Source organism: Podarcis vaucheri, assembly GCF_965113315.1.
Source record: "Podarcis vaucheri genome assembly, chromosome: 2".
NCBI lineage: Eukaryota > Metazoa > Chordata > Lepidosauria > Squamata > Lacertidae > Podarcis > Podarcis vaucheri.
In genome coordinates, this window is record NC_138760.1 from 16,253,326 (window position 1) to 16,397,504 (window position 144,179).

Consider the following 144,179-nt stretch of genomic DNA (forward strand, 5'->3'; position numbering starts at 1 on the left):
TTACAAAAGGGTTAAAGGTGATGGACTTGACTCCATTGAAGTTCAAAGACATCATATATTCACATTTTTTGTTGTTGTTCTTGTGGTCTTCGTCTCTCCCCCCCCCCAAAAAAAAAAAACCACAATGCAACCAACATAACGCTAGCGTATAAAGTACAGTTGGCTATTAGGCTATATTGCCGCTAGATGCCTCGACTTTGGGAAGGGAAGGAAGGCAGAAGGCTAAAAAAATTACACCCCTGCTCCTAAATGGTACCCCCTCACTCCCCTAGCTAAATAGTCCCCTTCCAAAAGAAAAAGGAAAAACCCCGAAGAACATTAACGGGTTATCCCTACCTCGCACTGCTGCTTAATACCCTTGTAAAGTCCCACATGGTCTATAAACTTGGATTTTACAACTGGCATTCCATTTTAGCTCGAGAAAACTTTGAACTAGGCCTCCAGTTTCATTGTGTCGCAGCCCCAGCCAAAGACGTGGAAAAGGAGGTGGGATGGGGGGGCGGAGAGGAGAGGAGAGGAGAGGAGAGGGGGAAAGTTAGGAGTCAGAGCGTGTGTGTGTGTGTGTGTGTGTGTGTGTGTGTGTGTGTGTGCAAGGGGTGGGGGGGACTGGAAGAAAGCTAAGCAAAGACACCCTTATTTGTTTACTATTTACTGCGGAAGTCTTTTTCTATGGCCAGACGGTGGTAATTAAGGAAAAATTAAGCTGTTTAGTGCTGCAGTCTTTATTACAATGTCTAGACTAGTCGCCCCCTTTGTCCAGACAACGGCCGCAGTCACGGGGTATTGACTGGACTTTCTGACCTGGCGATGTGCACCTTATTGCACCTATGTTTTAAGTTTCTCCCTAACCTTGGAAAAGTTTAGAAGTCGCCCATTAAAGAGAGGCGGGCGCCTTTCTCCCCCATCAGAAAGACGCGCCATTTTGTTTCCTCTGTATTCCCCGCGTGTGAGTGGGGTGGTTTTGGCTCCACTTTTCTCCTAAGGGCTGTTTCGGACCTTCTTTGGTCCACCTTGGGTTCCAATGCACTTCCCACACCCTTCTGTGCTCTGGGCACCACAAACCAAAGAATCACCCGTGACAAGGACATATTTACAGTAGACCTTGATTGTCTAATCCAAGGAAGAGGGAGGTTATAGGCCCTACATCCGTATTCGCCAGACTCTTCAGGGAACAACCGCACCACCACACACACGCACCAGGAGGAAGAAGGGAGAAAAACAGATAAATGCAAAAATAAAGCAGCTTCCATCCCGTGTATGTATATGTCTGCATGTCTGTTTATATACAAACACGCACATACCCCTATTATTATACATAATCTTTCCCCCTTATCTCTTCTAATGAGAAACATTCCTGTTAACATAACCCTTTCAGATAGCATCATGGCGAACTGGAAGATGGATCTATCAAGGAAGCTAAAGTTTCTTTTCTCTCTGCCTCTTTTCTTGCAAACGAAGCACATTTTTGTGGGTTTTCCCGTCGCTGACAAATCAAACCGAAAAGGCAACATCAAAGTATTTGCATTGCAAATGGTTGCATTTAGAAGCAACCCGTGAGGAACTCACATTGCCTGTGAAGGAGAATATAATTTTGTTACTGCTTGCCCTTTAAGCTAGAGACACCTTCAGACACCAAATGTGAGTAACACTAGGATTCGTCAAGAATGAATTGGTAGATTTAGAGTAGGAGACAGACTGACCATTCAGAATTGTTATATTCTCCACCACCACACAAAATTTAAAAAATACATTCAACTAGTGAAAGCGTCTTCCTGCGCATTTTCTTATCGCTGTGAAGAAAATTACATTTATTTAACGGAGGGAGGAGTTGTAAACGCAAAATTGCGCTTCTGTCCCTATGTCTGTGAGTTGAACTTGTTTTTGTTTAAGAGAAGGAATTAAGTACTTGACTTTGCATTTGTGCATTGCAAGAGGCAAAAGGGGAGGGGGAGGTACTTTATCCTTGACATTACGAAAATTTCCGCTTCTTTTGTGTTTGCAATCAGAGATGCGCTCATTAGCAGACATCACATTAGTTGTGCTTTTTAAAAAGAAAAAAGGGGGAAAAGCACGTTGCAATATTGCTCATTAAGCACCAATTTCAGCATATTGCAATATATTTCTCTTCCAGGGTGGGGTGGGGGAAAAGGGAAAAGAAATAAAAAGATTAACTACATTGGGAAAACAGACAAAGACATCTGGAGCCAAGCACAGGGCTGTATTATTGGGCCAAGAAATTCCTATAAATTTGAATGCAATGATGAAAACAATGAACTCCACAACAAATGTCTAGTTAAACGCAGAAGGTTCATATTAATTTGGCTATATCATATCGCATACGCATGTGTGCGTATATATATATATGTATGCATGCGTAGGTACACACACACACACAATTTAACCATTTGGCCATAGGAAAGTCCATGCCACGTTGACCGCAATGAGTCTTTTAAGAGGGAAATACTAATAAAATGGTCAAATAAAATCATAATGTAGAACAGCTTGAAATGTCTTTATTTGCCACAGAATTTCACAGAGTTTCCCGGGATTCACTTCTTTACATACACAAAGATTTATTTATAATTGTGGTTGTTACTGTTGTTCTTGTTCTTGCTGCTGCAGTTTGGTCTCCCACGTCCAGGAAAGAAAGGAAAAAAAGCATTTACATACCATTTAAGAGACAGTTATTGCGAATTTATTGTAGTCCATTCCCCATTCCTCCCCCCCCGCCCATCCCCCACCCCTACCCTCTCTCCAGATGCAAAGAGGGGAAGAAAGAAAAAAAAATCAAACCTGGGACTGCATAGAATATGAATATATAAAAGATACATGAGGGAATCAATGGAAATCACATCCTTATAGTGATACCAATTCTTGGACAGGTTATTTAAATTAGATTTCAATGAACAACAGTCCTTGGCATGTACAGCAGTGGAACCCTGATGGAGTGGAGTGCGTGTGCACGGATGAACACGTGTGGGTAGACACACACACACACACACATATCTGCACGCACACTCAGACAAAGCCCTCCTCCCAACCGAAGACTTTGGGAGGCGCTTTTGCGTAGATGCATCATCAACTTGCATATCAAAATAAGGAGAAGTAGGTGCATACTGTCGTGAACACAGCACTGTAGTTTCCTCCATCGAACATAGATGATGATGATGATGATGATGATGATGATGATGATGAAGATGAACCGAACAAAACACCGATGATAAAAATAATTCCATTTCTTCAAGACTAAACGTTAAATTAAAAGTTCATACAGTATTCAAGTCCTTTCAACGTTTAGGTAATCGGGAAAAGTGTATAAACCCTGAACCAGGTCCCAAACATACAAATATAAGGAAGGGCGGAGAAGGTTGAAAACTCTGAGGGTTGCTTGAAGACTCCACAGTCAAACCGTGCTTGCAACTTCCCTTCTTCATACACAGAATACTTCAACGAGCAGAGGATGTATTTTTTATTTTTTTATTTATATATATATATATAGATATGTATATATAATATACAAAAGAGGTTCACAATAAGGGATTTCCAGAGAAATACTGCAGGCGGTCTCTGCTTAGTTTTTTTTCTTTCATCCTTCTGTTCTGAAACCAAATTTTAACTTGTCGATCAGTGAGATTCAACATTCTGGACAGCTGCAGCCTTTTTTCTTTGTTTATGTAGACATTGAAGAAAAATTCTCTCTCTAGCTCTCTGATTTGGAATTTCGAATAGGGACATCGCTTCTTTCTTGTGCGGGGGGCACCTTTAGGGGGGAGGGAGGGAGAAAAATATAACCAGGAGGGAGTGAAAATAACTAAGCAAATGACACAACAGAGCCCCAATAACTCCCCCCCCATCACCAAGAGCTCAAATGCATAGCTTCTCTCTCACACGCACACCCATCTGGAAGCACATCCTACGGCCATGTGTAACATCCTAACAGACATGTGTACCACAACACAGCCATGAAGACAGCCTTTGCTGTTTCGAGCCCATGATCATTTCACCCTGTTTTGGGGGGCTTTTCCAAAGGGATTCCTGACTGCAATAATCAACAATAACTGCTGGGGGGACGGAAGCCGGCGAAGCAGCTGGGAAGCACACACGTTCAAACTGCAAATCTGCCGCCTTTCTAACAGAGTCAGCAAGAGCAACGTTAGAGGGCTAAGAATTCTGCTCTGCATAAGTTTTTGATTATCGGGAACGCCACCCTCCAAATACATTCAGCACACACATACACACAGAGAGAGAATCAAAGCAACATATCTGAGCAGTCAAAAAAAGGGAAGCAATGTGTTTCCCAAGGCAGCAAACAGAATTGCAAATACAACGTGCGCGCGCGCCTGTGTGTGTGTGTGTGTAAGTTCATGCAGGACTTAGCGTTCCATTCACCTATGAATGAAAAAATAAATAAAGATCCATGATTCATTTACTTGATCAGTTGCTTCGATTTAAGGTTGTTGTTGCTGCTTTAAAAATGAAAACAAACCCACTTATATATGAATATCTAAAGGCATCTGAGTATATTAAAATATACTTAAAGTGTGTGTGTGTGATAAACACATTTAATAGCAAAATAAGCATTGTCTATTTGAAAAGAAATCACCCAAAGAACTACGCCTAAGCAATGCAATTTGCAGGAAGAAAAGCAACAACAAGAGCAAGAACAACAACACAGGATGCACTGAGGACGTGAAAAGGTTGCATTCCCTTTCCCCACATTCATAGCAATATAGATATATATTTGAATTTCTGCATGCATTTTCAATAAGGGGAAAAAATAACACCACCCGCCCCCCCCCTCGCTCGCTCGCGTGCATCTCTCAGTGCCTCCTCGCGAGGACAGGAAGCAAGAGCAGTGTTCTGCCCAATTGCCTTTTACCCTCAGAAGCCCGGGACCAAATCCTTTTAAAATGCTCATGTAAGTTCATGATCAAAGTTAATATTTGTCACCATGGTGTGCTTTTAAAATTTCACAGACTCTGAGATACTGTGTCTGCGCCTAACATCTCCATTTTTCTCAAAGAGCCTTTCCCATCGTAAAAATTCTTCTCGTTGCAAGAAAGAGCTTTGTAGGTTATAATAAAATCCTTTGAATGCTTATAAAACTCCACATAAAATTTGACCGACAAAACAGCGGGCTAGTCCCTTAACCTTTCCATTTACTGCTTTCTCTACCTACTCGAGTTGCTGGTTTTGCTCCCTTCCTTGTTGACAGAGGAGGATGAAGCTGAAGAGCCCGGGTTGGTGTTTTCTTCCTCGTCTTCCGGGTCTACGCCTTGGTCGCCGCGGGATGACAGCGCGGTGGGCTGGGAGTCGGTCTCCAGCTTGCTCTCGGTCTTCTGCAAACAGGTCTCGGGCGGGTTCTCGGTGGAGCAGTAGGCGTTTTCGAAGAACCGGTCGAAGCCTTGCGGGAGGACACTGTTTTTGTTCATGCTGGAGTAGAAGCCCGTGGACGCCGGGTGGTTGGAGCTGGGGTGGTGGTGGTGGCTGTACACGCTTTCGTTTTTCATTAGCATTTCGGTCATGGTGGAAGGCGGGAGGCAATCCCTGTGCATCAGATCTTCCGCGGAATAACACGAGGCGTAATTGCTTCTATGGTGCCATTTATTCGAGGGGTCTAGCCCGTAGGAGACCTCTCGCACTGGCTGCACTTGAGAGAGGTTAGTGGAATAAGGGTAGGAGATTTGGCGAGAGGGGGCCTGTGGCAAGAAAGATGACACAGTTGAAAATTCTGGGACGTAATAGGTGCAGCTGGGGAGGTAGAGATTGGAAGCGCAACCTGCTCTCTCTCCAAAGTCAGCACTCCGCTCTTTGCGCGACTGGGAGCAGAAGTTTCCTAGGTTCACTGAGTTAAACATCTTTCTCCTTTTCTTGCTCCTATAGATAGATGTTTTGGATCCGATGTGCAGAGGGGGAAAAATTTGGGAAGGCGAGATGACGCGCTATCCGTCTTAGTCGCTCTCTCCAGGACACGTGATCCAAAGTAGATATTGTCATATATCAGTTTGGAGCACTTAGAAGCGTAGGAGTGGTTCACTTAGGTAAGATCTCAGAGGTTCAAACGATTGGTTTTCAAACACCGCAGAAACATTATGAAAATCAATCGCAGATTTGTATTCATTTTCTTCCAGGCACACCCCTTGTAAGCATTCAAAGCAGATAGCGAGGGGATGGCTGGTGAAGTTCTCTCTCTCTCTCTCTCTCTCTCTCTCTCTCTCTCTCTCTCTCTCTCCTATTTGGATTTTGCTTTCAGTTGTTCAGGAGGATTCAGATATGGGGTTGGGTGGGGGTAGCTCAGGGGTGGAGGAGGCGAGGGAGGGTCTAAAGGATGTGTTAACTGTAATTTTTCCTCTCTTACTCTTTTTTTAGGGGGTTCTTTCCATGCAAGTCACATTTTAGGCATGATCAGACATATTCTTTTATTTCCCCTTTTCTTTTCTTTTCTTCTCTTCTTTGTCTTTTTTCTTTTCTTTTCTTAAAAATGTGGATTCAACTGTTAGAAGCCCAGGGGACTGGATAAAGATTCTTCAGTAAGTTTTCAAACATTTCTCAAGATCTTGCTCCAGGAGTCCGGGGTACACCTCCATATAGTGGGTGTGGGTGGGATCTTTGGAACAGATAGGTATATAGGGGAGCAACTGACCAGTTTCTCACGTTTATTAATTACTTAGATGCCTATGTAGGGATCTCATGTATGCATAAGGACACCTAATCTGCCAAAGAGAATGCACACCTCCTGCAGCATATCCCAAATATGCGAGGAGCCGAATAAACTTTGAAACTTTTCTAGGGATTTAAGCCCGAACCTGAACCCTCTGAGGCATGGGCTTAATGACTTCAGAGTATTGGAATTAGGGAGGATACATCAGGACATAGGACTAATAAATATTCGAAAGCCCCCTTTAACGTTTGGTTAAATATTTATTATGTAAGAGTGGTATATTGAATATTTAATGCAGCTGTTTATTGTCAATCAATGTATGTTCACGGTGCCTTGCGACCTTTATTCTGCCAGCGAAAGAAAAGGCAAGGGGGTGCACTGAAAAAAATAAATAGGATTCTTATTAAAGTCATTTGTCCTTGTATTTGGTGCTCTTGGAGTCTTTCACCGCCCACCCTGTGATTCCCTCACATTTTTAAAGCTGGAAGAAGGAATATTTGTAAAAGGTGTCTTGTAGAACATTCCTCATGACTTTCAGACAATTGTTAACCTAAAGTGTCTTCTTTCAGTCATGATCCAGAAAGCCATGCTGTAAAGGCGTTTAGAGAATACTGACAGTTGATAGAGGCTGCTGGCATATCCAGGAAAGTCCCCCTAAACAAAGGATGCGTGCTTAAAACTCTCCTGTCTTTTAGATGATCTGGAGCACACATCACACAGGCTCATCAAACAGATTTTGCGCCTGAATTGACAACTTTTTCATTTTTTTTTATTTTAAAAAAGGTCCTGTAATTGATCTGCAAAGAAATAAATAAAAATGTTTAGTTTCCACCTGATGCAAAATATCTCCAATATTTTGTTGTCTTTTTGCTCTCATCTCTGCCTTTATTTCTGTTTTTAATTCACTTTACTCTCTTCAAAGAAGTGTGTGTGCGTGCGGGCGTGTGTGTAGGACCCAACAACTTTGCTTTGTTTACATAGAATCCTCCCGCCTTAATCTCCATCGCTGGCTCCAGTTTTGGACAGTTTAAAAGCCTCATAACAAAATTCACACAGCATCAGGAGGGCAAAATGACTTTACTAGTGATATCCTGTCAATTCGTGTTGCAGTAAATTAAACTCTCAGGAACAAATAACAAAGTCCAGGAACATGGCGGGCTGGTATATAAGAATATGTGGGAACTGAGGGGTTGTTATTTTTTAACGTGATGGTTTTTGTGGTTGTGAAGCTTTTCCTTTGGGTAAAGCTTTGAACAAATCCTTAAGAAGAAGAAAAATCTAGCAACTTGGGATACAAAAGGAGACGCTCTGTGATGACCTCATTTGCCCCATAATTCATTTTAATTTGGGAGGCTCTTTTTACTTATAAAACCACCAGGTAGAGTTTAGTCAGCAGGTAGAACAGATACCTAAGCAGTCTGCAGCGACGAAGACGCCCCAGGAAAGGAAGGGACATCTGCTGAAACCAAAAAGGGAGGATGAGATTAATGAACAGAATGACTGAAACGAAAAATGATTTTTGGTCACGGGGAGGAAACTGACTATATCGGACAGGAGATCAAAATCTTTAAAGGTCGTGTGTGTCTCGGGACTGAAGCATAGCCTTAAAAACCACAGTGGGACTTTTATAGGGTGGGTTTCTTTCGAATCCAGAGTCTTTATAAAGTGATCTTACAGACAAAACCTAAAGAAAACATGGCGGCTCTCTCTCTCTCTTTCTCGTCAAGCCCTCTGATCAACCTGTCCTTTTAATTTCATACGCCTACGGGCGGCGTTCTTCACTTTCGACTGTTCTGTGTCTTTGGACGTAGGATGCCTCCCCCGCAGAGGGTTCAGATAAAGGCGCCTCCAGGTTCCAAACCATTCTGAGCCTTCTCACCAAATGCACACCTCTGCGCATGGGGAAGAAGAGATGGGTGTGTGTTGTGTGGGGGAGAGGGGGGACAGGAGTAGTGCAAGGCTTCTGCAGGGATGGTCTGTTTTGGTTCTCTCCTTCGCTCTGCTGTTTATGAGTTAGATGCTGCTTTAGACACAAACTTTTAATTAAAGTGTCAGGGAGCCTTTAACTACCCCTTTTTACGCAGCAATATTCATGCTAACTACAAACTAATAAAAATATTGTTTACGGGGATCATTATTTTCCTCCACTCCTACTTACCAAACACTATTTATTGAACCTGCCCGAGGTGGGGTGGGGAAACTGAAGAAATTTGCAGTGCTGGGTGCTGTTTCGGAATGGTTCTGCAACATCTCTTGCAAAGTGAGTTGCCCCCGCCCATTCCCCCCACCTTTTCTTCTTTATTCCTTCTTTCCACTTTTCCTGGTGGGGCAGAAATTTCTCCTGTGTCTCATCCGGCTGCATTGGTGGCGAGCAGAAGGGGTCTAAAGCGGGTGGCTGTTGAAAGCATGTGGGGTATAACACACAGGATATCTCCTCTAGGTGTGCGAATAATTTATTGCTCTTAATAGGTAGATATAAGCTCAAGCGAGCCCCAGTGCCCTTGTGTTTTTTAAAGCCCGGTTTAAAGTATAGGATTTGTCGGCTTCCTGCGAAAAAGCACAGAAAAGACAGCTGTGGAGCCACAGCACTTGAATTTGAACCACCAAAGTCAATTCCCTGACTACCATAAAACAGAAGAATGAAGGCTGGAAGTCTCACATTCCTTTTGGTGTCCACTAAAATATATATATATATATAAAACAACACAAAAAACCCAACAGCCCATTGAGCATAAACCGTAGAGTTCTTTGAGTGCTTTACTCGTTGATAGATTTCATATTCACAGCCAAGAAATACTTTTTAAAAACTTTTTTTTAAAAAAAATAGTTGTCCAAAAACCCTCTTTAATATATACGGGAGAGAGAGAGAAGAAGTAAGAAAAGGAAAAATCTTTCAAAGTAGGTGTGTTATGACAGTGTCTCCACAAGTTGTGTGATGGTGTGACTCACTATGAAGATGCATAAGAAAGAGCAGGGCAGGCAGAGAGAACAGGATTGTGTCAATTGCCAGGCAGAGCTTCCTAGGTGTAATTAGACATATGTATATGTTCACCCGGCTGGTTGTTTGTGGCTCGCCAAGTGTACTTCAACATGGCATTGCTGTGTTAATCAGGCAATACGTTCCCTTCTTCTGTTGCCGGGTCATTTGCCCGACAGAACCAAGATCACACTATAAACGCATTCCAGTATTTTGTTATTGTTATTATTATTTAGGCAGAAAATTGTATCCACGTGGACAAGACTTTCTAGGAAACGCACTTTTCTGTGGGTAAAATGAACTTTGAAAGAACCCAGCTCCGATTATAGTTGTGGCGGGTTTGGCCAAAGAAATGTTCCCATCGTGGTCAGGACTCCGGTCTCTGGGTTTGTTTGTGTACATTAAGCGAATCAAGACTGAACGGTACATGATGGCCAAAGCGGGTTTGGGAATAACTAACAAACCTTTGCCAACTAGTATATGGACGGCAAAGGTTTGTAGGTGTGGTCGAAACCCGCCTTGGATCTCATATGAACTAGTTTAATCGTCCTCTTATCAGTTTGGGAGATAAATTAACATATGTAAATCAGTGCAAATTTCGATTAACTTCATGGTCCACACCGATTAATGCTATCATTCAGAGATCGTCATACGGGTCACTCTTTTAGAAATGTGCAGACTACCTTCTAGAATATGCATAAATGTAGATATTCTAATCTAAATCTCTATTTTCCCATCTCCCAGCATCTCAGTCATAGGCACATGTACTACCCAACCCTAAAGATTTTCCTAGGGAGAAATGGGGACACGAAAATGTTGTTTACCTCTTGCCTTTTGGCCTTTTCTTGCCGGATTTCCCCCGAATTTCAGAATGAAGCGGACGCCCCTTAGATATTTCTACGGCCTACAATAAGATAGGTTCTCTATACAGGGGATGAAGGATTACTTTTGTGAGGTTCGGGGGTGGGAAGCCACCCAAACATTTCAAGCAGCCGTTTTCGCATGCCTTCTTTGGGCCAAAGAATCCCAAACTTTTGACACTTTAGGATTGTGACCTGTGAGTCTTCAGCGATGCAGCTCCCTGGAAGCAATTGAGTCCCATTGAATCCTATGCAATCGACTTACAAGTCAATGTGTTTGGGATCACAGCCTAGGAATGATTTTTTCCCCCGTGCAACAGCAATGCAATTACTTCCCAAGGAAAAATAAAATACCCCGATGTATTTAAATCAAGCCAAAGGGTACTACAAACCTTCGCCAGCAAGCAGATTATCCTCGACTGCTTGTGTGTTCAGGAAATCCGGGGCCAGAGACAATAGCTACAAGTAGGAAGCTCTTGGAAAATATTATTGTCCCCCAATGGCAAAGATAAATTTAATTGGATATAAGCCAGCCTACTAAAGACGACTTCATAAGCTGCTAACGATTCAAAGCGGGGAAGCGGGGAGGGGGAGAATGTTTCAGATCTTCCACAGGCCAGGGTTGCAAGTTCAAAATCATGTGGACCCAATAAAGATAAAAGCTGATAAGCGGTATGCTTCCCAGCCACACGCAAAGTCAACAGTGAGCAGTATAGCTGCGCTGAGGGATGCCCTGACTAGATGCCCCACGCAGAATTCTCCTCTGCGCATTATTGGGGTAATATAAACCATCATAATTGGGAGGATTGCAAATGATACTTGGCATATTGCAATGAATAATAAAGTGCAGCCACTGCTCAGTAGGGTCCGATCCTATGCACACGAGCAAGTTCGATTGAAGCCCATTGTCTACAGAGGGTTGCTTGGCTTTACTCCCAAGAAAAACGTGCACTGGGTTGCAGCCATATCAATATACATGTAAGGATCGTTAGGTCAGTTCCACTAGTTAGCAAGCTAGAAGCGAATAAAAGGAACTCTTACGCCAACATATTTGGCCGATCCTTCCAGTCCAGACACACTTGAATATATATGCTACAAAGCCAAGTTCATTGGAGTTTGCCAATGGCTTATTCCGCTTTCCAAATGAAAGGGGACCTAGTAATTCACCCAAGAAGCCAATTTTCGGTGTGTTTCAGGTTCCTTTCAAAAAGAATAGCTGCACTGGATTGTGTTCAAAAGAAAGTGGGCCATTGACCAACATAATACACAAACGTTTTAAAAGCACCCAACGTTTTAAATAATAAAATTCTACAACACGCAGAGAGTGAATAGACATGCATAGATTTTTTAAAAAATGCTTTATTATCTGGATGAGGTTCTCGGGATGTGGGTCATCAAGTCCCATCTAAGGAATTTTTGTTTCACGTGAGAGTTCAGTTTTATTAGCAAATATGTATCTCCGTATGCACGACATAAGCTTTATTGTAACGGGATAGCTTCTTATTAGATTGTGTGAAGGAAGACATAGCAGCCACTGTGAGTGAGATTTTGCCAAAAGGGGTTTAACTTATATGAAACGTTCTGCTTTTGGTTGTGTGTCTGAGCTGGATGTCTTTTAGCTTTTTAGTCTACCTTGATACCTACATTTCTTTCATTTCAGCCAGCAGGCTGCCTTGTTCCCATCAGACACACCGTGATCAAAGTGAAATCTCAACGTTTTTACAGGGGAGGGGCGGAAAGAAACTTCAATAGCTTACCCTCCCGCTCCCCGATGTAAGTCAGTAGTGCTGGAATCAACCCCAGTATCCACATTTATCAGAATAAAATGAAACAGAATGCCTGGGATAGTTGTGTGGTGACATTCTGCAAACATATAAACCAGCTATAAGGAATGCTCATTACTTTAGAGCGCCTTTTGGCAATGCTATGAAATATCAGCCTCTTTGTTTGCATGAGGACGTGTGCGCGTGCGCAAGGCAGTCTCTCTCTCTCTCTCTCTCTCTCTCTCTCTCTCTCTCTCTCTCTCTCGTGAAATCTTTGTGTTCCTCAATATATGCATATGAGAACAGTTGAAAGTAACTTGATAGCCCACAAGTGCATCTACAGACATCAATTGTTGGAAATTCGCATGAAATGCAACTACAAACGCATGACTCTATATGTGCTTTTTGTTTTGTTGTTTTGAAATCTCGTGAATTATTATGTCTCGTGGTTTCTAGAAATTAGCCGGTAGAAGAGTTATTTTCAGTGGGGTACAAGATCTAAATGATCCAGTCAAGATCCAGATCCTGTCCTTTAACAATAAGGTTGCGGAGGGGGGAGTGTGCAAAAATGCATGTAACTTTCAGTCGTGTGCATTCCCTTGGAAAGCCTTCTTGAAATCTCAAATTATATTTCTAAAATGAGGTACTTAGTTAAAAAAAATTACTCGGAACAAAACCCAAATGCTGTATTTCTCTGTATGCCATTCCACTTATGAAGTCGGATAGTTATTGTGGTCACGATCCGGCCACAGTTAAATCCCACCAATGTCACTGAGGGACATACTTTATTCACACCCTGAAATTAATTTAAAAGTGACCGTCTTTGGCTGGATCGTGCCTTTGACCATTTACTTGTATTACGGCTGTCCCCCTCCCCATTTATATACCCTCTTTTTATTAAATACCAGACTCTTTCTCTCTCTCTCTCTCTCTCTCTCTCTCTCTCTCTCTCTCTCTCTCTCTCTCTCGTCTCTCCCCCGCCCTCTCTTTATACATATATACATACAGAGTGACTTACGAAACAGAAATTTAAAATATCTGTTTTCTTAGTAACTTTATATCGCTTTAGTTATTGCCTTCATCCTACTAGGATTCAGAACCAGCTTGTCTGAAGTGCGGTTTGATGCTTCTATTCTCTCCCTCACGCGCACATTCCATCATTCTGCTTTCTTTATCAGACATACTCCCTTTGGGACTTCTTCAAATCTGCTATTCTGTGCCTGCATATAAAAGGATATTTTTTTACAGTAAGGAGTTTAGGAACTCACATGGTCGCATTGTCCATTTCAGTAAGCGAGAGGGGTGGCTGTAGGAAGACCAAATCCAAAATTGTGCGTCCACTGCACGCTGGAAAAGGATGCAAATTTGTTTGGCTTTGTTCTTAAAATACCTTTAAATGCTAGCAGCGCGATACTAGATATTTTAAACTTGGAGTTCCCGTTGACTTCAAGGATGTGCACATAAGGATGTCTCCTCATAGTGACTCGCATCGTAGGTAACGTTGCAAGTAGTCTGCTGTTTAAAACAAAAATAAAGCAACGCTAATTGATAATGTGGGACAAGTATATTCCGTGTTGATTTTATTTTTTTTAATACAAACAGAGGTCGTCTTTTTTTAGTTGGAGTCCTGCTTACCAGTTTCCTCTGCCATGCAGGGCAAACGAATGAAAAGAAAGCTCTCCCGTGCCTTCTGCGCCACGCAGAAATCCCAAAACAAACAAATAAACAGGACTGGAAGTTCGAAACGGGGAAGAACTGCAGATAGCGCTGCAAACGCACATCTGGCATTAGTCTGGGAAGAGCCACACAAGCGCGCGCGCACGCTGTATAGATTAAGCGGCTTTGGAAACTGTCACTGGGAAATCTGTTCATTTTCTCTAATGGACTAGGAGAAGGATTGTTGTTATATTCCTCGCCCATCCCACAACAATATCCTTGCTAAACAGCACGCACGAACGCCGGGTGTCAAGACAATATAAATGATTGGGTTTGGGGTTTTTTTTTTATTCAGAGGCGTTGCGGCACTGCCGCCTCAGCTAAGTAACAACTGTATCCGCTACCACTATGGAGGAGGGCCATAGACCCAGGCGAAATTTATAGCAGCCCCGGCGTTGCGGTTATGATTTTGCTATGATATTACTTTGGAACAAAGTCCCATTGAGTCCCTTGGAAATCTACTGTCTTGCAAGGGCGTGGGGTGGGTTTTTTTTTTTTGGTTTGGTTTGCTGCTTTCCCTCCCTTACCCCCACCGTCCCCACCGCACTCCCGCGTCGCTGCCAATACGAGAAGAAAATGGGAAGCGCGGGGGGGGGGTGTGTGTGAAGCTATTTGGATAGCCTAAAATTATGGGTTGACCTCGATCGAGATTTAATTCTCATGCTCCCCTCCACCATCTTGCGGTGGCAAGGAAGCGAACCTGCTCTTCTCCTCCGTCTCAGCCAAAACAAGGACTCCAGCCATTTTTCACATGTTTCCTTCGAGAGCAAGACTTATCTTTCACCATAATGAGAACAGCTTTGCCATTGAGAGGGAGGGGGCGCTTTCTTTTGGGGGGTGGGTGGGTAATAAATAAATAAATAAATAAATAAAGCCTCTTTATTCACCCACTAGCCACCCACTTTCGCCTCTCTCTCTTTAAATTTCCTCCCTTTCCTTTCCCTTTCCCTCTCCTCCATCACCCTCCAGCCCTTTTTCCTTGTCGCGATATCACCTTATCGGTTCAATCTATGTAAAGACCACCCACCCACTCCCCTCTTTAACCTCCGAATCCCTGGCAGATCTCCTGTGCGCAATTAGGCCCGTTCTGGGACCTCCGACGGACAACCTGTGATATGAGAATGTCTATAATCCAGCCCTCCACAGTAGACAGGCTGCTCAAGACTTTGCAGGATCTCCCCTCATTTCCGCTCTTATTAATTTCAGGCGCTCTGATCTATCCACCCCATCCCTCCCACCTCCTCTTTTATTTAAAGATTATACGATTAAGACAAGAAAATCTAAACCCTCCTTTCCCTTATCCCCTCCCCCCACCCATTCTCCCCCTCTCCTTACCGAGCGAACTTCATTGTTTTCTGGAGGAAACCGTAATGTTGAGACATTAAACCCTAATTGGGCTTTTCTTTATGACGTTTAATTTCCTCCATCGCAGACGTGTTTGCATCTTGCTGAAAGAGGAGTTGTTTGAAGTCTGCAATCCCGGAGGGGGGTGGAGAGAGAGGGAGGGGGGAAAAACTTTCCGAGCAGCAGTCGTCATGCGGACTTCTGGTCTTATTCCCACATAGTCTCGCCCTTCACGCACCCCCACAGCCTTCCTCTTGATCGTTGCATTCAGATAGCCTCCCCTCCCTCAAAATAAGAATGGTGATGTAAAAGAGATGGGGAAATGGGCCGGGGGGGTGTTTAAAAAGAGAGACAGAGACCCATATGTTGACTTGGGTAAGAAATGCGATGGCCATTTAGCTCTGTTGTGACAAATCCATGAAAATGGAGGACCGCCGTATACCATATAAGGTAGGATGCTAACTTGACCTTCACTTTGTAATGGCGGCCCCCGCCCACCCAGACAGACTGTTGTAAACAGAAGTCATCCGACCAAAAAAAAAAAAAAAAAAAAAAGATTAGCACCGGGCAGACAAGGTCTCGCAGAATTGCTAACACATTTGCTGGTTTTTAAGCTGCGGCCAACGAGGTACAATATTCTCTGAACTACAGTAGGGGACGGAGTGGGGGTGGGGGATGGAGGAGGAGGAGGAGGAAGAAGAAGGGGGGCCGGGCCTCATCATTGGAGATCAACAAAGGTCTCCCCAGATCTTTAGTTTGCTGTATTAAAGGGTTGTTAAGAGGGGGTCTTCCAACGCCGGGCTTCGTATAGATTACAGCGTCCGGAGCTGTTGTTGTTGAATGTGGCCTTGAGGTAGTGCGAGGGTGGCTGGGTGACTGGGTGGGGGGTGGCCGGCGCTTCTCTTAATGAATTTATCCGTCCAGATTCTTAAAAAAACACAGCAATTCTTCATTATGATATCGACGAGGACGGACGATTTACGAATTCACTCTAATTTTAATGCAGGAGGTCATTTCAGAAAATCGCCTCTTCTTTTATTTAAATCTATAGAATGTTTTGTTTACGTCAATCTGAAATGGAAAGTGTAAAAAGAAAGCGCATGTAGCCTTCCTTCTTTCCTTTTTAAGGAAGGCAACGAGGGTCTCCTGACTCGCCATTTCCGCAGCAGCCAAATCACAACAGTGGCAAAAAGTTTACCAGAGTGCAGAAAACAGGTTTAGTTTTGCTTTTCGAAATGTGTTTGGGCCCAGGAAAACGCTCGGTCCGTGATTGCCAGTGCGGGGAGTTCAGCTTTGTATGGTGGTGGCGGCTGTTTGCGGGGGTGGGTAGGAGGGAGGCGGAATCGAGACTGTACCTGATCATATAATATAATTTATTTAGCATATCTTTTTCCTTGTCAGTTACCTAGACATAATGGAGCGCTATCGAGAGACGGGTCATGGATCCCGATCCACTGCACGTATTAAGCGATCGTCTCCATTTAAGTCATTTTATTCCCCTTTAAACCAACCGAGTAATAATGGCTACCAAGTTCTTGCATCTTTCACAAACTCAGAACTTTTAAAATCAGCGCCGCATACTTCACTGATGCAACGCCGCCAGTCGTTTATATAGATGAGTAACTAGGAAAGGCACGACCAAAGACCAATTAATTTCAATGAGGAAGAATTAAGCACGTGCTTAATCGACAACAAGGGGACTTACAAGCGCTTCACTTTGACTGGATCCTGGCCTTTCAGGAATACAGAGGAGGCAGTAAACCATAGGTATTGTTAGGCTGATATTGTATCTCTACATTCTGACGCAGATAACTGGCATAGCAAGCAGAGCATGTTTGTTTGCTTGTTTGTATGTTTATTTGTGTGTGCGCGCGCGCGTGGAGAAACACAACATTCTAATCAGACTCATCATAAGCATGAAAAAGAGTGAACGTGTTCAAGTCTCTGTCGGCAAACACAACCACCTTTTGCCCGGTCTTGGCGGGCTAATCGTCGCCTTCATTTCAAAGCTGCCAGCTCCCTTTGATTTTAGCAGCAGCTACTGGGAGGTGTGTTTTGTGGGTGTTTAAAGCCCTTCGTTTGGTGGCCCTACGTGTATCTCTGAGACGGAGTACATGCGTTCTCCTTTGTCATTTACATCCAGAGCTCTGGATTTGTTCCTTTGAATATTATTTATTCCTTTATTCCTATGGCTGCTTTGTATGGCCCCTCACTGCCCCCAAAAGTTGCACTACCACGCAAATGCATGCAGAATGTGCAGATATTTTGCCCCCACTCAGTCGGGAATTCTCGAGGGACACAAGGGGTGCCGGCAGCAGGACTTTGCTGATTGTGCAACCTTTAAAGGACAATTCGGTGGAACTCACTCCTCAACTGCAGTAAATGGCAGAGCTCTCGCAGATTTTGATGGTGAGTCTGGAAGGCGCTCGCTGTTATTAGGACTGCCTCCTACTCCACCCTATTTCTTCTAATAATAATAATGATGATGATGATCCTTTCTTTCTCAAAACCTCACACAGCCTCATAATAGATTAATAGTTCTTCATCACAATAAGATGAATTTTCACATGCCCTTTAATTATCATCTCATCTCCAGCGAACACTGGTTCTGGAGAAGGTAAAGGGGGGTTATTGGATACAACTACAAAGATGGTTCCCCCCCCCCTTGGGAAGATTAATGTTGGCTGTGATTCTTAAAAGATCTTCAGATATAGCCCAGGCTGCTTGCATAACAACAATCAACTACCACAAGGCCTTCATCACATCACTTTATTAAAGGGGGAAAGTATTTTTAGCCTGTCTGTTTCAGACCCAGCCAACCATAAACAAAGATTCTTAAATGCAAATGCGGTCTTATTTGGGTTCCAGAAAGGCAAATGAGATTTCTAACTTTTGGGCATGCCATAAAAGGAGAGTTTTTAAAGCCACCTTCACTCTTAATTATGGGAAAGCCCTAGCGTTTCCAAATATAGGAAAACGACTCAGTCCAAGTTAAGCGTCAACTTGCTTCTGAGTAAAACTGGATAGGATCCGGCTGCAAAATTTATCGCTTTCAAAGTGGGAGATATTTAAACACCTGCTTTGAAGTTGCAGAGTTATAGGCAGACAGATTTACTTGGGAATAAGTAAATATGGGTAGGATGAGGGAGCACATCTCTCTGAAATCTATAGAACTCCATAGCCCTTAACTCGAGCTAGACTGTGTGCACATTTCCTTTCAAATTAAGGTTATTGGGAATAATAATAAATACACGTAGACCTAACCTCATGTTGTTGTTTGTTTGTTGGTAAGTGAGTGGTTTTCTTTAATTGATTCATCAACTCTTCTGGTTAACATAATCACAGAAACAAAGGCTGGCTGTAAGAAATTCTAAGCAAACTCTTATGGCTCCTGCAAGGAATACAAATGTATCCATCTTTGTATCTTTCCTATCCTTTTCATCTTTATTATCACTCTTGTTAACAACACCAGAGAGGCTTGATACATATATCTCGTTTAAATGCAGTCAACCATGAAGCCACTGCAGTTGGTTGCTACAGACATATTAATTAATTTATTCTCTCAACAGTAAAATATTGCTGTGTCTCCTTGCTACCAACCAAGTCATATAAAAATCAGGGTTTATTTTTTTTACCCCCTCTGCAGTTCATTAGGCTTTACCTATAAGTTTCCATTTGAAATGATTTGCTTTAAAACTAATTACTCGTATTCTATTTCATTTCCCAATCCCGGAGTGTAAAATGGATTCAAAGGTGGCGTGGGTGGCATATGTTGGTAAACATTGCTAATTATTCCCACTCTGTCTTGATTGTGTATTTATGAACCCACCCATATAAAAGGGGGAGAAAATACTCAGTAAAAGGTGTGCTGGCATATTGATGATAATGGCACATGTTACTTAAAAGAGTGCGATGTCGCTAGGGACAGTGTAAGATGATAATGTAGCAGCCGAGATTTTGTTTAGCAGGTTTCCACTTTGAGAATAAAATATTGGACTCACTCACAGCGCATTCCAATACACACCTACTCAGAAGTGAGCCTCACTGAGGTTAGGCAACGTTGTGCCCTCCAGGTGTGGTGGACTGCCAAAGCCTATCAGCCCAAGGCAGCATGCCCAATGGTCAGGGATGGTGGGAGTTGGAGTCCAACATCTGCAGGACGCCACAGTAGACTATTCATGGTGTCTGTAGGACTGCAGTCTCAGGGTGAGGAAGAAGAGAATGAGGACCAGAATTGCACACTGGGATGACAACAGAAGGCCCAAGCATAGGCTAGCCCTGCACAATGTCTACAGTGCTCCAGGTGTATTCGGAAAAGACTGTTTTTGGGCCATGGCTTCTAGGGAATTTCAGGGACCTCTGTTTGCCTAATCCAGGGGTAGGCAACCGAAGGCCCAGGGGCCAGATGCGGCCCAATTGCCTTCTCAATCTGGCTCATGGACGGTCCAGGAGTCAGTGTGTTTTTACATGAGTAGAATGTGTCCTTTTATTTAAAATGCATCTCTGGGTTATTTGCGGGGCATAGGAATTCATTCATTTCTCCCCCCCAAAATATAGTCCGGCCCCCCACATGGTCTGAGGGATGGTGGACCGGCCCAGGCTGAAAAAGGTTGCTGACCCCTGGCCCTAATCCCTGAGTAAATTGCAATCTCACTTCCAAACAAGTGGGCAGGGCAGACCACTTGCCAGGGGAGCTAGTTGATGGTTACACCTCCTGGGCTGATACACTTCCTTAATCCCAATGGCAAGGATTTGATCCTCTGTGTTTGCATTTGCTGAAGAGAGGTAAACCCACATCAGTGCTGTTAAGGTATTTATTTACCCCTCCAGGGATATCTCTTCTGGTGTGGCTGAGGATTAATACCGAAATTAAATCAGAAATGAGGGGAAAGTAGATGTTGCTTTCATTAAGCAACATCTAAGAGTCCTCTCTGATGTGGTTTTAAGCTCTTCTCATGTGTTAGCCCTCTCAAATGGAAAACAATGGGACTTAAAGTGTGTTTAACTCTGACTGGATAGGATCTATCATTATCATGTTAAAGAACCCAAGAAAAGGTAACCACTTTAAAGTCCTGTTGATTACAGTAGGGTAATCAGAGTTAAACACCTGATTAACTCAAAGAGCTTTTAATTTTGAGTAGATCGTGCCCGTTTGTATAACTAACTCTAATACTCCCACATTGCACCTATATGATAGCGTACCTAGGGTGCCATTAATATAGGGTGCTATATTAAAATTTACATAATGTTATGTGAATATTCATTTTTAAGCTTCCCGTTTAAAAAGGTTGGAAAGATTAATAATGAGGGCTTTAATATTTCCTCCGGAACACGCCTGGCCCCAATCTTCTGATCGCCCTTTGCTGTTCGGTGTCCCGAAAGAAGATGCATTCGTAACAAAGCCTATCCGTTTTCGAAAATAGACACAGTTTGTACGTGGCAAATGGCGCCTAGTGTCATGCACGAGCGAATGACCCTATATAATGGAATTTCATTTTTTTAATGCCCTTCACGACGATATTTGTTATGTTATCTTTTTTGCTTTCTCTTCAGTCTGCGGGGTCTATCCAAAATACCAGAAGAGCATGGGAATGTTTGCAAAACATTTTTGGCTGCAGCCGTTGACGGGATGAAAGCCAAGGCAAGGGAAGAGACAGACAGATAGCTTTGCCACAGATCCTCCGTGAAGTCCAAGAGCAAGGCTTGCAGACCCCCAAGCGAGGGACCATTTGTCAAGGGGGAAGACATCCCGTGCGACGGGGGAAACAGCGAGAAACAGTATTTCAATTGTCTTATATATGCTTCAAAATAGCACCGATTATGAATTCTCAGTAAGTAGATATGTGGCAGTCACTGCAGAGGCTAAGCTTACCGAAATATAAGATAGATACAGGGATTAAAGAGAGAGACAGACAGATGGATAAGATGGACAGACAGAAAGCGGAGGCAGGCCAACCAGTATTCCACATTTGCACATTAGCACGAGACAATGGCGTTTTAATAATTTAAAATAAAATATTTTTTAAATCACTGGATTGCACTTTTTTAAAAAAAAAATTAAAATCCATGCTAACATTTCCCTACTTGGTAACTTGAAGGAAATGTGTCAAATACTTGTTAGCATTGTTATACGGATCATAAAAGCTGCCTTCTTACTTGGGAACAAGTTCCATTGGAATAACTATGCATAATGCGACATGCTGCTGTTGTTGGTGGTTTAGTAAGAAGGAAAAGGACATCCTGTTAAACCGATCCTGAATTTTGGGTGGTAGTTATGGTGGTGATGCGTGTGGAGCTTATCTGATACTGGCGAGCAAGCAAAACACATCGCTGGGGTTTTCTTGGGACTAGCACGCATCGCTTCAGATCTATAATATATAATTACTCTTTGCACCATCTTTCTGCACTGAACAATGACTATTATGTGCATATGTTCAGCCCCAGAGGGTAAATTCTCTATTTCCCCCCGATAACACATAAAACATTTGCTCACAACCCTTTCGGTACAGAGAACACCTATAGTAAAATAATAATAGTAAGGATAAGGATAAAGTATTACTTGATTTTGGATCAAGCCTATGCGCTTTTGCATATTTCCCATAATTTTGGAATAATTTGCACTGTTGAAATACAACTTAACTGGGTGTGTGCCTGTCGTTGGTGGTTTTTCCCCCTTATTCTCTTGAAGGCAGAATTATTCTTTGCAATTCAGGAGATGGGGATATACTTTCCGCTTCTTAATGAATTCATTTTAAAGCCATAGCTATGAAATACACCCCTATATAAAAAAAGCAGCAGCAGAAGCAGCAAGCAAGCTGAGGAACAATACGCACTTTTACTGCGAGCAACAATTTGTCCTAGCCACTCACTGGTAATAAATAAGTTTTATCTATTTGGGTGAGTGTTTAAGCGTCTTTGGAACCAAGCATTCCCTCTTCAAGGTGAACCGATCCACAATTTTCTACACAATTTATGCCTCTATATACAATCCAGGCTTGTTGGAGATGATCCAGAACCCTATTCACTTCTGTGGAGCCCTTAACAGTCCTCATATGACAACCAGCGTTCCGTGCACACCTCCAGTAAAAGAGGCAGAAGTGATATTTGTGTGGGTACTTCTTTCGAAGAAATGAGAGTGAAAAAAGAAAAGAGAAACCTTGTGAGTGAAATCTATATCCTTTTGAAGCCAAGGGCAAGTCTCCAATTGATTTTAATGGTGGTGAATGACAGCTCTTGAAAGCACGGTGGGGAGTGATTCAGTGAGATGGGCACCCCTAAACAGATGCACTTGAAAGAAAGTCCTACAGAGCTATACACCAAGGTCCTCTGCGTCCTTACACCAGTGGCGTAGCGTGGGTTGTCAGCACCCGGGGCAAGGCAAGTAATTTGCGCCCCCTAACCCGTGGATTTGCGCCCCCTAACCCTAACCCCCAGATGTTGCGCCCGGTGAGGCCGGGCCCCCCTGCACCCCCACGCTACGCCACTGCCTTACACAGAAGTAAGCCCCACTTAGTTGAATGCAGGTTACTCCCTAGTAAAGGGTGCACAGAGACGGTATTACTGCTGCTGCTAGCTCTTTTGAGTGTTCTGAGCACTCCAATCCCTACAACAACCTTGTACAGTAGTCAGTGTTATTAAAGGTGAGCAGGGTGAGGTTGCCAAGTTCGTAGCTTGCCTAGCGCCTGCTAGGCTGTAACGCTACACAAATTTACCTGCGAGTTAATTCCACTGAACTTAATGGGGCTTACTTCTGAGTAGGCATGTAGAGAATTGTACTCTTAAGGGCCGCAGCGAGGTTTTTACCAGTGACTAGCCCTCAGCGAAACTTGCTTCCAGATAAGCACCTTAGGCTCGAATTATTGCAAGGAAAAGAGTTTTCTGTGCTAGGGGAATCAAGAGTTACCTATCTATACCTCGAGACATCCATAGCCGCCATTATTAGCATTTAAATGAATTTGTGCGGGATTCTTAAGGGGAACAGTGTGAATATTAGAGGAGCCGGTGAATGTTTAAAGGATCAGGGCCCCGTTGTCTTGCAACTTCCCATAGATCTCAATTACTCTTGATGTATCCTAGAAATAGTTTCCCTTGAAATGGATATTACATCCTAAAAGCTTCTGGGCTCATATCCAGTCCAGGTACTGAACTGTATCGAGTTCCCAATGTAGAATGTTCACCTACAAAGGCACAATAGCCCTATGAACAAAGAAGCAACGTTTTATATCATTCGTGTCATTAAATTTTAACTCATAGCCCGCTGCTATAATTTCTTCCTGGACTTTATGAAGGATTTCCTATTAATTTCGCGCGCAAACACACACATACTCTGCTCCACCCAGTATTTTAAATGTGTGCGATGGGGTCAGAGCTGAATTCGATCGGATGCTGTTGCCGACGAATAAGACGAGGCTGACCAAACCTGGTATGTTCACCTTTTAAATAATATTATGCACACACAGTATACAAATCAATGCATCCCCCATGATCCGTCTCTGCTACCGATACGTGTGCGAGTGTCGTTTGGTCACAATTGCATCTCCTGCACACCACAAGCCAAAGCAGCCTCTCTGGCGCGTCAATATTATGTATGTTCAGAAGGGGGCGTCGCGGGTTGGGGGGAGGAGAGAGGAGTTAGCAAACTACATCACCGATCTCTAACAATTGCCTTCGCGCAATCTCTTTCTTTCCTTAATGCACCTATACCATAAGAACACGGGACCTCTTTGCAAGGAAGTGCCTTCTTCTGATAACAGGAGTAAAGAAAGCGGAGAGAATAGACTGGCATAAGCTCACACCTATCCTGTTCCCAGTTACTAAGAGTCGAAGGCGCAAAGGATTCTAAACGGGGATGAGCAGTTTTTGATCCGCTTTTTGGAGATGGTCTCTCCCTCCTCCCCTTCACAATCCACTTATTGATCTTTTAAAAGGTTTTTGGCGTGCGCGCGCCTGCCGGTGTGTGTATTAATGCATTGCTCCAGCCGCCACTAAACTTTATGGTTGAACCGAAGACCTGAAAGGTGGATAAAGCCATTACATGTAAATCTTCCTTTCCAGAGGAAGATTCCATCTCTCTCTCTCTCTTTCTCTCTACATACATACATACATACATACATACACCCCCATCCCCTACCACTCATACAACCTACACAATTCATGAAATCTAAATTGACTCTGTGGAATCGCTGCTATAAAGGCACCTGGCTGGATATTCAGAAGAGAGAATAAAACGCGAAGCCAACGGGAGGAATTAAATATGGGCTTATTGAAGAAGGTCGAACCCAAGGCTCGTGAGGGTTTTTGTGTTTTGTTTTGGAGGTGGGGTATTTGTTTTGTTTTTGTTTATATTACAAGAGTTGCTGATTTAAATTAAAGCGTCACTTAATTTAAAAAGAAATCCATGTCATTTTAAATAAATAAATATCTTCCCCCTTTAATCTAGGGGAACTTTGTCTTGGCCTCAGTTGCTCCTGAAAGGGGACAAAAAGAAATATACTGGTGACACTTCTCTTTCCCAGAGAACAAAATATCAGTAATGATTCCGTTTATAAGCAAGGCCATCAGGAGACACTCCCCCCCCAAAAAAAACCCCTTATATTCGCATTAAACGTTAACATCCCAGATTCATTTACTCTCTTATCTTCTTGGATATATTTTTTTAATTATAGGTATCATTGTGCTCCGAGGCATCCCTTACTTTACAACCTATTTTATATATCCACTTAATTATTTTTTTTAAGGGAAACATGATCTATATACCTCCAAATGTTTCATTGGCTTATTTCTGTGTGCGCGTTACTCTTTTACTAAGCTCTCTCGGTCCTCCAACAGTCGATAGTAAATCACCAACCAGAGGTTTGAAACATTTTATTTATTATCAGAAATCACATAATAATACATTCAAATTTTTTTTATTATTATTATCATTATTATTATTATCATCATCATTATTATTGTGAAACAACTTTTTACATGACTATATAAAGCCGGGGGAACGTGCTATGGACAGACATTTGCATAGGCCCTACATATAATAGCTTGAGGTAAGAAACATTACATATGGACTATATTGCCAACGATGCATATTTAACAACAGCAGGAAACTAGACTAGAGAATAACAAGCGAAGGACCGAGCCACAGACACCGGGAACTAACACAAGACGAACAGAATCCACACGGAATAATAATACTTCAATGCAATCTGAACGAGAATATTGCATATATTTCAACTTCTTCATTTTCAAATTTTAAATTATTACACCCCCTCCCTTTAAAAAATCGTTGAAGTGGCAGCTGAGAATCGCCTGTTATGTGCAGTTACACACCAAGGAGACCATTCTCAGGACTCAAGATTCTTGCTGGTGGGTTGTGTATTGTATTTCTAAGCGTAAAACTCCTTCGCTGTAGATAGAAATCGCTCTCGGCGCGTAAAATATTAACATCAAGACATCTTTCTCTCTGTCTGTCGCCTGCCACAATTTAAACCGAACGCTGCGTTATAACATTGCCCCTTAAACGCTCAAAACCCTGGTAAGCCAGCCGCCAACCCCTCCCAAAACGCAACCTTTTGCCAGCGAGTAACATGTCATCTCTTCAAGAGGAAGCGATGGTAGCAAACCAAGTACAATTCTGATATGTCTGATTCCTCGAACATGTTCCTCCTTTACCGCACAGACCCAAGACTTCCCTTCTAGATTTATGCAACACACTCCATGACATTTCAGTTGGCTGAAAGTCGTTATGTTGACCGAAAATGCTGTTTCTTTCTTATTAATATTATTGAGAAAACTGGGACAAAATGGATGATGACAGCGCTACCGGCTTAAGCGGTTTCATCGGACTGCTCTGTCCAAAGGAGGCAAAGCACAGGCTGGAGACAACGGGAATGGCGTTAGACTGAAGCCTACAGTTTTCAGTTCTTTAAGGTACCTTTTTGGAGAAATAGGTAGGCGTCCTCCACATTTAGCCGCCTAACAACACAGACACCCATATGTGCTCTGTTCATTGCACATAACTGGGGGGGGGATATATAGATGTCTCTCACACACACGCGCCCCCCCCCCCAATCTATTGCACATAATTGTGACTGGGTACCTATTAGATTCAAAGCCACTCACAGGCAGAGGATGCCTCTTCTTTTACAAAGGTTAGAGTTTGTAAAGGGGAGGGGTGATATGCCAAAAGGGTGATAATGGGATGGGGGACGTCTCAAAACTCTGGATATGGGGGGGGCAGGAGGAAAGCGGAATAAAGACAAGGAACGATGACACAGCCATGGGAAGCAGACCTAAATATAAGGCTTGCAAGGGCGGAGAATGAGCGGGGCGGGGGGACACACAGAGGCATTTTAAGGACTAGACGGCATCCTTTGCAGCTCGTAAAGGCGAAGCATTCCTGCCACCGGCCATGACCATGAACGCCGGGACGGGGAGCCACGTGGTGACAATTGAGTCTGGCCCAGGAAAACGTTGCCTTTGTCATAAAATTAATCCCCTCCGATATAAAAACGAATGAAGCAAAGCCTGTCGTAGCAAAACTCGCCGCTTAGACCGTCTTGACCCCCCTCACCCTACTTTGCTGTTGTGGCTCATTTGTCTCTTCGTCCAGTTCCCGGCCGCTTCCCACCCCCGCGCCCCGAGACATTTTTTTTTTTTAAAGTATGCAATTAGGAAACCAGCAGAACAGAACGAGAATAGGTGCCTGGACCCCAATGGAATAAGTACCAGGAATATCAAGGGATCTTATTCCCAAGTCAATCATTTAACGGGCTGAGAGGGAGAAAGATTCCTGTCGGGTTACTTCCACGGTTGCAGCAACCCTTGTCTCCCGTCTCCCGGCGCGCCTTCCTCCCCGCATTGAGTGGGAATTTAAGGAATGGGAGTTTATGCAATGCCCAAGCCTGGCAGAGCTATTAGGAAATCTAATGGTTGTCTGAGGCAGGAGCTGACCGGCAAGGCAATCCGCTCTGCGCTTCCCCTTGCCTGCTCTGGGACTGTTCTACACCGGGGGAAGTACAAAGGGGAACCGGCGGTGGGGGTGGGAGTTAGACGGATGAATGGATGCGTTGGGCAGAAATTACCGTATATCCCCCAAAGAAGAATGCGTGTGTTTGTGTGGCTGTAGTGGGGGGGGGGAATAAGGCGACACACCTCATAAATGTTCAGAGTCATCAGCTGCTGCCTATGAAAAATCAGGAATGAAAATAAGTGTGTGTGTATGTGTGTGTGAGAGAGAGAGAGAGAGAGCGCGCGCGCGCACACACACACACACACACACACGGGAGAGAGAGAGAATTATTGATTCTTAAGGGAGAACTGCCGTGATTAAAAATAAAAATCTAACTAAATATGAGGAAGATTAAAAGAGGGGAGGGGTGGTGGAGGTAGAGGAGAAACATCTCATTCATTTCGAAAATAGCCACCATTAAAGAAAACGTTTTTAATGCCAGAAGAGAACTCTCTATCTTAGAAGGAGGGAAGCTATTAATAGCTTAATTAGCTCCAAGGGGCTGCCACTATAGTTAATGTATAAAAGGGGGCATCCCCCCACCGCCCCTCGCCACCATCTTGATCATCAATAAACACAGTAGCATAATAAGCGGGACGAGGTCTCCTTCAGTGGAGCTATTATCACAACACAATTTGAAATTATTGTTAGCGTTCTGTTCCGCTTATGGTGTGGTGGACAGAGGAGACCCATGCAGGCGGCGCGGCTGGACTAGGAACGCGAGAGGTACCGCGCAATTCTACACAGGTCTACTCTGAAGTAAGCCCCCCGCTAAACCCCAGCATGCCAAGGAGTATAGGGTTGCAGCTGTAGCCTCTGAAAAGGTTGTATTTTTATAATACCCTAACAAGACAAATCATTCCTCGCTTTATGGGGTACTGGATTAACTCGAGGTGGGTTTCTCCCCCCCTTTTTTTGGTGTTTTGCAGCCCAATCATAGGCGTTGTTTACTTGAAAGTATTCCCACTAGGTACACTGGGTCTAGGTACAGTGGGCATCCTCAGAAGCGCGCGTGTGGGCACCGCCTGCCATTGGAAAAGCCTTGGGAGTAGATGTCTACAAAATCCCATCCTCAGCTCGACTTTCCCCCAGAAGAGCATCCGAGTAAAGCACCCATATATTTCCCAACCCCCAAGCACGGGGGACAGCCAGCTGAACCTCGAAGTTCCACATATTGGACACCCCTATTATTATCGAGATAGATACGCTGCAAACCTCTATCTAGGTACTGAGCTTTTTTCCGCCCAGTGTGCCCTGAAAATAAACCCTGGCAAACATAAAACACTGGCTCGCCATTCTCCATCAGAATGGTTACGGTTGATTTAAGGTGAATGCCACATCCACTTAAGCTTTTACTCCAGAGAATGAAAAATCCCAACACACTAAACCGAGATATATATAGGACAGTGACTTTGCTTCCTGGAATGCTCTCTTGCTGAGGACCGGGTTACCGACCAAACAAAGCCAAGGCCAAGGCAATGGAGACCCTCCCTCACTCTGCCCCACACAAAACAGGGAACCCTGTTGCTTAGAGGGGAAACCCTACCTGTGAATGCTCGCACACGCGTAATAAGAGCGAGAGTGTCGGGCTCAAGACTCACATTCACTCAACGACACTGACTGACAAATCTTGGTGAACCATACATTAGAAAAGCCACGCTGATTGATGAAGGGGGGGGCGGCGGGTTCCTTTCTGCGTATTCACATTTGGTGCTTCCCTAACAGGTCCAGAAGTGGAAGAGAAGCATCCCACCCCCTCATACTCTCTCAATCACACACTTATAACGTAGACACGCCTGCTGTTGGCTGGCTTTCTTTATCTTTTTTAAGGATACTGACTTTCGTTGGTTTGTTTTGTCTTAAAGGAAAAAATAATAATAATAATCTAAACTGGCTATTCAAACCAGATCAGGTAAGAGTCCCGGTACCACCAGTTGTGATGAAGAAGGCCGGAGAGTCTCTGTGGGGTTGTTTTTTTTTACCCGATAGCGGACTTGTCTGAACTTTAAAAGAAGGAAAGGGCTTGCTCTCTCAGGAGGAGTCTTTTCTTTTTCATACGCCGGTTCTGGAACCAGATCTTCACCTGCTGGTCACTCAGGTTTAACCGATCTGAAAGCTCCCTCCTTCTTTGGCGAGTAATGAATTCATTGACCATAAACTCCCCTTCCAGCTCCGCTAGCTGTAGTTTAGAATAGGGTTTTCGCTTTTTCCGGGACCTTGTGTGCATCGGGTACCAGGGAGCACCTAAGAACAGCGTGATGGAAAGGAGATTTAAACACATGGAGGGGAAGAGAGATAGAGAAAGAAAGAAACGAAAAGAAAGAGGGGAGCGGGAAACGCTTTAAAAAAGGGAATGCTTTCCCCCCTCCCTTTTTGACCCCCACACGGCTCGTTATTTAATAATATGAGATACACGTTTCTAATGCGCAATCCAGTAAAGATGCTTTAACTTCGAGAGAAAGGAGGATGGGTGGGAAGAAGACCTTTACATCTGCGTTTTAAATTCCAAGCTCCTGGGCTCCTGTGTCAGCACGCACACCACATAAGTCATACATTGCAGGTTTTCGGAACTATTAAGATTTAAGGAGAGACCTTTAAAAAACTAGTTAGGGTTCTCTCTCTCTCTCTCTCTCTCTCTCTCTCTCTCTCTCTCTCTCTCTCTCACACACACACACACACACACACACACACCGCTGGACTTTTATAACCGGTGGCAACTTTTGCTTATTTATCTTACAGAAAAATAAGCAATCTAAGCTAGCTCTTACAGATCCCGAACAGCCAAAAAGTACCAGCACCACCAGCTAGAATGAATGCTAGAGTGTCTCTGTGGTTACCGTGTAAGACCTCAAGGCACCAGATGGGCTGGCATGCCTTAGGTATCCGGTTTGGGAGATGTCAGATCTGAAGTTTAAGGACGAGGAAGTCTCTGTCTTCAGAGTCCCAAAGCCAGATTCTGCAGAGGGAATGAAACATCTCCAGCAGCCAGGGACGCTTCACAGGAGACGAGAACCAACTGGTCCTTGTTCCTGGAAGTGTTTGCTCACCAGAGGATCAGGCACATAACGGGAAGCTTTATGAGAGAGAGTTTGTTTGGGTTGGGTTTGTTTCTCTCTCTTTTTTTGGTATTTTGGCAAATGGTGTCTCAGCATTGCGTGGAGATCTATACTTTTCTTTATAGAAGCTTCCCGGTTTTGTATGGGGATGGGCTGGGATGGCGGGAAGGCGAGAATTGGGTTTTGAAAACCAGGGCGTTTCTTTCTCTTTTTTTTAATGCAGAGATTGGCACCATCCTTAGAATGGGTTTTTACCCAGGGTGGCTGATCTCACCGGGGACAGAAAACCCGTGGAAGTTTAGCCCTCCCAGCCCTGCAGCCAGACTTCTACCAAATCTTCCAAATACAATCACACACATTTCATTTCTGTTGCAAAAGCTTCACGCACCCAGTGGCAAATTGTCCTGCCTGTAGCGTGCCTGTTCGGATTCGGGAGGAGGGTGGAGAGAGAGAGAGAGAGAGAAAGAGAGGCATGAAAATCTGTCTATCTGGGCCATCGCGATCTCTTTTATGGGATATTTACATGTTTATAGGCTTTTCTTTTAAAAGAAGCAGCACCTAATAAAGCACGAGGCATTTGAGTGCTACCCCTAGTGGCCTCGGCACAAATAGACATGCTTCAGTCCCAGCTGCTAATTTCATGGAATTTATAACAGCAAGAGTCGCGAGCAGACTTTTTCAAGCGAGAGAGAGCGCGCGCGCGCGTAAGAGAGAGAAACAGAGAGAAAGAGAGAGAGAACACAAAATAAGAATATAAAAAGAAGAGGCATTGCATAAATTCGCTTTTCTTATTCGTATATATATATATATATATTTCCTGGTCGCACGTTCTTACCCCCAGCGGAAAGATTGCTTCCTTGGTTGATAGGGGAAACCATTGTGGACGGCTCGCTGGTGGCGCCCTTATTGCCTTCATTGAGTAAGGAGGAGCTGGAGTCTGACTCCAAAGACTGACAAGAGGGGGGATCGTGGGGCACCGCCTCGGGAGCCGGATAGTCAAATTTGCCGAAACTGCCGCTCATTCCATTGGGGATCCCCGATTCGAGAGGCATCAAGGCATTGTCCCTAACCCTCTCTTCCCTTTTGAGGGGAGCGTTCTCGGAGCACGCCTCCCTATAGTAGCACTTGCTCTCTTCCACTCTAGCTAGGTCGCAGGCTCGGCTGAAGGAAGGGTTAATAGACACGGGGCTGCTGAGATAGGGCTGGGGGTATCCGTTGCAGGGTTCTGAGGATGCCCAGGGCAGAGAACAGACATTGTCCCTTCTTGGGTAGGAGAGAGACGGCAAGCCGGGCAGCTGTCCTCCGGAGGCTCGGAAATTGGGGAAATAGAAGGTGTCTCCCGTATGGATGTTCACCAACGGTCCCACAAACCCAGGATTAAGGAGATTATGTTCGCCCATTTCCGCGGGCCTGACCAAGAGCTTCTAGTTTATTGCTATCTGACATTAAACATAGTTAAACCTAAAGGTCCACCCTATTGGTCCGCAGGGGTCACGTGGGCGCCAACTTGCGTTGGAGAAAGGGTGCCACCCACCTTTAGCAATTTGAGACAAAACAAAACACTAAGTTCTGCCTTTCGGTTTTTTATATGCTTTTTAAAAAAATCATAAAACATTTTATAAAATAAAACAACGGGCTTTAAGCACTGGCCTGAGAAACCCAAAGCACTGTAAAAAATAAAAAAAATAGCCCCCCCCTCACCTTAAAGAAATGACACCCTTCTTCCCCAGCTGCTTTTAGGGTCCCTTCAACAGCTGGCAAAATTAAGCAATTTTCTCATTAATTAGCTCCTTTATTAACTAAAACAGTTGAAATTTACAATATCTCTCAATAAATTACTATTAGATATTGTGTCATATAAAGTTTACAGGCTCTTTAAGGAGACGAATGAGTCTAACCGCAACAGGCTCATATTTACAGATGATAGGGCGAAAGAGTTTTTAAATCTCTTCAACATTTCCACCTTTAACAGGGCGGAGTGCGGGGGGCTTATGCCTCTGCGCCGCCCCCCCAATTCTTTTTATTTATTTATTTTTAAAAAGCAATCCAACAGCCTAGTTAGGGTGAATTTGTCTGTGTTTTTTTCTGGGGGGTGGGTGGGTGTGCAAACATCGCCACGGCCAATTTCTGAGAGCTTTAAAAAAGGAATGATCACCCTTATGAAAATTAGATACATTAAAACAAAGGGAACTGGCGGGGGGGGGGCGTCGTTTTATCCGCTCCGCTCACCTGAAATAACAGTGAGGAGGACGCGTTAGCGGACCTTCAATTAGTACCCACTCAAAGTGGGACGAATCGGTCCTTTCTTAAGCTCTGAGCTAGAGGAAGGAGAGAGGGAGGGGACCCCGAAAATAAGAGCTGGTTCTGTCTAGGAGAGAGACTGCTGGGGGCGTCCTCTCCAGAAATCCGATATACTGTGTCAGAGAGATCTCGCTTTGAGAAAGGAACCTTAAAAGGCAATCCCGATTTAGGAATGATCAGAACTAAGCTTCGTGGAGAACAAAGGGGAGAGAGGTTATCTTATGGGAAAGGGGGGATATATATATATTTATGGGGACTGCATCCCACGCCGACGCCACCCCCCAAAAAAAGAAGATCGGAGGAATTTTCTCTGCTACCAACTTCCAAGACTACAGAATTCGTCGACAAATTACCGTAAATACTCATGTATACGTAAAAACTGATTTGTCGTAAGTCTTGTCGAAGGCACCGAACCCTCGACACCGTACCCCGTATAAGCAAACCAACATGAGGAATGGATGGCTACATACCTTTATTTTTATTTTTATTTAAACAATAGCAACCTACCCCCTATATTGATGCGCAAAACCCCGGTGTTATTGAAATCCCTCGGAATACATTACCCGGGACTTCCTTTACATTAATGGCTACTCCCCCTTCTCCCGACACGCTCCGTACTTTAGCTCTGCCAGCTATGTAGGAAGGGGGGAAATCACGTGTTAATCAAATAAACACTTTTCTTTCCTAGTTCTATTAAAGGGCCAGCTCCCTAATACCCCAAATTTCCCTTCCAACATGCTCCTCATACACCTATGTGTAAGTGGGCATGCTTTTCGGGCAGATACGTACCTTAATGTGAGAGCTTTGCATCCGGCTAAACACTGTTAACCCGTCCTTACTTAAGGTTAGTACATTATTATTATTATTTTTAAAAAAATTCAGGTGCAGTTCCTTGCACTACTTTGGTTTTAAATGGAGATAGTGCATATCTCTTGACGGAGGAAACCGTTCTACAGCCAGCAAGCGCATGATCGCCGCAGATCGAGTATAAATTTGGACCTCTTTTAGGGAAAAATAATAATCGTTCTTTGTTTTAATCATTCTACCTTACATTCTCCAGCAGTCTTCGTGGCTTTGTTCTCTTATCGACACCGGAACATTAACTTTAGCCTCGCGGAGACATATTAATCCTTCTTTCACTCGCTCTAACAGCGAGGGGAAGAGATAACAGTAGTTGCAGAGGCACCGAGGTTTTCCATCCAAGAAGACCGTATCGTTTCTATATTATGAGATAACGCCCCACCCTCTTAAGAATAAAGAGAGCGAGCGAGAAACCCAGATTATTCTCGTTGGCAGCAGGTCTCGAACCATCTTAAAACCCAAGAATAAAAACCTGGTGGTATCTCTCGGTTTAGCTGCAACCGTGTCCACCGCGAGACCTTTTCAACTCTTGTTGAATTCAGTGGGCTAGAAGCCGGTTGACTCTGTCAAGACCGCAGTCCATAACGTCAGGAAAGCAGGTTCACAGGTACACAGCGTGACACGTTGATATATTTCTGGCCGGTTTAACAATGATAAAGCTTTATTAGTATTATTTTATTTGGAAACACCGCCCCTCCTCATTGCACCCTTTGCAGCGGTTCACACTGGAATAAATGATGTCGGAGGTCCAAAAGAGGGGTGGGGGGGTGAGTCTCGGTGACGGTGTTTAAAGTCTCCAGGTTTCTGTGATAATCTATTTATTGCCAGTAAGGATGCCCATTTCGGTGGGAAAATAATGATGATGATGATAATCTGACGGTTATTATTGTCTTTTCTTTTCCTTTTTTAATCCACCCGGTTTACTTGCAGCAAGAGAATGTAATTACTTTACTGCGGTCCTTAAAATAAAACATTCTAAAGACTCGACTAAGGCTTCTTCATGAATAATTTATATTACTAATCTAGAAGAGGAAGGGGGGATATGTTCTTTTGGAGGGAATATACATATCAGACTCTTTCTTGAGGGATTCAGGGATTCGTTTTTTCCCAGAGGGACCCAGCTCCATGCATTTCTACATTCACATCGGATTCCTTTTTTTAAAAAATTACTATCATATCAAATACCCTAGACCTCGCTCCCCCCCCGACATTCAGCAACAGCAGTAGCTATCGAGGAAAAAAATTAATACTAACAGGCCTGAAATCTACCATGAAGGCATAACGTTAGGTAGGAGAGAAATGTTTCGAAATTTCCCCCCATTGCCTGTCTTTAATCTAAAGGCATTTTGGATATTTCTGCAGAACCAGCGGAACGCTCCTTCAATGATCCTTTGAAAATAGGGTGCTCACAGAAAGTCGAATCCGAGCTGAGATGGCGCTTGAGCCAGTTCAAGGTCACTGTCTAGTGTATTAAATGGGCTCTACATCTTATGCAAATGACTGTCTTGAAAGAACACCAGCTCTTGCCAGAGAGAAAGAAAGGGAGACAGAGAGAAAAAAGACCCTCACTGGGATGGGGGGACCGTTGCTCTTCCCCGTCGACTCTTTCCAAAGCTTTGTTCCAATGTTATCTTCAGCATTCTAAGATCTTCAATAAAGTATCTCTCTCTCTCTCTCTCTCTCTCTCTCTCTCTCTCTCTCTCTCTCTCTCTCTTTCACACACACACACACACACACACACACACACACACACACACTGATTATACTCCCTATGCCCTCAACTTTTCACTTTATTTTTAGATTTCTGCTTCTAGCAGCTCTTTACCACTGCCTAAATTAAAACCTCCGCAAGCTCATATACTGCCATCCTATACCTGATTCCCCAAAATGTTGTTTAAAATTACATTAAAAATGGACTCAGGAAGACCTGGCAGTTGCTGCAAAAAATACAATTGAACTTAACCTTCTAGTGGAAAATACTTTTCCCCAACATAAAAAGTATACCGCCTTCTATTTCCCCGCTTCCTTTTTAACACCCAATTGACATAGTCTCAACTTCTCTTTTGTGAGTATGTTACCAGGCAAAACCCAAACTCCGCCTGCAGCCCTAATTTAATTGAATGGCTTGATCACTAAAATTAAAATTAAAAAATAAACAACACCTCAGACCATCTTCTGACATCTCAAGCATTTCATTCCATCCTTGAAAATGTCCTTTTTGAGACTAACAGAATATATTTATTAAGAGTGGACCTTACAAGTGGTCTCTAAAGATTGATAAGGACCACCAATGTTTATGGAAATTATTCTGTTTTAGCTATTTGAGTGTGAAAGCTTGAATATATCAAATTTGGATAGTTCTTATGAAATGCAGACGGGGAGAAAAGATGGAAGGGAGTAACAGAATGAAATAGATACAGCAAAAGAAATGCAGAGAGAGTAAATCCTTTGAAAAGCATATATAAAATTAGATTTAAAAGCGTTTTGCATGGACTTAAAATCAAATTAGAAGTTCCGTCTATAGTCTCTCTCTGTGCATTGAAGAGTTAAATGCTTATGATGCAGCTACATTTTCCCCAACACTGCCAGCAGAGGCTATCATTCTCCTGCTGGATTTATGTAAACAACTGCCTGCATCTTCAGTGAAGCAAAAGTATATCCCATAGAAGGCGAAGACAAAACAATTATAAGGGTTTCCTTTGTTTGGAGGAATGTTTATCTACATCTGTATATCGTCCTGCCTTGCTGTGCAATGTGCTTTTATGGAGCAGAGAAATCAATTTAATTCTAAATACATTGAAACAAATCTCCTTGCTCTCAATTGGGCTCACTTCCAAGCAGAAAACTTTGGATCTCAATATCCAAAAGTTTTCTCAAACTTTTGTTAAAGGGTGACAAAATAAAGCAATCTAAGGCATCTCTCTCTTATTCTCTCTCTCTCTCTCTCTCTCTCTCTCTCTCTCTCTCTCATAGGTCTATGAATTTATGGAACATACTTCACTGGTATGGTGTGCATATCTGACCCTCTTTTATTAATAAAACAATTCTAAATGTAATTTCCTGGACTGAGGGTACGAAGGAAGGAAGATGATGAAGAGTACAGCGATTTAGCAACTTACCTCAGCTTATAGCTTGGTGTGAGAGCAAGCTCCCCCTCCCTCCGTACAAAATAGCAACTTTAAAAACTTTAAAAAAACAACAACTTCAAGTGCAAGTGATACATGACTAGGAAATGGGGAAATGGAGGAAAGAGGGGGCGCCTTTTACTATAAAAGGCCATAGTTAAGAAGCTACTCAAAGCACTTAATACAAAGGAAAGAAAAGGCTAAACCTGGGAAGCTTCCTTTTCATGCCTTTATTGTTGGCCATTAGGCCGTCTGTCTAGACTTGAAATGACACCTTGTTTATCTGTAAACAGAAGCAAGGGACACTTTGGAGAAGATCAGCCCCTGAGTTGCTGCTAGAAGATCAAGTCCTGAGTTGTTGCTGGAAGATCAAGGCTCTAGCCTTGTTGAGTATTATGAGCGAAGCTCGTGATGTCAAGGTCAAATAGGCCGCATAGTCACGGTCAAGGCTAGCCCAGCAGTGACGTTATAGCGTTCCCAACCAACACAAACGACCAACAAACTTACTCAGCACAAGGTGGACGGTCCCTGTGCATTCAGGGAGAAATGGGAAGGAGAGGGGACACAAGACCATCTTCCATGACTGTGAAATCCACTGACAACCCCGCCTCCTAACTCCCCACCCCCAAAAGGTTGAGAATTCCGGGTGCAAATACATTAATTAGATTACAAACAGGTTCCAGGCCCACAGCACTGGTCAATTTTACTGGTAGGTTTGTCGGAGACTAGGATTCAGTTTTTTTACAATATCTTTTCTCCTTCCTCTTCTTCCTCACCAATTCTGACTCCCCAAAGATGGTGAAGGTTGTAGAGACACGAGTGCTTCTTTACGATCACAGGTGCCTGTTAAAGTTTAGAGAAGGAAGGAGAACAAGAGGAAGTAAACTTTATACAGCCGTGAGAAAAGTAATGGCGGAAACGGACCTAAGAGGGTACCATAACATGATGCAGAAATCTTTTGATTTCCTCGAACCCTGGTCTTTAAGGTATCTCTTTTATTAGGGGAAGGATAGAAGGGTGGATAGATGGAAGGAGACAAACAGAGACAGACAAACATATATACCCATAGGAGTGTGCGTGTGTGTGCCTGAGCAGACGCTTTATTCCATGCACTTTTAGTATTTTTATAAAGTTTCTTCATTTGTGTACATTGACTCTTTAGACGTCCTTGAAGTCCGCAGCCAATGTGCCTGGTGTTGGTGATTCTGGGACGCACTTCAACGCCCTCAGAATGAGTTGTTTCTGGCTTCATCCATTGATCACTTTCATACAACTCTTCTCCGGATTGCGACACTTAGGATGCAGTAGGAAGTGAGGTGAGTTCTGGTACAATTCTGCAGCAACACAATTCTGCAGCACCTTAAAAGACACTGTTGCTCAAGCCCTTCGTAGACTCCACTTCTGGAGATACTCTCAAGGGGTCACCTAAGTTGTTATATAGGTAATAAACATGGGTATATAGAGGTGCCGAGCGAGTTTTACGAAGTGGGTCTCCCAAAGCTAAGAAAACTCGAGGCTAGTCCAAGACACAACACATTTCTATGCCGATCACAGATGTACATTTAAAATTATTGGGTGTGTGTGTGTGTGTGTTTAAGTTCAGTAAATATGGGGAGAGAGCGATACAGTAGTACACGAAGATCCGATTCCCATATAGGGGATACTATTGAATGGTATGGAAGATGCCAAGAGTCCTCTTCTGGCTGTAACATCTCGAGTTATTATGAACTCCGAAAGATCAATGAAGCCCCTTTCCAATTAGCCTGGAACGAACTGATAGCGATTCGGGTTTGAGTGAAATAGGACGGAGAGAGTTGCCACCCCTCCAATTGCAGGGGGCTGGACCCAGGGATGCTGCCCTGTGTCCTTCTCAACTTAACCCAAAGCAAAGTGCTCAACAAGTTCTGAAGAGGAGCGACTGGATCTGCCAACCTGCTAGTGTGTGAAGTTGGTAGGAGTCGCACCCCGATCTTCAACATACTTAGGTGGAAGTAAGAGTGCTTTTAAATATATTCTCGAAGTTAACATTAAAGGAAGATACGTTAATCGAAACCCACAGCATGCAAAGCCTAAGGCTGCAATCCTTTGCAAGGTTCTGAGTGAGCCACATGGAAATTCACTGGGGATTTGCTTCCGAGTAAGCACACATAGAATTGGGTTGCTTATTCCTTCAGTCAATGGGTCTGAACTCCCAGTTCATCATTCAAAAGATCATTTATTTTGGAAGGTTTTAGGGGACTAATTTCCCTTTAAATAATTTGCAGAATGAAGTGGGCACCAGTTTTAAGAAGAAAACCCGAGTCTGCAGTGGTAGACACGCTTACCTAGGAGTGAGTCCCAGTGAACTCAGTGAGTCTTACTTCTGAGTAGACATGGATAAATCAGCTTCAAGAACTCGGGCAGAATTTGATGGGCAACATTTAGTGCTGTTGCCCCACGTCCTCCTGTTAACTTGGAGGGGACGGCGGATAGAAGGGCCATCTAATACGTTTGTAAACCACTTTGATGTATTTTCTTACAATCTAGCGGTATATAATCTGTATGTAATAAAGCAAACAAAAATAAATTTCTCCAGGAGCTCAGGGAAACTACAAGAGTTTCGTATTTTGCGGGGGGCGGGGAGGAGATGTTTAAATATGGTACATTTTGCTCTCTTTCCCAATTTAAATTCTTTATTTGGCTGTTGATATTGTTTTTAGACATAAAGCGCTTTCTTTCAGACATAAGAAGAGGGAACAAGACGAAAACAATAACCAACTCACAACATGAAGCAATCAAGTCTGTAACTTGAAAGTAACGAGCAGTCCTTATATGCACAACTTAAACTGGAATCGTTGGATTTAAGCAGATACACAGTCCGATGTACAGTCCAGCTAAGCTAAAAAAAAGGGACCTCAGTCGATATTAGTGGAAACTGAAGACAAAATGGCGTCGCTATCTCAATATCTAGGCTTAAAGGGGTTGCGAAATCAACTGCTGTACCGCCTGAACGCATTGTACTGACTTCATCGCAACTTCATCCCATATAAGTATATTTAGGCTTATTGGCTTGCTCTTAATTCATCAAGTTTAGGTTGGGTCTGCAATCAATTGCTTTTGGGTTTTATCAATAGTAGATTCAGTTGCTTAGGTTAAGGGGGTCCAAAAGCATATTATTTGAAAATCAATGGGTCTTGCCTGTAAAAAAGGGGGGGCCGGGGTACGATCTACTCTAGCTAAACACAGCATAGTTAAATCCCGTGAACTGGCATATTCCTAAAGAGAATCATTTTCAATTGGAATAAAACGGAACTTTTTGATCAATGCATTTAAGATGGAGTCGTGGGCTTGTGGGAAGAGGGAGAGGTAATGGAACTTCAGTAAGCAGCAATTCAGATACCCTTCCTATTACCCCATAGCGAGACCCTGCTATAAGAACTCTTTGTCCATGTCCAGGGGTCATAACTGACTAAACTGGACCAGACGAGACTGAATTCCATATGAGGAGAGTCATGGTTTTCTATCTTAATCGGACTTGACTTGAACAGAGCGATATCTTTAGATCTCCCAAACTCAGGAGGGGTTCCTGCCCATATATATTTCCAGATTTTTTATTATCATTGTCAAACCCCAAATCCCAGCTGAGGTTAGGAAACTTGAACCGACCTATTTTTCACCTTCTACCTGGGTTTAAAAAACAACCGCCAAAGGACCCAACCCGGGTGAATATTTATAGTTTCTATATTTAAGACGGGAAGGGCGTGTCCAGTGCATTTCTCTTCGAAACCAGAAAGAGAAGGGGTTGTCTTAAGAGTACTTCTACACCACGTACCAAGAACACGAAGAAGGCGGAAGCGGGGTGAGGGCTGGGGAAGATCTCAGAAATTTAAGAGTTCACAACAGATTGGATGAGCTGATTGCAGGGCCTATTTGATTTCGGTGGAGGGGAAATGAGAATCCACCCAGTCTTCTCTTGGCCATCTTTACTGGTTGTGAGTGTGGTGGACCTCCATAAAATATGGTAGACAATCCATACGCTGTTGAATATATGCGATAATTTTATAAGGTTCTGATCATTAGAGGGCATCGAAGAGTCTGCTGTGCGTAGGCGGAAGGGGTCATATGTTCTTGGGCCTAATTTACAGAAAGTTAAGCGCCTAATGCCATCATTCTGTGAATACTTCCTTGGAAATGCATTACATTGATATTGGTCAGGCTTTCCTGCTTGTAGTAAACAGAATTAGGACTTGGATGCAACAAGTCCCGTAAGATTCACATACCCCATTTAACTTACTCTGAACGGTCTTCACATAACAAAGGTTTGGGATATTAGGTACCTAATTAACCTGTCGTGCGCCCCCCCTTCTTTTTATTAACCCCTCCTTTGCACTGCAGACAATGGATCACAACCCGGCAGCGTTGGGGGAGCTTGATCCACATAGAGTTTTAAGGGAATTGAAAAGTGAGCACAGCAGTACAGCACACAGGATCGTGGGCAGGAAGGGATTCTGTAGGACACGCAACATATTCAAAAAGCATCTTAGGATATCTTTAAAAGGTACTCGAATAGGTACTCCTACCTATCTGCCCGCACTTGCTGTCAGCGACGGAACACTCTCAGGAGCGGTTGTACGGGACATCGGTGACTCCATAGGCACTCAATGTACGTAAAACCAACATTGGCTTAGGCTACATCGCTTTCAAAGCGTTTGCCGCTGACAATTTTACGATGTAATTAATTGGAACAAATATTAAGGAGGGTAGGTCTTGCCTAAGGAAACAAAACTAGTAACTACTGAGAGTGGATTTAAGAGATATTTGGATTTCCAAGGAGCATTTTTGATCTTGTACTTCCCTCCTCACTTATTTAATATGCAAGGTTTAGCGCTGAGAGCAGATGCACTTTTGGAAATCAGGACCTTTCCAGTTCGACCCTACAGATATTTACTCAGGAATAAATCTCATCGGGTACCACGGGATTTATTCGCAAGTAAGAATATAAGAAGATTGGAGCCCTGCTCTGCTGAGCACTCTGCTTGCGATCCTCTACACCCTAAACAGGGAGCAAATCTCACTGAGCTCAGTGGGAATTACTGCCGAGTAGACCGCCTGCCTCTTATTCAAAAACCAGTCCCAGCGTCCTAAACAGGACGTGCTCCTGAATGAGGACGCACAGGGCTACAACAGCTCTCAGGAGACGGTAGTTGAACTCGTTGAGGCAAAGGAGACCTTTTCAAAATACTGTAGAGCTTTCTGTGGCAGGGCAAGGTCGGGTGGTTTACTGGTCCTTCAGCAAAGTAATTTCCCATAAAGATATGAAGTCAAATGCCAGATTCGCTTGCTACAGCACCTCTCAATGAGGTGCGCTGCTCCATCTTCTGCGTGTGGCTCCCTTTCCTATCTCATGTCCCAGCGATTCAGTCCGCTATTTGAAACAACCATGGAAAGTCTTCTAAGCGCATCTCACAACGTATTCAATACCTCCTGTGAAAAAATGTTAAAATATCCACGTTAGTTTCTCCCCCCCCCCATTTCCCTACAAATGTTCTCATCGCATCACCTTTATCTCAATAGATTTCAGTCGGCTGTACATGGGAGAAGCAGGTTGGGATCCGTATGTGATCTACTTATAAGTCACTCATCTAAACGTGTGGGGTTTTTTTAAACTAAAAAAGCAAGCCAAAAAAAACAACAAACCTGGGTTGAAAAACCAACCCAGTTTTCACTGCAAGCCTTCTCGACGCATGCTTCCCTCCTGGAGTAGTCCTATTGACAACAATGGAATTACTCTTGAGGAAGCAATGTGAGAATCTGGGTTCTCTCTTTTTTTTTTCTTTCTGGAAAAAGCCGGATTGGATTGTGGATCAGTCTGCGTAAATCTGAACCTTTCTTAAAAAATTGAGGGGTGGCGGTGATATCAACTCCCCACTTCTCCTAGTATCAAAAAAAATAAGGTCAGCTAGCCATATGAGTTTTCCGAGGCAGAAAAAAAGGGGAGGGGGGAAGAAAGAGAGAGATTTATTTTTAAGAAATGTATTCTGCATTCAGTACATATCATTCGGACACCACATTATATACATATACAAGACATTTTTTTTCTTTAAAAAAAATGGATCGCTTTAACATGGAGAAAGAACACTGACTGCTCTTTAGTGACTGATAATAGGGTGAGGGGGGACAACAACAGAGCAACGTCGCGCACTTTCCATACTGTCGATGGAGAATAAACATTCCAGGCTTTTTGGCGGAAACAAACAAACAAACAACAACAACAACTCAACCTCAGTGAGAACATATTCCAGAAAATTAAAGGTAATAATAATAATAATTAGAGACACGATCCTCCAGAATTAAGACTTGGAAATCCCATTTATACCCAAACTTGATTCCCTGCCCCCGCTATGAAAATCAAGCCGATCTGGAAGTGGCTATATTCGGTTGGATCGTGCCCTAGGAATTACACAGCCACGGTGCCACTTCAAATTCAGAAGTGACTTCAAATTGTTGGCGTGCAATACGGTCTAATATCAGGAAGACAGCAACAACAAAACATTCAGGGTAGTAGCCTTATTATTATTTTTCATTCATTTTTTTAAGGTCCACGTTTAAAAACAAACAAACAAAAGAAATCTAGGATTTCTTCGCTGGATCCGCTGTCAATACCTTCTTCACAGATATATATATATCTATTTCTATATATATATATATTTATCTATTTAATTTTAATTATTATTATTTTTACATCATCAGAGACAGAAACAGCCAAAGAAATGGAAAATCTTTGCAAGGGGAGATGCTTGGACTATGATACAGAGCTACAAAATAACATTCAGGATTCCAACGTAGCAAATCTACATATTTGTATGTGTGGGTTCTCCCCTCCTCTCTTTCTCCACCCCCCTCTTTGCTAAATGTGCACATCGAAAACCGTATCAAAATGAATGTTTAAAAAGGGCGACCGGATTCACAGTTCGAGACGGCAATGCAGGGACAAAATAAACCGAAGATGGCGGTTTAATGCCCGCCCCCTCCGCCTTGGTGTTTTTAAATAATCAGATTATTCAAAGAGTTCGAATGCGTGTTCTTATTTATACAAATTTACCAGATAAATATTTGTATTTGTTTGTTTGTTTCTCTCCCCCTTTCTTTTTAAATTTTATCTTTTTCCCCCTCCGGAGAGATTTCTTTGTCAGGTAGCGTGAAGGTGAGGTGTCTTAGATTTGCTAACGACTTTTTTCTCTTTCACCCTGCGATTCTGAAACCAGATAGTGACCTGGCGCTCGGAAAGATTAGTGGTCGCCGAAATCCTTCTTCGCTTCTCTTTGGTAATGAACTTGCTGGCGGCGTATTCCTTTTCTAATTCTTTCAGCTGGATTTTCGTGTAGGGGACTCTTTTCTTTCGACCCCTACGGTAGCTGCTCACTTCGGGCTGGAGAGGTACCACATCTGTAAAGATGAGGAGAACAGGAAAGGGGAAAAAGCAGGAGAGAGAGAACGTGGAAGGAGAGAGAGAGAGAGAAAGAAAGAGAGAGAGAGAGAGAGAGAGAGAGAGAGAGGGTGTATGTTACATTAAACAGCATCTGGTAAACTAACTGGACAATGTCTGTGCCAGACATTATGGAGAGAACAGAGAGAAAAATAAGGAAAAGGAGTTTGTATGCGTGTGGGGAAAAGGATATAAATTAGAGGAAGAGGGGGAAATGTGAAGAGGAAAGACCGAGGGAAAGAAAGAGCGGGGGGTGCTGGGACTCGGATGGGCTGGCTGGCTGGCTGGCTGAGCAAAGTATTAATATATTAGCATAGGGCGGGGGGGGACTGCTACTATTCCAGGCGATATTTGTCCAGGACAGATATAAAGAAGGAGACCAAGTCACGGACCAGGCATTTCGCAAGCACAGCACCGTTAACGTTAGCTCCAAAATTAGTAAAAATTGGAGACAGAATCTAACCTTCAGCTCTTCACTCCCCTTCTAAGCATCCGGTCAATTTTAACCTGTCGTTTTAAAAGACAGATCCTCTGATAGCCTAGGCGACCTCATTAATTATGCTAGCTTGTAGGATCCGGGTAGGGGACTTGGTGAGGGGAAGCAGCCGTGTGTGTGTGAGTGCGCGCGTCTGTGTTGTTCCAGAGACGCTCTGCACTGATTGATCTATGCAACACAAGGACCATCTGCAAGCTTGAGGGACCTTGAACTAGCCTTTCCACATCCTTTGTCGCTTATGGTAGAGGCATTAAATAAAATAAAAGGGCCCAGCGGCTTTTTTGACGGTACCCAAGCTGTGGAGAAATGTTACCTACCTACTCCTGGTCCAGAACCGGCTGGGGAATCAATGAATTCTCATCACCCCTAATGCAGTCAGTCGTCTCCTTAATAGCCCCTTATGCTAAGGCTGTCTATGCCAATTCTTCATGATTAACTCTAATCACTTGCGCACCAAGTCTTTCCCTTTCCATGGCTTCTTGATCTGAAGATGCAGGCTTAAGACTCGATACGAAGTAAGAGTGGTTTGCGGGATAATAATATAAACACTGAAAAAAGAGGGGATCTCTATCGAAGCAAAGCGAAAATCTCTCCAGTTACCCCAGCCGGTCTGTTCCATAACAGATATAAAATAAAGAAACAGCCTGAACTGCTTTTGAAGACACACTTCTCCGTGCGATTGCTCTTCCTTTGTTGCTAAGAAGTGTCTATATAAGCAACATTTACTGGGAATCCTATTAAGGCCCAAGGATAGGAAAGCAAGACACAATTGTGGTTCACACTACTACGAGCGCGCTGTCTCTCACACACCTCTCTATGTTTAGGAATTGGTGTAGGGGGCTTAATAATATTATCAGGGCTATACAAAAATGGGATCAGAATAAATAAGGAAATGGGGCGGGTTGAGGGGGGGGGGAGAGAAGAGAAGTTCATTTACAACGTCTTCCACCTTCCTCCCGAGCAATAGTAACTCACGGAGCAGGTCCTTTCAACCTCAACTACATTTTCGCCAGGCGGGTGAAAGCAAACGAAATGGGGATAGTCATCTCATGCTAGGAATCCCATGGACCTCTCTCCCCCACTTGCCGAATCCTCCCTTCAGCTTCCGCAAAGAAGTCTCAATGCCTTCTTTTTTAAAAAAAGAAAGAAAGAAAAAGCGCGGGGTGGGGACTTTCCCTCTGCCATCGACCCTTCCAATTTCTGACACCAAAATGTGGCTGCAACATAGTTAAGATCTAGATAGGCCTTCTCTCCCACACTCGCTACACTCTGATTCTCTTCCCATGGAAAGGGAAAACCCATCATGCAACGCTCTGCGCAGGCATTGTTGGCAAGCCCTGTCTTATCCGATGGGGTATCCCCTCTCCAGTATTCCTAAGATAAATGTGTGTGTGTGTTCTCCTCCTAACCCCACCCCCTTATTTATTTATTTCCCCGGTTACTTTATCTTAATCTCTTCGCTCCAATCCATCCATTCGAATCATTAAGAGGGGCCTGCTTATTGATTACAAGGTGGGGACCCCAAGAGCAAAGGAGACGTCCGTTGGTCTTTCATCTTTCTCCCTCTCCCTCTCCCTCTCCCTCTCCCTCTCGCTCCCTCCCTCCCTGTTCTAAGTGGTAAGGCAATAAGATAAGCCCGGAGCACTCCCAGCTTTCAGGGTTACTCGCAGGCTGTCACTCATTCCCGATTTCTAACCAGAGGCAAAAGCAGCGCCTTATTTCTCGTTCTCTCCCCACTCGTCTTACAAGGTTCATTTGTAAGATTCATGTCACTTGACAGCTACTTCTGTAATTGCAATATGATTTACTGTACCTTTCCGAAAAGCCCAGCCTTTCTTAGTAAAGAGAAAGAGAGGGGGAAAGAGGGAGAGAGATGCTACCTCTTCCTATGTTCTGAAATTTAATTTAAAATATTCAAAGCGCGCGCGGGGGGGGGGAATCAAAGAAAAAGATAGAGATCCAGGTAAGGGAGCCAACGCAGCGAGGGAAGGAGGGGCACGCACGCACATACACAGACAGACACAGGAGTGCAGCTGCCAAACTGGCTGCGAAAGCACCCTGGAGCTCCAAGGTATGTATGTATCTGGATATGAGAACCGGCTGCTTTGTTTCACCTTCTTCCCCATACGTGCCCATGCAAGCGTCCCAAAGCCTATTTTACCTGGGCGGTTAAAGATTATAGCATATGCACGCGATCATGCCGGAGCAAAAAAGCGCAGAAGTCGATCTCAAGAGCACCCTACCTGGGAAAGGTGATTTCCAGAGATGGGTAGACTGTGATTGCTCCTTCGAGCAATAGACCTGCCCGTCCCAACCATTAGAAAGAGCCCAGTGTTGGTATCCTTCCATGGGAAGCAGCGCGTCGTGTCTTGGTTCTGGGTGGCCACTGATACCTGGAACCACTGATACGTCCAAATAACCAGGAACCGCCTGGTAGGAGCTGGCAAAGCTCGGGTAAAAAGCAAACTCTTTGGCCCTTGAGGATAGTTCTTCGCTGGGGAGGGAGCCGCTGGGCTCGGGGTATTTTTCAGCTGGGTGGTACGAACAAGGCTTCTGTTGTAAGTTCACGTTGTGGGAATGGGACAATCGGCATCCGTAGTAGCTGCCTCCAAAAGGATAGCCATAGCCCAAGGTGGCGTTGGAGGAGGCTGGTGGCGCGGGGCACTGCCTGGCGGCATCTGGAGCAGGTATATCCGTGTAGACAGAACCCTGGTGAGTCCCAATGGTGCTGGAATGACGACCCAATACCGGGTGACTGATTAAATCCCTGCAGTGGGTAGCTGGGCAGTTCCCACTTAGCCCTTCCATTGCTGGGATTTTATTCTGGTTATTTTCATTCGGGTTCTCCTCATACACGTACATGAAGGTATCCGCCCAGCGTGGATGCAAGATCAGTGAAGTCGTCATATCATGGTCTGCCCGAGCTTTTTAAAACTCGACTTCCCAAAGAGAGACACCTAATTTCCCCAACATATTGTTTACGCAGGAGCATGCGCAGAGGCAGCGGGATGGGTTCGGTTCATTAAGAAATCCGCCGGGCCACGTGACCTGTAAATAGCTCTCGCTGCAGTTAGGTCGGCCATGTGACCCTCCGGCAGCCCTATCACATTGTTCCTCTTGGCTTGGGGAAGAGAGCGGCGAGCTCCCATTGGCTATCTCTCCGCGACAGAAACAGAAATCCTTAAAGGCAAAGGGAGACACCCATTGATTGTAAAGAGCGTGGGGAAATAAATAAGGGGAATGTGGGTGTTTAAAATTTGGCCGACACAAAGAGATTGGGATATGCCATGCTAGAATCTTTGTGCCTTCAGATATCCTCAGGATTAAATATCAAACTAATGATGGAATAATATACCTCAGAAAATCAATTATTTATATATTTTTTAAATGCCCTATCGCTATATAGCATTGACCAGGAGTCTGGTCAATGAACCACAGAGGGGAAGGGTAGCTGGGAGGCTGAAAGGTGAAGAAAACCTAGAAATTGTAATACCAAGGGATATGATATAAAGCGAGGTGGCAGGTAGCAGCCAGTTCATCTGATAAAGAAAAAATAGTGACAATCTGAAGAGGCGCACCAAAAATGAGAGAAGCTCAAATTCTAGAAGACCAAATGACGGACTAGAGCAAGTGAGCTGGAGCTGTGGGGGCTGGGGGCATTTCTTCTTTTTTAATTCTTAAAATCCGCTTGCTGTCTGTCTGGCTTTCTTCTCCGTCCTCCCCCCTCCCTGCATCTTCTCTTTCTGGGAATCAAGTATTGGATCTTACGGGAAGTAAGGAATCTGGACATTTATCGCCCAGGAAATTGATTTTCTCTCAGTCTGTTTCAGTCTCAAGAGTGAATGGGGAGATTAATATCTGTTTGCTAAATAAATAAATAAATAAATCAGCGGATACATTTGCTCAAAAGAATTGTGTGTATGTTTTTCTTCCAAAGTACAGTATCTTATTTTTCACAGAAGAAGGTATGTGAAATTTTAACCCCTTGTTTGCTTAACAAAAGATCAACACATACCTGCTCTTTATAATCGCTTTAGCTTTTATTCTAATTATTAAAAATACAATTTCCCACAGAAGGGACATATATGACATCTTTAACTCCTCCTTTGTTTCTTGGGGGGGTATTTCTCTATTTCTTTTTTGTTGATGATCAGTATTCTGCTGCTTTTGGGGCATAAAAGAGGAAGAAAGAAAACCGTCCGCCACCTCGCAAGAATATAATAGATGCCTCCAAAACGTTTCGACGTTTTATGGGGTCTGTTCCTTGTATGAGTCCAACCCAATAATGCTTAATCTTTCGTGCTCAACCAACTGGGGATGTTTTAAAGGGACTAGTTGTGATTATGATATTATGTTATTAATTTTTAATACTTGAGTAGTAAATATCGCAGCAACAATGCCTACTATTGAAAGTGTGTGTGAGATATATATATAATGTTCTCAATGTTGATTTGTGTGCGTGTGTGTGAAAGAAAATAAATGCAACTCACATCATACAACGCAAACAGGATCGGAGATGGATGGGTTATAATTAAACAGATGAAATAGAAGAATAGCGGACTACTCTGCCATAAATTGATGGCTGCGATACACACACACACACACAACTTTCTCGGGGACTCATATCCCCAACCTTCAGAATCCTCTTACTGGCCGTTCCTGATTAGATTCTGATATATGCGTTTGAAATAATGTGAAATTTAACTGGAGAACATCAGGAGCAGAGGCTCCTTCCACCTCCCTCCCTACCCCCACATTACAAAATATAAGTTTGACAAATCAGTGCATCCAGACATGAGGATGATAATGTACTAATGAAGCAAAAGCAAAGAATTAATAGTTCAGACTTCCGTCCTGCACACAGCTTACAGGCCAGTGCTGTGCGTGCTTTCGCGGAAAAAGAAAAGTCTTACCGAGTTCAATACTTTCAAGCAATATGTACTTTCAAAGAAGGGTCGGTAAGCTTCAGTTCAAGTGAAGTCAATGAAATCCCATTGCAGCCCAAGCCTCAGTAGTGGTCAAGATAAGCCAAAAATCTTATGGAACTCTCACCCAACTCCACCTACCCTAATTTGTTCTTTTCAGTTGAGAATGTCAATACAAACAACTCTATATGTGATTATAAAGGCAGGTGAAAGTCCGCTTGCTCTAAGTTTCGTTGGAAAGACATAAGAGTACCAAATGCATGTAGTATAATGTATGTGTTAAATAAATATTAATTCATTATTTAGAATAATCATCATCATTTGCCCATTGTTTGGGAACATGCCTATCACGTTTGGAGTATGAATTTCCCCCAAATAAATACATTAAATATTTTTTTTAATCCTCAAATGGCAATGTCTCTCTTTGCAGCAGCATTTGCTGCCTCCAAGCTCCTTAGATCTCCCCGTCATCAAACTGCCATGGTCCAAGTGGAAACTAAGACAATTCCGCCAAAACCCCCAACAAAGAACCCTGTCTAGAAAATGGCTTTCAGAAATGAAGTCTTTAGCAAACGTTTGGTTTTCTCCTGGAAACGTTCTGCCTTCTCAAATGGACTCCATGCTTTTGAAGCAACCGTTGCCCGAAGTCCTTCGGCCACAGCAACCAAATCAGTCCGAAGTCCAAGGTCAAGGCAAAAGAGACAAACTGGCTTGCAATTAGTGTCTAGACAGAAAAGAATGAACTTCACATATAGTGCCTATGTGGCTGGGAAGTCCTCGAATCCAAAGGAACGGCCATTGCTAGAAACGGGGAGCTGGGAGAGAAGGGGGTCATTTTAAATAGTTGGAGGCAAAATAAGGTTAGGGAACCCTGGATGAAATCACATTTTAAAGCAGAGACAAGCAAGACGCTTCAAGTTTCTGGAGTTGGTTGCAAGAGTTGGTGTCCAGAGTGGTTCACATCCCAGTGACCGGTTCTTAGAAGATATACCTCATTAAAATATAGTGATATATATATATATGTGGGGTATATGGGCAATTGACAGTATCAGCGCAGAAAGGGTGGGGATACATGCATGGAAAGCTGGATTTCTAATGTGGGTCATGGCGGTGGGGTGAGAGAGTGGCTCCGGTAACAAAGGACCCAGTTCCGTGCTTGCAGCAGAGAGGAAGACTCTTCCTACCGGAGGAGAGTGAGCGTTCTGAGGTTGCCTTACGGCAGAGGAGACACAATCTGGAAATGGACAGATTGATGGTAACCATAATAAGGGACACCAGTGGGTTGTGCTTGGTTTTGAATTCGTGCAGAACAAGTACCTCATTTCTAGGATGCTTGCTTGCTTGCTTATTTATTTCTTTATTTATTTAGGTGTGCTTCCTGAGTAAGGAGGAGGAAAGTAGTAAATAAGCAAAAGACGTCCGGTATTTATTTATTTATTTATTTATTTACTTATTGAATGAATGCAAGGCCATTTACAATTCCTATTTCAATGACATATAGGTTTAATTAAAATTGGGGTTTTTACAATTCCATTTATTGTGGCACATTTGCGACAGGGAAAAGGGGAGAAACCGCAAAGACGAAAACTCGAGGAAATTTGCACATTTCATGCTCCGGGAAATTAACACTGGCTTTAAAACTTCGGTGGAAATTGCAAAATAAATAAGGCCAGAGGAATGAATCCATCCAGCCTTTTGTAAGAAATGCAATGTGTGTGTTTTAAAGGAAGTGGGGGTGGGGGGTGGGTTTGCATTTCTTAAACAGCAGGTTTATCCCATGGCCTGGCGTCCCCTTCATTTATCTGCCTTGTCTTGAGCTGCTTTTCATTTCATAAATTGCTTAGCGGTATCTCATTTAAACGGGCTGATCTTGCTAAGATACGGAGCTGTGGATTGATAGCAGGAGTCAATTCTAGTGGGTTAATTAACTTAAAAATGCATAAGGAGGCTTCTATCTCCGGGGGAAGAACACCGAGCAGATCTGTTTACTACATTTGCCGTGATGCAGTATATTAAAAGGGCCCCAATGCAAAGAAAGAAAGAGAGAGAGAGAGAGAGAGAGAGAGAGAGAGAGAGAGAGAAAGAAAGAAAGAAAGAAAGAAAGAAAGAAAGAAAGAAAGAAAGAAAGAAAGAAAGAAAGAAATTTTCCTGGACTATATTAGAATCAGGTATCTGTTGTTATTGCCGATAAGGGGTACATCTCCCAACCGCCTCCCCCGTGCATGTTGTGGACATATTGACATCCTGTTTCATAATCAGAACAGTCTATGAGAACAATGCGATAAAAATATAAGTGAGAACACTGAAGAATTTTCGGTATGGAAGTCGACATATACTGTGAAGTAAGTCTCACTCGGATCAATAAAGCTTACTCCCAGGTAACGATGTATAAAATTGCAGTCCCACATGCTAAATAAGACCCATAGAATTAAGTGGGACTTGTTTGCTGGTCTATATGACTGGGATCCGACTATGTGTGAAAAAAGCCTGTTTAGCCGAAAACAAGTTTCATAAGAACAATAACATGAATTTCAGATTGGAAACCAGGAGGAAGAAGCAAATGCCAAATTCTTTATTACTTTGATTGCAAAGTATATGATCTGATTTAGAAATGAGGGGTGTATTTTTAAAATAATTAAATCAAAGCCCATCAATTGTTTGGGAACAATTGTCAATATTATACTGATTGTTCCTTTGGAACTTAGGTATTATCTAGTGTAGGAGACAGAAAGTCTATGAGAGCGGTAAGTTTATTTCCCCCAGTACATTATTGTTAGAGAACTTTTGTCACCTGGACGGATTTTTTCCATGCTGTATGATATTTCTGTCAAAAGTCCAGAAACCAGCCTGACCCGATTAAGACATGAATCCAATACCTTCCATTTGTAAAGTGCTAGAACCCGGTGATGCAAATTCATATATCTTCTCACCCCTACAAAAATTAGAAATAAACATGTTTCCACTAAAATATATACTGTTTATAAACAGAGTTATAGCACAGTTCTATACACTCTGATCAGAAGTAAGTCCTACTGAAGTCGGCAAGGTTTGCTCCTTTTGCAAGTATAGGATTGCAGCATTTACAGTGCAATTCTAAGCATGACTACTCAGAAGTAAGCCCCACTAAGTTCAGTGGTACCTACTCCCAGGTAAATGGGCATAAGATTGCATCCCTAATGTATGAACTGTGTGTATAAACTTTTTTAAAAAAGTGTAGATCTTAATTCACTACTGTGGGGACATGTAAGTATATTTTCATGAGAATTGGGGCATACAAACAGTACGGGGGTGGGATAGCACCCCGGAATATCTACACAGGGATAGTTAAAGGGGTTCACACAGCCAACAAAGTCAATAGGAAGCTGTGGAAGTTAACATTTCATAAGCACACTAGAAGACCGGCAATCCAAAAGTAGCTCTTTGGGTGCCCAGATATATTTATAACTTCCTCAACATACCCATCTGGTGTAATGATTTATTTGTAGTATGTGTTGTTATTTTAAAGGAAACATTTTAAAATACACACAGACCATAGGTATCCTTTCCATCTTCCTGCCACTGGTGGCTTTTGTGGCATCTCTTTATTCTTCCTCGCATTTCAGCCCATTGGTGGTTCCACCACTGAATTTTCTTTGTCCATAAATAGTCTGTAATTTTGGCTTTTCGGACCAGTTGCTCCCCACACCGCTGCAGAATCCCCATGACAGATTCCCACAGTAATCTTTATATTAGCATTTCTAGCCCTTCCATCAACAAGGAAATCTGTTGGGTCTGCCCGTCACTCGCCACGAAAGCCCCTATAATAAATATAGGGTTGGAAGGGAATTCTCTCATTCCATCAACATGCTGGGCAAGGAACATAGATTTTGAGCCATCAAGGGAAAGCAGAATGCCCCGTACGGGGATATTTTAGCATTAACTGCATATAATTCCCCCCTGGAATGCAAATTTAGCCAAGAAATTGTAACTCTCCGTCTCACGTTATACAAGTACTGTACGTTCTTTCTTCTACACCCTCCCCCCTTTTCTTGATTTGTGTGTGTATAAATATGTGTTTTCTTTGGTTTTTCAAAGACTCGTCTTCTGTTTTGTTCAAACATGTTCAGTACAAAGCTAAAGCTTTGCAAACTTCTCCGCTCCATTTTGGAGAAAATTAATGGTCATGGTTTCTTCACGGCAGAACTGAATGAATATAATTGTCCCAGGGTTTTTGGATTCTCTCCAAGGTGTAGCAGAAGACTCTGAAAGTTTGTAAATCCCCCCTCGCAACGGACTGACTGCACACAGGGTTGTGTGTGGAAAATGGCAGGTCAGTGTGTGTGTTCATAGGCAAAGCTATGGGAGACAATAGGCGAAGCATCCACCATCCTATTTCCCCCACTTATTTTTCCCCTATTGACCATCATGAATTCCAGCAATTCACTTCTAAGCACATTTCTAAGATGTCCTCGGAGTACATCGGCTTCAAAGAGAACGTTGACATCATAGGTTCTCCAGAAAATCCAGGCGCCGTTCCTCTGCTCCTTCCTCCACGGGTTGGGGCCCAAAAAATCGTCACCGAGTGGAATTGCCTCGAGAAATGGGTTGGGATAGTCCATGTTTTTAGCCATTCCTCGGCGTGAATTTCTGCCCTCCTAGTAACATGTCACGTCCTGGAGGCCTGCAGAAGTCTAGAATTTCACAGGGGCCCAGCCTCCTGGCTCTCTTGTTCATTGTTTTGCCTGGCGCTGCAACGAGAAGAGCTCTAATTATTATTACAATAAAACACGTGTTCGTGGGTGCTGAAACCAGTGCATTCATTTATCTGACGATGGTGGTGATGGTGATTATGATGATACTAATAGGACCCTTCCCTTGTCTTCCTTTGTTCCTTGTCATCCTTTCTCTATCCTACCCCCTTAGAATTTTCGCAATAGAGGCGGTTCAATCTCCCTTTCTCGTCTCTTTTCCCACCCAAGAAATGGAGCATATCTTTTCTTTTTTAAAAAAGCATAAAAGACCCTCTATTTTTCCTCGCCTTCTTTTCTGTAGGGTAGCTCCTTCCTTCCTTCCTTCCTTCCTTCCTTCCTTCCTTCCTTCCTTCCTTCCTTCCTTCCTCTCTTCCTTTATTTCCTCTATCTCTTTAGGGAGGCCCTCAAACTTTCCCCCTTTCCATTCTCATTCCACTCCATTCCTCCAGGATGAAAGTGAAGATGGTCTTGCTTCTGAATGCAAGGGATAAACAAACAAATAAATACCTCTTTCGTCGTAGGCTCTGACACATCATAACCTAATGTGACGTTCCTTCCAGCTGGCAGCGCTATGTAGCTCTTTGCAGCGACTGAATGGAGGCAGTCACAGCATGGAATACAGGAGGTCAACTATCCCCTTCATTAGAGCGTGCCCCCCCTTTCCTCCTAAAGGAGTATTCGCATCTTTCACCCCCACACCAATACACCCCCTCTACTCACACACGCATACTCTGTCTCCTTCTCTCCCTATAAGCATCGGTCTTAAGGACAAAAGGCTATGGGAAAATGGGGGACTTGTTCCAGAAAGAGTGTGTGTGTGTGTGTGTGTGTGTGTGTGTGTTCGCGCGCCCTTTATATATTCTTAGTTCCGATGACTTCTCCGTGATGATTTTACACTCTTTTTAATAGAGCACTTTACCCGTTAGGAAATGATTCAGAGGCAGACAAATAAAAATATCTCCTCCAGCTTAGTGCCCTGTCTGGTCGGAAGTCCAAGTTCATTTCCAAGTTAAAAGAGGCGGCAGCCTTTCATTCTAAAGTCACAATGAGAAGGAGGGCCCCCCGTTTGGCCTTGTTGTTTGTGTCAACAAACGGGACACCTCCGAAGGTATTTATCGCTTTGCATCGTTTGGTCGACAATGTTCTTCAGAGGCAGCTGAAGGAAGCAAGGGAGATTTTATGTCTCTTCCTCTCTCTGGGAGTTCTCACACTTCGTTTTTTAATTTAAAATAATAATGATATGATTTCCTAAATGAGAGTATTCGGAAGTCTAACAATAGAATTATCCATATCCACAACCTGAGTCTCCCTGATGCCAGAATAGTTGTTGACTATGGAAAACATCTAAGGAAAAGAATATTGCGATGCAACCAGCAGGCCTCTGTGGGAAAAATCAGTGTCTTTGATTACATAAAGTTGTATTCAACAGCACTGAGGCAGGAAGGGTGTCCCATCAGGTATGTAACAATTCTTACTTTGTTTTCTTTCTTCCTCTGCCTTCCTCTTTTTAATTGCATTTATTATCTCTTTCTCCGGCTAATCTATGGGGAAACCATGGAAGCCTCAGGCTTCCTATTTAGCACCTTCCTATTGAGCGCACCTATTTAGCACCTACCTAAACAGGAGAAGGTTGACTTGGCAATAAAGTTGGTTGGCTCCAAATAAAGAATTGGAATGCTAGGCTGCAACCCTATACACCCTTATTTGGGATTAAGCCCCGCTGAATTTAGTGAGACTTACTTCTGAGCAGCCATACATAAGATTACACTTATGTAGTGGGTTTTTATATTTTATCGTTGTTGTTTTTGAGATGAGCATCAAATTTCGGCAGAAAAAAATATTTCCACGTAATGCCGAAATCTGGTAATGCCGAAATCTTGGCAATGTAACTGCTGGAAGAGATACTGGACCTAGTTTTGACGTCCAATGGAACGTACAGTGAATGTTGCAACTTTTTAAAAAGCCCTCAGTGGGCTCCCAAATATCTTCTGGGGAATGCCTGGACACCTGAGGTTTGCATATGCTAGAGGCAAAAAGTAGAACTTTTCTAGTCTCTAAAGTAAACAGGAAATGGTTTCTTGAAACTTCCCGATGCAATCCACCCCCGATTTTTCAGAGGCCCTCAGATTACTCAAGTCGGCAATAAATTCCTGTAAACAACAACAAGCGGACGTCCATTCGCTATATGGCCACTTGGAGCCTCCATCTCTGGAAAACCATTGCCATGATTTTTCCTGCCGCTCCAGTAGCCTTTTCGTTGTGTTCGCGAAAGTCTTATCCTGACGACAGACTTCCGACTGGATAGCAACAATGCCCTGTACATAAGGGGCTATCTTAAATATTAAAGATAATAAACGCCCCTCACTTATTGTATGATACCTTCGTGGACCCAGCCGGCACAACACATACACACGTGTCTTTTCTTTATATGCCTACTGTGCGTTCATCGTATGTGTTTAGGGGTATATTGCTGAATAGAAGACTTTCCCCCTCAAGAACGATCATTTCTAATGGCTATATAAATTCTTCTTTTCAAAGTTAGTGTCCAAAGTCTGCCAAAGTCTGCCAGAGTCTTCCCTTGTGAGCTCTGTCTACAGTTGTTTAGTGGGATTTGCTGCAACAGGGCATTAAAACAAATTTATATTTTATTCCCCCAACGCCTGTGCCTTTGTGCTCATGTTAAGTCATCCTCCTTGCATAACTCCATTTCATCATTGAGAACGGAAAGGGACCCTTAAACCAGAGAATTGTCGTTCCTTCCACCCACACGTGCATGGCTGAGGGACCCGCCATCTTTCCTCCTTGGATACGAAGATAACCATGCATTTCAATTGTAAACAATGAAAAAAGAATCTATGTTAACTGTAAGGAACAGAGAATCGTCGACCTTTGATAATACGACAGCAGCAGTGTTGGCTTCCTGTTCCTAAAAAATGCAAGGGCAAAATCTCTCGTTTACTGCAGTACAGCAGAATCGCAGTCTTTGAGAATTACTTGACATATTGTAATCGAAATGATATTCTGTATGTGTGTGTGCGGGAGCGAGCACGTGCTTACTAAGAAGGAAGACCCACTGATGTTAAACTTGCTTAGGATCGCTCTGCATGTTTGTCCTGGGACGTACACTGGGCTGGTGGATTGAGTAGGCTTTCCATAATCAGCAAGAATTCATGGAGGCGCGGGAAACTATAGGGCAGATAATATTAATTGACTGATTAATTCACCGGCCCTGAAAAGGGTGGCACACTCTGATAGCCAACACATAAACTCGAACAATGTGTGCCGAGTATACAGTTTACCCACCAGGCTGCCAAGGGGTGTCACCTCTCCACGCTGCTCTGCAGCATTTATGGTCAGCTGCTGAGCTGTGCAACAGGAATGCGCCTTGTAACGTATACCACCAGAGGTATGAATTATTTACAGTCCGCATTTCCAGCAGCAATCTCACACATGTGAGATATGAAGGCTTTGAAATGGTCTCAGTACCTGGCTCGAAAGACTCCTTGCCCTAGTGCTTTAACCCACCAAGAAAACAGCCCAAATATTCAGATTCCTCTAGGAAAGGTAGTTGCTCCATTCATACTATATGTACAGGATGGGGGTTTTGACAGCTTTCTGACAAATATGCCGAAGGGCTACTGCCTTGTCTTCACATGATATTGAGAAGGCTCAAAAGTCGAGGGGGAACAAACAAATAACCAGGCAGAAGGATTCTCATTCTCCTCTCTTTTGTCCACACGCTCCTGTGTGTGCTTAGGCAGACAGTGATTATAGCTACATAATATGCTCCCAAGTGCTGTTGTTGTTGTTTAGTCGTGTCCGACTCTTCGTGACCCCATGGACCAGAGCACGCCAGGCACCCCTATCTTCCACTGCCTCCAGCAGTTTGGTCAAACTCATGCTGGTAGCTTCGAGAACACTATCCAACCATCTCGTCCTCTGTTGTCCCCTTCTCCTTGTGCCCTCCATCTTTCCCACCATCAGAGTCTTTTCCAGGGAGTCTTCTCTCCTCATGAGGTGGCCAAAGTATTGGAGCCTCAGCTTCAGGATCTGTCCTTCCAGTGAGCACTCAGGGCTGATTTCCTTCAGAATGGATAGGTTTGATCTTCTTGCAGTCCATGGGACTCTCAAGAGTCTCCTCCAGCACCTTAATTCAAAAGCATCAATTCTTCGGCGATCAGCCTTCTTTACGGTCCAGTTCTCACTTCCATACATCACTACTGGGAAAACCATAGCTTTACCTATACAACATAGTTACATATAATTCAAGCATACAGGTTTTATTTATTAAGTTAAACTGTTGGTTGTTCTCCATCAGTGACTAAGTTCTGGAATTCTACAGTAGATGTACGATTTTTTAGTAAAAGTTCTGTTTAATCTTTGAAAGTTCACCATAACTCATTCCTCTCTTCGGCCATCTTTATATATACCTTATTTTGTCTTCTTATGCAGCTTCAGCATCTCTCTGTCCGTCCATCCATCCTTCCATCCCTTATTCCATCCAATCAGCCTCTCTGTTTGTCTTTTCCTTCCCACCTCCTTTTTCTCACTTGGTTTCCAACAAACCTTTCTGAAAAACTGAGAAACTTACATCAATACTAAATCACGGTTTATTATCACAAGATTATAAAGTGCTTTACAGTGTTTTCCAAGCATTTCTGTGCAGCGTAGTGGTCAATTGGGAGGTCACAAGCACCGTCGAAACAAGTTTTAAAAAGCAAATAATAAACTAGTTAGGCAGATAAATAGATAGACAGATAGAAAACACTGCCAAAGAACTGACAAACACACGAGAGAGTGAGTTTCCCCTTTACACCACTCTCTTAAGCACCCTGAATTCAACCCAGAAGAAAAATTAAGCACTTTTAAAATCCTTTAGAAATTAATGAGATTCTGTGTATACTTGTAAATCCTATTTAAGTATGCTGTACTTCCTCTGAGTTGAGTTTATTTGGAGAAAAGTCCCACTGAAATCGCTAGGATTAAATCCAAGTTAGAGTCGTGGGTGTAGAGCCCGAACAGGTTTATTATGGCGTGAGCTGCGAAGTTGGCAACAGCCTATTTCATTTGCTTAGGAAAAGGTCATTCCGTAATGGGTGAGTTACACTTCAACCCAGCCTACACTTGGAAACAATAATTTATTGAAGCTTCCTACTCACTGAGATTCGGACTGAAAATACAAGGCTGCGATTTTCTGCACCCTGATCTATGTGGAAGCCCCACTGAACTCAATGTTGATTTCAGAGCAAACACAGAACTGGGCTTTTTCTCTCCCACTGATTCGAATGGCACTTAACAACGCTTAATTTTGTCTCCATACCATATGATGATGATGATGATGATGATGATGATGATGATGTTTGTTGTTGCTATATTATTATTATTACTGTTGTTGTTTTTATTGGTACTATTACACTAGTATCGAAGAATGAGTACAATCCAGCCTAAGTTAAGTGTTTTCGGTCAAATGGTTATGAATCAGTCAACCACCTCCTTACTTCTCTTCTGCTGAAATCTAAATTTCGCTAAATTGGGACTCAACTTTGGTACTCATCGCATCCTGCTCCAATTCCACTGTGACGTGATAATGTTTAATAGCCGACGCAACTCGGAGCCAAAGAACTAGGAAGGCCACCAGCAACCGTTCCTTTGATTACACGGAATATTTCATGTGATGCCTCACTGGAACGTGTACACACCCCTGTGAATCTATTTTAATTGTTGATTTCCCCGTTAAGCATCTGAACAACAACGGCGAGGAGCAACTTGTATTCTTATAGTTTATTCATTAATTAATGTGGCAAGTTTAAGGTCCTGACATCCATTTTGTTTTGCCTCTGCGCAGTTGATGTCAATAGATTTACTTTGTGTTTATACCCAAAAGGCAAAGTCTATCCGATCTAGTGTTTAATTGGGTTGTGTTTCGTAGTAAACAAATAAATTAAAATGTACTTAACCTTACCCATCTGTACTCTGTGCTTTCCCACCTCATCCCCCGCCCCCTTTCACTTAGGTTGTTAGTCTACTTTACTCACTAAATTGTTCCCATCGGAGTAGCGAGCAAAGATATTAGAGAGTGTCATTAAACGAATCTCCTTTTATAGAAAAACATGCATTCAGTCTATGCAACTCTATTAAGGTAATAATAATACTAATAATACTAATAAAAGATGCCCAATGAAATAGTGGACCTTCAGGAACAATCATCCTAAGAAGAACAATATATGCAACTCTATAATGAGTTAATATACTTCAAATATGGCAACTAATTAGAATTCAAAGACATGAATAGGCTCGCAACTATTAAAAAGTTTCCATCCTGATTGCCTCTGCCTTAGAAGCACAAAAATAGTCAGGCACCGCAGGATGCCTCTTGGGAAATATTCCATATACACATTTTTGTTATGTTGACCCACAAGAAAAAGTTCACATTTAGGGCAATTCCTTTGTTAAGCCAACTAAAATGTCACAAAATACTGTGCACGTTTCCGAGTTCTCCAGAGCTCTTCGTTAAGGCTAGATGGTAAACAAAGGAAGGAAAGGGGAGGGATTGGCAAACGCTGCCTGGATGGGGTTCACGTTTAGTCCCAGTGCTAAGATGAAATGTGGGAGGAGGGAGCAGGCACCCCCTGTGTAGAATTTAGAACCTACGTAGTCATGGATCTCAGTTCCAGCCACGTATACTATGGGAGGTAGGTCCCATAGACCACAACCCCACGCAAGTCTACTCAGAAGTAAGACCCAGTGAATTCCATGGGACTTATCGCCATAGACGTGTGTGCACTGTATAGAACTGCAATCTTAATTTCGAGTGTGTTTACCGGGCGCATATAGATCTGTCTATGGATCTCACTCCATTTATCCTCGTCTGAAAGCCAGTGTTGGCTGGGATCAATTTTTGATAAGGTGTTTTTCAGCAGGAAGTCAACGTGGCTGCTTCCGAAGAAACCCCACCATTCACTGAAACTGGGGCTTGTGAAGGAACGTTCTTAAGTGGTCGGAGCCTTCTGACAAACCACTGATTTAATTAAAATAGTTTAAACTTAGAGTGGGATATAAAAGAACGTGTAGTTCAAAGTTTCCAAAGTTTTCAAGAGAGGACCACGAGGATCCCATTTCAGGTTTTATCTATTTTCAGGATTTTTGTTAGAGCTGAATCAAGATAAAACAAGAGAGATATATTCATTCTTCCCCACCCCCCTGCCGCCCAGATTGTTAGATGGATAAATTTCCCATTGTTTCGTAAGACCCAGACATAGATCTTGTCGCGTTCTGAAAGGAATAACGAGATAGTGGTGTTTCTTTGTGTTTCTATACATAGATAAATCCATTTTTATTATTTTATGTAAAGCGTGGAAATGTATGCACAAATACGATCTCTTACAGGCTTGTCTTGCAGTTCTGCTGCAGAGCGAACACCTAGATTCGCAGCTTAAAGTCACTCCTTACGCAACTTGAATTTATTGATATTTCTCCCCCAATGTTCTGCACGTGGTACAAAATAAGCGTTTGTTATAAGCCGCTTTGTGCACAGCTTACTGCAGAAAGCGGCATATAAATAGAATAAATCAAGTCAATCAAACTTGCTTAAATGGAAATACTGGAATTAGAAATGTTCCAGTCGAGTCAATATGTATCCTAAACAAAGGCATTCATTTCTTCAGTTGACCTGTGGAGACAGAGGGCTGTGTCTCCTGCAACAAAACCGCATCTGGAACACAGCTCCTTAGAGTAGACCGTTTTAGCACACCGGAGAGCGTCTAATGGGGGAAACCAGAGGCGGGAAGGCATTGACAAACTTGCTCTCTTTAAACTGAACTTTTGCACTTGCTTTCAAGAACATTATCGGGGTGGGTTACAAGCCCCCTTGGAGACTCGCTTTCCATGCTAAATAATTAATTAACGCGCAGCTGCATCGCGGCCGGGGCGCTCCCGGCTCTTCATACGGCCTGCAAAACTTGCTCCCAAGAAATCATTATACAACTGGGCTGCTGTTGCTTCTCTTTGGCTGCCGTCCTAGGGTCGTGTGCGAGTCATCCGACTCTTATTTTCCTCCCTCTCACTGCAAGACTTTCACGTCTCAGACAGCCGAAATTTAACAAGCATCGCTTGGGAAGAAATGGAAAGCCGATTACATCTTCCACCCCCACTTTAAAAAAAAGAAAGCAAGAAAATAAAAGATGTGGGAAACGTTTAATAGGATGTACAAAGAAAATAATTGCAATTCTATGAGCACTTACTTCGGAGTAAGCTCCAATGAACTCAGCGGGAAGGACATGCACGTGAATGTATAATATGGTCGCCATGGGCAGCAAAATGAACACGCGTGTTGTTTTGCTTGCACAAACGCGATTTTTAAAGAGAGGATGCATGTGTGTTACAGCATTTTATCCGACTGGCGATTTCCCCCTTCTTCTTAAATCTGGACCCAGCCAACTTGTACACCCGCAGGCCTCAACGAAGGGACATCCAAGGCTTTTTTTGGAACCATCCCAAACGAAACAGTAACTTAAGCTAGAATGCTGGCGATCTGTTCCCTGGACTCAGTGCTGGACTTCTACCCTTTCTCTCTAAAAGATACCGTGGAAATTTGGGATTCCACTCACTTCTCACTGTATGAGGGAAGATCCACAGGCCATTCATCCCCGGAGCATATTGGCTTCATAAGATTTAAAGAGATATCCAAGAACGTGTGTTTAGGACTGAAAGCATCGCTCAGCCGAAAGTGAAATATTTCCGCCAATACCAACCACATCAAATCTACACCTTGAAAAATATCCACTCCTTCTCCTCTTCCTCCTCCTTCTTTTTTATCCTGCTTTAACAACAACAAAGAGACCTGCTGGCACCTGAAGGTCTAAGGAACCCATTGTGGAGTAAAGTTTCTTCGTGGGCCCGAGCCTACTTTATCCGAATCCTCCTCTACTCTAGCGATGCTTTTGTCGGGAGATATTCGCTGGTGCGTTTAACGCAGCTATTCATTTAGGAGACAAGAAGGCTAAAAGATAAAGCTAAATTAACCGTCAATTGAGTCATTAAACCTCAATCTCCAAATGTAATCAAGATGCTATCATGATTCTAGCCTAACTGATGCTCAGAAGCATTTTAAACACATCCCAGAGAAAGTTAAGCATTTTTTTAAAAAAGTCTTATTGATTTCAAAGGGAGGACTCGAACCGGCGTTTATCTCTTTTTCCCACGGGAATAAATGGGGTGTAGAAAAGCTTAACTTCGGGGGAACCGTGCGCTTTGTTTGAATAGAATGACTACCTCGGTTCTCCTAAATTATATATATATATATTCAAGTAGCCGAGATATTTTCCAGCAAGATACATGTCCCACTTACATATGAGTTTACTTTAAAAAATATACATGGCATTTACTTAGAGGTACTTTCCATGGAAAGCAAGGATGCTTACATCGAGTGAACTGTTCTTCTCCCATCCCCCCCAAAAAAAAACGTGTTTAGGATTAGGGTGCAAAAATTCAGTACGTTCTTCTGGAGTTCCTGGAAAGTGAGACGCGGAAGAGGCGGGAGTGTTTGCGGTCAGATTCAAGCAACTCAGTTCTTGTTCCCTCAGAGGTATAAAACTGGAATGAACAATACCTTCCATATCCAGAGTAGGACACGTAGGCAGTCCTGGGAGGACAGTCAACTATTATCTATGGGCATCAAAGATCAACCCGAGCGCCATCCAGCCCGAAGTTAAGGCATTGTCACGTCCATTGATTTCAGTGCGGGAGAAGGTGCGCACGCCTGTTTTATAAAGCACATACTCAACCCTCCGCTTAAAATCAGTGACACTCAAAAAGTGCCTAACATTGGCTGAATCGTGCTCCTTTTAGTTAAAAAGTAGTATGTTCTAAAATTAAAATTTGTCAAACAAGGTTAAATAAAAATGACACCAACAGCTCAGTTGGTCTAGAACTGTAGCCATCTTTATTTTCCATCGTTTTGTAGCCAACATTTCGGGATGAGTGGAAAAAAGAATTCCAGTAAGTAAACAAGGGAGCTGTTAATTCCGTATGTATAGGGGAGAGTGCCTGGAGTAATACTTCTCACCATTCTTTCTGATGGAAATGTCGCATCCTTGCCATCGAATTCCATTTGAAACTGAAGGATGTAAACATTTGGGACCGTATGTGCGTGGCGCTGGAAATATATATATTTCCTAGAGAGGGTTGAGTGGGAGAAAAGGATTTTGTGTTTTGCTTTGTTTTTCAGCATTTTAACAATTTTATTGTGTCATGCGCTTTTGTGAACTACTGTTCACTGTATATGATGTGGGAAGCCTTATCCAGAGTTGCGATAATATATATGTGCACACATATGGTTGAAAAGGGGATTGTAAGCAATGAGATCTGAGGGAAATGAAGTGCACAAAGTACAGGGTGGGTGATAATTAGGTAACTAATTAGCATACCTAAAACTCAGGATACAGTTGAGGAAATGGACTCTGGTCCATGTATGCTGATGCCATAATATATATATTTTAGGTGTCACAAGACTATCTGTTATTTTCCCTGCAAGAGACTAGCACTGCTGGAAAAATCTTCCATCAGTAGTTGTAAACTGCCCTGAGCTTTGGAGAGGCAACATGGTTATGATGTACATTAATAAATAGTGCTGGGGGGAGCAACATTTTGATTCAGTGTCTATTTTTGGCTTAAGGTAAAGGTAAAGGGACCCCTGACCATTAGGTGCAGTCGTGATCGACTCTGGGGTTGCGGCACTCATCTCGCCTTATTGGCCGAGGGAGCCGGCGTACAGCTTCTGGGTCATGTGGCCAGCATGACTAAGCCGCTTCTGGCGAACCAGAGCAGCGCATGGAAACACCGTTTACCTTCCCGCCGGAGTGGTACCTATTGATCTACTTGCACTTTGACGTGCTTTCGAACTGCTAGGTTGACAGGAGAGGAGCAAGGACCGAGCAACAGGAGTTCACCCCATCGTGGGGATTTGAACCGCTAACCTTCTGATCAGCAATAATGGCAAACGGAGAGGCCAATAGTGCCTTGAGTGCCAAGGAAAACAAACATGGAGCCTGGCACGTTTCCCTGCGCAGCTCTGCTGGCTGTCCGTGTGATACAAAAGTCCTTCTGGCCTCTGCCTCTTGCCGTTAGCAGAGATAAACACAGCGGTCGAAGCAATTGCAGCAATAAGTCAGAGCAGACACAAAGGCTTTCTTATGCCCTTTGCATAACAAGCGAACAAGCAAGTCCTAGGTTCTGTGGTTTAACCCACAGTGCCACCCGAGTCCCTTATTTTTGGCTTACTCAGCAAAAATTAAAGCAGAGAACTTCAGCCAGACCATGAAGTTCACCTTGGAATCAAGCAGTAGTTCCACCAGGAATAGGAAAATGCCTTTGACCAAGTCTAACCATTGACCTACCTAACTTAGAATTGTCTACACTTCCTGGCAGTGACTCTCCAAGTTTTTTGTATGGAAGAACCCTCAGGTATGTGAAGCCACACCAACCCCTGTGGTCTGAAATAATACAGAGTAAACATAGGAATACTATCTTCTTGAAAATTGGGCCGTCATAAGCAACATTTTGCTAGTAAAATACAATCAGAAAGGGTGAGAGGAGGAAAACAGCCCACAGTGTTGTGTTTGTTCATAAGACACAACACAGAATAGGTAGATTCTGTTCTGTACACAAGTATATCCATTGTAGGCTAGCGACAGCAGTGACTAGGACAAAAGTGGAAACAGGCTCTGAGACACTGCCTTTCTTTGGCATAAGATGCACACATTAATGTATTCATATTCCAGTTCATCCTGTCCATTGCTGAATGCAAGCAGCGTAAGACTGTATCAGATACTTCTTGGTTATCATTCCCATCTTCCAAGGAGCTTAAGTAGGTGGACATAGCTTTTGTCCTCACAGCAACCCTGTGAGTATGTTAGGAAGAGAGGAAGTGACTAGGCCAACAAGATTCATGGATTTTCAGTCAGGGTTTCTCCAGCCCTAGTTCAGCAGTGAAATCACAGCACCACAGTGATTGGCAATGACATGTGTACAATCAATCAATCAATCAATCAATCAATCAATCATATACTTGTTTCCTTAATTTCCACAAGTAGATTAATTTTTTAAAAAATCTGACATCTTCTGTGGTCTTTAATGTTGCCACGAAAGATGGAGAGAGTGGAGAGAGCAGGGAAGAAATGCAGGAAGAGGGAGGGAGGGAGGGAGAAGGAGGAGGAGGAAATTCAGTGAAAAGAGGTTAGGAGGCAGGCAGGCAGATAGATGGACCAATGAAGGAAGAGAGGAGGAGTAGGAGGAGGGAAGGTGGACATGAGCAGAACATACCCCAATGGTTGTGGAGGAAGTCACTGGCAGAGCATGAAAGTGGAAAAAAAACTAACTTTTTGAGTTTCTGGTCCATAGTCTCTCCTGGCTTTGGAGGTGCTGATACATCTTGCCAAAGCCACAAGGTGCAGCGGTGGACATTGATACATCTTCTTGCCAAGGGTGTGAGGGAGGAGGGAGTGCAGATACTGTTCCTTACCCATGGCACAAGGGAGCCTAGGTATGCCACTGGCTGTGAGTGCACTGACAGGATTACTCCTCCAGAGTGACTATCCTGCACTGACCTTCCTGCTGCCCTGCCCCTTTCCCTCCAGGTAAGTGGCAATAAGACAGCATCATGGCTCCACACAATCTATTCATCCTCCTTGATTACAAATAAGAGGCATTATTACAGTTCAAAGAGCAACTGTGGAGCAGGGACAGAGAGGAGTCTGGCCTGGGGAGAATATGTGCCATGGAGAGAGTCCTGGGAGCCAGATAGAAAGGCTGGATGTTCATGATTTGCTCCTGGGCCTGAGAATCCCCATCACAACATATTGGTAGACTGGGACTAAGCCACATCGGTCTCAGTGGAAGACAGAAACTTATTTTCTCAGCTTCTCATTCAGTAGCATTTGGCAATCGCCTCCCACACTGTTTTGGTACAGGTGTTCATGGCTCACATCAAGATCTGTTGTTGCCTACATATCCTACTACTAGTCAGCTATGTATATCAACTGCAGTAGTCTTCAGCTGCTCAAGAGAAGCACATTTGTTCAACATTTATACATCCTCCAAGAGGTAATTCCAAAGGAAATGAAAGAGGGAATGTCCAAAACATGTTTATAAAACAAAATGCCTTTACAAATTCTTCCTTTGTGATATTTTTTGATATGAGGCTGAACCAAGAGCACTAGATTTGGACATAGACATAAGTTGCTACAATATTAAGATAATCCTAAATGAGAGCTGAAGATTCAGTAGGTAGTTGGTTTCACCTTGTTTAGAGTTGTGAATTATTTTGTAAAAATATATGTAGATTAGAATAACTTTTAGTCTCTGTAAAATAAATTACCTGCTTGTTTCATTTTGTATTATGTCCCTCGGATCCTCTGGGATTACCTGGGAAATGCCTGGGAATGGGGCAAAGGAGGTACAATATCAGTGGTTATACAGTGGTGCCTCGCAAGACAAAATTAATTCATTCCGCGAGTTTTGTCGTCTTGCGATTTTTTTCGTCTTGTGAAGCACGGTGTCGGGAAAGTTTTGGAAAAGCTTCAAAAATCACCAAAGCCTTTAAAAACCTCAAAAAAGGCTACCACACCGCGTTCTATGAGTTGCTCCTCGAAGTCAAGTCGCAACTGTATTAACGGTGTTAAGAAAAAGGAAACAAACTTGCAAGATGTTTCCGTCTTGCAAAGCAAGCCCATAGGGAAAATCGTCTTGCGAAGCAGCTCAAAACCACAAAAAAACCCTTTCGTCTTGCGAGTTTTTTGTCTTGCGAGGCATTCGTCTTGCGAGGTACCACTGTAGACAGAAGGAGATACTGGGAAGGGGTAAGGCAGGCCATGTGAAGAGAAAGGAGATCTCAGCATTTAAGATCTGTTTCACCTTCTGGTCCTCTCTTTAACAGCAGTATTCTAAGCAGTTATGCTTAGAAGTAATGCCAACCTACTTTCATGTTTTAATGAAGTTTTAAGGCTGCTGCTTAGTGCCTGGTCAGTTCACAACAAACATTGCTCACCTGATCATTTTATTTCTTATCAATAATATGGGAAGTGCCATTTGGATTTTTCTTCCTCAGAAACTGCTGCATTCTCTCTTTCCTTTCCCTTGTCTGTGTGCGCAGAGCAGCGGTGACTCTTTGTCTCTCTCGGCTTCATCTTGGATTGGTGACTGAGTGTGGAACTATGCAACTCTGAATTCATGCTCAGAATCTGCACAACCTTGAGGTGTCCGGGCAAGAAACAGTAGCTGACCTTAAGGCCCACAGCGAGTCCTTGGAGGGCATTGTGCCTGAGGATCAAGTGATCCTCCTTGGCGGAACCCTCCTGGAAGATGATGCGGGCATTGGGCAGTGTGGCATCAGTGACCTCACAATGCTGGGGGTTGCTGCACGCATGCTGGGTGGCAAGGTCCATGGCTCCCTGGCTTGTGCTGGCAAAGTGAGAGGCCAGACCCCAAAGGTTGCTAAGCAAAAGAAGAAGGAGGAGGAGGAGGTGGTGGTGGAGGAGGAGACTGGCCGTGCCAAGAGGCGCATGCAATACAACCGCTTCTTTCTCAACATTGTGCCAGGCTTTGGCAAGAAGAAGGGCCCCAATGCCAACTTCTAAGCAGCACCCAGTTACCTAATAAATCTAATCTTAGCTTGGGGGAAAAGAAAAAAGAAAAAGAAAAAAGAAACTGCTGCATCCAGGCTTGAAGGAGAAAGTTTCACATAGTTCAACTCCATTTCCCTCCTACAAGATAATGCCACACTTGGCTTACGTTGTAACAAAATCTGTTTATTCAGCTAAGGATACAGCTTCTGTGCTGGTGCCTTTCACCTCAGGGCCTTTTGCATGGTTCCCTTGCCCTGGTTGTTGCTACTCCAAGAGCCTGAGTCCTCACAGAATGTCAGGGAACTGCCATCCGCTCAGAGGCGAGAAACAGACGGGCAGTTGTGTTAAAGGGAGCCTCCGAAAATCTTGCGAAGCAGTTCCTCTTCCGGGGAGGAGGAAAGCCCCACCTCCAGTGGGGAAGAGGTGCAAGGACCAGCGGATGCTGGTGGGAGCCTTGACACCGCTCCTGGGCAAGCCAGACAGGAGGGAAACACGCCCTTGCCATCGCCCATCCTGCGCAGTAGCCTAAGGCGCAAAGAGGGAAGGAGAAGGTTGGGGGAGGTCCAAAAAAAGACCACTCCTGGATTCTGCTAGCGATTGAGCCAGACGTGAGCCCTGGGGCTCTTCACTGTAAATAGTTTGCACCAAAATAAAGCCTGTAAAACACAGGGTTGGAGTCCTGCCTGGTTACTCTCGAGCAACCGCAACAGCCATCTCACACAGGGCCTGCACAATCTTGTGCCAGATTTCCCCCACTTGCTTCTGCCTTCTGAGCTCCTCCGCTCCCTTTCCAGCTGGGGATGCCTCCCCTCCTGCCTCCTGCAATTTCTGTCTTACTCCCAGCTGTCTTTAGCAAATCTCCATCAAGAATCCAAGTCTTTGGCCTGAAACCCTGTCCTTTCATTTTCCAACACTTTTCCCTCCTTCATATTGTGCCACCATGCTTTTCCTCTTTCTTCTCTCTAGCAGCTGGATAGCTCAGTTGATTAGAGCAGGGGTCAGCAACCTTTTTCAACCATGGGCCGGTCCACCATCCCTCAGACCTTGCGGGGGGCCGAACAATATTTTGAAAAAAATATATGAATGAATTCCTATGCCCCACAAATAACCCAGAGACGCATTTTAAATAAAAGGACACGTTCTACTCAGGTAAAAACACGTGGATTCCCTTACCATCAGAGGGCTGGATTGAGAAGGCGATTGGGCTGCATCTGGCCCATGGGGCTTAGGTTGCCTACCCCTGGGTTAGAGCATGGTGCTGATAATGCCAAGGTTGGAGGTTCGATCACAGCAGCATATTCCTGCACTGCAGGGAGTTGGACTAGATGAACCTAGGGGTCCCACCCATCTATATGATTCTGTGTTCTATGACCACCCTCTGATCAACCCTCATCTTCTTAAATCCTGGACTCAGAGGCTTACTATTTTGTTAACCAGTTATCCTCTTAGTTAGCTTCCTGGGGCCATACACTCCAAGACCAACTACCCTTTATCTTTTCTCCTCTCTCACTTTCCTTTTCAGTGGTCTAGTGGCTTTGATAGGAAGCTGCCTTTTACTGAGTCAAACCATTTGCACCACCCAGCTCAGTATGGTCAATACTTGGTTGGCAGTGACTCTCCACAGTTCCAGGCTGGTGACATCCCCAGCCCTACCTAGAGACACTACATAGAGAGCCAGTGTGGTGTAGTGGTTAAGAGCGGTAGACTTGTAATCTGTTGAACCGGGTTCATGTCTCCACTCCTCCACATGCAGCTGCTGGGTGACCTTGGGCTAGTCACACTTCTTTGAAGTCTCTCAGCCCCACACACCTCACAGAGTGTTTGTTGTGGGGGAGGAAGGGAAAGGAGAATGTTAGCCGCTTTGAGACTCCTTCGGGTAGTGATAAAGCGGGATATCAAATCCAAACTCCTCTTCTTCTTCTACTGGGGACTGGATCATGGACCTTCTGCATGCAAGGCAACTGCTCTGCCACTGAGCTCCAGCCTTCTGGTCAGTGGTGTAGCGTGGGTTGTCAGCACCCGGGGCAAGGCAAGTAATTTGCGCCCACTAACCTGTGGATTTGCGCCCCCTTACTCTAACCCCCAGATGTTGCGCCCGGTGCGCCTGACCCCCCTGCACCCCCCACGCTACGCCACTGCTTCTGGTTCTCCACAGGTGCTAACGAGTTTTGGGCTATCCCTGTGACCAATACACCCCACTAACCTCCCAGTGAGAATGCTGCAGCTCCCAGTGAGAATGCTGCAGCTCCCATTATCCCCACTACCAGACCACACACTGCTTATACTGAGAGATACTTCACATGTAACAAGAAACAATAACATAGAATCTATAAGCAACCCTAATTTAAGCTTGATTTGAGAAAGCTTTTTTTCTATCTAAGGGATGTATTCCTGCATGGGCAACCTCCTGGGAGGCCAGTGGTAGGAAGAACCAGAGCCAAAAAGTGGGTGGAGTGTGGGAATGTTCAGGGAGGCAGAAGAGGATATATTGTCTAATAATATTCTTAGCAACTTGCGCTAGCAAGTTCTATAATTTAGCAGAGTAACATTCCCTTTTTAAACTTACAGAGTGGATAACTTGTTGCCAGGCTTGCTTAAGCCTCTAAAATAAGTTTCCTGGTAATTTCCCTTTATTCCCTCCTAAAAAGAATAGACACGACACAGTCTTGTAAAAATGGTATAAAATAGTTTACTCACACATTCTGTTCACAGATGCATCCCAGAAAGCAGACTTAAGTCACAAAATCTATACACTTGGAATCTATCCCATAAGGAGATAGTTCCTTTGTCCTCTCTTGGCTGGAGGCCAAGAGAACATCTCAGGCTAAGGAGATGTTGCTTCTTCGAGGAATGGAGTCAGAGAGAGAGAGAGAGAGATGGTTGCCTGCCCTGTGCTATTTTGTTACCTGCACAGGTAAGGTCACACCCACAAGTTCTCCTTTTACTTAATGGCCTTGGACCAGAAAAAGAGAACCCTGAAATACTTGTGTTTCTTTTTCTTTATAACCTGTGAAGTGGTTAATTAAGAATAGTTTAGTCCTTTTGAGGAAAGGACATTTCCACAAGGGACACGGTTGCATAAACACAATGTATATTTTATTGGACTTCCATCAGTTTTGATTATGTTTGATGAATGGCTTTTGACAAATGTCAAATTTATACTCACTTATAAAAACTGAAAATCTGAGGTAAATGTCGTGAATGTCTGAAAATAGATACACATTTTACCATTTGTTCAACATACACCACTGAATACTGACAGTCCACTGAGTTTTTGGACATTTACAAAACATAACCAGTCCCAGACAGCAGCATGCATTTTGAACAAACTGTTTTTGAGTTAATTGCAGTTTTAAAAATGCAGTTTAAACTGCTTTTTCAAAGACAGCCTCATATACAGTCAATGAAAGTAGTGCAATGTGGAGAGTCCTAAATCTCCACGTACTAGGATGCCTCTGTTCAGAGGGAACTGTGCATCAGCTGATGAAAGGTGTTCTGAGGCTGTTTGGGCCTCCAGTGTCATAGACAGATCAAGGAGCACACCCAAACATTCTTTTTAGTGGGTGCCTAGTTCTGTCTAGAACAGGTCAAATGCCACGACTCCCATGTAATATGTTAATGATTGCTGCAAAAGGATAAGAATATGGCTGCAAGGCTGCTGGACTGTCTCAAAGACCTCAGCTTTGTAAATGAGCAGACGATTTCTTCTGTGCGGTTTGGTGCCTCAATAATTGTAGTAGATTAGTATTTTTTGTTGTCTTGTAATGTGCAACTTTACTTCTATCACTATTTGTAGTAAATAAAAATGTATTAAAACTATATCTATCTATCATCTATCTAGCTATCAATCATCTACAGTGGTACCTCTGGTTACATAAGCTTCAAGTTACATACGCTTCAGGTTACAGACTCCGCTAACCCAGAAATAGTACCTTGGGTTAAGAACTTTGCTTCAGGATGAGAACAGAAATTGTGCTCCGGCGGCGGCTGTTCAGGTTAAGAACACTTTCAGGTTAAGAATGGACCTCCAGAATGAATTAAGTACTTAACCTGAGGTACCACTCTATCTACCACTCTATCTATCTATCTATCTATCTATCTATCTATCTATCTATCTAGGTTATGCTAAGGTCGGGGTGGGTAACCTGTAGCCCTCTGAGGTGTTGTTGGGCAGTGAAGAAATTACACGTTTTCCTAGTTACACATAAAAGACAGCTGTGATCTCTAAAGTCAAAAGAGTATTTTAATTTCCCCTTTTCACTGAAAATTCCTGCTTTCTGTATCACATTTTCTTAAAGCTAGTGTTTGTTTGCTTTTGTATGTATGTATGCATATATATATATATATATATATTTGCTTTCGTAGATTTTCACGGGTACAGGAATGCAGGTTTTGGTGTCTTCGGGTGTCTTCCCGTGTAAGAGTCGGGGTGTCTGGGCGACGTTTCGACGAGGTCTCACTCGTCATCTTCAGGCTGGTGCTTTCGGCTTCTTGTTACTGGAACAGAGCAGAATCTGGTGTTTGAGTTCCTATAAATACTGTTGAGGGGTGTGGTGTATAGCCTCCAACGTTCTGGGCAGAGTATTTATAGGAACTCAAACACCAGATTCTGCTCTGTTCCAGTAACAAGAAGCCGAAAGCACCAGCCTGAAGATGACGAGTGAGACCTCGTCGAAACGTCGCCCAGACACCCCGACTCTTACACGGGAAGACACCCGAAGACACCAAGACCTGCATATATATATATATATATATATATATATATATGCTTTCGTAGATTTTCACGGGTACAGGAATGCAGGTTTTGGTGTCTTCGGGTGTCTTCCCGTGTAAGAGTCGGGGTGTCTGTGCGACGTTTCGACGAGGTCTCACTCGTCATCTTCAGGCTGGTGCTTTCGGCTTCTTGTTACTGGAACAGAGCTCTGTTCCAGTAACAAGAAGCCGAAAGCACCAGCCTGAAGATGACGAGTGAGACCTCGTCGAAACGTCGCACAGACACCCCGACTCTTACACGGGAAGACACCCGAAGACACCAAAACCATATATATATATATATATATATAATATATATATATATATATATATGCTTTCGTAGATTTTCACGGGTACAGGAATGCAGGTTTTGGTGTCTTCGCGTGTCTTCCCGTGTAAGAGTCGGGGTGTCTGTGCGACGTTTCGACGAGGTCTCACTCGTCATCTTCAGGCTGGTGCTTTCGGCTTCTTGTTACTGGAACAGAGCAGAATCTGGTGTTTGAGTTCCTATAAATACTGTTGAGGGGTGTGGTGTATAGCCTCCAACGTTCTGGGCAGAGAGGAAGTTCCTAGATTAGTGTGCCTTTTCTTCTTTTGTTCCTTAATTACTTGAGGGATATCTTGAGTGATTTCATGAGTGATATTCTGAATACCACTGGGTGGGTCATTAAGTGTAGATTAGTTGCTAAAGCTTTCGTGTCTTGACCTCTTGAGCTTGTGAAGAGTTTTTCTGAGAAGATGGCTGAGCTGCATTTAGTTGTGCTCTGGCTTGGCTTCGTGTATAGGGGCGAGCTGTGGTTTTGTGCCTTGTGCCAGCCAGATCTGTGTAGGGATTGCAGGGGGGTGCAGCATCCGGAGGTGCCACTATAGTTTGGCTACTGGATGGAGTCTGTAATATGTCTGTGGAGAGGGTCTGGGTTTGGGTCTGGTGTGGTTGATTGGTGACGGCGTTCTGTGTGCCTCTGGTTCTGGTGTCGGTTTTTGTGGGGAGGGCTAATTTCCAGATGTCTGGCAGGCGGGACGTGTCGTCACGCTTGTTCATGTTGTGAGGGTGTTTCTCTATCTCGATGGCTTCCATGATTATTCTCTTGTGGTGATGTTCCATGTTAAAGAGCAATTTGGAATCTGCAAAATTAATTTCGTGTCCTGTTTCTTTCATGTGTTGGAAAAGAGAGGAAGTTTTTTCTTCTTTTTTGACGGCATTCTTGTGTTCTGCGATACGTGCATTTATTCGTCTGTTTGTTTGTCCAATGTACGTGGCTGGGCAGACTTTGCAGGGTATTTCATAGACCCCTTGGTTTTCCAGCTGGATTTTGTCTTTTGGGTTTCTGAGGATATTGGCTATTTTTTGGTTGGTGCAGAAGGCTGTTTTGATATTGTGTTTATGGAGGATTTTGCTGATTTTGTCTGTAGTGCCCTTGATATAAGGAAGGAGGGCCATGCCATTGTTTTCTTCTGTGTCTTGGTTTTTGGGGGGTGTTTCTTTTTGGATTAGCTTTGTAACCCTGTTTTTCTGGTATCCATTGGCGATTAACACATTTGAGAGATTCTGTAACTCAGTTGTCAAGTGGTCTTTGTCAGCCAGGCGTTTGGTTCTGGAGATGAGAGTCTTGGCTACGGAGTTTATTTGTGCAGGGTGGTGGTGTGATTGTGCATGTAAGTAGCGGTTGGTGTGTGTTTTTTTCCGGTAGATAGTGTGTCCTAGGGAGCCATCAGGTTTTTTGTAGATTAGGACGTCAAGAAAGGGGAGTTGGTTGTTGTCTTCTATTTCCATAGTGAATTGTATTTTGGGGTGTAGGCTGTTGAGATGTGTGAGGAAGCTATCTAGTTTTTCTTTCCCGTGTGGCCAAATTACAAAGGTGTCGTCAACATATCTGAGCCAAAGTTTGGGTTTGTGTTCTGACTTGTCTAAAGCATTGGTTTCAAAGTGTTCCATGTACAAATTTGCGATGACCGGTGAGAGGGGTGATCCCATAGGTGCTCCTTCTATCTGTTTGTATCTTTGTCCATTGTGGATGAAGTACGTGTTGGTTAGGCAGTGGTTGGTCAGGTCCAGGATGTATTTGGGGGGGTTGTATTTGTTTTGAATGGCTGTCAAGGCTTCATTAATGGGCACTTGAGTGAAGAGAGATACAACATCGAAGCTCACAAGTAGGTCATCGGGATGTAGGTATTGCTTCTTTATTGTTTCTATGAACTGGAAGGAGTTAGTAACGTGTGAAGCGATGGATTCTGCATAGGGCTGAAGTTGCTTAGCGAGAAATTTAGCGAGATTTTGTAGAGGTGAGCCTATGGAGCTGACTATTGGTCTGAGTGGTGTTCCTTCTTTGTGTATCTTGGGGAGACCGTAGAGTTTGGGGCATCTGGATGATTTTTCTCTGGGGATGATTCTTAGCTGGATTTCTTCACTGATAGGAGAGGCTTTTATTTTGGATTTGGTGGTTTTTTCCAGATAGGTGGTGGGATCTGTTTTTATAGGTTGGTAGGTAGGGTCTTGGAGTAGATTTGATAGTTTTGCTTGGTAGTCCGATGTGTTCATCACAACAGTGGCGTTGCCTTTGTCTGCTGGGAGAATGATTATGTTGTTGTCTTTCCTCAGGTTGGTGAGTGCTTTCTGTTCTTCTTTGTGTAAATTGCTTCTGGGTGGTTTGCTGGAGCAGAGGATGTTGGTGACTTCAAGTCTGATTTTATTGGCTTCATCTGGGTCGATTTTGGTCAGGCTAGCTTCGACTCCGCATATGATGTTTTCCGTGGGGATGCGTCTCGGGGCGACTGCAAAGTTGAAACCTTTGGAGAGTACTTTGGTTTCAGTTGGGGTGAGGATCCTGTCTGATATGTTATGTACTGTTTGTTTCATGGGTTGTTGTGGAGGGTGGCTGGGTTTCTGGCGTTTCTCTAGTTTGTAGAGTTTGTTGGTGTGTCTGTCTGTCTTATGTGAGGTCTCAGTTTCAGCTCTCCAGACGGCTAGTTGTTTGCATTTGTCCCAGAGTGCAGGGTGGATTTTGTTACATAGTTTGAGGTGAAGAGTGAGCAGATCTTTGTTGGTTTGGTTTAGTAGGTATCTTTTCTTATGTATTTCGTTTCTGATTAGGGATAGTTCAGTTCGTTTCAGGATCCTTTCGGTAGCTGGGGTTTTAGAGTGGAATTTAAGTTGGAAGCATGTGGGAGTTAAGTTGTTGTCTCGGCAGTTGCGTAGGAACAGGAGATCACATAAGATGGTGGCTCTTCGGATTTCTAGTTTCTCGTAGGTTCTTGTCAGCTGGAAGGTTTCCTCCCCGTAGAGGTGAGATATTTGCTTTCGTAGATTTTCACGGGTACAGGAATGCAGGTTTTGGTGTCTTCGGGTGTCTTCCCGTGTAAGAGTCGGGGTGTCTGTGCGACGTTTCGACGAGGTCTCACTCGTCATCTTCAGGCTGGTGCTTTCGGCTTCTTGTTACTGGAACAGAGCAGAATCTGGTGTTTGAGTTCCTATAAATACTGTTGAGGGGTGTGGTGTATAGCCTCCAACGTTCTGGGCAGAGAGGAAGTTCCTAGATTAGTGTGCCTTTTCTTCTTTTGTTCCTTAATTACTTGAGGGATATCTTGAGTGATTTCATGAGTGATATTCTGAATACCACTGGGTGGGTCATTAAGTGTAGATTAGTTGCTAAAGCTTTCGTGTCTTGACCTCTTGAGCTTGTGAAGAGTGACGACACGTCCCGCCTGCCAGACATCTGGAAATTAGCCCTCCCCACAAAAACCGACACCAGAACCAGAGGCACACAGAACGCCGTCACCAATCAACCACACCAGACCCAAACCCAGACCCTCTCCACAGACATATTACAGACTCCATCCAGTAGCCAAACTATAGTGGCACCTCCGGATGCTGCACCCCCCTGCAATCCCTACACAGATCTGGCTGGCACAAGGCACAAAACCACAGCTCGCCCCTATACACGAAGCCAAGCCAGAGCACAACTAAATGCAGCTCAGCCATCTTCTCAGAAAAACTCTTCACAAGCTCAAGAGGTCAAGACACGAAAGCTTTAGCAACTAATCTACACTTAATGACCCACCCAGTGGTATTCAGAATATCACTCATGAAATCACTCAAGATATCCCTCAAGTAATTAAGGAACAAAAGAAGAAAAGGCACACTAATCTAGGAACTTCCTCTCTGCCCAGAACGTTGGAGGCTATACACCACACCCCTCAACAGTATTTATAGGAACTCAAACACCAGATTCTGCTCTGTTCCAGTAACAAGAAGCCGAAAGCACCAGCCTGAAGATGACGAGTGAGACCTCGTCGAAACGTCGCACAGACACCCCGACTCTTACACGGGAAGACACCCGAAGACACCAAAACCTGCATTCCTGTACCCGTGAAAATCTACGAAAGCAAATATCTCACCTCTACGGGGAGGAAACCTTCCAGCTGACAAGAACCTACGAGAAACTAGAAATCCGAAGAGCCACCATCTTATGTGATCTCCTGTTCCTACGCAACTGCCGAGACAACAACTTAACTCCCACATGCTTCCAACTTAAATTCCACTCTAAAACCCCAGCTACCGAAAGGATCCTGAAACGAACTGAACTATCCCTAATCAGAAACGAAATACATAAGAAAAGATACCTACTAAACCAAACCAACAAAGATCTGCTCACTCTTCACCTCAAACTATGTAACAAAATCCACCCTGCACTCTGGGACAAATGCAAACAACTAGCCGTCTGGAGAGCTGAAACTGAGACCTCACATAAGACAGACAGACACACCAACAAACTCTACAAACTAGAGAAACGCCAGAAACCCAGCCACCCTCCACAACAACCCATGAAACAAACAGTACATAACATATCAGACAGGATCCTCACCCCAACTGAAACCAAAGTACTCTCCAAAGGTTTCAACTTTGCAGTCGCCCCGAGACGCATCCCCACGGAAAACATCATATGCGGAGTCGAAGCTAGCCTGACCAAAATCGACCCAGATGAAGCCAATAAAATCAGACTTGAAGTCACCAACATCCTCTGCTCCAGCAAACCACCCAGAAGCAATTTACACAAAGAAGAACAGAAAGCACTCACCAACCTGAGGAAAGACAACAACATAATCATTCTCCCAGCAGACAAAGGCAACGCCACTGTTGTGATGAACACATCGGACTACCAAGCAAAACTATCAAATCTACTCCAAGACCCTACCTACCAACCTATAAAAACAGATCCCACCACCTATCTGGAAAAAACCACCAAATCCAAAATAAAAGCCTCTCCTATCAGTGAAGAAATCCAGCTAAGAATCATCCCCAGAGAAAAATCATCCAGATGCCCCAAACTCTACGGTCTCCCCAAGATACACAAAGAAGGAACACCACTCAGACCAATAGTCAGCTCCATAGGCTCACCTCTACAAAATCTCGCTAAATTTCTCGCTAAGCAACTTCAGCCCTATGCAGAATCCATCGCTTCACACGTTACTAACTCCTTCCAGTTCATAGAAACAATAAAGAAGCAATACCTACATCCCGATGACCTACTTGTGAGCTTCGATGTTGTATCTCTCTTCACTCAAGTGCCCATTAATGAAGCCTTGACAGCCATTCAAAACAAATACAACCCCCCCAAATACATCCTGGACCTGACCAACCACTGCCTAACCAACACGTACTTCATCCACAATGGACAAAGATACAAACAGATAGAAGGAGCACCTATGGGATCACCCCTCTCACCGGTCATCGCAAATTTGTACATGGAACACTTTGAAACCAATGCTTTAGACAAGTCAGAACACAAACCCAAACTTTGGCTCAGATATGTTGACGACACCTTTGTAATTTGGCCACACGGGAAAGAAAAACTAGATAGCTTCCTCACACATCTCAACAGCCTACACCCCAAAATACAATTCACTATGGAAATAGAAGACAACAACCAACTCCCCTTTCTTGACGTCCTAATCTACAAAAAACCTGATGGCTCCCTAGGACACACTATCTACCGGAAAAAAACACACACCAACCGCTACTTACATGCACAATCACACCACCACCCTGCACAAATAAACTCCGTAGCCAAGACTCTCATCTCCAGAACCAAACGCCTGGCTGACAAAGACCACTTGACAACTGAGTTACAGAATCTCTCAAATGTGTTAATCGCCAATGGATACCAGAAAAACAGGGTTACAAAGCTAATCCAAAAAGAAACACCCCCCAAAAACCAAGACACAGAAGAAAACAATGGCATGGCCCTCCTTCCTTATATCAAGGGCACTACAGACAAAATCAGCAAAATCCTCCATAAACACAATATCAAAACAGCCTTCTGCACCAACCAAAAAATAGCCAATATCCTCAGAAACCCAAAAGACAAAATCCAGCTGGAAAACCAAGGGGTCTATGAAATACCCTGCAAAGTCTGCCCAGCCACGTACATTGGACAAACAAACAGACGAATAAATGCACGTATCGCAGAACACAAGAATGCCGTCAAAAAAGAAGAAAAAACTTCCTCTCTTTTCCAACACATGAAAGAAACAGGACACGAAATTAATTTTGCAGATTCCAAATTGCTCTTTAACATGGAACATCACCACAAGAGAATAATCATGGAAGCCATCGAGATAGAGAAACACCCTCACAACATGAACAAGCGTGACGACACGTCCCGCCTGCCAGACATCTGGAAATTAGCCCTCCCCACAAAAACCGACACCAGAACCAGAGGCACACAGAACGCCGTCACCAATCAACCACACCAGACCCAAACCCAGACCCTCTCCACAGACATATTACAGACTCCATCCAGTAGCCAAACTATAGTGGCACCTCCGGATGCTGCACCCCCCTGCAATCCCTACACAGATCTGGCTGGCACAAGGCACAAAACCACAGCTCGCCCCTATACACGAAGCCAAGCCAGAGCACAACTAAATGCAGCTCAGCCATCTTCTCAGAAAAACTCTTCACAAGCTCAAGAGGTCAAGACACGAAAGCTTTAGCAACTAATCTACACTTAATGACCCACCCAGTGGTATTCAGAATATCACTCATGAAATCACTCAAGATATCCCTCAAGTAATTAAGGAACAAAAGAAGAAAAGGCACACTAATCTAGGAACTTCCTCTCTGCCCAGAACGTTGGAGGCTATACACCACACCCCTCAACAGTATTTATAGGAACTCAAACACCAGATTCTGCTCTGTTCCAGTAACAAGAAGCCGAAAGCACCAGCCTGAAGATGACGAGTGAGACCTCGTCGAAACGTTGCACAGACACCCCGACTCTTACACGGGAAGACACCCGAAGACACCAAAACCTGCATATATATATATATATATATATATATATATATATATATATATATATAAACTTATCTATAGGGAAGGTTCATGTCACTGTGAAGCATGACAGCAAAAGGGACCATAAAGGGCATTAAATGGAGCAGACACAGTCCACAGCCTTCTAGTTGGCCCTGATTTAAAATATGCACATGATGTATCCCCACATATTAATATCATGTCTCATATTGCTGTCCTGGGCCAATGACTTTTAGTTTCTTGTCCATTTTAAACACAGAAATGTGGCAGGGCTGGAGCTAGCAGAGATGTAGGACCATTACCAGAAAGACCTGTTTGCTTGGCTGAATTTCCCAGTCCAGAGCTGAGAATTGGCTTGCATCCAAGGGTGCCCTTTCGTTACCATCAAGCTTTCTCTGCTCATGGAAGGGTTGTGTGAGGAAGGTGATCCTAAATTCATCTCATTCATAATACCTTTTTGATAGCCCATTAGAGGTCACCCTCCATCTTGTACCTTGTTGTATTGTTCTGCACTGCACTGCAATAGGCCTTCTATTAGCACTTTCTTTCAGACTCCATGTGTGCATTTTCTCCTCTGGCTTACTGTTCTTTGGCTCCAGGACAATTGTCTATATGTCTTATGTCTGCAGGAACCAAAGCAACTACAACTGACATCCTCTGAGTGAGTTCACGCCTGAGGTCATGTAGTATAGCAGTCACAATTGTGTCCTAGAAAGCCCATTGTTCTAATGCAACCTCATTCATGACCTCTCTAGATGGCCTTTAGGCAAGGTATCATTTCTCAACCTCAAACCCTTACAACATCAAAAGCAATACTGACCTACCGGTACTTTACAGGGTTGCTGTAAGGATTACTATAATATTGCATGTGGAACATTAAAAATATTCTGAATGACTGGGGAAATGAGGAAAGGTGTCCCAGGCAAGTTCAGATAAATGAATCCAATGACTACCATGCTAGGTGATTTTACCTTCATTATGAAGACCATCACCCTGCTTTCAGAGCCAGATCTTAGAGGAGAATGGTAACTCACATGAAGAACTGCTGTTTATTACCTTCAGCATCCACCCTCCAAATCACTGTGATTGGAGTGGCCTCAGGACACAATTCACTGTGATTTCTAAGTAGATCTATCTATCTATCTATCTATCTATCTATCTATCTATCTATCTATCTAAATATAAGATCCCCTCCCCACAACTCTTCAGCTCTTCCCTCTCCTCTGCACCTCTTCTCCTTTCTAGCTCTGGGAGTTCCCCCAGTCAGTTTGATTTTATTTCTCAGAAAAAGAAAGGCAAAAGAAAGGAAAAGGAAAGGTGATCTATCTATCTATCTATCTATCTATCTATCTATCTATCTAATCTACCTATCTATCTCAAGGCTGTTAGACACCTTGTTAATGGTTTACATTTTGGATCACTATATTAACCAGTTCGCTGCCTGCAGCATCTCTCAAGGATCGTTCTTCTCAATTTACATGACACATAGCAGCTGATTGATCCAACTAACTGTGTTGCTTCCTAGGTACATTTTTTTTTAGCCAGAACTTTTGTAGAAGACTTCAGATAGTGACTGTTACATTAAGGTTGCAATCCTACATACACACTTCCCCTTGGGAGTACTGTAAGCCTTGTTCAACTCAACTAGACTTACGGTACCTATTAGTAGACAAACATAGGACTGAGACGTAGGCTATTAGATATTTGTGCGCCACTATGCTTCTCTTTCTAAAATATCCATATACTTTTTCAGTCCTGGTGCAACATTTTCCAAATGTTGAGGGACTAAACTGAGCAAGAAAAGAAGCTGGTGGAGAACTTTTTTTTTTAACATCAGAAGAGACTCTTGTTAAACCCAGGTGATATTTCAGCTCATGAAGACAAGGAAGAAGGCCAGTGGAGAATTTTAACATTACGCTAGAGACAGGAGTAGCCAAGGACTTCACAAATTTATATTTTTGTATTGGATCTATAAAGCCAAGACAGCAGGGAATTCCAGAATGCATTGTAGGCTGGTGTCTGCTTCCAGTCTTCATAGATCCACATGGATTGGAGAAATGTGTGTGTTAGATTATATATATATATTAAAAAATAACCTCATGTCTACAAAAATATTAATGTGCACTTGAGAGACGTGGAGGAATCATTTGGCAAGCACCTGTCCAGCAAACTCTTCCCCACTCCTGTTTTTACACCTTCTAAATTTCTGATCAAGAATGTCTTCTGGCCTTGAATTCCACTTTTGTTATGAGGCATGAAATAGTAAACCAATATACATATACTGTTTAGTACACATATTGTTGTGTGCGCGCGAATCACACATATTTATGCAAGGACTGATATGATGTTGGGCAGTTTAGGTGACAAAATCATTTTCTGCAACTAGCAGTCTAGGAACAATTGGAGTATAAATAGGCTTTATACAAATCCAAAATCTACCATATTTGTCTGGTATGACATGATGTAATCTTTCCATGCAGTGTCCCTCAAACTGATGGATGTTTTCCAGGTGGGGAAAAGGCAATATATGTTCCAACATTGCTGACGTAAGGCTCAGTCTAGGAATGCTATGAAACAGGTGGAAACATCCATCTATTTTAGTAATTTAGGCACTTGTGCTTAAAGCTGAGTTGGCATTATCAAATAGAACTGAGCTCTTCATGTGGCTCAAGCTTATATTTAGTAATAATAACTGGAGCAGTCAACTTTAGTTGATTAATCAGTACAATGCACCAAAAGCATGCTCCAGCACTCCTACACTGGGATGTGATTAGATGTTAGGAGAGGATATATTTATTAGCTATTATCCTTCCTTCCTCATGTTTGTAAGTTCAGCATGTTGAAATTGCAGAGTCCTTTGCACAACGGAATGATGAACAGTACGTGCCACATGCTTAAAGTTGCTTTATTCTCAGTCTAAAGTTGAGAAATTACAAACATGCATCTTGCCTCTGCTGGAGCAGAGAAGCAAACATCCTTCTCCTTGGAATAACGAACACCGAGAGATCAGTGAAAAACAGGAAACCAGTGTACGTCACATCCAGCTTCCCATTCCCGTGTGAAAACCCAACAGTGCTCTGACTGTGGAATGTAAACATTGTCTTGTGACAAGCACTTTGCTGCACAGTGAAGAGAGCAGAAACCAACATCCTCCCCCTTTCTGTGAACATCACTGGGCAGCGTGTTCGTACAATATCAGTACAAACCCAACTTCTGTACATAGGTACAGTGTTGATCCCTTGACACAATCTTGGACAATACATCAGCAGGAATTTCATTACCTGGCATATAGGACACCGTTACGAGTCCCTTCTGAATATGTTCCCTAGCATGTTGCAACTTCAATTGCAAGTGCTTCGTGCTTTGCTTACAACCTTCCGAATTCAGCAAAGCCAAACATGCTTTGTTGTCCTGGTAAACCTGGATTGGACATTTGACAGGAATTTTCATGTCTTTGCACAATTGTAACAACCATTCACAATCCTTAAGTGAATAAGACAGTGCATTCAGTTCAGCTTCACAAGTACTTAAGCTAATTGTTGTTTGCTTCTTGCATGACCAATCAAAAAGACCCTGATTGTACATGTAGCAAACTCCAGACGTACTTTTCCTGTCTGTAGTGTCACTTCCAAAACTTGCATCTGCAAAAATCTCAAGACCACCAGACTTCTGATTGTTAAATCTCAGTCTGTAATGCATAGTGCCTTTTAAATAGCGTGCTATGCGTTTTAAAGCTTTCCAATCCTTAACAGTAGGATTGTTGACTTGTCTGCTTAGCAAATTACAGCTAACAGCAATGTCAGGTCTTGAACATCTGGCAATGAAGTTTAGCTTGCCTAGCACACTTCTGTACAGTGTAGTGTCAGAAAATGCTTCTTCAGTGTCTTCTACCTGATAACCTGTTGTCATCGGTGTGTCTACAGGGTTAGCATCCATCAGGTTTAGTTTGCTTAACACATCAGCAATTTTCCGTGACTGGTGTACTAGAATGCTACCACTTTGATCTTTCTCTATTTCCAGAGATAGGTAGTTGTTTACCTCACCAAGATCTTTCATGTCAAAGTGCTCTTTCAGTTGAGCTAGGGCGTTATTGTACATTGTGACATCTTTCCAAAAGAATAAAATATCATCAACATAAAACAAACAATACAGCTTCTTTTGCCCCTCCTCTTTGACAAACACACATGGATCAGCTTTCCCTTGCTGAAAACCTAGAGAAAACAATGCTTCAGTGAGTTTTGTGTGCCAACACCGTGCACTTTGTTTGAGACCATAAAGGGACTTTTTCAGAGCACAAACAAATCCCTGTTTTACCTGTACGCCATCAGGTGGAAGCATATAAAGTGATTCACCTAGAGATCCGTACAAAAATGCTGTATTCACATCGTGGTGACTAATGTGTAGATTCTCCTCTGCAGCTAGCTTGAGCATAAGCCTTATGCTCTCATATCTCACCGTGGGTGGGTAGGTCTCGTGATAGTCTTCACCTGGTACCTGTGCAAAACCTCTGGCTACCAATCTGGCTTTGTGTCTGACTATCTTGCCATTTTGATCAGTCTTCGCTTTGAAGACCCATTTGCTTCCAAGCAGTTTCATTCCTGGAACTACTGGAACTAGTTCCCAAGTTTTGTTTCTTTCTAAGGAATCAAGCTCAGCCTTCATGGCATTTAACCATGGCTCAGCTTCCTTAGAATCCAAATCCTGGATTTCTTGGAAACTTGAAGGTTCAAATACCTTCTTGGAGCTTTTAACAGCTGCTACTGCTGTCTTAGCATATTCATCAGCAAATCTCTTTGGAGGTCTGCCTTTTGTGGCTCTTTGTGACCTGCGAATTAGCCTTTGGTCTTCAACACTCTCCTCTTCCTTCTTAGGAGAAAAGTGACCTATTGTGAACAATGGTTCTTCCAATTCCTGATCAGAGCTTTCAGAGGGTCGCATAGAGGCTTTCGCACTCTTGAAATCCTCTGAAGTATCCGATTCAGTTTCAGACTCAGAATCAGAACCTTCATCAGTGGGTGTGGGTTGTTGTTGCTTATCCTCAGTCTCATCACTGTCATCAGGATAACATTGGGAAATTCCCACATTCTCCCCCCACTTGGCATTGTACTCAACACTTCTTGTGAGCTTAATTGTCTTAGAGTCAGTCATCATTATTCTGTAAGAACCTTTCTGATAACCTAGAAAGATACCATGCAATCCACGCTTGCCTAATTTGGAGCTTTGTGGTGAGTGAATCCACATATCAGAACCAAAAATTTTCATGTGTTTGATGTATGGTTTCTTGCCAAACATCTTTTCATAGGGGGTACAACCAATCGCTGAAGATAACCTGCGATTGTAACTGTAAACAAAACACGAGAGAGATTCGGCCCAATAACTCTCTGGAAGATTGGCATCATGCAGCAAGGTTTTTAACCCTTGAAGCAATGTTTGATTTGCCCTTTCGCAAAGCCCATTCTGCCATGGCGAGCGAGGACTGGACAAATCGTGTTGAATTCCTTTCTCAGTCAGAAAAGCTTCAAACTGCTGAGAAGTGAATTCTCCCCCGCGATCTGTGAAAAGAATTTTTATCTTCTTACCATGCACATTTTCCAACCAAGCACAGAATTCCTTGAACCTTGGAAAAGCCTCTGATTTCTGCTTGAGATTGTACACGTAAATATACCTGGAAAATGCATCAATGAGAACCATGAAGAACCTATTGTCACCTAAAGAGGGCGATAGTGGACCAACTAAATCAGCATGAACAATCTGGTATGGTTCTGTAGCTTGCCTACTAGACACCTTACCTTTCACAGCCATTTTCACCTTGTTTGCTGCGCATGCCTTGCACTTCATGTGGTACCTGCAGGGTTTAATAGTCATACCTTCAACCAAGGTAGGCATCTTAGATACTGCCTCAAAATGCAAATGACCAAATTTCCTGTGAAAATCATGAATACATCCTGCATGCAAACTTTTGTTAGAACCTGCAATGCAACAAGTATCATTCTGCACAACATCATCATAATACAAAACAAACAAACGATCAACACATTCAGCATGCAATACATAATCGTCTTTCTTTGTGATGGTGCATTTCTTGTTCTTGAAGGAAACGTCAATGTTCCGTTCATTCAGCTGCATCACACTTAGAAGATTGTGTGTGGCATCTGGAACATAAAGTACATCCTGTATCGATAAGTCCAAACTGTGAAGAACAACAGTTCCGTAGCCTTGACTGGGGATCGTGTGGTCATCCGCCTGGTGAATCGCACCTTCCTGCGGTGTAAAAGACACGAACAGTCTCTTGTCGTTGCACATGTGGTGGGTAGCTGCTGAATCAACAACGAAGAAAGATCTAGACGTCTTCTGGACCTTTGCGACCTTTGGAGTGAAGCGTGAGACCATTGCCTTGTGCTGCGTTGTCCTGGACACCGGACCTTTGCCTTTGCTTTGGCCTTTTCCACGCGATGAACTTCCGCTGCGCTGCTCTGTCTTGGCCTTGGGATATCTGCATTCCCTCTTCATATGGCCTAGACGTCCACACGAGTAGCATTTCACTGCCTTCAAAGCTTTGGCGCCCTCTGGTGGTTCCACTGCATTCTGGGATGACATCTGTGAAGACTCCCCCATATCCATGCAGCTAGCACCCCGGCGATCTGCTTCATTCTGGATCACGGCAGTAACATAGGCTACTGTGAGCTGAGCAGTTGGCTGAACAGCAATCTGAGTGGCAACGGACTCCCAACTTGGACCCAAAGAATGTAGTATCATAAAGGAATACACAGCCTCTGGAAAGTTGAGTCCTCTCTGTTGCAACGCATGTCTCAGATTTTGCATCTCCATCAGATGTTTACGCACATCTCCACCTTCAGCAAGAGCCATACCATGCAGCTTGGCATAGTAGTACATTGAGGAACCAGCTTCTGTCCTCAAGTGAGCCTCTCTTAAAGAGTTCCAAATTTCTCTGGCTGTGGTCTTTCCACGCAACAGACAGAGCTCTTCTGGGGATACTATCAACGTAAGTGTTCCCCTTGCTTTGGAATCCTTAGCAGTCCATTCATCTGTAATTGGAGCTGGGGGGTTGTCTGTAATAACATTAAACAGACCCTCTTTCCGCAGAATTGCCTCTGCATACTGCACCCACTCCGTGTAATTTTTCTTATTGAGCTTAGGAATCCCAAAAGCTTCAGCCAGCTTTGCTTCAGCCATCATTGCTGCTTTAAACAAGCTGCGTCACAGTATAGCAACTTCCAAAAGCACTTGTAAAAAGTACTTTCGTTTTCCCCAGCCATCCAAGCCTGTTAGCTTGTGCCTTAAAGCCCTTGCCTGTTTCGCGGCAAAAACGGCTTTAAAAGTACAAAGTCCAGCCATGAAGCCATAAATTAGAAACTGGCAGGCTGCTCCGGGCAGCATGAGCACATACCTTCATCAATCAAACTTGACGCGCAGAGCAGATAACGCGGTCCGTTCCTCTGTACCTCTGCCGGCATTCCTCAGTTTGATTTACGTCTTTCTGGGCCCATAACCAAAATGTTGAAATTGCAGAGTCCTTTGCACAACGGAATGATGAACAGTACGTGCCACATGCTTAAAGTTGCTTTATTCTCAGTCTAAAGTTGAGAAATTACAAACATGCATCTTGCCTCTGCTGGAGCAGAGAAGCAAACATCCTTCTCCTTGGAATAACGAACACCGAGAGATCAGTGAAAAACAGGAAACCAGTGTACGTCACATCCAGCTTCCCATTCCCGTGTGAAAACCCAACAGTGCTCTGACTGTGGAATGTAAACATTGTCTTGTGACAAGCACTTTGCTGCACAGTGAAGAGAGCAGAAACCAACACAGCAGAGTGCCATACCTTTGCAGAATTAAATGGGAAGCTTAGATTGGCTAGTTTTAGCATTTTAGTTTAAGTAAACCTGGATGCCTTAAGGCAGACTGGATTTCCCTGGTATTTCCCCCTTAATAATCACACAAACTGTCTTGTAAAATATAACAATACATTTTCCTTTCTCAGAATACTTGTTGAAGAGTAACAGAGCAGCTTTGTTCAGGGAAGCTTAAAATGGTAATTCAGTTACAAAGACATACTTAAGTCTGACTTAAGTGGAGTCTGAACATGGAGCTCAGACTTAGCAGATGCTTTTACATTGCCGGCATGGTGATGAGAGCAAGAGAGGAAGAGAACGTGTCCAGGCAGGTAGGAGAATATATATGGTAGCTACGCCCTACTCCTGTCAGGGCAGTGTGAGAGTGTCTCTCACAGAGTCTTCTCTAGGAAACTTACAGGAAACTCTGTGAGATTTAGTTCCTATCATGTGCCCATCTAGCATAATATGAATTGTTGGCTTTGACTGAATTTAAAATCTCTGTTCTCATATCCTGAACAGCAACTCAAGGTGGCAGGTATAGTTGAAGATCCCAAAACACAATAAATAAAAACCAGGACATGTGATTAAAAACATAGGAAATAAGTTTTGGCCTTTCTCAGCAAGTAAAATTTCTTATTTTGCATTGATACTTCCATGTCTTGATACTTTCCTCTTGACCATACACTTTAAAAAGTCATTTTCAATATAGTAAAAAACAAACAAACCACCTTTGCTTCTGTTGAAAAGCTTTTAATTTTGAGTCCAGTGTAATATCAAATCTACTTCTACCCAGCAACCATTGACTGCTGCTTATCCTACATCAATCATCTCATGTCTTATTGGAAGATTGACTTTTCCTTGGAAAATGTTCTCCTTCCCCTCCTGTGCTGAATTTATGTCGACATGAAATACCATCTAATTCCTTTCTTCTTTGGTATCCTGTTAAACATTTTGTGGCCTGCCTAGTTTTTGCTTGATAGGCTGTCCTCTGATCATCCACATCTCCTTGAATATTGTGTATCTACACAATAGCAAATTGCTTCAGAAAGTGATGAACATTCTTCCAAGCCATTTTTTTGTTGTTGCTTACTTTTGGTTCTATTGTGTGACCAATGCCAGACCCCCCAGCCTGGTACCATCCAGATATTTTAGACTACAACTCCCAACACCCCGGGACGCGGGTGGCGCTGTGGGTAAAAGCCTCAGCGCCTAGGACTTGCCGATCGAAAGGTCGGCGGTTTGAATCCCCGCGGCGGGGTGCGCTCCCGTTGCTCGGTCCCAGCGCCTGCCAACCTAGCAGTTCGAAAGCACCCCCGGGTGCAAGTAGATAAATAGGGACCGCTTACTGGCGGGAAGGTAAACAGCGTTTCTGTGTGCGGCTCTGGCTCGCCAGATGCAGCTTCGTCACGCTGGCTACGTGACCCGGAATTGTCTCCGGACAGCGCTGGCCCCCGGATCTTAAGTGAGATGGGCGCACAACCCTAGAGTCTGTCAAGACTGGCCCGTACGGGCAGGGGTACCTTTACCCTTTACCTTTACCCAACAGCCCAAGCCAACACAAAAGCTGGATGGGGCTGCTGGGACATGTAGTACAAAACATCTGGATGGCACTAGGTTGGCAAGGGCTGTATTAAGCACAACTGAAGAGTTCTGGAGTCCATATTAGGCTAATGAATTTATTAAGCCAGACTGAATAGTAATAGTAGTAGTAGTAGTAATAATAATAATAATAATAATAATAATAATAATAATAATAATAATATAATATTGCATTCATATCCCACCTTTTTTCTCCAAGGAACTCAAGGTACTGCACATGGTTCTTCCTTCCCTAATTCCCACAACAACCCTGTGAGATAGGAGGCTAGGCATGGCCAAACTTGGCCCTCCAGCTGTTTTGGGACTACAACTCCCATCATCCCTAGCTAACAGGACCAGTGGTCAGGGGTGATGGGAATTGTAGTCCCAAAACAGCTGGAGGGCCAAGTTTGGCCATGCCTGCTGGGTTAGGCTGACAGGCAATGATTGGCACAGGGTCACCCATGGCCAAGCTTCATGGCCAAGTGAATATCACAACATCAAATTTTAGTTGATTATTTTACCTTTGGCAGAAGAATAGTATAATGGATTAGAATGCTAAAATGGTAGGCGCTAGATTAAAAGACGATCCACTGGACTTCCAGGAAGAAGATACAAGAAGTGAAGAATATAAATTGCATTTCCCCCAACAATAATTTCAATCTTAGACAATTGAGCATGTTAGGCTTTGAACATTTATGGCTGATGAAGGCCATGAATGAACAAACAACGTACAGGGTCAAATCAGTTGTTTTAGTATAACAACCGTCGCATGCACCTTCACTATTCTCCATAGTAGAGATAGGAAACTTGTGGCCCTCTAGATGTTGTTAGAAATAAGTTAAGAGATCCTGTGTAAGTAGAACAGATTAGGAACGGCATGAGGAAAGGGGTGAGGTGAAGAAAAGATATCTCAAAAACCAGTTCTGCATTTTAATTAGCAAGGCAGGATTCCCCGGGAGCTCCCATTTAATCTAAACTCCATTTAATTCAAATGTAAAAATAATTGACAAAAATAAAGGCCTTCTATCCAACGTGAACTGAAACAGATGAGCAATAAAAACCAGCAGGTCTTTTAGGGAGTTTTCTGGACAAGCTTCTGAGAGGATCTAACTATCCGAGATAAATATTAGCTGGGATATTCGCTACCACCGATGGTGAATGTGCGATGCCATGTTGAGTGGTCAACGGTCTGTGCGGGCTAATAAAGGCTGGAGATCCGGTCAATCAAAGGGATGGTGAGAGTGAGAGCCCTGTGTGTACAGGCAACCACGCATTAGGTCACTGATGGTGCCTGCAATGCATTATAGACCTGAACTCAGATTTGGTAGAGAGGCTATTTTGATCTGCACGGGAAGACTGGGGGGGGGGGAGCCTCAGAGCAGCCCACAATGGAGACATTTCTTTGGGAAAAGTGTAGAAAGAGGAAGACGAACGGTTGGACTCCCTTCCATTGTGGTTTACGAAGTCTGAGCAGGAGGTATGCAGCCATTTTTTGTTGTTCCAGCAGCCGCGCAAACCACGGAAAGAATTCAAGAAGGGTTTTTGCTCTGCAGTTCGTCCTGCCCCTTCACCCGCCCCGAGAGGCTGCGGCTTACAACCACGTCGGTAAACTGATCAGCCAAATAGTATTTTGGTGGGGATGGTGGGGGTACCTCCATATTCTTTATTAGACGGTTGCTTTGAGTTGCTTGGCGTCTTGACTCGCGCTTTCCACCACTTGGCCACCGACCACAGTTTGTTTTGGAATGTGCTTTCCTTTCACACCCCTTTGCACACACTTCTCTGCGATATTTGCGATATTTCTCTCTTGCAACCCACCCACCCCTTTTTATTAAATATAGAGAGGTCCTTTCTTTCCAGATGGTCCGGATGCAATGTTTCAGACGCTTTGGCGTGGGCTTTAGTTTGAAGATTTAAAGAAAAATATAGATTGGATCAGCGGTCATTCATCGTCAAACTAAAGAAGCGTAGTCGAAAGTGATTGGCTTCAATGATATTCAGAGCAGACCCGCTGAAATGAATGAACACGATTAACTTGATTTCAATGGGTTTACTTTGAACAGGACTCAGTTGAACCCAATCCATCATGGCCAAGGAGGCGCAGAACATATGCGAACGCGAATACACACAGAGAGTGTTGAGGCACAGTCACACAGGGAGAAAAAGGAGCAGAACTTGAACTTGATGATCGGGAGAATATAACTCCTTTCAGTAAATCTCCCGATTGCTCGTTTACTCAGTATGTTAAAACAAAACTGGGTTACAGCTAGGCGGACTGACATTCAGAAGAGATATCCTCCTCTCACAGCCTTAATACCTGTTAGTCCATCGCGGCCCTAGTAGTCAAGCTGCCCAAATCTATGCACGTTTTCTCAGAAGTAAATCAGGCCGAAGACAGTGCCACTTACTTCCAAGTAAGGAACCGAGCCTTAGCTTGCTTTCTTCAGGAAATGTGCTGATAGTCATTCGGCAAATATGCCTAATGAAAGGTAAGCTGGGCTCTGCGAAAGGACAGTTTTGCGCAGTTTCATCCCTCTCAAACCTATTTACCCGGAGACAAATCTCACTGATTTCCAAATTCCTAACGTTCAGGAACGCATGAAACAAATCAGGATGTGCTCATTAGAATTTGTTGACCAAACTGAATACATCATCTCTAAAATTTAAGGCTGTGGTCTTCTTACCAGTCCTATCTAAAATCTTTCCAAAAGTTAGCTTGGTTTTGAGCCTTTTGATTTGTGAGAGATTTAATCCGTGTGTGTGTGTGTGTGTGTGTGTGTGTGTGTGTGTGTGTACACGCCACTGCGGCTAGTTTAGTAGAATGGCAAAGATAGTCACTATATGTTAATAAAAATAATATTTCTGTTTCGTTGCGGTCATTGTTTGCGTACCATCCTACTGTGTCTATGAGTTCTTTACAATCTATCTTGAGAATTAAAAACATGGACAGTACTAGCTCGGGACACTTTAGACGTAGCTGGACTCCCACTCACTCCTCAAAAAAACCCCTCCAACCTCTCAACTATCCCAGGATCATGAGTCAGTCAAAATTAAATGCTTCAGATTTCTCTAGACCTCAGTGGGTCAAAGTAGTGTGTTTAGGATGGCATCCAAATCCCTCCTATTGCAATCAATAGATCTTAAAAGTTCTTAATGGTGGCTGGACCCACGCTAGGATTCCAAAGCAGTGTAAGAAATTGTATCTTATCATCTGTCTATCTATCACCTTACCTGTCTATTTACCCTTCTACCTAACCTTCCTAGCCCAACAATCGAATTATTAGCTGTGGACTGCGTTTTAAGAAATGTTGTAGTTTTCTTCAAATGACTGAAAGTTGACTATGTTGGAAACCAGAATTAAAGGGCTTGTTTTCCATTATTTTCCAAAGACGGTTGTTCTTAAAAGGCAACTTGGAATATGCAGAAAAACCGTTGTTAGCCAGACTGGGTCATTTGAAAAATATAATCTCCCACCTGTTTTAATTTTCCCATTTTTCAGATTTGGGGGGCTTTTCTATCGTGTTTTAGAGCAAAAACGAGAGAGGGAAGTGGTGGAAAGACGACTGAGGAAACATCGAGGCAACTCTGTTGCAGTATATATTTTAGATTCTAGTTCTGGAGAAAGAGGATAGCATTTTAACTCTGAGAAGTCAATAAATCAATTTAAAAGAAAGCTGTGTTCCATACATTGTGTCTTCACGTTTGTAAATACACCCAGAATTGCAGTTCAGTATAATTTTTGCTCCCCCCTCCCGCGCCAAAAAATAAAATACACGAACTTGTCTTAGGAAAGAAGGCAGGAAATGACTGGACGTTTGCGAGTGTATATACGGTAGTTTAAGAACAGATTTAGAGTTTTAATTCTAGAAATGGAGGGTTTTGTATAATTCAGTTCAACCTAGCAATCCTCCCATACGATAAAACACCGGATTATCGACATCTCTGATATTTCCAAGGGCTTAAAAATATCAACTGATTAATTATGCCTAAACTTTGGTTTTGGTTTCTGCAAGTTCATTTCTAGAATACAGAGACCATTTGAATAATTTACATTTTGTTTTTAATATATAAAACGCAAATAAGAAAGTCCCGTAATTATAAATTCTTGAGGAGGGAGGGAATGAAGACACTAGTTTTAAAGCCCAGCATTTATAGTGTGTTTGTGTTTAAAAAATCTGTTTGGTATTTTCATTTCGCATTAAAAACGACCTTGCATTTATTCTTTTTTGTCCAATCTCCAATATAATAAACTAATAATAATAATAATAATAATAATAATAATAATAATAACAACAACAACAACTTATTTATACCCCGCCCATCTGGCTGGGTTTCCCCAGCTACTCTGGGCGACTCCCAACAGGATATTAAAAACACGATAAAACATCAAACATTAAAAACATCCCTAAACAATGTAAAAACTTTCCCACATTGTAATGTTAGCTGCCGATTTGTAGGGAAATCGTTTAATAGTTTGGGGGGGGGCGGCAGCGGCAGTTATGTCAACTAGTCTGTTCTCTGACTTGTTTTTTGTCAAGTGATTAATTTATTTAAATTTTATATGACTCGCTTATTAACTGGGCAGCAAAGAAAAACAAAATGTTTGAACCAAGCAAGATCGAATTCGTGCACAAGTTGGCTGAGGGTATGTGGGTGGGAACTAAGCGATTTTTAAAAATAAAAAATATTGTATTCAATTTTATAGGCTTTAAAATAGGACTTTTAAAGTTCCAGCGTTCCAGCATTAAAGTTCTGCAGTGGAGAGTTTAGAATCATCATAGTGTCAGTACCGGGAGGATAACAGAATTCCTTTACGGTCAAAGTTGGGCAATTCTTTACTCCGTGAAGTGACGGGATGATGTAATAACGGTGAGGATTGCTGCCTCAAGTCAAACTCTCAAAGGAAGCAATACATGTGGGCTCCATATTACAGGTACCTCTCTCTCTTTCTCTGGTAGTCAGCTTACTTTGGGAAAATTCAACATACCACATATGATGTACTTTAAAAGGGGGAAAACTCATATTGATTTCTGTGGACACCAAGGTGGAGTTTATTACTAGAGCTGTCAAGTACAACATTTTCCTGTTGCCTAGAATGGACACACAGGGGAATGTGGCTCCAGACAGGAAGGACTTCTTGTCATACCTGTTCTGGAGCTTTCTCTGTCTGTGTGTGACCAGGTAGATGGGCATGACCCTAGCTGACCAGATAAAAGAGCTGGTCGTGCAACCATCTCTCTTTTGGGCTCTTACTCTCTTACTCTTGAATTCTCCTGGCTCTTAGCCAGCTCATGGGTCAACCTTCACATAGGATGGAGCCCACAAGCAGAGTCTGAGATGTCGCTCAGTCTTCTTTTGACTGTAACCACAAAATAATGGCTGCCTTCAGATTACTGCTGTGAACTGAATGTGAGTAAAACTTTATTCTTACTTTTAAAGAAGACCGTGTTGTGTTACTACTATTTTAAGAGGGAAATAAAGGGGAAACTTACCAGGAACAATCCAGACTGGATTGCTTAATTACAGGATTCTAACGAATCATCATCAACTTGCTTCCAATAAGTTGCAAAGGGAATGTGCTCTGCTGTTTACTCACTAGCATGTGTGGGAAGTGAAAATATCAAAACACTACTGTATTTTTCTGTCTATAAGCCCCCCCCCCATGTATAAGATGCCCCCTATTTTTGGGGACTCAGATTTAAGAAAATGGGGGGAAGATATATCCTTGTATAATACGCCCCCCTAATTTTTGACATTTTTTAAGGGGAAAAACCTAGTCTTATACATGGAAAAATACGGTATATTCTTTCCTACCTTTCTTAACATTCCCCCAATTTCAGCATGCTTATTTCCTCCTTGTAAATCAATGGTGCATTAACAGAGCAATCCTACACATGTCAACTCAGAAATAAACCCCACTGAGTTCAATGGGGCTTGCCGCCAAGTAAGTGGAGATAGGATCACAGTATTAATGTGATAATCTTGGACTGTTTTCACAATTGCTTGCCTTGCAGAGTGGCGTGTGAGAGCTTGGCTTTCAATGAACAGGTATATGCCTACTCATCTAGTCTTCCCTTGGCATGCATGTTGTGAAGCATGATTTTCAGCTGTTGTAAGCATGCTGAGTGATAAGGCAGCAATTGCAATGAGTGAAGGAATGATTCCACTGAAACTGAGGAAGGGTATGGTTTAGCTCTAACTAAGGCTGGGAATTCTAGGTGAACATGGACAGATAAAATAAAAACCAAACCTGCTCCATTGGGCCAACCAGTTTCTTTGTTTGTAGGATGGATGTGTGATATCCAAAGACAGGCCATTCTCCATAGTAGCTCCATAGAAATAATTGGACTTAATTTCAGTGGACCTTCTCCGAATGTGATCTGGTTGAGTATTACTCTATGTCTGTGAGTAAACTGTGGGTTGTATTCACCCTGGTGCATTTCACCCTAAAACCACTTTCCTACAATAAGAACATTGGGATTCCATTATTTATCAGTTATCATATAGACTTCCTAACCCCTTTCTTATTCCTTCGCAAATCCACCAATCTAGCCAATAAATAAGCACAGCAACATGTTATTTCATGATATCTTTGATATGTGGTGTGTAGGATTTTTATTAAAAAGCGGTATACAAATGTATGGAATGAATGAATGAATCCATCCATTCATCCATTGGCTTAACTTTCCTCCATGCAACACACATACACCACTTTACAAATATTCTGACTCCCTTCTACCTCTAAATGAAATGTTGCTAAACCACCCAAACATCCCGTCTGCCTGGTTTGGTTCGCCATTGCCGCAGAAGAGGCCTGAATGCTTTGCTTGGGCTCAAACTCCTAATCGTTGGTGAGTGGGAAGCACTTGAATGGGGTGTGTGAGGAGGGGCACACAGTTCAGACAGGAAAGGCACTGGCAGGGTTAAAAAACAGCTGCTCTCCCCTCCTTTAAGCCCCTACACAGGTGATTTTGTTCATCAGGACCACCTGTGCAATTTCTGGCGTCATCAGCGGTGCTGTCAAGGGAAGGACTTTGGGGCAGAGGTCCAGAATCAGTACCATCGTGTCCCCAGACGCACAAGGACTGCTTCACCACATTTTGGATTACTGAAGAAATGACATGGTGCACATTGCCATCTTAAAAAGTAAGACTATCAAGGCCAGAGTCTACATTTATGTAACTGCACCACTGGTTATGAGTAAAAGTATAAAAAATTAATCTGTTCTTTTTAAATTTTCCAATTCAGTCTGGGACATAACCTTTGAAGTATCTGGGTCTTGAAATCTTGCAACCAATCTCCTCTCCAGAAAACGTGCAATGGTGCTTGGAGTGTGTCCAATATTGTTTTAGGGAAGAGGGAGGAAATTCCAGGGAAATCCGGTGGGTGTGTAGACCTCCTGCATTGAACATTATATCCATCACTTAACCCTATGGAGTTGTTGCATTAGGGCGGCAACTCCAACTCCTTTTGGTGGAAGCACAGTGGGATGTTCCGGAACCCATACCCATTGCAGTGGATGGTCTGGAAGGCTATATCCAGCACCTTTTCTTCTCTAAAATAGGTTTAGGGATACTCTCATTTTGACTCAAGAAAATCACCATTTTATAGTTCAAATCGGGGGAAATAAATACAGTAAATGGACAAAAGTTCAAAGAACATATATTACCTCATATTATCACACATCCACATTCCACACTGCTTCACACATTAGGTGCTCGCTTCCTTCTGAGACTCAGAAAATGCCAGGAAAGGAAATGAAGCCCGGAGGTGGTATCAACGAAGCTGACCAATCAACATGCTACATTCCAACTCCTACTTCACACATTAATCGCTGGCTTCCATTTGAGACTCCATATTCCATACACAGGGAATACCCTAATAATAATAATAATAATAATAATAATAATAATAATAATAATAATAATAATAATAATAAATTATTTATACCCCACCCATCTGGCTGGGTTTCCCCAGCCACTCTGGGCAGCTTTCAACAAAACATTAAAACACAATAACTCATCAGATATTAAAAGCTTCCCTAAACAGGATTGCCTTCAGATGTCTTCTAAAAGTCAGATAGTTGTTAATTTCTTTGACATCTGATGGGAGGGTGTTCCACAGGGTGGGCGCCACTACCGAGAAGGCCCTCTGCCTGGTTCCCTGTAACTTTGCTTCTTGCAGTGAAGGAACTGCCAGAAGGCCCTCAGAGCTGGACCTCAGTGTCTGGGCAGAACAATGGGAGTGGAGACACTCCTTGAGGTATACAGGACCAAGTCCAGTTAGGGCTTTAAAGGTTAGCACCAACACTTTGAATTGTGCTCAGAAACATACTGGGAGCCAATGTAGGTCTTGTTGGCCGCTTCCAGTCACCTGTCTAGCTGCTCCCTAAAGGGCTACCCTTTATGTAGGGGGCGCGGGTGGCGCTGCAGTCTAAAAGACTGAACCTAGGGCTTGCCGATCAGAAGGTCAGTGGTTCAAATCCTCGCGAGGGGGTGAGCTATCATTGTTTGGTCCTAACTCCTGCCAACCTAGCAGTTTGAAAGCACGTCAAAGTGCAAGTAGATAAATAGGTACCACTCTGGCGGGAAGTTAAATGGCGTTTCTGTGCGCTGCTCTGGTTCGCCAGAAGCGGCTTAGTCATGCTGGCCACATGACCCGGAAGCTGTCTGTGGACAAACGCCAGATCCCTTGGCCTGTAGAACAAGATGAGCACTGCAACCCCAGATTCATCCACGACTGGACCTAACGGTCAGGGGTACCTTTACCTTACTCTTTATGCTGCAGTTTTTACTGAATTGCTTACAAGAGTTAATCTTATCTGAATAAATGTCATATTTGGCTGTTTTTCCTCTTGCTATGTTTGGTAGCTTTCCACGAGACATTTACAGAAGCCGCAGTGTTAAAAACAGGTTTTTATGTATAGTTACTACTATTATTTCCAACCTCAAGATGAAATAGAGCATTCAGATCATGGCTTGTTTGGGTTCTCTTTCCCTCCTCCCCACTTGTCCACAAGAAAGTCTTAGTTCATACAGGACTGGGAGTTGGAATATTAATCTTGGAAGTACTACCATGCCTAATTGGCACAGTTACCTGCACGTAAAAGCATTTAACATATACAATATATGTGTCTGCATTTCAATGCAGAAGCTTGTTGGGACTGACTGCCAGATAAGTGTGTATAGGAATGCAGCAAGAGTGGCTACTAGGGCAGTTTTTAGCTGGGCTTCCTTGGACTGGAATGATGCCCCTCAAATAAATGTACCTCATAGTTATTGTGCGGCATGGTGGTATTTAGTACATTTCAGTCAAATACTGATGCCTGCCTACAGTGGTACTATCAGGGGTAGGACTCTGGGGCAAAAAACTAAGACCAAACCCAGCAGAATGAGCAGATAAGCTCTGCATTGCAGCAGGGCTGTCTAACTACCTTTTGAAGCAAGCAAAGCAATGGAGGTACCCAGGGCCATAGCTAGGCCCCCACCCCGCCATGGGCACAGGTGATGGGGGGCATGCAAATTCCGCTAAAATATGTCCATAAATATATTGATTATTGCCTCATAAGAACTGGTTTTAAATAGAGGGTGAATTGAATGGGGGGGGGATTGGAGGAGAGGTGGAAATAAGAGCTAATTTGTCCGTGGCTAGGGGCACAATTTGGACTGTTCTGCCAGGGGCGCAAGATCACCTAGCTATGGCTCTGGAGGTACCCCTGTAAGATAATTAAGTCCAGACCAGAAAATTACCTCGCTCCTCTGTCAGCCTACACTAGAAACTTATATCAGTCTTAAAATACTTAAGCCACCAAGAGCTCCATAAAAGAATATTGGGGATTTGTACTGTTGGGGTGTGAATAGATGCTAGGAGATGATATATTTATTAGATATTACCCTTCCTTCCTTTGTGAGTTTAGCAGAGTGCATCCCTTTGCAGCTTAAAAGGGAAGTTTAGCTAGACTAAAATAGGATTATGTAATCCTGGAAGCTTTAAGGAGGCCTGGATTTTCCTGGTATTACCCTCTTTTCTCCCCCTTAACACAATAATCACAAAATCAGTCTTGCAAAAGATAAAAACAACATTTAATCACTCAGAATACTTGTTGAAGAGTAACGGGTACAGGAGCTTGGTTCAGGCAGGCTTAAAATGGTAGTTCTGTTACAAAGACATAGTTAACGGTAAAGGGACCCCTGGCCATTAGGTCCAGTCGTGGCCGACTCTGGGGTTGCGGCACTCATCTCGCTTTATTGGCCGAGGGAGCCGGCGTACAGCTTCTGGGTCATGTGGCCAGCGTGACTAAGCAGCTTCTGGCGAACCAGAGCAGCGCACAGAAACGCCGTTTACCTTCCCGCCAGAGCGGTACCTATTTATCTACTTGCACTTGACGTGCTTTCGAACTGCTAGGTTGGCAGGAGCTGGGACTGAGTAACGGGAGCTCACCCCCTCACGGGGATTTGAACTGCTGACCTTCTGATCGGCAAGTCCTAGGCTCTGAGGTTTAACCCACAGTGATCTAGCTTAAAAAGGGAGTCTGAGCTTGGAGATCAGACAAGCAGATGTACTCACGTTGCTGGCAGAACGGAAGGAGATGGAAAGGTAGGGTGTGTCCAGGCAGGTGGGACTCTCACGGAGTGTCTCTCACGGAGTGCTCTCTATCAAGATTACAGGAAACCACTGTGAGCTTCAGCTCCTATCCTGTGCCTATCTAGCAAAACATGAATTGTCAGTTTAAATGTCCCACAGTACCTTGGTGAAGTAGTTGGGAGTTCTCTGTTGCAGACTACCCTCCTACAATTCCTAGAATTCATTGGATGAGGGAATGTGAAGCAAAGACTATAAGTATGGACACACTCCAAAATAGGAGAAACTTCCCACTTCTCTTTCCTCAAAACTGGAAAGCTCCCAAGTCTTTCAACACAGAGATGATTCTTCAGTACCTAGATGAGAAGTTCAGCTGCCCTGTACCACTCAGGTAGCCTTCTCCTGCGCTTAGGCCCATACTCTGAGAAGTCCAACGAATTGTTTTCGTTACAATGCACCCGTTATTACAAGGCATGTAAAATATGCAAGCTGTACTCCAGAATCATCAAAATAAGTACAGCACGCAGCAGGTGCCTCAGTTTGTGGGACCTTGTTGAAGAAGGAGGCTGAAGAAGGAGTTTCTCTTTGAAACTGGGATCAACGGGCTCCAGCCCTGTTTGCTACAGATGCTCCGACGCTTCCAATAATTCTTGCTTCGGAGATAATGAAAACATACCATTAATTGTAATACGTATTGTACTTATTTTGATGATTCTGGAGTACCGCTTGTATGTACTACATGCCTTGTAATAGCGGATACATTGAGACGAATACAATTCGTTGTACTTTGCTTGCCATATACTGTGTCTTTGTGTGCTGGTTTTTCTATTTGTGTACGTTTTCATACAGCGGGTTCCTTCTTTTTGTGCAAACTCTGAGAAGCGCAGGCCGGCCAGTTCTTCGGGAAAGGCGCGGAGTCAACTTGCGCTTCACGGTTTGGGGCTTTAGGAATCTCACGTTCATAGTTAATACTTTTATATTTCCTAGTTATTTAACTTCTCCCTAGACGCCTTTCTCTCCCACCGCCCGCCACTTCCCCAACAGAAGCTCGGTTCTTCTTCTTCTATTTTATTTTATTCCTTAGTTTGGGCACTAATTAATTTTTTAAGTATCTTTTTATTCCTCCTCCTGCTGGGAAATGGTTCTAGTTTAGCCCTATATACTTTTCTCCCCCTCCGCTTTTTTTCCCTTTTCGCCCTATCTGGAGCGGCGGTTCAATAAATAACTTTAATGAGGATGGTTTAATTGCTTTTGGATGCGGACTGCAGACGAAACGTTTGGCTGAATTATTTCTTCGGGAGGAGAGTCTAAGTTTACTTTCCTTATCCAGGCTGCCAAAACTGTCTTCATAAATACTCTCAATCTTCTCTCTCTCTCTCTGTTTAAGTGACTCTGGCGTGTGTGCTTGGAGGGGGTGGGGAGATCATTGGAAAGATGCGTATCATTTTTTCTTTATTTACCATTCCCCATTCTGTTCTGGAAGACGCCTCTAACCTGAGAAATGTATTCCATTTGAAAGTTTCTTTGCTGAGCCCGAGACTCCTTAATCAAGAATCCCCCCACCCACCCCGGTAATGTTAATCCTCCCACCCTTTCGTCCTTTTCACTCCCTTTTCCCGCCTAATTTTAAGTTCCGCGTAAATCCAGCAAAATAAACATGTCAGCTGGGGAGACTAACAAGTCAGGCCGCCGTGAGTAACTGCCCTGCCGATCTGACAAATACGGTAGATTATGAGCCGGAGTGCGCCATCCATTTGAGAGAGACAGAGGGACTGAGTAGGGCTCCCTGTTGGCTTGGGAGAGAGAGGGTAGCTTTAAAATTGATGGCTCTGTGCGGCCCGTTATTATTAATAATAAAACGTCTCCAGCCTGGTGAGTAATCTTGAAAAGGGCTTTTTGAGTGGCGGGCTCTGAAATGAGTTACCGCTTTCCCACGGGACGCGGGCCGAATCTGGGAATTGGAGAATTCGTAGGACCGGAAGGAAGGAAGATCCTATATGTACTAAAAGCGAGCTGCCTTATCCAGTGGAGGATGGTCCATTAGGGCATGTGGGGTGCTGCCCCACCAACTTTCGTCCTCCCTCAGTCAGCCCACACCTGCCTATTTTCTCTTTTGCTGTCAGCTTCCGCGTCCTCAGTGTCTGTGAAACTCAAGAGCAGGCATAGGCAAACACGGCCCCCCATATCTTTTGGGACTACAACTCCCATCATCCCTACCTAACAGGACCACTGGTCAGGGATGATGGGAGTTGTAGTCCCAAAACATCTGGAGGGCCGAGTTTGCCTATGCCTGTTCAAGAGGAAGGAAGATGCCAAACTAGAATTAGTTGGCTGTGCTTGTCATGGGCTCTGTGGCGCCATCTAATGACAGGCTCCCTGTCTTCCTCCCTACCGGTTCTAATGGACACCAGCCACCACTGCTGTTATCCTAGCATCATATTTGCAGAAGAAGGAGGTGTCTGCAGGCTTAAAAGAACCCAGGGAGAACTGGCAATGCTTAGTGGGTTGGGAACGCTGACTGGCTATGGAAGGAGGTTAATGGAATGGGGTGTCCCGGGAAAGGGCATGGTTGGGTGGAGCCCAGAGCAGGAGTGCTCCACACAGCAACATTATGTTGCTTGGCTATGGAGGCCCAAATTAAGGTCTGTTGAATATCAGGGAAAGTGGGACATGGGATTGGGTAGAGAGGAAGAAAGATGCATTAATGGACAAACATGGACCAAGGTAGCCTTTCAAACATTGGTGGTTTAATTGAACAGGACTAGAATATCTTGCTTTACTAGCTAAGGGAAGTTCAGGGTCTTCACCATTGGGAGACAATGAAAGGTTGGCATCCTACCGCACCATGATTTACAGGATTACAACTAACCTTCAGTAGAAATTATTATGTAAGGCCTTTAGAGAGAGTCATTAGGTGAATGCAGCACAATTCAATAAAATCTACTCAGAATTAAGTCCCACTGAATTCAATGGGGCTTAACGCCAGTTAAGTGAGCGTAGGATTTGTGGGAGGATGTGCAGGTAAATCACAAATGCATGATTGCTAGATAGTCATATCCTCTAAACTTCTGTGGCAGAAGGGGAACAACACAAACTTAATATTTACTTCTTCCTGTCACTAACCACTCCTTTTCTTACCTCCAGTGGGGCAGGATGTCTGTTAGCTCTCCTCCAAAGAGCACACTCAATTTTGAACTGGACTATGGACTTCTGCAAACTTGGCTGCCTGGTTTTCATCACTGTAACTGTTGAATCCCGGCAAACCGTTTGAGGTGAGTAAACCTTATATTTTCTAGTTAATAGTCAGAGAGTGATTTCTTTGCTAAAAGAGAAACATAAATGGGAGAAGATAATAATCTAAGTCAGCCTAAAACATCATTGGGTATCATAATTGTTATAAAAGGTTATGCAACCTTGGCCTAATAGCTTATAGAGCGATAAGCTGCACACAGGGGGTGATTTTAACTCTGCTGAAATAGCTATTTGCATTTTTATGAAGGTGAGAAAGGGTAAAGATAATTAATAAATAAGATATCATCTCCTACTCATCTAAGTCCATCCAACAGGATTGAACCTGGATTCCCATGACACTGAATGACAGTCAGTTTCTACTGTTTTTAAACAGCAGATGGGAAGAAAAAAACCCCAGAAAAGGAGAAACAAGGCGCAACTGTCCCTTTCTCTATCTGCATTTTGGTCCCAGATTAGGATGTGTTGGTTTTTTCAGGCCTATGGAAAGGAATAATGTGAGACCTAGACAGCCGTTGGGTTGTTTGATCTTCTGATTATCTGATGCTTTGGGCTGGTTGTGGTTATATTTGTTTTATCTTTTGTTGGTTTTATGGTCCTTGTATTGATTTGTGCAATTTAATAGATGGTTGTGCACCACCCTGGGAATGTTGGGGGTCGAAGGACCGAATACAAGTGTCATTTATTCATTTATTCATTCAATTTATACCCTACCCATCCTCCCAAGCAGCCCAGGGCAGTGATAGATAAACAGACAGACAGACAGACGGATAGATAGATCCTTCACTTTGCCTGCTACGTCAACTCAGATGGAGGTCAAAGTACTGTAGTTCACTTCAGTATGCTGAAGGCATTGCTTAAAAAAACAACAAACTACAACAGTGTAGACATTAACAGTTTAAGGACCCTTGGGTCTTTTATTATTTTTTAAAGTATTGTTCAGACTGTGTCCAGGATATGCAAACCCACTGAAGGGACTTTTCACCACTTCGGTAATACATAGAATGTATGTAGTCCAGATGTTTTGGACTACAACTCCCATCAGACCTGACCATACTGGCTGAGAGTGCTGGGAGTTGATAGTTCATTAACCCAGGTAAGCATTGGCCTACCTGGGTTAATGAAAGGAACAAACGCGATCAAAAGGTTTAGCTTGGAGCCAGGCAAAAACATTCCTTTATAACCACGGCTTTGCCTGATTAAACACTGTGTGGCTTTTTAAAGGTGTTTGTGAGAGGTGGGGGTTATTGGGTTGTTTCTTTTTCTGTCTGTTTTTATTATGTTATGTATTTTGTGTTTTCATGCTGTAAACTGCCCTGTAACCCCGCCGTGATCTTCGGATAAAAGGCAGTATATAAATTTAATAAAAAATAAAATAAAGGTTTGGGACATTTGCAGTGCAATCATGTCTACTCAGAAGTCCTAATTAATTCAATGGGGATTTCTCCTGGGTAAATGGGGTTAAGTTTGCAGCAGGAGACTTCAGTTCTAAACATGCTTACTAGGAGTCAAGCCCTATTTAACACAGTGGTACCTCGGGTTAAGTACTTAATTCGTTCCGGAGGTCCGTTCTTAACCTGAAACTGTTCTTAACCTGAAGCACCACTTTAGCTAATGGGGCCTCCCGCTGCCGCCGCACAATTTCTGTTCTCATCCTGAAGCAAAGTTCTTAACCCGAGGTAATATTTCTGGGTTAGCAGAGTCTGTAACCCGAGGTACCACTGTACAGTGAGATTACCTTGAAGTCAATATTGTTACAAAAGTCGGTTGTTTCCCGCTCTCTCTGCCAAACAGTGGCCAGAGCCCATGGGGTTCCACTCCCTCCCTCAGGGTTTGTGGTCCTTCGGAGAATTGAAGATGCTGCGGGGACTGCCGTAGCTTTAAGAAATTTAATTTATTCACATATTTACACCTTCAGTGTGCATGGAGGCAGTCCAGATCTTACAGCACGGTCATCTCAAGAGGGGTTTGTCTCCCGCAGCAGTCCAGTCCAAGGCATATCTCCATTCTCATGTTCCTAAACACCAAGCCTCTTTTATTCCGTTGCATTCTAGTCGTCAGGTCTTTTGATGTTTTGAAGTACTAATGACTAATCTCAGGAGTTTGCTGAGCTCATCAACACTTGTAGGATTAAGGACTGGTACACAATTAGGACATTTACATACTTTAATCAACTCTTCACATGCTAATTGCTGATGCTCAGAAGTAGGTACACGCCTTCCAGTACACATGGATCTTGATCACATTCTCTAAGCCTGACACAGTCTTTACACATCAACATCTCACACCCCTTGCATGGCCTCCTTTCTAATACACATTGAGACGGTCTTATATCCCAGTTATACAAGTTCTAATTAAATCCTCATACAGTATTTACTAAACCTAAACATTTAGCCACAGAGCTATCACAATATGAATAAGATAGCACTGTTACAAGAGTCCCGATTGTCCGGGAATATAAAACCGAGGGACTGACCGGAACTGCCTATAGAAAAAGGAGGAAGAAACTCCTAGGTAGTTGTCAATGGAAGAGGGATGAGACGCCCTCCTACTCCCAGCATCAAATCTCAATGGGTTTGTTCTTTCCCAGTCCAGGGAATCTGTTGGGACACACAGACTTCTCCACATAGCAGAAGGAGGCGGAGGTTTCATCGTAAAATGAGAGCCGGCTTCTGAGCCAATCGACCACTGAGTCACCCTGAGGCTTGGCTCCGGGTTGACTCTACTTGGCGAAGGAGCTCGGTTTCTTTCACTAGAACAAACAGCTCGTTCTCCCGTGCCAGCTCCCTCCGCCTGACAGCTCAGCTCTCCCTGGAGGAGACCAGGGCGCGCTAGTTCAGATGTCAGTCGGACCAACATTCTGCAAACTCCCAGATGAAGGAGAGAGGCATTTGTTTTGCTGATATTCTTTTCAGTCCTTAGGAACCCAAGAACCTGCCTTATACCGAATCATACCACAGGTCTCTCTAGCTCAGTGTTGTCTATACACTGATCGGTGGTGACTCTTCAGGATTTCGAGCAGGGCTTTCCAGTCCAGCCCTACCCGGAGATAACCAGGCTCGAACCTGTAGGCAAGGCAGTTGCTCTGCCACTCAGCTACAGCTCTTCCCCAAGAACCTCAGGGAACTATGGCAATGCGAAGAGAACAAATATTTTGAAGCAATGGACTTTGTGCCTTTAACATCATCTAGTGCACAGGTCAATCTCCTTGTTTAAAGCAATAGTCACTGCTACCAGTGATTTCGTACGCCAATCAATCAATCAATCAATCAATCACCCACCCACCCACCAACCAACCAACCAACCAACCAACCAACCACATGCGTTCTGATTACTCTTCAGATTCCTTTCCCTTCTTTAAATCACAACCTTATTTTTTGGGCAACTCGTTCTTTCTATCAAGAGAAAGAAAACAGAAGAAGGCAATTGTGAGGAAAGGGACTACAGATAATGTGATGGTAGTCTATTATGTGGTCACATTTAGCCCTCGTTTATGAGTACAAGTAAATTTCTGGGCTCTCTGTTTCAAAAGGACTTCATAGAGTGAGCCAATCTACGCGAAAGATAAAATAAAATAAGGAGCACTCGAGCGTTTGAATTTTTATTTTCTACATTTGTTTTGGTGGGGAGACGACGCGGAGGATACGAGACAGATTTATAAAATTATGGACGGAGACAAGCGAAGGAAATCTCTCGAGCCCCCCCCCCCAACCCCACTCTATGCGTTGTTACTAGACTTCGAGCAACGCAATGAAATAAGTTGGGGGGGATCTAAACTACCCAAATCAATTGTTTCTGTGGTTGATGGCCATCATTTTTAAAAGGCCCTTTAAAAAACCAGCTAAAGACAAACCCATGAAGAACAGGACTATCAGATAGCATGGCTGTTAATGAGGGACACATATTCAGAGAGTGTACGTATATCCCAAAAAACAGGTGAAGGCGATCGTATTCAAATCCTGCTTGTAGACTTCCAGGAAGCAGCTGGCTGGCACGGGGCAACATAGAAAACTGCCTCACAATGAGTCAGAAACTGGGGACCATTTGCACGCAGGGCAGATGTTTTACCACCGAGCTATGGGACTTTCCTGTAGGAAGAGGATGCTCAGTGCGATAAACAGACCTCTGGTCTGTTCTAGCAAAGCGGGGGTGGGGTGGGGGAGACTTACTTGGGCTCCAAATGTGTAGCGGTGGTGGTGAGCGGGTCAAGGGGATCGAAGATCTGCTACTATTTCTGCAACTGGGTATCTGTCTCCAGCGTCCTATAGCCGCTCAACCAACCTGAAAGGGGAGCTTTCTTCCCACTCTTTGTGCTTAATAGAGCCAATCAGAGAGAAAGGAGACGAGTCAGCTGCTGAGGGTTATTCTGGGCAAGGAACACTGAAAACACAAGGTGCTTACATGTCAAGAATACAAGTGCACAAGTTCTGTACAATGGAAGAGAAATATCATCTAAGTCCTCTGAAAAATATTATTGGACTACAGTGGTACCTCGGGTTACATATGCTTCAGGTTACATACGCTTCAGGTTACAGACTCCGCTAACCCAGAAATAGTGCTTCAGGTTAAGAACTTTGCTTCAGGGTGAGAACAGAAATCGTGCTCCCGCAGCACGGCAGCAGCAGGAGGCCCCAATCTTGGAAGGGGGTGCGGCTGTGAGGTTGTGTGGCTGTGACTATCATGAAATGATCCTTCACTTCTGAATTTGCCACTATGCCACCACTTGCCACTGCAAACAGTAAAGTTTGCTGTATCTGAGGTGCCTCTGGTTCAAGTGGTGTCTTAGGCAATTTGAGATTCTGGACTTCATAGCTTTACCCACCCACCCTTCTTGAGATGGAAATGTGTAGTTATTCACTTCTTTCAAAGTGTGGTTAGCCAGCCCTGCTGCGTTGGAGGGCTCTGCTCGTTCTGCTGAGTGGGACTCTGAATTTCTACCCTCAAGTGGTGTCCTGATGGAATCATGGCTCTGCTGCGCGTGGATAGTTGGGAATGAATTTGACAAAAATGCCAGGAGGAGTATCTCTCTCACCCCACCGCCTTGTACAGTATAAGGCTGCAAGCCTAACCCCATTTACCTGGGAGGAATCCCTATTTAATTCAATGGGACTTACTTCTAAGTAGACACCATTAGGCTTGCAGCCACAGACACAAACGTTCCTCTTCTGATGACACATAGGTCTTTTGATCACCGCAGATGGTGACAGCAGTCACGAAATTAAAAGACACCTGCATCTTGGGAGAAAAGCAATGGCAAACCTAGACAGCATCTTAAAAAGCAGAGACATCACCTTGCCAACAAAGGTCCGTATAGCTATGGTTTTCCCAGTAGTGATGTATGGAAGTGAGAGCTGGACCATAAAGAAGGCTGATCGCCGAAGAATGGATGCTTTTGAATTCTGGTGCTGGAGGAGACCCGTGGACTGCAAGAAGATCAAACCTCTCCATTCTTAAGGAAATCAGCCCTGAGTGCTCACTGGAAGGACAGATCGTGAAGCTGAGGCTCCAATACTTTGGCCACCTCATGAGAAGAGAAGACTCCCCCCTGGAAAAGACCCTGATGTTGGGAAAGATGGAGGGCACAAGGAGAAGGGGACGACAGAGTTCGAGATGGTTGGACAGTGTTCTCGAAGCTACCAGCATGAGTTTGACCAAGCTGCGGGAGACGGTGGAGGACAGGAGTGCCTGGCGTGCTCTGGTCCATGGGGTCACGAAGAGTTGGACACGTCTAAACAACAGCAACAGGTCTTTTGACACTGTGTGACACCCCGCCTTCCCTCAATACACACTTGCAACAGCAATACAACGCAATCTTGTTTCCAGGACGAGTTTTGCTTTCCTTCATCCAAATCGCATTGAAAACAAACTGGAAACAAAAGGGGCCTTCAAGGAAACTTAATGCCCCAAGGGAAGATACTAGGATGGGAAGGTAGCCCACTTGGCAAAGCCGTAGGCAGCTGGAGGAGCAGGGGCCCTGCGCCAGGATTTTACATTGTTGCCACTGGATGCAGTTGTGGGAAGCCACGAGAGTATTTTATGGGATAAGACCGCTCGTTACATTCCCGTTGGGATATTGAGGCGGGAAGAGGATTGGATCGTGTAGCTCCTTTTACCAATATTTGCATTATTATTTATTGGATGCATTCCCTGCACCTTCCCGCAAGGAGCCCAGGGCGGCAGTGTACATACCAAAGGTGCCATCTCCCTGGGTGCCCGAACACCCACAAAATTCCCCATGAAGGGGCCGGTCACCCGAAAATTTCGGGGCCAGGGCCATGCACGCTGCATGGCACCCACGGCCCGGCCACTCACGGTCGCGGGGGGCCAAGCTGGAACTCCTGGTATCACCCACTTCTAGGTATATAGCAGGGGTCAGCAAACTTTTTCAACAGGGGGCCGGTCAACTGTTCCAATAATGAACGAATTCCTATGCCCCACAAATAACCCAGAGATGCATTTTGAATAAAAGCACACATTCTACTCATGTAAAAACACCAGGCAGGCCCCACAAATAACCCAGAGATGCATTTTAAATAAAAGGACACAATCTACTCATGTATAAACACGCTGATTCCCGGACCGTCCGCGGGACGGATTGAGAAGGCGATTGGGCGGGATTCGGCCCCAGGCCTTAGTTTCCCTACCCATGGTATATAGGACTGGGACCGTGGAAGGAAAACCACTGTCTATTTGTACAGTACAGTGGTACCTCGGGTTAAGTACTTAATTCGTTCCGGAGGTCCGTACTTAACCTGAAACTGTTCTTAACCTGAAGCACCACGTTAGCTAATGGGCCTACTGCTGCAGCTGCGCCGCCGCTGCGCGATTTCTGTTCTCATCCTGAAGCAAAGTTCTTAACCCGAGGTAATATTTCTGGGTTAGCGGAGTCTGTAACCTGAAGCGTATGTAACCCGAGGTACCACTGTATCTTACTGCCTGGCTAAATGCCCGCCCCCGCCCGCTGAAATATCCTTTGCATTGATAGGTACTAGCAGCAAGTCGAGAAGCTACAGGGGTAAGTAAAGAGGGGCAGAGTCCTCTATGCTTGAAACTCTTTGAAGGCTCGTCTTTTTCACTAGCCACGTGCTTCAGGCTTTCCCGTTGAAGTCAATGGGAAAGTTGGGCTGGACTCGACTCCCCACGCTAGCAGGGGACAGGGAGAGTTTTACGACCCGCCAGCCTGTAGGTTATAAATAACGCGCCGTGCACGTGGTTCGAAAGAGCCCATTTCAATAAAATCCAGCGCGGTGACAAACGGTCAAGGATTAAAATGAATAATATATGCCGGGCTGTATAAAAATTACAGTCTTACAAAACCAGCCTATAAATTTAAATTTCCGCTCTAGACTAGCGCGCGTGTGTGTTTGAGCAGCTCCAAATTGTTCCTTGACAAGACCAGCCGTGGCTTAGGAGCAGGCAGTTATCGCTAAGAGAAACATACATTTGTCCTGGGGGGTGTTGCTAGGATGTCCTCATACACGCACTCCTTTACGTGTGAAGTGGAGTCTGGGTCGTCAAGGCTTTTGCCACCGCAACTTTACCAGTTTTTAAGGTGCCGCAAGATGTGATAGCGCGGTCGCATATCACTTTTACCCAAAAGTAAATCCCATTGAGTTCAATTAGACCCACACTTAGAGAAGTGCGGGTCGTGTGTAATACAACTCCATGTGTCTGGGAGTCAGCCCCGTTAAATTCAGTAGGACTTACTTCCGAGTAGACACGTGTAGGACCCCCGATGCTCGTGTACATTTACTTAGCGTGGAGGGATGGGGAGAAGAAGCGCCACTCGTTAAATAAATGTCTGGCTACTGTCGGGTCCACTTCCGAAGAGAAAAGGAACTCTGCCAGAAAACGCCGTGGGCTGGAGAGACGGAAATGTTGGCAACGGTATTCTGTTCACCTCCTCCCCCGACCAAATACAATTTTGTCCTTGCTTTTGACCGGTGGGAATGTTTTGCATGAAACATCCACCAGAAGACAGGTGGCTCCTGTGACGTCACAGTGCTAGTCAGGCAAGAGGATGACGCCATGTCTCGTCTGATCTTACCACTTACCAGAAAAGGATGAAGGAGAAGAGAGGGCTAGACTGCAGGATGCTCGCTCGGTCCTCCATTGATGCAGAGAACCTGGACTCGTGGATGCTATGACCAAACTTTTCCTGAAAGGTTAGCTCTCCGTTGCTTTGACTATCCTTCATTTTTGGGGGTGTATGTGTGTGTAAAGCACGTTAGGAAGCTCTAAATACCTCAGCCTTTTCCTCTCCTCTCTTCCTCTTTGTTTTCTCCTCCACTCCTGACCAGATTCAGATTGTAAACTCCTCAGGTCAGGGCTCCCTCATATGCTGATGTTAATTTGTGTAATTGCATGCCTATGCTAATGAAGACTAGCTTTGAACGAGGGATCATCAGAGGGATTAAAAACTGGTCCAAGCGTGATTTTCTCTTTTGTTTACTTGGAAACTAATCCGGGCTAGAGGCTGTTGATTATGTAGCTCAGGGGGGTGTAGTCACTCCAGTTTAATTAACATGGAATAGAGGAGGGCCCTGATTCCGTGTATACATGCGTCCTAAGAATCACTGGAATACCAGTTGTTGGGAATCAAAAGTTGGGAGAGTACTATCGCCCTCATGGCCTGCTTGTGGGCTTCCTATTGTGGGCCGGCTTGTTGGCCCCTGGGGGGACAGAGCACTGGACTCAATGGGCCTGATCTAGCAGGTCTCCTCTTAGACAGATAAGAATAACCTGGAAGCAAATATCATATTTGAGGAGCGTGCGGCTACCTGTTTGCGTTTACATACCGAAATGCAGTCGCGTTATTTTTTTGCTCGATATGTCGCAGGGCTCAGGTTAGGCCCTCTCGGAGTCAAAAACGTCTTCAATCTTAGTGATTTCTTAGGAGTCAAAACCGATTAGTTGTCTTTGTAAAGACTGATTGCTGCACTTGTGAATGGTTTCTGCATAGTATCTGGGCAGGGGCTCATCCTTCCATCCTCGATGTGTTTAGTCGTCTACATCACGTCTCAACCCCCACCCAGGGGAGTGTTCTCTTACACCCCTCTCTAGCAAATTTCCGGAAGGCTCTGTGAGCCTCAGCTCCCTGATGCAAAACATGAGCTGTTGGTTTGACTGCATTTTAAATACCCCACAGTAGTCAGGCTTCCCAAGAAACCATGGGCAGTTTATTTTATTTATTACATTTATTACATTACCTTTATCTTCTAAGGATCTCAAGGTGGTGTTCACACGTGTATGTACACAACTCTACTACGTTAAGCCAGATTATTTATTGGCAACAAGTTTACCAGCTGGTGCAGGCAGACAAACACATATAACTTCAGGAATATATTCCAGATAAATGGGAATTATGTGAACTGACATCATCGTTAAAAAGCGTTGCCATTTGTTCTGTTTATGGGGCTCTATCTGTGGTGGCCCATTCACACGCATGCAAGTTGTCCTTTCCTGTTGCACGTGTGAAGGAGCTACAGGTTTCACCTCTCTCTCCAGAATGTGTCTCCCCCAATATCCGAGCTGTAGCTGTGCTCTCCTAGTCAAACATTTTTGACGCCACGCTTTGAGGTGGATTACATGTGCACATTTATCACTTGGTATTTCATAACTCAGTAGTTCAACTGAATACAGTGGTACCTCAGGTTACATACGCTTCAGGTTACATACGCTTCAGGTTACAGACTCCGCTAACCGAGAAATAGTGCTTCAGGTTAAGAACTTTGCTTCAGGATGAGAACAGAAATTGTGCTCCGGCGGCGCGGCGGCAGCAGGAGGCCCCATTAGCTAAAGTGGTGCTTCAGGTTAAGAACAGTTTCAGGTTAAGAACGGACCTCCGGAACGAATTAAGTACTTAACCCGAGGTACCACTGTATGTGAATTGCTTCCTCTTAGAAAACGTTGTGTTCGAGGTAATGTGAGAAGCTGGAAAACCAACCTCGGTGCTTCCTTAAGGCGTTTGGAGGAAAGAAGGGATATAAATGTAAGAATACATTTTTTTTTTAAAAAAAAAAGTTCTGCTGAGAATGGTAATGATGACTGTCCCAGACATGTTGCCTGCTGTTTATGGCGAGCCTTTTGTTTCAACAGCCAATGATGGCATTAAACAGGCCTGACAGGCTTGCATTCTTTCAAACTCGGTCATGTTTTTTAAAAACGACCATATAAACAATGCGTGTCATTGTTCTTAATATTTTATCTCGCACCATTGTTATATACGGCGCTTCAGAGAGTCATATAAGCAAAAGGCCAGATCTCTGCCCCGGGGGAGATTACAGTTTAAACCGCAAGAGGCTAGGAAGAATATCCGGGAAAGCAGTTACACTTACTTGGGCATGTGGACTAAAGGAGTGAGGACAAAATTTGGAGAATGTAAAACGTGCATACCAAAGGGAATTCAGAAATATCTGCAGCAGGCATTCCAAATATGACTATATTCAACTTAATTATGTTACAATGGTACCTCGGGTTACATACGCTTCAGGTTACAGACTCCGCTAACCCAGAAATAGTGCTTCAGGTTAAGAACTTTACTTCCGGATGAGAACAGAAATTGTGCAGCGGCAGCGGGAGGCCCCATTAGCTAAAGTGGTGCTTCAGGTTAAGAACAGTTTCAGGTTAAGAACAGACCTCCAGAACGTATTAAGTTCTTAACCCGAGGTACCACTGTATTCCCTGTGATTGATTAGTTTCAAATAATTGTGCAATATAGTTTTAATTAATTCTGCAACTGGTTGTTCCTTCTGTCCTCTCTTGGCACAAGGAAAGCAAAACAAAAATAACCTCTGTGCTGCCCGAGTTACAGGAGGATGGGTCCATTCCTGCCAGATTAAGCAAAATGTGGGCTTCATTCCAGCGACGCGTGTTTCTTAATTCACCCTCCTACGGTCCACGTTCTGTTGCGGAGTCAGTAGAGGAACCTGAGTGAGGAGGGCAGGAGTGGAAAAAACAACCCCTCCTCTACTTGGCATGGGAGCTAACATTAAACAAAACGCTCTGGAAATGAATTATTATCATGCTTTTTTAAATTAACCACGTTGTTTCCTCATTGGAGTGGCTTTTTTGTTGTTGCTGCTTGTTTTTGTTTTCCCTTTAAAAGTTCAATCTGGCATCAGGATGTCATCAATCTGCCTTATTATCGCCAGTCAATGAAATACACATTGGCTTTTATGATGTTGCTTCTGAAGCAAACCGAGATACACAAAGCGGCGGGATTCAAGTAGCAACCAATAAAAAGTTACTGGTGCCGGGAAGCGGCAGACGGGTTGGAAGTGGGGAAGGGGCGCGGGGGGTGGGTGGGAAGGAGAGACAGGGCCGGCGAAGATCTGCGGTCACTGTCTACCATCTGCGGTTCGGGTGAGAAGGAGGACGATGACGTCAGCGTCCTCTCAGCATCCTATTAATGCCTCGTTTTAAAAGGCCGGAATGCCGCCTCTGAGTCGGAAGGGGAGGTTGCCCCCCCAACCCCACCGCCAGTCACGCCCCTCCCTGATAAACGACAGAGATAATGAAACCCAGGACATAGGGTTTACATGAGTCAGAGGAACTGATCCGTCGAGTTAAGTGTTGTCTGCACGGACTGGCAGCTGCTTTCCAGGGTTTCAGGCGGAGGGGGGGGGCATTCCCAGCCCCACCCGGAGAAGCCAGGGCTTGAACCTGGGACCTTCTGCATGCTTTGGTGTTGAGCTGCAGCCTTTCTCCACCAGCTTTATTGAGCGGACAGTTTAGAAACAACTAAGCGGTGCACTAAGATTCTTGGGAGTGTTATCCCTCTTGCAAGTTTTAGGATGCTCTTAGGATGCTGTCTTATATACCTACAAAGCTCCCCCCCCCCCCAGACAGGTGTGGTACCACAAATGCTACCAGACATCTGCATTATGAGCAGTTTAAAAAAACACTCTAATCATCCTCAGCACTTGGCAGGGTAATTCCAAAGACCAAACTACCCTGGGATGAGAGAGCTCGTTGTGTTATAAAAGGTAAAAGGACCCCTGACCATTAGGTCCAGTCGCGGCGCTCATCTCGCTCTATAGGCTGAGGGAGCCGGCGTTTGTCCACAGACAGCTTCCAGGTCATGTGGCCAACATGACTTAGCCGCTTCTGGCAAACCAGAGCAGAGCATGGAAACGTTGTTTACCTTCCCGCCGGAGTGGTACCTATTTATCTACTTGCACTTTACGTGCTTTCGAACTGCTAGATTGGCAGGAGCAGGGACCACGCAACGGGAGCTCACCCCGTCACGAGGATTCAAACCACTGACCTTCTGAATGGCAAGCCATTCAGCAGCGGGGGGGGACGGGGACACCTCAGACTTGGAACCCAAATATGGCTCTCCAAGCCTCTCCCCTCCCAAGCCATATGCCTTTCACTGGCCTCCTTAAGGGCTTTTGCCTGGCTGCTAAGTGTCCTTAAGCTGTGTCACTGCCTCTTGCCTGCCTGGATGAAGAGATCTCTCTAGAAAGAAACTCTGGCTTCTGTGTGGCTCACTGTAGTAGAAAGATAAGAGTCACACCTGTCACTCTGCCCACTTTTGCCTGTATGGGTTCAAATGTTTTCATGTGTTCATACCTGAACACATCAAACATGGAGCCACCTGAGTACCTCACTTGCAGTGACCACGAAAGCAATGCAAAAACTTCTTGTTCATGGGGCCTTGTTCACACATGCATGATTGACCTGAAATACATCTTGAGAGACCTTTCTCTGCTTTGGATGAAAGCAGCACTGGGCAAAGAGCTAATTAGAAACACAAAACTCGATAGCTCAATCGTCATGATTACAGCCATTTCCTCATGTCACAACAAATGGAATATTATGATGCCCCCCCTACCCCGCAATGAAGCCAGACTATACACATTGAAAGCTGCACACTTACCCAGGAGTAAGCTCCGTGGAACACAGTGGGACTTACACCTGAGCAAGCGTGCGCAGGCTTGCACAGGCGGTAAGCTAGAAGCCAATCTTGTGCAGACCAGTAAAGTAGCCGATACAGTGGTACCTCGGGTTACATACGCTTCATGTTACAGACTCCGCTAACTCAGAAATAGTACCTCGGGTTAAGAACTTTGCTTCAGGATGAGAACAGAAATCATGCTCTGGCAGCGCGGCGGCAGCGGGAGGCCCCATCAGCTAAAGTGGTGCTTCAGGTTAAGAACAGTTTCAGGTTAAGAACGGACCGCTGGAACGAATTAAGTACTTAACCCGAGGTACCACTGTATGTGAGAGAGAAATGGGGAGAGAAATAGTTGAAGGAGGGACAGCAGGGAAAAATATATGCCGATGTGAAATGTGCAGGCTTCTGTATGAGAGATCACAAGACGAGTAGTACTGTAATAACAATTATGACTTTATTTTATTTGTAAAATTATTTATATGCTGCCTTTTGGGTCCCAGCCCAATATCATAAAAGCTCAATAAATACAGTGATCTAAAGCAATCAAAATTAACAAAGGCATCATCATTAACAAATATTTAAAAGGCCAGTGAAAACATTTACAAAGACTAGTAAAAGACTTACTGCACTCTTCAGTATGCCAAGTGCCTCACAATTCTTAGCCATTTGGTTAGAGGCATGCATATGTGTGGTAGGTGCATTATGTAAGACCGTGAAAGACAACCTTACTCGGCTACGAGTGTGTGCCGAAGAAGAAGAAGAAGAAGAAGAAGAAGAAGAAGAAGAAGAAGAAGAAGGCGGCGGCTGTGGAAAAAGGAAGCCAAAATGAGCTTGTTATCTAAATATGGGGCTCCATTGTTTTTCTGTCTGCACTGGGTGAATTCTGGCACAGAATCTTCAAACAAATGTTCTGGAAGAGGCCCACTGAAACATGTGCAACTCGTTAGGAGCAAACAGCTTGAAGATGATAGCCAGAATTGATAAGCAGAAGTATGGTATAGAAATTGAGAGTAGATAGAAAGAAGACCCTCCAAGACCCTCTAGATTAGTGGTTCTCAACCTGTGAATCCCCAGATGTTGTTGGACTACAGCTCCCATCATCCCTGAGCTCTGGCCTTGCTAGTTAGGGGTATGGGAGTTGTAGTTCAACAACATCTGGGGACCCACAGGTTGAGAAAGGCTGCTCTAGATGCTCATTTAACCTGTGCTGACCTTCCTTAGGCCAAAATACTACACTTAGAGTTACTGACCTCATTTCTTTCTCCCGCCTTCTCCATGCCGTTCTCTTGAGGGGAAACATCAATTTTCGGATCTCTCTCCATCCAGGGGTTACAATTTGAATAAAATATGGGGGGGCAGGTAAGCCCCATGCTGAATAATCATTCAGAAGACATGGCAAATGCACATTTTTTCAATGGCAATGCCTATCAACTTGGGGCCCCTTGGCCCCCTCAAATATTTTATTTTGGGGGCCAAAAGGACCTTGGTTGCTAGGAGTTGGCTCCTATGTCTCCCACCATGCTGCAAGAGCAAGCAGGGCCTGTTAGCTAGAACTAGGGACCTTTCTTATCAAATATGTATTGTATGTATGTATGTATGTATGTGTGTGTGTATGTATGTATTGGAGAACAGCCTTTACCAAAGTTGTCATGGACTTTGAAGACGCTCAAACTCAGGATGAAAGGAAGAAACACGCTAAGAGGAAGGCACATTTGGCAAAGCCTCCCCATGATCAACTCCAACCCAGAAACCTATGTCTCCACTGTGGAAGGATGTGTGGATCCAGAATTGGCCTCCACAGTCACTTATGGACTCACTGTTAAGAGCGTGTTCATGGAAGACAATCTTACTCGGCTGCGAGTGAGTGCCAAAGAAGAAGAAAAACATTTCTTGCAATTAATGTAGCTTATTTTCCAAACTCAGAGTCTCAGTGTGATTATACCCAGGGCAAAGTGTGCTCCTCCAGCAGGAATTTCAGTAATCAGTTCAGCATCAGCCAGCATTTTAACTCCAAAGTCCAATATCTTATACGCCCTCACACAAGTACATGCTGAAATTTTTAATCCTTAACATCATTTTGCATTCATCCAGTAACCTATACATTCCTTTCAACTGCTGCCAAGAAGCATAAAGGGTGTTCTGCCCCTACAGGGGTCAGTTATTTAGTGACAGCAAATCTCTGTATTAGTATTAGGTAGAAGAAATAACAGTGCTTCCCCTTTAAGGAAATACAGTGCTTTCCCCCCTTTTTAGACCCCAAGGCAGGTTGGGAAATGTAGGCACAGCAATAGTCTACTTTCTGTTGGCTCTGCCAGAGAGCGGGGGAATACCTCTGGCAGTGGCCAGAGCAGGAAGAAACCTCCCTTCCTCCTTCGTAGTCTAGTAGCAGTCTAGTTATGGCAAACCCAAGACAGGCGAACTCACTTCGTCCTTACTGTTCCGTCTGGAGATTTCTCTCTCTTTCTGGATAGTATTAACAAAACTCCACAAAGCTCTCATACATAGATTTACTGAAGATAATCAAGGCACATGTAGAAATATTACTCCCATTCCAATGGGCTGTTTTATGGTTCTGGATGAAGATGGTTAGAAACTCTTTCTGAAGTTCTCTGTGGAGCTCTGTAAAGATGAAGTGAGCCGATAGTGTGAAGTGGAGTGTCCAGGGTTCAAATCCTAACTCAGCAATTGACTCAGATAAAGGGTCCTTAAGCAAGCCATTGTTCTTCTCATAGGAGCCAGCTCCTAGGGACCAAGGCCCAAGGTTCTTTCTCTCCCCTAATAATTTTTTTGAGAGGGCCAGCCCCCCCCCAAGTTAATGGACATTGCCATTCAAATGGTGTGTGCACACTGCATCTTGTGATCGATTATGCTGGGTGGGGCTTATCTTTTATTCAAGTTGGCATCCCTGGTTTGTTTAGTCTTGGCTGTGGGCTACACCCCATACACATGTACCTGGGAGTAAGCTCAACTGAACTCAACACAACTTATGAGGAAACATGCATGAGATTGTGCTGTCAGAGGTATTACAAACCTACCTTACAATTCTTCTAATGCTTGTTGAAATCAGAAGTGAAGTGATCCAAACATTTAAAACATATTTTGTAGATGTAGAGTTTTCCTGTTATCAGAGAAGACTCTAACTGGCTTTTGAAGGATGAAATATATATTTTATCCACTGAAACGAAACAAAAAGGGGCAGGGGCAGTGGAAGTTAGGATACACCAGGGTGCATTAGCTGGAGTTACATCTCTTCTCAACAGTAAATACAAATTAACAACACTACCCTTTTTTTTTTAAAAAAAGAAATGTCTTCAATGCAGTTTTCTAAAGGAAGTTAGCTCTCTCTCTCTCTAGCAAAGAACATTCCTAGCAAAGGAATGTTAGTCTGTGTGATAACCTGTCCCCAGATCCAGAAAGTGTGAATTCTAACACTACATAAAAAGGTTTCACAGAAACTTGGCGTTTCTCAGAACTCCCCATAAAACATATGTAAAAGAATTGCAATTCATCTGCAGCATTACAGTTTTTGCAGCCTCTAGGGATGACTCAGCAAATCTTCCTCCATTATCTCAGTAACTGGAGCTTCAGCCGAAAACTCCAGACTCCAGACACCGCTCTCAGTGACACCTGACGCAGCAAAATCATAAACTGCCGAGTCATGAGTGATGGTCCGAGGAATCTGAACTGAGGGCAAAATCCTGATCCATTAAATTTAATGGGATCGCCATTAGCTTTAATGCGAGCAGGACTTCAGCCAAAGTGAATTAAAGTCAGTCGAAGGACAATGTTTTCCTTGATGCAGCACAATATTTGTGGTGTTGATCTCGTTTCCTTCCCCCCACCCGCAGTACTAGAATTACGACGAAGCTTTTTATGATGGAGGACCTCTGTAGCCACCCCCAACGACACGATCTCAAGATGGAAGGGGAGGGAACAGCTGCAGTCGCCTGCGATTCCTGCGCAATGTTTGCCATCTTGCCAAAGGTTGCAGGCAGCTTTACCTGCAGCAATTGCATGTTGATTGCCCTTTTAAAAGACAAAGTCCAGCAACTGGAGGAACGTGTAGCTACGCTCCAAAGAATTAGAGAGCTGGAGCTCTTCTTGGAAGCAACAGAGCACACCGTCTCCACCAGGGAGGAGACAGGGGACTCCCCTGAGAAGGAGGCTAGTTCACCAACACAGGAGCCAGATATATGGAGAAACGTGACTCAAAGAAGTAGGAGGCCCAGGGTTCACTCTGATTGTTTAGAAATACACAATCGCTTTGAGGTCCTCTCCCCTAGCATGGAAGACGAAGAGCAGACTCCATTTGAGGATCTCTCTCTCATTACAGTCGATCAGGTATATGAAGACGAGCAGCAAAGTCAGTCCTCAGGGAATGTGCAGGCGACCTTGGAACGGACAGCTCACGGAAGAACCCCGACCAAACCCAAGAGGAGGCGTGTAGTGGTGATAGGGGATTCCCTACTGAGGGGAACAGAAGCAGTGATCTGTGGGCCTGACAAGATGTCTCGGGAAGTGTGCTGTCTCCCCGGGGCTAAGATCCAAGATGTAACTGAACGACTGCAAGGAATCATAAAACCCACTGACGAATACCCCTTCCTCTTGGTTCATGTGGGAACCAATGACACTGCAAGCAATAGCCTCCAGAAGATCAAAAGAGACTACGAGGCTCTCGGCAGGAAATTGAAGCAACTAAATGCACAAATTGTCATCTCGTCTGTCCTCCCAGTTGAACGACGTGGCCCAGGGAGAGAGGGGAAAATAGTGGAAGTGAACAGCTGGCTTCGCAAATGGTGTAAACAGGAACGGTTTGGATTCTTAGATCACGGACTGCAGTTTCTTGAAGATGGACTTCTGGCAAGTGATGGGCTGCACCTCACAACGGTTGGGAGAAATGTTTTTGCCAAAAATCTCAGAAACCTCATCAGGAGGGCTTTAAACTGACTAATGTGGGGGAGGGAGACAGTGCTCCTGAAGGTAGGAGTCTATCAATTAATGAAGATGATCATCCAAATGTCATAGACCAAATGGAGCAAACAGCACGCGGACCTAGTGGAGGGAGGAAAAAATCCTTAAATAAGAGACACGGGGGAATGATTAATGGACTTCAATGTCTGTACACTAATGCGCAAAGCATGGGAAATAAACAAGATGAGCTTGAGCTCTTGGTACAGCAAACTAAACATGACATAATAGGCATCACTGAAACCTGGTGGGATAAGTCCCACGATTGGAATGTAATAATGGAGGGATACAGTCTATTTCAGAGAAACAGACCAGACAAGAAAGGAGGAGGAGTGGCGTTATATGTCAGGGGTGTGTATACCTGTGAAGAGATCCAAGATTTAGAACCTCAAAGCCAAAGTGAGAGCATTTGGGTCAAAATTCAGGGAGAGAAGAATAACAGAGACCTCATTGTGGGAGTTTACTATAGATCCCCAAGCCAAACGGAGGACATAGATGATGCCTTCCTGGAACAGATGGCCAAGCATGCAAAAGGAAGGGAGATAGTAGTAATGGGGGACTTCAATTACCCGGATATTTGTTGGACGTCAAACTCAGCCAAGAGCATAAGGTCAAACAGATTCCTCACTGGCCTTGCAGACAACTTCATTGTCCAGAAAGTGGGAGAAGCAACAAGAGGAACAGCCATTTTAGACCTGGTCCTAACCAATGTTGATGACCTGGTTAGTGGGGTAGATGTGGAAGGATCATTAGGCGCGAGTGATCATGCTCTTCTGAAGTTTACTATACAGCGGAAAGTAGCAGCCAAGCATACTAGGACTCAATTTCTTGACTTTAAGAAAGCCGACTTCATAAAACTTAGGGAAGTGCTGGGTGAGATCCCATGGACAGCAATACTAAAAGGAAAGGGAGTTCATGATGGCTGGGAGTTTGTTAAGACGGAGATAGTAAAAGCACAACGTCAGGCAATACCAATGAGACGAAAACATGGAAGGTGCCTAAAGAAACCAGGGTGGCTATCTAAAGAACTTTTAACTGAATTAAGATTAAAAAAGGATGTGTACAAAAAATGGAAAAGGGGGGAAACCACCAAAGAGGAATTCAAACAAATAGCCAGCACGTGTAGATACAAAGTCAGAAAAGCTAAAGCACAGAATGAACTCAGGCTTGCTAGAGAGGTTAAAAGCAACAAAAAAGGCTTTTATGGGTATGTTCGTAGCAAAAGGAAGAACAAAGAAACAGTGGGGTCACTCAGAGGAGAAGACGGTGAAATGCAAACAGGGGACACAGAAAGGGCTGAACTCCTCAATGCCTTCTTTGCCTCAGTCTTCTCCGATAAAGAAGACAATGCCCGACCTGAAGAATTTGAAGCAAATGATTCAGCAAAGGAAACACAGCCCAGAATAACTAAGGAGATAGTACAAGAATATTTGGCTAGGTTAGATGTATTCAAGTCTCCAGGGCCAGATGAACTGCATCCAAGAGTATTAAAAGAACTGGCAGATGTGATCTCAGAACCACTGGCAGTCATCTTTGAGAATTCCTGGAGAACAGGCGAAGTCCCGGCAGACTGGAGGAGGGCAAATGTTGTCCCTATTTTCAAAAAGGGGAAAAGAGAGGACCCAAATAATTACCGCCCAGTCAGTCTGACATCAATAGCAGGGAAGATTCTGGAGCAGATCATTAAGCAAACAGTCTGTGAGCACCTAGAAAGGAATGCTGTGATCACCAATAGTCAGCATGGATTTCTGAAAAATAAGTCATGTCAGACTAACCTGATCTCGTTTTTTGACAGAATTACAAGCCTGGTAGATGAAGGGAACGCAGTGGATGTAGCCTACCTTGATTTCAGCAAAGCATTTGACAAGGTGCCCCATGATATTCTTGTAAAGAAGCTGGTAAAATGCGGTCTTGACTATGCTACCACTCAGTGGATTTGTAACTGGCTGACTGCCCGAACCCAAAGGGTGCTCATCAATGGTTCCTCTTCATCCTGGAGAAGAGTGACTAGTGGGGTGCCACAGGGTTCTGTCTTGGGCCCGGTCTTATTCAACATCTTTATCAACGACTTGGATGATGGACTCAAGGGCATCCTGATCAAATTTGCAGATGACACCAAACTGGGAGGGGTGGCTAACACCCCAGAGGACAGGATCACACTTCAAAACGACCTTGACAGATTAGAGAACTGGGCAAAAACAAACAAGATGAATTTTAACAGGGAGAAATGTAAAGTATTGCACTTGGGCAAAAAAAATGAGAGGCACAAATACAAGATGGGTGACACCTGGCTTGAGAGCAGTACATGTGAAAAGGATCTAGGAGTCTTGGTTGACCACAAACTTGACATGAGCCAACAGTGTGACGCGGCAGCTAAAAAAGCCAATGCAATTCTGGGCTGCATCAATAGGAGTATAGCATCTAGATCAAGGGAAGTAATAGTGCCACTGTATTCTGCTCTGGTCAGACCACACCTGGAGTACTGTGTCCAGTTCTGGGCACCACAATTCAAGAAGGACACTGACAAACGAACGTGTCCAGAAGAGGGCAACCAAAATGGTCAAAGGCCTGGAAACGATGCCTTATGAGGAACGGCTAAGGGAGCTGGGCATGTTTAGCCTGGAGAAGAGGAGGTTAAGGGGTGATATGATAGCCATGTTCAAATATATAAAAGGATGTCACATAGAGGAGGGAGAAAGGTTGTTTTCTGCTGCTCCAGAGAAGCGGACACGGAGCAATGGATCCAAACTACAAGAAAGAAGATTCCACCTAAACATAGGAAGAACTTCCTGACAGTAAGAGCTGTTCGACAGTGGAATTTGCTGCCAAGGAGTGTGGTGGAGTCTCCTACTTTGGAGGTCTTTAAGCAGAGGCTTGACAACCATATGTCAGGAGTGCTCTGATGGTGTTTCCTGCTTGGCAGGGGGTTGGACTCGATGGCCCTTGTGGTCTCTTCCAACTCTATGATTCTATGATTCTATGATTCATATCATCTACCAAAAGATTATAAATATTGAGTGCCGTCCTCCCACTACCCACCAAGCCTCAACCTTCACCGGTTCCAAATGTGTGACCCAGATGTAACCATTTCCATTTACACCTGGAGTGCTGAATTAAACAGCTATAATAGCGTTAACTCACAATAAATCTCTCCCAATGAATAATCGAGATCCGCTGGGAATCTTGTATCTAACAAAGTATGCAAAATATGTGTCTAACTTGGTCCCCTAGTTTGGAAATAGAGCCCCCCCTAGTTTATTAGCTCAAGGAATGAGGTCAACTTAGTGGGAGCCCCAACTTGTGGGCTTCCCAGAAGCACATAGCAGGCCACTGTGGAAAAAAGTTCTATCACGTTCAATAGAGTTCCTTGCCAAATAAGTGTGTACAGTACAGGATTGTGGCCTTAGAATGCATCCTTATACATACCTACCCAGGTAAATCCGTATAGAGATGTAGCCTCAACCTGATCCAGCAGGGTTATTTTTCTAATTACCTTTATATTGACCCTGTAACGTTATAGACTCTTGAGAGTCCCATGGACTGCAAGAAGACCAAACCTATCCATTCTGAAACAAATCAGCCCTGAGCGCTCACTGGAAGGACAGATCGTGAAGCTGAGGCTCCAATACTTTGGCCACCTCATGAGAAGAGAAGACTCCCTGGAAAAGACCCTGATGTTGGGAAAGATCGAGGGCACAAGGAGAAGGGGACGACAGAGGACGAGATGGTTGGACAGTGTTCTCGAAGCTACCAGCATGAGTTTGACCAAACTGCGGGAGGCAGTGGAGGACAGGAGTGCCTGGCGCGCTCTGGTCCACGGGGTCACGAAGAGTCGGACGCGACTAAACGACTAAACAACAACAACGTTATAGACGGTAATGTAGAAAATGGACCCAGATCTTCAGGTGGTAAGGCAGAAGGTGGATCCAGATCTGGGTGATCCACTCCCAATTGTTTAAGGATAGCAATAACAAACAGGCTCTTTCCACCCCCTTTCTCCCCTAAATTAAGTTGCTGAAACAAATACAGGAGTGTGATGCGAAAGGATTGTGAACTCAGCGCTTGGACCAATTTCTAGGCTGAGTTTAAAAAGGCATCTTGTCCCTTAATTATGTTTCTCTTTCCCTCCCCCCATTTCACACCTGGCTTGCGCTCGTGGATCTCGAGGTCCTGGTTAAAAAACGAAACAGATCCGTTAATACTAAAGGTTTGTCCGCACCTACCACGCAGGGCTGTTGCACTGTTTACTCTACAGCTAGCTGAGGTCCGTGAAATGCTCTGAGCCCTAGAACTCGCTATATAAAATTATTGAAGGATAACTAAACAGCACCGAATGTACTTTTAGACGTCGGCGCAGAATACGTCCTTGTGCCTTTCTGGTTTTTGCAGTCCCGCTGCTTTCCAAAAAGCAGCCTCCGCAGAAGGAGGGAAGAATCATTTGTCCGATTCAACCGCTCTGGGGCGAAGCTTAACTCGGGGCTCAGCGCACTGGCTGGAATAAGGTGAACTAGCTCTTTATCCGTCAGGTACAGAGAGCTCCACGCGCTGTGTTGAAAGGCTCCCTTTGGAAACAGTACGCTTCGGGCTCAAGGACAATCTGGATTTGACGCAATGATGGATTGCAACGACGGTCGCTTCCAAGTTTCAATGTTCAGCAGGGTTGCAAAAATTATAATCAAAAGAAGAAAAAAATTAGAGGTAATCCCCCACCCCCGTCAGGAACCTTTACAAGGGAGAACAGCCACCCCGCCCCAACAATCATGGATTGGCTTTTAATTACTACGGGGCAGGCTGAGTTTAGAAAGCGTTTGGGGCTGTGGCAAGGACGATCGCTTTTGGCCTTTGTTGCTACAGCCAAAAGAAAGGATTTATGGTGATGATTCATTTATTCTAGACAGCACCTTCAAAGTACTTGGCGTTATGTAAGAAAAAGAAAAAAATAGCCGTGCGCAGTCCCGAAGAGTTATCAACCTAAACCATGAAAGTAGGGCAGGTAGGGAAGAGAAGATTACTTTCTTCAGGAGAGGCTGGTTAGGAGGAGATCCTTTCTAAACATGCAGGGAGATTCTATTATATGGGTAACCTCTCATGTGGGTGGCTGCTTTGAGCCGGGCCTGATTTAGGGTTCATGAGGTCCTAAGCTCCTGAAGGTAATGGGGCCCTTTATATGTCCACATATAAATTGTCCTTTGTCAACATCAAATTGTCACTGTTTTTTGTGTTGAACATACGCTATATGGTAATTTATGGACCTAGTAGGTATCTAAAGCCATTTGCACATAACAAAATATGGATTTTATTAAAGTAATTGTTGAACTGAAATACAATTAAGAAGTATATTAATAGTGAAGGGATGCAGGTGGCACTGTGGTCTAAACCACTGAGCCTCTTGGGCTGCTGATCGGAAGGTTGGCAGTTCAAATCCCCTTGACGGGGTGAGCTCTTGTTGCTCGGTCCCTGCTCCTGCCCACATAGCAGTTCGAAAGCACATCAAAGGGCAAGTAGATAAATAGGTACTGCTCCAGTGGGAAGGTAAATGGCGTTTCTGTGCACTGCTCTGGTTTCACCAGAAGCAGCTTAGTCATGCTGCTTAGTCATGCTGGCCACATGACCCGGAAAAACTGTCTGCGGACTAACGTCGGCTCCCTTGGCCAGTAAAGCAAGATGAGTGCCGCAGCCCCAGAGTTCATGAATGGACTTAACTGCCAGGGGTCCGTTACCTTTTTTATATTAATACTGAATTTTTTTGGGGGCCCCCAAGAGAGTGGGGCCCTAAGCTATAGCTTGTTTAGCTTATACGTAAATCCAGCACTGGCTTTGAGCTTCCTGGAGCTGTTAATAGTTAATAATTTATTTTATTTACTATAGCACACTAGTGGTTCTCTTGTAGCAAACAGTCTGGGAAGTACTGGATTGTGGGCTGAAGCCAGAAACCTTACAGGAAAAAGTCATGTTTGCTATATTCCCCCTTCCTCCGTGGTGACCTACATTCCAAACTGCCATACATGGCTGCAACCAGGGGTTTAGGGATCCTTTTTGTGGGGAATGGAGGTCTTGCCCTGCGATTGCAAAACTCCAGGCAGGGTGGGATCTGTCACACTGCTGGCAGGTGGGCATACATCCTGGCAGAACACAAGTGGGCAGCTTGCTGTAGCATAAAGCAGGCATAGGCAAACTCAGCCCTCCAGATATTTTGGGACTACAACTCCCATCATTCCTAGCTAACAGGACCAGTGGTCAGGGATGATGGTAGTCCCAAAAAACATCTGGAGGGCTGTGTTTGCCTATGCCTGGCATACAGCAAGGTTTGCTAATCTTTGCCCCTCCAGATCTTACTGGACTCCAACTCACAACATTGCTGACAATAGAGCATAATGGCTAGAGCTGATAGGAGTTTATCAACATCTGGCAGTAAGCCCCACCCCCTTTCCAGGTATAAAGCAAGGCAGGTGACAGTGACCTCAGAGAAGATGCCACAAAATATAGTATTTGTTGTTTAGTCGTTTAGCCGTGTCCGACTCTTTATGACCCCATGGACCAGAGCACGCCAGGCACTTCTGTCTTCCACTGCCTCCCGCAGTTTGGTCAAACTCATGCTGGTAGCTTTGAGAACACCGTCCAACCATCTTGTCCTCTGTCGTCCCCTTCTCCTTGTGCCCTCCATTTTCCCCAACATCAGGGTCTTTTCCAGGGAGTCTTCTCTTCTCATGATGTAACCAAAGTATTGGAGCCTCAGCTTCAGGATCTGTCCTTCCAGTGAGCACTCAGGGCTGATTTCCTTCAGAATGGATAGGTTTCATCTTCTTGCAGTCCATGGGACTCTCAAGAGTCTCATAGTCAAGGTCGTTGAACCCAGAATAACTTTCTCTTCAGAGTGATCTATGCTGTGATTTCAGAGTGATCGGCTTTGCTTTCATCTGCACAGAATGGCAGAAGGGTGTATGTTGCCGTGCTGTGTATGCTTAATGTACTTGACGACGCATTGCTCTTCTGGATTAATTAGTGGTACAAGTTTGCACATATATATGGCTTGGAACAACTCAGCAGAACTTTGTAAGCGTATAAAATGATTTCAACAAAGCAGGGGTGGTTTGCTTTTGCACCACTGGAACTGAATGCATTTCTAGCCATGGGCTAGAAGTATGTACTTGCCACACAATATGCCCATGTTTCTCACTGGGAGAGGTGTATACAAAATTGAAATTTTCTCCCATACTTAGTGGGGTACTGCAAAGGCCAGACAAATTCCTGGTGGGAGCCAGCATGTTATGGTGGTTGGATTATTGAGACCGGGACTTGGAGGACCAGGTTTTAAATCACCACTCAGACGTAGAGCTAACTGGGTGACCTGGGGTCGGGTCGGCCACTATCTCTCAACCCAACCTATTTCACACGGTTATTGTGAGGATAAAAAGGAGAGGGGGAAAACCATGTATGCCCCTTTGAGTTCCTTGGAGGAAATGTGGGGTATAAATGTAGTAATCAGAGCAGCAGTAGTAAATAACAACAACAGCAACAACTACAAATGACTTGTGGACTGCCAACAGGTTTTGCCTGACATAAAAATAAAACTCCGTAATTATCCCAGAGAATTTTAATCTCAAAACAAAAGTGTTAGAAAAAATATGCAGATCCACACATTGCAAAACGTATTTCAAAAACAAAAGCAACTTTCCTTCCTCTTTGTTCTCTCTCTCTTTAAAACTGATGAGTCCCTCCTCTGTTGGACATAGATAATAATATTATTATTAATAATAATAATAATAATAATAATATATTATAATATTATATAATAATAATAATAATAATAATAATAATAATAATAATAATAATAATAATAATAATAATTTATTTATACCCCACCCATCTGGCTGGGCTTCCCCAGCCACTCTGGGCAGCTTCCAACAAAATATTAAAATACAGTAATGCATCAAACATTAAAAGCTTCCCTAAACAGGGCTGCCTTCAGATGTCTTCTAAAAGTCAGATAGTTGTTTATTTACTTGACACCTGATGGGAGGGCATTCCACAGGGCAGGCGCCACTACCCAGAAGGCCCTCTGCCTGGTTCCCTGTAACTTGGCTTCTCTCAGTGAGGGAACCACCAGAAGGCCTTCGGCGCTGGACCTCAGTGTCCTGGTAGAATGATGAGAGTGGAGGTGCTCCTTCAGATATACTGAAGAAATTATTTGACTGTGAGGGTAAAACAACCATCCTGTGCTGCCTTGGAAAGTATTTGACTTGTACCCAGTGATGTGCCAGCAGGGTTCAGCTATATCACAATGCAACTTCCATGTCTTCTTCTCTCCCCATAACCCCCAAAATCGGCTCCTGAAAGCCCTACTACCCTTCAGAGCCAATTTTGAGGGTGTAGGAGTGGGACTGAAGGGGAAATGAAAGGAGCAGGAGGTCCCAGCTTGTGTACACAAGTCCCATGCCATGCAGCCCTTTTTATCCAAGGAATTTTTATTTTTTTACCTATCGGCTTTTATTTCCCATTTTTCTTTATTCCTTTTTCTTTTTCTAGGGGAGGGAAGCACTGCATCCAGTGGCGTAGCGTGGGTTGTCAGCACCCGGGGCAAGACAAGTAATTTGCGCCCCCTAACCTGTGGATTTGCGCCCCCTAACCCGTGGGTTTGCACACCCTAACCCCCAGATGTTGCGCTCGGTGCGGCCGGCCCCCCTGCACCCCCCATGCTACGCCACTGACTGCATCTCCCCGTAAGATGAAAGACCACATTGAAATGCAAAGCATGATGATGATTGCTATACTTTACTTTTTATATGCTAGGTGTTGCAACATTACAGACAATGTTTGAGAACCATAAATGCCCATGACTGCATCAAAAGAAAGTTACAAGGAGAAACCAATAATTATTGTAGAGAGAGAGAGAGAGGAAAAAAAACCCAACAGCTCAATCAGAGGAAGTGGAAGGCCAGCCAGTTCACTTTCCTCCTGTCATTTCTTCCCGGTATGTTCTTCTCTCCACCCCAACAACAACAACCCTCCGCCTTCTTTTCTAATAAATTACCAGCCATACTGTTAAACACTTTACTGGCAGCCTTTAAGAGCATTCTGTCCCCTCAATCCCTAATGCTGTGCTATCTGGCAAAGGTGTTTTTAAACAGTGGACACTAACTGTATTGATTTTTTTGTGAACTTGGAGATGAATGATAAACCTGGGTAGCTGCAGTGATTTATGGCATTTGCTATATCAGGAATGCACTTTCATATTATGCTGCTGTGGTATATACAGTCTTGGTGAACGGAAGTTATTTTTCAGGCTAATGATGATGGTGGTGATGGTGCTTCCACGGAGTTTTGCAGAGGAGCATAAGCAAGGGTAGACAAAACAATAAATAAAAGACCTACAAGTAAAACTGTGGTACTTTGACTGCAGTCAAACCCATACTTTTATCAGGAGACTCTGATACAGTGGTACCTCGGGTTAAGTACTTAATTCGTTCCGGAGGTCCGTTCTTAACCTGAAACTGTTCTTAACCTGAAGCACCACTTTAACCAATGGGGCCTTCTGCTGCCGTGCCGCTGGAGCCTGATTTCTGTTCTTATCCTGTAGCAAAGTTCTTAACCTGAAGCACTATTTCTGGGTAAGCAGAGTGTGTAACCTGAAGCCTATGTAACCTGAAGCGTATGTAACCCAAGGTACCACTGTATTTGCTCTGATAGCTTAGAACACAAGGATGTGTCTGTGTATATGTATAAAAAATTCTGTCCTATTAAGCAACGAGTAGAGTCCAGAATCTGATGGGTACTTAAATGACAAAGTGATGCAGGTAGGAAGGAACGTGTTTGATTCTTAATTACACAGAATTATGGTCTAATTCCAATGCTGAGTGAACACAATGGAGTTTGCTTTGTGCTTGAAATGTAAGAGCAGTCCTGGCCTGAGTGCTCTGACTGCCAATTAGTTTCTGGGCCCAATTCAAAGTGCTGGTTTTGACCTCTAAAGCTTTAAACAGCTCAGGACCACAATACCTTAAGGATTGCCTCTCCCTATATGAAACCAACCCAAACCCCACGATCATCTTCTGAGGCCCTTCTTCATGTGTCCCCTCAAGAGGTCTGGAGAGCAGCAACATGGGAATGGGCCTTCTCTGCAGTGGCTCCCTGTATGTGGAATGCTCTCCTCAGGGAGGCTCACCTGGTGCTTGGCTGCAGGAGTTAGAATCATAGAATCATAGAGTTGGAAGAGACCACAAGGGCCATCGAGTCCAACCCCCTGCCAAGCAGGAAACACCATCAGAGCACTCCTGACATATGGTTGTCAAGCCTCTGCTTAAAGACCTCCAAAGTAGGAGACTCCACCACACTCCTTGGCAGCAAATTCCACTGTCGAACAGCTCTTACTGTCAGGAAGTTCTTCCTAATGTTTAGGTGGAATCTTCTTTCTTGTAGTTTGGATCCATTGCTCCGTGTCTCTGCTTCTCTGGAGCAGCAGAAAACAACCTTTCTCCCTCCTCTATGTGACATCCTTTTATATATTTGAACATGGCTATCATATCACCCCTTAACCTCCTCTTCTCCAGGCTAAACATGCCCAGCTCCCTTAGCCGTTCCTCATAAGGCATCGTTTCCAGGCCTTTGACCATTTTGGTTGCCCTCCTCTGGACACGTTCCAGTTTGTCAGTTTGTCAGTTGCCAGAAGGAAGCATAAAAAACACCATCCAACCTCCTTAGGGACTTCACCACCTTCTTGACCATTGAGCCCACTACTGGTCTTCTCCACTCAATCCTCCTGAGCCTGTCTTTGCATGCAGAGGAAGACCCTAACTCACCAAGGGTTTGAGACCCATCTGCTACTGTCACCTGGTTTATCCGGCCAGTCAAAGCCATTCCTGGGGTTAAACCACATAAACTGGCTGTCCCCTCCTTTCTCTGCCTATGTACATATACAGGTAGCCAACAGTGCAGCTAGGTCTGGACCTCAAGCAAAAGTCCAGACTGCCCAGAGAGTGGCAGTCAATAGGGGCAGCATCATACATCTTCTTTGGCGATCACTCGTAGCCGAGTAAGATTGTCTTCCATGAACATGGTCTTAACAGTGAGTCCGTAAGTGACTGTGGAGGCCAATTCTGGATCCACACGTCTTTCCACAGTGGAGACATAGGTTTCTAGGTGGGAGTTGATCATGGGGAGGGTTTGCCAAATGTGGCTTCCTCTTAGCATGTTTCTTCCTTTCATCCTGAGTTCAAGCATCTTCAAAGTCCACGACACTTTTGGTAAAGGATGTTCTCTAATTGAAGTACTGGTAGGCCAGTGTTTCTCTGTTTTTGGTGTTTATACTACATTTTTAAATCTTTGCCTTCAGAGGGTTTTTAAACCTCTTTTGTTGACCACCAGCATCACACTTTCCATTTTAAAGTTCAGAATAGAGTAGTTGCTTTGGAAGACGATAATCAGGCATCCAAACAACATGATCAGTCCAACAAATTTGATGTTGAAGAATCATTGCTTCGACACTGGTGATCTTTGCTTCTTCCAATACACTGGCATTAGTTCACCTGTCTTCCCAAATTATATGTAAATTGATTTTGGAGACACCATTGATGGAATCTTTCAAGGAGCTGGCGATGGTATTTAGAAGTGGTCCATGTTTCACAAGCATATAGTAAGGTTGGTAGCACAATAGCTTTGTAAACAAGCATTTTGGTTTCCCTGTGAATGTCCCGGTCCTCAAACACTCTGTGCTTCAATCAAGAGAAAGCAACATTCGCAGAGCTCAGGAGGTGCTGGATTTCGGCATAATGTCGGCCCTCGTGTAAAGATAACTGCCCAGGTAGGAGAAGTGATTGACACTTTCCAATGTTACATTATTGAGTTGGATTTGTGGTGCTGCAGCTTGGTTTTTTGGACATTGAGCGATAGGCCAACCTTTTCATAAAGTTCTGCAAAGATATTTCGGATGATTTGGAGGTCATCCTCTGAGTGTGCACACACTACGTTGTCATCAGCATACTGAAGCTCTGTGACGGAGGTTATGGTACCATTACTCTTTGCTTTCAGCCTACTCAGATTAGAGAGCTTTCCATGTGTTCGATATATGATTTCTACCCTGGTGGAGAGTTTCCCTTTGACAATGTCTAGGATCATGGCCATGGAAATAATAAATAGAGTTGAGGCGATAACACAACCCTGTTTAACACCTGATCCCACTGTGAGTGGTTCACTTTGAGAACCATTGTTATCTGCAATTGTTGCTGCCATATTATCATGGAGGAGTTGAAGGAGGTTCACAAATTTATCTGGGCAGCTGATTTTCAGAAGCACAGTCCACAGGGCATTATGAAGGTCAGGTCAATAAATGCCATATACAGGGGTTGGTTTTGCTCTCTGCATTTTTCACAAGGTTTAATGGGAACGTGCAAGCCCACTCACCATGACAAGGTGATGATCCAGCGAGGGAGAACGTCATACATACTAGCTCCTGGGCTGGTGTGTATATGCATTGGGGCTGATGGCCTGATGCCAAGTGGCACAACTGATTAAAAACTTTTTTTGTTTTTTAATTATAGTCAGGAGTGGTTGGCCAGGCATGTGCACCTAGTATTATTTTATTTATTTCTAAACGTATTTCTATACGGTTATGTAATAAAAAAAACCAGGGGCACGTAAAGCATTAAAACATAAGAACACAATTAAAAACAATGCAGAAAATCATTAAAGAGTATGGCTAATTATTTTCTGTTCCACCCTTCTGCCCAAAGCAGCCCAGAGTGGCTCAAAGGGCTACAAATGCTCATTTTATTATAATTATTTTACTTAAAAATACGGTATATTATCCTTTGTCTACAACAAACTGCTGCTCCCACCCCCGCCCCCACGTCAACATGTTTAGCCTCAGGGAAGCAGAAGCAAACCCCATTTTTAAATCCCTGTAGTCTAGAGATGTTGCTATGAGTTAAGTGATTTTAACATGAGAAAGTGCACATGCTCAGACGAATTCCTTCCTTTTTTCTTCTTCTTGAAATCAGCGATTCTGAAATGCTGGTGCAAAAACAAACGAAAGCAAATCAGGAATGCAGAAGCAGCTGTAAAATGGAATGGCGGGGTGGGGTGGGGGGAAGATGGGAATAGACCCTACTGGTCTACATGGACGGGGGGTGGAAATAGTCTGATGAAAACTTCCTGCGTTTTGTAATAGACAAGTGGAACCTGTAATGCAGTGTTCCAGTGTGGAGTGCTCCTGTTCAGGGTTCCAGACAGACAATCCCACCATGACATCGTGTCTGAGATTTCTGCCATCCCCACCATGTAACAGTCAGCCAGAATTCTGTGCTCACTGGGCATGCTCAGACCTCATAGAGCTTGTTCTGGGGCTCTTCCTTTTAGGGTTCCCTCTTCCCCCCTTTTGGTACCTCTGCAAACCATGCTGTTTTCTTCAGTCTGCTGATGGATGGCACCGGTGTTACTTCCCTAGAAAAAGAGGTGCCAGAACTTGCCATGGATGCCTCCCTTGTTCTCTTATAATGGCAATGGCACACACCTGAGAGGTGCCAGAACTGAGTTCTGTTGAATTGTGGCTGAAAAAAAGTCCTGGGTTCAGGCTACTTAGGAATTCATAAACATGGCCAAACCGAATATTCCAATGGCACCAATGGGAACTCCCTGCCATTGCGAAGAGCGGGCACATCAGGTGGGGTGTGATTCTGTTTGGGACAGTGGTTGGGGCAAAGGCTTAAAGCCCCTCTTATGTGCCTCATGCCATTGTTCCAACCCACTCTCCCCATTTAAGAAAGAAATCATTCTTTAAAAAAATAATAATTAAAGATTTTCTTGTTTTACAGAAGCATGTGTAATGCCTCTCGTATTTTTTCCATGTAACATTTTTACAAATCAGTTTCATTTGTTGAGACATTGGGGGGGGGAGGGGGAAGATGGGGGTGTCGGGTGGCAATGTTTCTATTTTGCTTAATGTATGTAGGGTTTTGTGTCAGCGTTGCTCGTGCATGTTCTCTGCTGTTCATTTGTGTTTCTTTGGTGGTGAGAGAGGTTGGGGTTGGCCTATGGTGTGGTTGTTTGTTTGTGATTGGCTGTGGTGATCTTTGTTTTCGTGTGTGGGTGAGGTGGGTGGGTGTTTTGGATCAGGTTAGACATATTGATTTGTATGCTGTTGGTGGATTATTGTCATTATCTTGTTGGGCTGTGTGTGTGATAAAGGGGAGCCATACCGGGGTGAAGGCGTCTTCTTCTGTTTGTCCCCGTGTCAGTTTCAGTTTATTGGTTAATTTTTCTAGTAGGGCTGTTTCCCATACTATTTAGTATCATTGGTCCATGTTTACTTCTGATAGGTCTCTCCAGTGTCTGGTTATGGTGTTTCTGGCTGGTGAAAGTAGGTGGGTTATGAGTTCTTTGTGGTGTAAATGGGCATTGTTGTCTTGGAAGATGTTTAGTAGGGCCAATTCTGGGGTGGTGTCTAATACTTGCTTAGTTATTTTACATATTTCTTGTATGGCTGTTGCCCAGAATAGTTGGATTTTGGGGCACTCCCACCACATGTGGAGGTATGTGCCTGTGGAGGTGCACCCTCTCCAGCATTTTGGTAAGGTTCCTGGGTGTATTAGCGCTAGTTTTCTTGTTGTTAGGTACCACCTGTAGGTGAGTTTCAGAGTGAGTTACCGTATTTTTTGCACCATAACACTCACTTTTTTCCTCCTAGAAAGTAAGGGGAAATGTCTGTGCGTGTTATGGAGCGAATGCCTGCAGGTGGCGGGGGGGGGGTCTGCTGCAGTCGTGAGCAGAGGATCCATGGTTCGCCTTCCTTCCCTCCTCTGTGGTTACAAAGCATGGATCCACATGGATCCTCAGGATTTTTGCATTGGGCTACTCCAAACTCACTGTCAGATCACATGTCTGTGGCCACAGCATGAACCACAAAAATCATATATCCACTATTTCGTTTAGAATATTTTTTTCTTGTTTTCCTCCTCTAAAAACTACGTGCGTGTTATGGTCTGGTGTGTGTTATAGAGCGAAAAATGCGGTATTTTCTTTTTGTTGATACGGATTTAAACGGGGGTTTAGACCACATTCTGGTCCATTGAGTGGGATTAATCTCATAGCCTATGTCATTCTCCCAATGTTTTTTGATTGCATCTATGCAACATAAGAACAAAGGAAGCTGCCTTCTTCTGAGTCAGACCATTGTTCCATCCTGCTCAGTAGTGCCCACACTGGCTGCAAGCAGCTGTCCAGGACTTCAGACATGGTTGTCTCCCAGCTCTGCTGGAAGAGGCCAGGGATCGAACCTGACACATCTTCTGCATGCCCAGCCACCCACAGCCCTTCTCGAAGCTGCGGTACATGACCAATTCCACATCTAAGTTTGGCCCTCAGAGTGGTTCGTAAAGAGGATGAGCATGTGGTGGTGAGCCCCATCTACCTTCACGTTGGAGCTGTGATTTCATAGGTCTGTCTGTCCCTTCCCCCCTTCCCTCTCAAGTGGCTGCAGATCTGTGAGAGAAAATTGCACACTGCCTCCAGGAATACGATGATGTGGTAGAATGTTTGTTATATGGGTCTCACCCAAGTTTGCACGTCAGTGGCCCAAGAGATTATCCCAGGCATGAAGAGCTCTCATTATTTCTTAATATTCAGTGTCTTGATTACAGGTTGGATAATTACAGCTGCACGGCTTGCAGTTGGAGCTTGGTGGCTCAGAGACTTTCTGAAGCTGCAGTGTATGTACAGTTTCTGAAAGCAGAACAGGAATGGTGTGTGTGCATGTCTGCGTGCTTGGTGATTCACGAAGGCCTTTCTTGCAAAGAACATAAATCATGGGAAGGATTCGTAAATCAATCCTTTCCCGAGCCCCATAGCCCACAAATGCAAAGGAGCTGATGATTGAAAAGACTGTGCTCTGTAGACAACATGTGAGCCAGGAAGCCTTTTTCTTAAAAAGAAAAAGAAAAAAGGATTAAATTTAAGAGAAGACTTGATGATCTAAAAGCACCTCACTAATCAAATGCAAACAGGGTACAAGGACAGATGTTAAAAGGAGACAGGCAAAGAGCTTCATAAACTCCTCACAGCTACCATGAAAAACATTCCCATAATGCACTAAAGCATTCCATTTTGGTCATATTTAATGCCTTCTAAGAACCTAGGCAGTGCTATTTTTCTAGAAAAAGAGATGAACACCTCCCTTGATCTCTTATAAGGGCAATGGCACATACCTGAGAGGTGCCGGAGCTGAGTTCTGATGAGTTCCAGATGAAAAACAACAACAATGAACATAGGCTTGGAAAACCCAACTCTTTCTAGTGTGCTAGGCACCAGGATGGGAAACCACAAGCTCTGGGGACAAACAAGGACCCCCCCCCAGAGACTCTCCTCAGGCCATATTCTCTCTCCCCAAGTGACATCCATTACCAATCTTGCTTTGCACGCTCCTTGAATGGTTCTACCTGACTGGAATGTGTCCTTGAACATAACTCTTTATGTTCACCTGGATGGAGAACAGAGAAAGCTGTGTGGAGAGATTAGCCAGCTGTGCATAGGTAAAATTTGTATTCCATACCCTCCAAGTGTCCCAATTTTCCAGGGACAGTCCTGGAATTACAGAAGCCATCCTTGTTTCTGATTTGATCCTGGAATGTCCCGGATTCCCTTTTTCTTCTCTCCTACGTCTTGGAGAACAATTAAAAGTGGTGTGTGTGCACGTAGGTGCAAATACTGAATCCTGTTTATACTGAAAATAAAATACTTGCACCAAATGAAGGAAATAGTGAAGCTGGAATATGAAGCCCTTCCTATAATTTTGAAGGGAAATGTAAGCAATCTACTTTAAATGCTTTAACTGCAATGCTTCAGCCGCCAGCCATTTTTTAAAAATGAAATGTGTGGAGTGTTCATTTATTATAAATGGAACCTTACACTGTCTACTCAGAATTAAGTCACACTGTATTAAATGGTTCTTACTCCCAGGCAATTGGGTAAAGACTGTGCAGCCTAATTTTTTTACTCAGAACTAAGTCCCACTGAATCAATGGGATTTGCTCTCTGGTATGTTTCTGATCATTCTCACTGTTGTTGTTGTTGTTGTTGTTGTTGTTGTTGTTGTTGTTGTTGTTGTTGTTGTTGTTGTTGTTATATCCCACCTTTTCCCATGACAAGGACTCAAGGCAGCTTGTAGCTAAAATTTTATTTCATTCCATTTATCTATGGAAAGTGTTGTATATGATCCATTCTCGTGCACATTCTTTTTCTGTACAACAATCCTGTGAGCACTGGCGGAGGAAGAGGAGTGCAGGGGAGCGCACCGCCCCTGGCAGAACGATCCCGGTAGGGTGCCATCGCGGCTGCCCCCCGTCCGTGCTGGGCGCCATGCCCTGCAGGCGCCACACCCCCAGGACACGCGCCACGCCCCCAGGATGCGCACCAGCCCTGCCTCTGCCTGTTCTCCACCTCCCCAGTGCCAAAGCATGAAGCTCCACCACTGCCTGTGAGGTAGGTGAGGCTGAGAAGTTGTAATTGGCTCAAGGTGACTCATGTAAATTGTGTATATGATGTTTATGTGTACAGGAGATCAAATGTGGGAGAAGCTCCCTGATGTAGAATAGAATGTCCCTATTTTCATCCGAGAAATCTTGGAGGGTATGGATTGATAGCTCTATTCATTTTTGACTCTGGTCCCCCACATGACTGGCATGTGGTCTCTGGAAAATTGCCCAAAAAGGGATGCGGTCTGTAGACTGAAAAAGGATTCCACATCCCTGACATGCATGAAAAGCCACAACAATGGCTGCATTGCAACTTTACCCTGGTGACTGTTTTATAACTCCACACTCGATTCTTCAGTCAATGAATGGTGTGTAACACCTTTGGAAATACCTGGGGACTTTTAAATTCTCCAGGTGTTCTTCTAAAATTCATCACCGATTCCTCTTACAGTATCTTTCCCTTCCTTTTCCCCTGTTAAGAAAAAATGATTTCAAAGTACACTCTTTTTATGCGCACAGTATATGCATTAAATCTAGAGTGCTGTATTGGCATTGCTCATTTTATTATGACCAATAACGATTGTATGAGCTGCATGTGTGTTTAATATAGTCCTACAGAAATATAGACAATGTACATAATACACAGTTCTGTCAGATTAATCTGATATAAAAATCAACAACTGCCTATGAGCTTGATAGGCACTGCCTTGCAAATGTCCAATCTTGTTTAAATAGATTGTAATCTCGCCCTTTTCATGTATGCTAGTACCCAAACAACTTTTAAAACTCTATGAATTCATCACCATGGAATGTGAAATAATGAAGACACAAATGAAATGGATTTTTCAAAATATTAATTATTTTGCTACTGGAAGCTCTTGAGATGTGACCCAATTTATCAACCTCTATGGCCACAACCTTTGCCAAATCTCCCCTGACTTTGCTCCCTCCCTGTCTTTCTTTGTGGTTCTTCAGATATTTCTGGATTTCATCGACCATCCGGCCAGAGACATCATGGTCGATGGTTAGGGAGGATGGGACCTGAAGTCACACAAATAAAAACAAAATAAAAAAATTCCTTCCAGTAGCACCTTAAAGACCAACTAAGTTAGTTCTTGGTATGAGCTTTCATGTGCATGCACACTTCTTCAGATACACTGAAACAGAAGTTGCCAGATCCTTCTATATAGTGAGAAGGTGGGGAGGGGTATTACTCAGAAGGGTGGTGGGAATGGGAGATTGGCAGATAGCTGAGATGAGCCTGTTGACGACTCTTAACGACTGCAATAGGTTTTACAGGAAAAGGCAAGGGGTGAGAAGGTGAAAAATGGCTTAGTCATGTATAATGAGATAAGAATCCAATGTCTCTGTTCAGACCAGGTCTCTCCATGGTTTTAAGTTTGGTAATGAGTTGCAATTCAGCAGCTTCTCTTTCCAGTCTATTTCTGAAATTCCTTTGTAGAAATAGACCTATTACAGTCGTTAAGAGTCGTCAACAGGCTCATCTCAGCTATCTGCCAATCTCCCATTCCCACCACCCTTCTGAGTAATACCCCTCCCCACCTTCTCACAGAATCATAGAGTTGGAAGAGACCACAAGGGCCATCGAGTCCAACCCCCTGCCAAGCAAGATCTGGCAACTTCTGTTTCAGTGTATCTGAAGAAGTGTGCATGCACACGAAAGCTCATACCAAGAACTAACTTAGTTGGTCTTTAAGGTGCTACTGGAAGGAATTTTTTTATTTTGACTATGGCAGACCAACACGGCTACCTATCTGTAAATAAAAACAAACAAGAGATAAAACTAAAATCTGCATTTAATGGTGATATGCCAGAAAAAAGAGTCAAAAGCTTTTTAACTATGGAGGAACATTCAAACATACATCGATACCCACAGCTGCAGTCTGAGGGGGGATAGTACCATGTTGCATTTCTGAGACGTTTGAACTGGCTTATTGTGTAGCATGAGTCAGGCTGGCTGGGTGTCACTGAAAATGGGGAGATTTTCTGGTGTGAGGGGAAATACACCATAATATGTCACCCTCTGGCCGGAGAGGTAAGGCAAGATGAGGGCACGATCATCAGTGTGGGTAATATTGCTACTACTGCTGCTGTTATTACGTAACAGCACTTTACAATAAAATTAATACAACACAAATAAAATGCTACGTATACTGTAATAACCTATAAAACAAACTGTCAGCACTATTCATAAAATCAATTACATGTCAAATGAAATGCCTGGGTAAAAAGAAATGTTTCAAAGCATTTCCAAAGCAGCAGGAACCCCTAAGCAGGAAGTTTACCACTCCAGAAAAAAATAAATCAGAGAATACATTTTGTCCTGGGTTTATTATTTAGCATCCAGGAGTAGCCCAAGTTTTTGGGGTTTTTTGCCACCAGAGGTAAAGGGTGAGATTCAGATTTATGTATAAGCTAAACAAGCTACAGCTTAGGGCCCCACTCTCTTGGGGGCTCCAAAAAAATTGAAAGGGAAAAAACTGGTTGTACATTTCCAAAATATAAGATAAGAAACAAATAAAATAAAACCAACATGCAGCAACAGTGTTTTGTGTTGTGTAGGCTCCTATGATGTAAGTAAGGGGCCTTGCCTGCTAGCCTCCTCCCTAAAATATCACTGGTTCGTTCATTTCTATATATAGGATGCCTACATTCTGCATGGACTGGTTGTAAATGGCTTTAGATACCTATTAGGTCCATAAATTACCATACAGCATATATTCAACACAAAAAAACCGTGACAATTTGTTGTTGACAAAGGACAGCTGGACATATAAAGGGCCCCATTACCTTCCATAGTTTAGGGCCTCATCAAACATAAATCCAGCCCTGGGTGAGAAACACACACACACACACACTCCTCTTACAGAAGCGAATCAAATCTTACTTCAGTCTTACTGTTGAATCTTACTTCAATACTGGCAGCACCTTTCACTGCAAGGAGTCTTAGGGCAGGATGCATATGATCAATGCACCTCTGTTCTCCAGTACCTGCTACTGCTCCCCTCTCAAAGCACCCACTGCCTCAGTCTGCCTAATGGCAGAGCTGACCCTATCAGCATCTACAGCTGAATGGTTGGGTAGCAGACGATGTGAAGGTTCATTGCCTGTCGCCCTGGAGAACTGCTGTTACTTGGGTAAATAGTCTGACCTGGAATAACAGGGCTTGTTGTGCCCTTCAGTGTCCTGTCCCCCATCCAGATCTCAAACCTTGTCTTCCTCCTGGGTTTTGAGAGAGAAGAAGCTGGGAGAGCACTTTTAGGAACTAGACAATCTTTTTCCTCAATGCTACTGAGAAAGCTCTTTCAATTCCAAACAGTTTCGACAGTGAGCCAAGGAGATCTCATCCATCACTACTGTCATTTTTGTACATGAAAAAGAACTTACCTTTTTGTTCCAAGAAGCACTTAGTTAGGGGAGCTTTTGCCTGCAGGCTGAAATGGTACAGTCAAAAGAAACGTGTATGACTTTAGCTGCTTACTTGTGAGAATGAGACCTTGGCTACAGCTGGGAATGAAGACATAGGAGTAAGGCCAAAGGCATACCCTCCAACATTTCTCTGAAGAAAATAAGGAACTCCTATTCGATAATAATGATGATGATAATAATAATAATAATAATAATAATAATAATAATAATAATAATAATAATACTTGGGGTGGCTTCCAACACATATAAAACTTAATAAAACTATGTAGGGCTGCCTTCAGGTGTCTTCTAAAGGTTGTATAATTGCTTATCTTCTTAGCTCCTTAACTCCATACCCTCCAACATTTATCTGATGAAAATAAGGATGTCCTAAGAAAAAGTGGGACCTTCTGGAATCAAATAAAAAACTGGGAAGGCTTCTGTAAATTCAGGATGTCCCTGGGAAATAGGGACACTTGGAGGGTCTACAAAGGTATCATGGAAAAGGTGGGGTTGTGGGATGTGTTTGAAGGGATGGGGGAGAGATATCACTTCAGTATACAAATGTTCAGGGAGGGATTTCTACATATATGGGGCGATAAAAAAAATGGGCAGTAACTCACTAGCATGGGCAGAAGGCAACAGGAAGGAAGAGCTGGAAGAAAATGCTAGAGAAGGTTGTGAGAATGCTACAAAGCTAAGGATCAGGGTTTTGTGCTGGGTACAGAAGCAAATGCTGAGAGCACTCTCCTCTTCTGATCCAGCACTGGTAAAAATTAGTATCACCCCAGATAAGGGATGGGGAGTATTTAGTCCTCTTGGATTCTTGCTCCTCTTGATATCTCAACTAGCATGGTCAATGGTCAGAGATGATGGGACTTGTAATCCAGACAGCTGGAGTTCAATAAAGAGTTTCCTATACCTGTTTTAGTGCTTTGTAATAGGTGTTCCCCCTGAAATTTAAGGTAGTTGCATAAATCACCTTGTGCAGAAGGGATAGGCTTCTCACACGATGCTCATCTCCAAATACATTGGGGGAAATCAATAAAGTTCTTCCAAACTGGAGATTAATATTGTAAACAATGCATTTATAATATGGGTCATTGTTAAACAGATTTAGTGTGTGTATAAGACTTCTCTTTCGAAAGGGCGAAATTGGATTAAATGGAGTGGGGGCAATTTCAGACAG

The 144,179-nt window shown here is 43.8% G+C and overlaps 3 protein-coding genes, 3 long non-coding RNA genes and 1 pseudogene across 9 annotated transcripts; 4 read left to right on the forward strand and 3 right to left on the reverse strand.

Moving 5' to 3' along the window:
- Positions 1–2,775: 2,775 nt before the first annotated feature.
- Positions 2,776–15,746, reverse strand: HOXC11 (homeobox C11). Of its 2 annotated transcripts, none has more exons than XM_082212822.1 (4): positions 15,313–15,746; positions 13,652–13,776; positions 5,180–7,039; positions 2,776–3,760 (listed from the first exon to the last, which is right to left on the reverse strand). In XM_082212822.1, the coding sequence occupies exons 3-4, from the start codon at positions 5,856–5,858 to the stop codon at positions 3,528–3,530; spliced, it is 912 nt and encodes a 303-aa protein (XP_082068948.1). In that variant the 5' UTR covers positions 5,859–7,039; positions 13,652–13,776; positions 15,313–15,746; the 3' UTR covers positions 2,776–3,527. The 2 variants fall into 2 exon arrangements, with proteins under 2 accessions (XP_082068948.1, XP_082068947.1); XM_082212821.1 differs by having other exon boundaries at positions 13,530–13,776.
- A 127-nt stretch (positions 15,747–15,873) lies between these two features.
- On the forward strand, positions 15,874–22,467 carry LOC309526682. Its single transcript, XR_014216832.1, has 3 exons — positions 15,874–15,949; positions 20,875–21,152; positions 22,315–22,467. It is a non-coding gene; the product is annotated as an uncharacterized lncRNA (long non-coding RNA).
- Positions 22,468–25,169: 2,702 nt separating this feature from the next.
- Positions 25,170–31,799, reverse strand: HOXC12 (homeobox C12). The gene is made up of 2 exons (XM_082212857.1): positions 31,217–31,799; positions 25,170–29,569 (listed from the first exon to the last, which is right to left on the reverse strand). Exons 1-2 carry the CDS (start codon positions 31,779–31,781, stop codon positions 29,331–29,333), a joined length of 804 nt encoding a protein of 267 aa, XP_082068983.1. The 5' UTR covers positions 31,782–31,799; the 3' UTR covers positions 25,170–29,330.
- Positions 31,800–36,900: 5,101 nt separating this feature from the next.
- On the forward strand, positions 36,901–39,960 carry LOC309526659. The gene is made up of 3 exons (XR_014216800.1): positions 36,901–37,385; positions 37,831–37,984; positions 39,389–39,960. It is a non-coding gene; the product is annotated as an uncharacterized lncRNA (long non-coding RNA).
- A 2,812-nt stretch (positions 39,961–42,772) lies between these two features.
- On the reverse strand, positions 42,773–47,617 carry HOXC13 (homeobox C13). Its single transcript, XM_082212819.1, has 2 exons — positions 46,873–47,617; positions 42,773–44,093 (listed from the first exon to the last, which is right to left on the reverse strand). Exons 1-2 carry the CDS (start codon positions 47,534–47,536, stop codon positions 43,837–43,839), a joined length of 921 nt encoding a protein of 306 aa, XP_082068945.1. The 5' UTR covers positions 47,537–47,617; the 3' UTR covers positions 42,773–43,836.
- A 20,886-nt stretch (positions 47,618–68,503) lies between these two features.
- On the forward strand, positions 68,504–69,570 carry LOC309527605 (ubiquitin-like FUBI-ribosomal protein eS30 fusion protein pseudogene; annotated as a pseudogene). The gene has a single exon. The product of its transcript is annotated as a ubiquitin-like FUBI-ribosomal protein eS30 fusion protein pseudogene (transcript).
- Positions 69,571–101,498: 31,928 nt separating this feature from the next.
- LOC309526642 lies at positions 101,499–131,156 on the forward strand. Of its 2 annotated transcripts, none has more exons than XR_014216773.1 (4): positions 101,499–101,668; positions 104,129–104,256; positions 112,208–112,398; positions 130,893–131,156. It is a non-coding gene; the product is annotated as an uncharacterized lncRNA (long non-coding RNA). The 2 variants fall into 2 exon arrangements; XR_014216774.1 differs by having other exon boundaries at positions 112,211–112,398.
- The last annotated feature ends 13,023 nt before the right edge of the window (positions 131,157–144,179 follow it).

Excerpts from the sequence above, each read along its gene's own strand:
- HOXC11 (XM_082212822.1), bottom strand. The coding sequence starts at position 5,858 with ATGTTTAACTCAGTGAACCTAGGAAACTTCTGCTCCCAGTCGCGCAAA. Across the intron at positions 3,761-5,179 it reads GAGCAAAACCAGCAACTCGA|GTGCCCCCCGCACAAGAAAG; the intron begins GTAGGTAGAGAA and ends TCCCCCCTAAAG.
- HOXC12 (XM_082212857.1), bottom strand. The coding sequence starts at position 31,781 with ATGGGCGAACATAATCTCCTTAATCCTGGGTTTGTGGGACCGTTGGTG. Across the intron at positions 29,570-31,216 it reads AAGCAATCTTTCCGCTGGGG|GTGCTCCCTGGTACCCGATG; the intron begins GTAAGAACGTGC and ends CGCTGTTCTTAG.
- HOXC13 (XM_082212819.1), bottom strand. The coding sequence starts at position 47,536 with ATGACGACTTCACTGATCTTGCATCCACGCTGGGCGGATACCTTCATG. Across the intron at positions 44,094-46,872 it reads CTGGAAATCACCTTTCCCAG|ATGTGGTACCTCTCCAGCCC; the intron begins GTAGGGTGCTCT and ends TCATCTTTACAG.